General features: G+C 53.2%; 7 protein-coding genes across 12 annotated transcripts; 2 read left to right on the forward strand and 5 right to left on the reverse strand.

The window, feature by feature from the left end:
• The first annotated feature begins 21,497 nt into the window (after positions 1-21,497).
• On the forward strand, positions 21,498-46,321 carry spag17 (sperm associated antigen 17). 2 transcript variants are annotated; one of them, XM_029257853.1, is made up of 49 exons: positions 21,498-21,767; positions 22,519-22,659; positions 23,078-23,137; positions 24,380-24,514; positions 25,008-25,167; positions 25,731-25,898; positions 26,496-26,668; positions 26,794-26,919; positions 27,109-27,169; positions 27,256-27,347; positions 27,493-27,639; positions 28,500-28,613; positions 28,730-28,877; positions 29,564-29,770; positions 29,953-29,993; positions 30,111-30,209; positions 30,602-30,756; positions 30,840-31,003; positions 31,099-31,163; positions 32,046-32,249; positions 32,934-33,048; positions 33,769-33,873; positions 34,540-34,650; positions 34,751-34,992; positions 35,185-35,296; positions 35,407-35,528; positions 35,635-35,773; positions 37,878-38,101; positions 38,221-38,362; positions 39,058-39,257; positions 39,346-39,537; positions 39,652-39,869; positions 39,957-40,087; positions 40,754-40,887; positions 40,968-41,177; positions 41,292-41,405; positions 41,512-41,566; positions 41,914-41,998; positions 42,090-42,143; positions 43,363-43,468; positions 43,596-43,698; positions 43,922-44,002; positions 44,186-44,287; positions 44,438-44,559; positions 44,637-44,818; positions 45,374-45,434; positions 45,561-45,705; positions 45,889-46,035; positions 46,141-46,321. In XM_029257853.1, the coding sequence occupies exons 1-49, from the start codon at positions 21,675-21,677 to the stop codon at positions 46,149-46,151; spliced, it is 6,318 nt and encodes a 2,105-aa protein (XP_029113686.1). In that variant the 5' UTR covers positions 21,498-21,674; the 3' UTR covers positions 46,152-46,321. The 2 variants fall into 2 exon arrangements, with proteins under 2 accessions (XP_029113686.1, XP_029113687.1); XM_029257854.1 differs by having other exon boundaries at positions 39,103-39,257.
• Positions 46,322-47,707: 1,386 nt separating this feature from the next.
• Positions 47,708-56,421, reverse strand: wdr3 (WD repeat domain 3). 2 transcript variants are annotated; one of them, XM_018739925.2, is made up of 27 exons: positions 56,378-56,421; positions 55,341-55,522; positions 54,915-55,124; positions 54,711-54,829; positions 54,376-54,454; positions 53,706-53,801; positions 53,392-53,490; positions 53,203-53,304; positions 52,837-52,934; positions 52,650-52,751; positions 51,969-52,199; positions 51,788-51,881; positions 51,573-51,674; positions 51,359-51,444; positions 51,138-51,276; positions 50,739-50,795; positions 50,347-50,447; positions 50,139-50,250; positions 49,918-50,052; positions 49,658-49,708; positions 49,440-49,505; positions 49,239-49,331; positions 49,048-49,098; positions 48,905-48,948; positions 48,687-48,815; positions 48,465-48,558; positions 47,708-48,296 (listed from the first exon to the last, which is right to left on the reverse strand). In XM_018739925.2, exons 2-27 carry the CDS (start codon positions 55,512-55,514, stop codon positions 48,141-48,143), a joined length of 2,820 nt encoding a protein of 939 aa, XP_018595441.1. In that variant the 5' UTR covers positions 55,515-55,522; positions 56,378-56,421; the 3' UTR covers positions 47,708-48,140. The 2 variants fall into 2 exon arrangements, with proteins under 2 accessions (XP_018595441.1, XP_018595440.1); XM_018739924.2 differs by having other exon boundaries at positions 56,297-56,421.
• Positions 56,422-56,897: 476 nt separating this feature from the next.
• gdap2 (ganglioside induced differentiation associated protein 2) lies at positions 56,898-66,893 on the forward strand. Of its 2 annotated transcripts, none has more exons than XM_029257859.1 (14): positions 56,898-57,300; positions 58,888-59,185; positions 60,017-60,156; positions 60,414-60,567; positions 60,721-60,809; positions 60,891-60,967; positions 61,932-62,091; positions 62,574-62,724; positions 62,801-62,877; positions 63,550-63,626; positions 63,722-63,861; positions 64,083-64,137; positions 64,575-64,718; positions 66,381-66,893. In XM_029257859.1, the coding sequence occupies exons 2-14, from the start codon at positions 58,980-58,982 to the stop codon at positions 66,420-66,422; spliced, it is 1,512 nt and encodes a 503-aa protein (XP_029113692.1). In that variant the 5' UTR covers positions 56,898-57,300; positions 58,888-58,979; the 3' UTR covers positions 66,423-66,893. The 2 variants fall into 2 exon arrangements, with proteins under 2 accessions (XP_029113692.1, XP_018595338.2); XM_018739822.2 differs by having other exon boundaries at positions 58,891-59,185.
• A 7,095-nt stretch (positions 66,894-73,988) lies between these two features.
• Positions 73,989-76,415, reverse strand: tent5c (terminal nucleotidyltransferase 5C). Its single transcript, XM_029257861.1, has 2 exons — positions 76,281-76,415; positions 73,989-75,563 (listed from the first exon to the last, which is right to left on the reverse strand). The coding sequence occupies exon 2, from the start codon at positions 75,542-75,544 to the stop codon at positions 74,378-74,380; it is 1,167 nt and encodes a 388-aa protein (XP_029113694.1). The 5' UTR covers positions 75,545-75,563; positions 76,281-76,415; the 3' UTR covers positions 73,989-74,377.
• Positions 76,416-82,828: 6,413 nt separating this feature from the next.
• On the reverse strand, positions 82,829-97,740 carry man1a2 (mannosidase, alpha, class 1A, member 2). Of its 3 annotated transcripts, none has more exons than XM_029257856.1 (14): positions 97,038-97,740; positions 96,372-96,764; positions 92,887-93,148; positions 91,263-91,359; positions 90,911-91,029; positions 89,080-89,160; positions 88,102-88,196; positions 87,024-87,147; positions 86,748-86,841; positions 85,509-85,624; positions 85,198-85,417; positions 84,946-85,118; positions 83,735-83,850; positions 82,829-83,601 (listed from the first exon to the last, which is right to left on the reverse strand). In XM_029257856.1, the coding sequence occupies exons 2-14, from the start codon at positions 96,683-96,685 to the stop codon at positions 83,469-83,471; spliced, it is 1,944 nt and encodes a 647-aa protein (XP_029113689.1). In that variant the 5' UTR covers positions 96,686-96,764; positions 97,038-97,740; the 3' UTR covers positions 82,829-83,468. The 3 variants fall into 3 exon arrangements, with proteins under 3 accessions (XP_029113689.1, XP_029113688.1, XP_029113690.1); XM_029257855.1 differs by having other exon boundaries at positions 96,968-97,739; XM_029257857.1 differs by having other exon boundaries at positions 83,527-83,601; positions 83,708-83,850; positions 96,968-97,740.
• A 236-nt stretch (positions 97,741-97,976) lies between these two features.
• Positions 97,977-101,795, reverse strand: trim45 (tripartite motif containing 45). The gene is given in 7 exon segments (XM_029257858.1): positions 97,977-98,991; positions 99,084-99,210; positions 99,361-99,475; positions 99,588-99,717; positions 100,182-100,440; positions 100,442-100,928; positions 101,198-101,795. Coding segments are annotated over 7 exon segments (1,740 nt in total). The 5' UTR covers positions 101,677-101,795; the 3' UTR covers positions 97,977-98,848.
• A 366-nt stretch (positions 101,796-102,161) lies between these two features.
• vtcn1 (V-set domain containing T cell activation inhibitor 1) lies at positions 102,162-106,067 on the reverse strand. Its single transcript, XM_029257860.1, has 5 exons — positions 105,989-106,067; positions 105,700-105,764; positions 104,678-105,043; positions 103,286-103,540; positions 102,162-102,731 (listed from the first exon to the last, which is right to left on the reverse strand). Exons 1-5 carry the CDS (start codon positions 106,018-106,020, stop codon positions 102,619-102,621), a joined length of 831 nt encoding a protein of 276 aa, XP_029113693.1. The 5' UTR covers positions 106,021-106,067; the 3' UTR covers positions 102,162-102,618.
• Between the last annotated feature and the right edge of the window lie 23,119 nt (positions 106,068-129,186).

Genomic DNA, 129,186 nt, shown 5'->3' on the forward strand with positions numbered 1-129,186 from the left:
TTTTAAAGAAAATTAATTTATTCCTTATTTATTTTCATCAGCAGCTCTTTCGGGTCTCAGTGTCCCTCAGCAGCGGGGGGGGTGACACAGTGTAATTAATCATAAAAACATGTAAAGAAGAGAAAAAAATCACTCATGTTAACCAGTGTAAACCACGGTACTGTAGGTATTTTCATTAAGGGACTCGTAAGCTGACGGAAAGGGTGTGTGGGCACGTCACGTCGGGGGTATGTGGTGGTATCTGGGGTATCTGGGGGGTATCAGGGGGCATAATGAGCCCCCCACAGAAAACTGAAGTCTCCCACCAGCTCACAGTGTGTCCAGAAGATGTGTTCATGTGCAGTTTTTGTATATTTTGTATCCTTTTTTTTTCCCCAGTGGGGGTGGGTGTGGGGGGGGTCCCAGACGGCACTCTGATTGTTGCGAGGAAAACAGAGAAGAGGGTCCCTGAGCGGAGATGATGCCAGGCAGAGCGGATCGTGCCGGAGCGGACCGTACCGAATCAGTGAGGACCGCGAAAGCGTCCCGTTGAAAGTGGAGCCCGACTGGCAGCGTGTGGTTTAATGGGCTGAAAAGAAAACCCATGTCTAACAACCTCCATGTGCACTCTGACTGATTGTGTGTGTGTGCGTGCGTGCGTGCGAGCGTGTGCGCGCGCTGGGTTCCAACCCTAGATGAGTTGCGCAGGTGTGGTCACTCTGTGCCATGATGCTGCAAACTCGTGTTTCCATGGAAACGTGAGGAGCGCTACACACCGGTGGCATCCTGCCCCCCGCGGATGGGGGGTAAGTACCCGCAATGCTCTGACGGGGCCTCCCGCGGAGGGCGGGCGCGCTTTTACATGTCATCTGCCCTCGCTGTTGGCACGTGCCCCTTCCCATAAATCACTGCTCTGCGGGGGACTGCCGAGCGGGACCCAGGGCAGGCTGGGAAATTTATGGTGCCCCGCGTCCGAGACGACAGCTTCCTCTCTGCGCGTCACCGCCGGGCCCCTAGGGGGCAACAGCGAGCAGGAGGCCCTTGCCCCATTTCCAGCTGCGCTCGAGACCAAGGTGAGTCCCGTGCGGTCGAAACGACCGTGGCCTCGACCCGTGGGCCGAATCTTTCGCAATCCGACGCATGGCCCAGTTTTCACCGCGCATCCTCTGCACCGGGGGGTCCAGCTCGTGGCCCAAAAACGTGTTCCTACAGTTACCAGTAAACCTGCAGTGAATGCGGTAAATCCTACAGAATGACAGGATTTACACATTTTACACTCAGTACAGTACCATGCTTATACACGTGGCCCTCGGACCCGGTCACTGTCATGATTATGGCCCTCGGCCAAAAAAAGGTTGGAAACCCTGCTTTATACGGTGGACATTCTCCGCTCGCAGGTCCAACAGGTGCACCAGGCCTGGGATTCGACCCTGTGACCTGCTGTGAGCCACAGGTCCTGCAGCATTACAAAGCGTGAAACACACAGGGAATATGAATTATGATGTAGTGTGACCATTAATAATTATTAAGTACGAATGCAGATTATGGTGAAGTATCAATATGGATTAAGCGTGAATACGGATTATGATGAAGCGTGAACGTGAATTATTATTAAATCTGAATACGGGTGATGATTAAGTATAATTATAGATGATGATGTGCACCTCGCAAGCTAGCGAGGAACATGGATTCATGATCATGTTTGTGTCCTTACTGTCCGTTGTTTCCCCAGAAAGATGGGACTAGATCTCATGCTGTTCTACTGTGGTCTCGCACCCGCGCTCCTGGGCCTGGAGCCACAGAGCTGCCGTGTAAGAGGAGCTGTGTGAACGAGGGCCGGGGAGGGGTGGGCTGGGGGGGGGTCGCTAATCACCCGTCTCCTTCAATTATGTCGTCCGCCGGTGAGGAAGAGGACCCCCCCCCCCCACCCCCCGGGAGCACAGCGGCCCCCTGGACCAGTTTCCAAATTTCCAGCACCCCCTCCCCCGGGGCACCCCATTACTTGGGGGGGTTAAACGAACGGCGCTCCATCAATCAGAAGGCGGCCTGTCGGTGGGAGTGTGAGCGCCGCCTGCGGTGGGCGCTCTGCTCTTTCCATGAGGAGCAGGACAAGGCCAGACCCACGGCATCCGTCCAAAGAAAACAGGCTGGGACCCCACTCGCTCCCGGGCTCCCGGCACACACACACACACACACACACACACACACACACACACACACACACACACACACCCAGCCACCGGTGCTCAAACCAACGCGTCGCGCTCGGGGCCCCGGGCCGACTGGTTTCTGAATTATACCTTTAATTAAGTAACCATCTGTATTGTTGTGCCGGCCATCGCCGGGGAAACGCGCGGCGCTCGGGTTCGCACCTCGGCGCAGCGGCGCCCGTGTCGGGACCCCACTCCGGAAAGAGAGGCGTCCGGGCTTGTTGTGATTAGGAAATTAAATATCACACGTGAAATGTGCGAATCCATTCAGGCATAACGCGGCTTTCCGCGGAGCAGAAAAAAGGTGCGGCGAACGCTTCCCCTCGCCGTGTATCGCGTGTCGTACATCATACGTGAACGTCCCGTCACGGCCCCCAGGGCGCGGAACGGGTGCGAGCGGACGGGGGGACGTTTATGAGATGAATCAATCACCACTGAAAAGACAATGGATTTTTATTTTCATAAATCAGTAAATTGGTATAAATTTTTATGTAGCTCAAACTTAACAAAGTTTTCAAAACTCTTAAAGTGGTAAATTACTGTTCTGTTAGCTATAGGCATAGCTGATATTTCTTACAGAAACTGTACATGAATTGAGGGACGTCTGTATTACGAACCTTTTATTAACTGTCACTGGGTAGTGAAAGTGGCTTTGGAGTTACAAACACAACGAGTTACAAACACGACGAGTTACAAACGGACGTCCCGACGCAGGTGTGTGGGACATGTCCTCCTGCTGAAACACATCAGAAGGGTGGCCTTTTCCGCCACGGACGCCCTCTACGCACACAACTAAAATAGGCTCGTATGTGTGTGTGTGTGTGTGTGTGTGTGTGTGTGTGTGTGTGTGTGTGTGTGTGTGTCTGCCAGGAGGGGTAGCTAAAGGAAGAGCAGCACGTGGGTTTGGAACCCGACACCCTCCTCGTCCCCGTAATTGATTGTTCGCCTTATTGGACCTTTAAGAGGCTGAAAGGACATTATTCCGAGCGCGGTAATCCTATATGTGGCCCTCATCTGGTTTCCCATGCGCTGCACCGCGCCGAGCCCCCCGCGCCCCACTCCCCCCACACCCCCCCGGCCCGCGGCGCCCCGCTCGCCAACCCAAACACGCTCCGGCACAACTAATAATAAACGCTCTGTGTTATGAGGTATCCGGCGAGGGGCGCGGCGGCGGTACCGCGGCGCGCAAGGTCAGGGCGAGTCGCCCGCCGCACCTGAGTTCATCTTCCTCAGAGCTCTTAACCAGAGCTCTTACCGCGGTGTTTGTTTTCACTGCGCTCAGAATGGACGGAGATACGGATCTACATGGGGCCCAATTCATTTCGCACATTGACTGCATGAACAGACATTCCTTTGATTATAAAAGAAATAAAAATAAAAATATTAAATATTAAAATATGCCCCAGTTCAGCCCAACACCCCCCAGTTTCTGCCAGAAACTTAGCGTGAAAGTTGTGCAAATATACTTTTAATGTAGAAAATTGTTATTACTGTGTTACATTTGTACAACTGCGTGTTTTACTGTAGTAAAGCATAGTTAGGGAATTACAGCAGTACGTGGGGCTGGAGCTGGTCACCTTCAGGTGACAAGGCCCCCACACATCACCTGCTACCACTGCATGATAATTAGCATAAATTTCTGAGGGGGTGGCGTAGGTGTTAGAGCAGTCGCCTCATAGCTGATGGATGTGGGTTCAGATCCCCCCTCCTGCTGTAGTACTCCTGATGAGGCTACTTACCTAACTGGTACAGTAAAGTTTACCCTGCTGTATAAATGGGTAAATCGGTGTAGCTTAGTGTACAAACCTCACACTGTAAGACCCTTTGGGTAAAACACACACACACACACACATTGTCTGAAACCACTGTATGGGGACACAGGGAGGCGGAGCTGAACCCAGCAGCACAGGGCACAGGGCCGGAGGGGAGAGGACACACCCAGAGCGGGATGCCAGTCCGTCGCAAGGTACCTCAAGAAGGACTCGAACCCCAGACCCACAGGAGAGCAGGAGCCGGTCCGACCCACTGCGCCACCGTGACCCCCCCCCTTGGGTAAAAGTGTCAGAGAAATAATATGAATAATTATAATAATAATAGTGTTGATGCTCCAAGCGCAGTGTGAACATGTTGCCCACGTTGCAGACAGAGTGGAAACGCTGCGAATGTGGAGCTCAATGCTCTCCAGAAGGACACCGACCTCGGGTGGTTAGGGTTACGAGGAGGGATGTTGTGGGGGGTCGGGGGCCTCTCGGCATTTCCAGCCGTTGTTCAGGAGTGAATTAAGTTCCAGCGTCGGTGCTTCCTCAGGCCGCCAAGCCTGGCGCTCTCTCACCTGTCTGGGTCTGGGCCCCTTGACCCCCCCAGGCTGCTCTGGGGACTAATTGATTTTCGCCCCGACACAGAGTGTCGACTGTCTTTGAACACCTAAAGTACACACTTCCTCCACCGTGCTCCATCCTCCTCCTTGGTGTCCCACATCTTAGGTGTGTGTGTGTGTGTGCGCGCGCGGTGTCGAGCGTTTACCTTCGGGGTGTGTCGGCGGAGCAGCGTGTGACGGAGAGCGCTCTCCCGGGAGCCGTTACGGCCCTGATGGATTGGCTGTGTGTGTAAGGCCCCGTCATTTGTTACGCGAGGGGGGGCTGACAGCCAGACTGGGCCATACACCTGCTGTGAATGGTGGGGGGGGTCGGGGAGGGGGGGCAACAGAAACACTAGTCGGCGCCGTATCCTTCTCCGCTCCCTCACCTCCCCGCTACTGCAATGAGCCCAACAGGAGTGTGTTGCTCCACACGACGGAGCGAATAGAGAAATAGTTCGCGAATGAAAAAAGTGCTGAACTGGAAAAGGCGGCTAAGGGGACGGGGCGGGGGGGAGTGGGGGGGAGACGAGCGCGGGCAGCTGTGAGTGCTGATTTAGGGACTCGCTCGCCGTCTGTCACAGACATATCAAGCGGCAGCTAATAAAAAGGGTGGTTATGATTGACCCCCCACCCCACCCCACCCCGCGCCGCCGACCAGGTCATTTGTTTTCCTAGTGCTCTTACTGCTCCGAACGGAGGCCTCGTGTGGGACAAGCAGCTGTGGACACGGTGGCCCTGCGACCCGCCAGGACCTGGTTACTGCTCCTCTACTCCTAAACTACAACTAACTGACAACTAACTGCTACTACTACTAGTACTACTAGTACTGCTCTTACTTGGCTTTGCGGAACAGGCCTCCGGCCATCAGCTCTCGCCACATGGTCCCTATCCCTCACCGTTACTGTGTTTACCGTAGCGGAGAAGTAGTGTTCGGTAGCATCGCTGGGGGTTCGCTTTGCTGTTTCCATGGAAACCGGAGTCAGAGTTCTGTCCCGCTCCGGGGCGGCGTCACGTCCAGCCGGAAGATCAAGCCGTCCTCATTTGCATGTTCTCCCAAAACCCAGCTCAGGACTGTGGTTCGAACACTCCGATTGGTCCCCGTTGGACCGTTGTTGGACCTGGTGGTCCTTGGAGCCTGTTGGACACCAGCAGCACGATGTGACCCTTGTCTTCGAACAGAGGCCTAGCAGACTGCCCCCCGCTGGATAAGACAGCCTGTCAAACAGCCTGCGGGGACGGTCCGACCTGTCAACTCCGTTCGCCCCTTGGGGTCAAAGGTCAGCTAGGTCCGTCCGCGGACTCACTGCCGTGTGCTGTTCGCGCCCACCCCGCCCCACCCCCCGAAGCTGCCAGACAGAAAATGAGGGAGGAAAAAACTTTTCACCATGAAATACAGGCCCCCATTACCGGGGGCCCCGTGGTCCCTTTACGGTCGAATTCCCCGTCTCAAAATTAGCAGTCGTTAAATTCCGCTTTCGTCCAGGAGCCGGGCGCTCGCCCATGGACCGCGTTCCCTGCCGCTTGAGCGCCGCCCGCTCCGTCTGTGGCCCCCTGATTTACTGCGGCGTCCCCGGCGAGCTGGGGAATAGTTTGAGCCTTTGTGCGCGGTCCTCAATCACCGCATCCGGCCTGCGAGGGGCGCCATTCGTAATTCCCATTATCCTGCTTTACTGGTTCGACCTTCGCATGCCGACAAGCTGTAGCTATCGCCCCTGGGGGGGGTGTGAGAGCACCGTCCTTCATCACCTCGGTCACTCCAGTCGCTTTCGGTCCTTCGAGTGACGCTTCCCAGCCCTGGTCGGTTTACAGACTTGGCCACTGCTCGACCAGGGCCGCCCTGGTCACTCCCCCCGCATGCGGTCACCTTCCAGTTTCGGTCACTTGCTGATCTCGGTCACTGTCCCCAGCTGCCCGTCGCAGCACGTTCAGCAGAGCTGGGGGTCGACGCTCAACCCAGAGGGACCTGCTGTTGGACCCTTTTCAACTCGTGAGCGACTTTGTGGGATCGTGCTGGTCCGGCGACCGCAAGTAGAAACAAACAAACGCGTTCAGTGCTTTACCATCACATGTAAATCATGTCAAATGACCACTAATGTCTCCTATTTATATCCTGTACAGGAGAGACAACGTCTGATTGGCTGCTCGTCAGCGGTGTGATTGACAGCTGTGCGACTGCCACGCCCCCTCAATCTCGACCCCCTCGCCAACGTCCCCGTTGATTAACGTTATCCAGACGGCGGGGCGGGGGGGGTGCTGCAGGTACTTATCCGCTGTGATTTATCACTTTACTTATTTCCCTAAATCCACATTCCAGCCCTGGACGTTTGCCCTTCATTACGGTGCCACCATTAGGCAGGGGGTGTGGGGGTGGGGGTGCGGGGGGCGTTTCCGCTGCTGCCAATTTGTCCGGCGACGAGGACGCGGCGCCATATTTAATGTTTGCCACAAGAAGCTTATGAGTGTTTTTTTTGTCCTGCAGTTTCTTGCTGAGATTATTAGGTATTTTGGGTTGTTCCTTTTCACAATTACACCATTTACATGACATTTCCCATGTTCTTACACAAAGGGCAGCGGTCACACAAAGGAGGAGCTCCAGGCCTCGCTCCACTGGGGCATTATTATTATTATTATTATTATTATTGATCAAGGGTACTGCAGCAGGAGGTGGGATTCGAACCTGACTCTTTCAAGCATAAGGCAGCACAAACTCATCTGGTTGCTTATTGCTAATGAAGAGAGTGAAGGACAGAGAGAGGAGGGGCGTCACTGAGCCGACAGGGGCCTGGAGCCCGTGTGTGTGTGTGTGCGTGTGTACAGGGAGAGTGTGTGGAGGTGGGGAATGCAGGTTAAGAAACTTTCTCAGTGTGTTTCAGCAGGACTTGATCCAACAACCTACTGGTTTACACGCCTGAACCATTACATCACTTAGTTGTTGGATGTGTTGCACGCACTGAAGGCCCTTCCTCTGGCTTGGAAAGTGACAGTACACACTGCACGCACTGCACGCACTGCACACACTGCACACACTGCACATTCCAATGTGATCGATGCATCTTTCTACCCTTCAGGTGAGACAGACAGGTGCCCGGACTGGGGGTCTCAGCTCAGTGTCCTGCTGGTCAGCTGTCCTGAGGTCGGGTTCCAGCACCACATGAGGGTTCAGACCCCAGTCTGCGCTGAACACCTCTCTCAGTTCGAGGAGCACAAAGCAGAGGAACAGGTTGTGTGTGTGACATTTGAGTTCATCACATCGCAGCCCGAAGCGTCCAGTTCAGGACACGACCCTGAGTGACAACAGAGGGTGCGAACCCCCCCCATACCTTCTACCTTATTTGTTTTACTTGGTGAGCGCCGGAATGTTCCAGGTGTCCAGAAGGGGTGGAGCGCTGCCTGTCCGTGTGTCTGAGGCTCTGATGACCTGTGTGTGATGGGTGTGGGTGGGGGTGTGGGTGTGTGGGGGGGGGTCATCCCGGGGAGGCTTCGCTGAAATGTGGCGACACCCCCTTCCTGTGCCGCCCCCACCCGCCGTCCTCACCCTGCTGGTCCAGCTGACGGACAGGCTGTTTAATTACAGGAGACGGAGGTGGAGAGCGAGGCAAAACAGAGCTACCCTACAAGACTTTTAAATCGCGCACGCACACACGCACACACAGGAACCTCGTACAAATATGGACACTAGGCCCCCCAAGATGACTACCCCTCTGGTGACCGGTGCCTTAGCCATCCTTCAACAGCACATGTGGTGTCCAGCCGCTCCGTGACCCCTGACCTCCCACGGGGTCGTCTCAACTCGGAGGGAAAGGGGGAAACACACCTGAAACATCCCCGAGAACCTCTGTCTTCAGTGCTTCACCGCAGTATTTTGTGTTTTTACATCTGAACGCGATCATCTCTGCGTGCCCAGCGCCGGTGCGGAGACGCCGCACGGCCCGGGATCCCGGGCGCGAGAGCTCGGCGAGACGCCTTCGGGGAAACGCTCCGACGCGTCACGAAAGCGACCTCGGAATGAGAAAGGCGTCCGGGGTGCGGAAACGCCGAGGTTCCCACACTGCCGTGACGCAGGGAAACTGGGTCACTGGAAACTTCTCCCAGCTCTGTACCCATGTGCCCTGTGGGTATCTGAGCGCGGTACAGCACTTTACCACGTTATGACAAAACACAGGGAAGATGCTGCTGTTACAGATGAGCACCAGTGGTGATGGGACGTGACGCTGCAGAACCTGCTTCAAATTCACTGCCTCCACGCAACACACACACACACACACACACACACACACACACACACACCTGGGAGCAGAAGTCAGTTTGTAACTCAGTTTGTTTGTAACTCAAACCAAGTGTGAACTGATCAGTTACACACATTCACGTCGCTTTGCCTGTTGCCCGGGTTCTGCAAGTCTGGGTTCTGGGACCCGGGTTCATTCTTGTTACTGATCACTGTCACTGAGGAACACCAGAAATGGCCCGTAAACACTGCGGCAGTGAGCTCAATGGAGGTGGTGCTACGCTCCTGTTCCGTTCGGGCCCTTTTTACAGCCATCTATCGATTTGGAGGGTGTACGCAGGAAGACAAAAACGTGAGAAAATACATGTCACTGAAACTCAGGTAAAATCGTAACACGAGAGGTTTGCGTCGTTCAGGATTCACAACTCAGCTGTTCATAACCGGAGGAGCCAGTGGACACTGGAGACGAGCCTTCAGTTGATTGGAAGCGGAGGAGACGCCGGTCCCACCCCGTCTCAATGTAGGCCAGCTTGTCCCGTGGACGCAGCGCCACCGCCCCGTAGCCAGGGGCACATCATCGGACCCTGGCTCAGCCAACGGGGCGCCAGGGCACCATACAGGGCGCTGGGCGGAGCTGCAGGTGCCGGTGGGGGGCGGGTTGGGGGGGGATGCCCTGGGAGAACTCGCTGAGACAGCCTGGCCCCGAGCGCCGAGCCCGCGGGGAGCGGACCGTTCCGCTGCCGTCAGAGGTGGCAGGGTTGATAAAGTTACCCCCGCTAATCCCCCGTGGGGGCAGACTGGACTGCATGGGGTGGTGGTGGTGGTGGTGGTGGGGGGGGGGAGCTATAAATTGACTTGCTGTGCTGACAGTTGGTCTTGGGTTTCTACGGTTTATCAGCAAAGCGATGCCATCCCATCCCAAGCGCACCTGTAATCTCCCGTAATCTGGCAGCCCGGGGGGGGGCACAGTGGGCCAACGCCCCGTCCCTCGGCTCTGCTCCCGCCGCGTGGAGCAACGCCAGAATTACCGCTTCTCGCACCGTGGCCGATGGCACCCCGGCTCATCCGTCTTTGTCAGCGTTGATAATCCACCAGGTTGTCAGAGGCACCGCTGGGTGGGCAGGCGACCGTTCTGATAAGCTGCTAACAATGTTGTTATGGATTAATGACCCCCAGCGGCCTGTGGACAGGACCCTCACAGGGCAGAGAATGCTGGAGGAAGGCTGTCTATCTATCTATCTATCTATCTATCTATCTATCTATCTATCTATCTAAAATTACTCTGGCGTATTAATGGGTCAATTAGTGTCAGTACCACAATGTACAAATACAGCTATATCTATCTATATCTATATCTGAAGATGAATCGTACACTAATTTTTCTATCAGATTCCTCACATTTCTATCTATTCTGACAGTGAAGATGTGTATTGCGTGTGTTTCCTCAGCTCACGGCCCCCCATCACTCTGTTCACTCTGATATTCCAGACTGCGCGCCTTTCTGTGCCTCTATGTAATAAATAGGCCTGTATTTTACCAGCGTAACCGATATGTAACGGCACACGTGATTGGCTACAAATTGGAGTCGCCGGGCCGGGAAAACAGCAGAAACACGGCCCCGATGAGCCGGGTTCGATACGGCCGATGGGACCCCGCCTGCGAGCGGTGCGTTTCGACTGCGGTGTTTCGCCTGGTCGATAACGGCGTGTTGCTGGAGCTCCGCTATTACGACGATAATGATGATTATTGAGCGATATTAGTGTCGCTGCTGTGCTGCGGGACTGTTGGTGATCGTCTCGGGGGGGGGTGGGGGGGCACGAAGAAGTGAAAGATTAACTCCATCTGTCTGTTCCTGGGAGGAGGGGGTTAATTCCTCATCTGCTGGGGTTCTGTGGGGTGTGTGTTCCCAGCTGTTTGGGGGGAACCCGGGTCCAACCGGGTCCTGTTTCCACAGCTGCTGCCAGAACTGAACTCCCTAGGTAGCCCCCCCACAGCAAAACCCAAACCCCTAGGAGCCCCACATGACTCTACCCTCGTCCACAGAGACCCACTCGTCCACTGTGTCTCTCCAGTGGTCCGCAAATGCTCTACGGTGTCAGCTGTAATACACACACACACACAGTCTTTGAGTCTCCTTCACTGACTTTTGGACACTTAGGAGTCACAGGTCAGAGCCATCAGCTAAATAATGGACACTAATCAGGCAGCGTGAGGGCTCAGCAGGTAGCACTGGTGCCACCCTCTCACGGGCTGTGCATCTGGACATGGGTTCGAATCCAGCATAGTCTGCGGTTTCCTCCCAAAGGTATGTTTCAGGTGGACTGGTAATTCTAAGTGTGTGTGTGTGTGTGTGTGTGTGTGTGTGTGAGTGTGTTACACTCTGTTGCACAGACATGTGAATGACTGTAGTTAGTTTACTGATACAGGTATAAGATCAATTCTAGTTACAGTAATAATGACTGTAATTTGTTTTGGAAATAATAATAATAATAATGTCCACTGGAGAACACAGTACTCTCACTGCGCTCAGACATGCGTCCCAACAGGCTCTCAACCTGGGTTCGAGGGACTGGCTCAGAGTTGGACAGGCGGCAGACGCACACTCTCCTGCCCGAGGTGTGCTGACACAGGAAGGCCTGGCATACGCGGGCAGCGGGGGGTGGGGGTGGGGGGGTGCTGGTTCTCCCATCGCCTCACGACCCGGGTGCAGGGGTGGGGGTGAGAGGGACCTCTGTCCACAGCCTTCTGTCCCGCCTCGTCCCACCAGCCCGTGCCCTCTGTCCCACGACGTCTCCACCGTGTGGGGGCTTTAAGCCCAGCTCAGGTTCCGTGGGGGTCCCGCAGTCGCATATCCCTCAGCTGTTCCCCCCCAGCCCCGAGCCGGGCCCCTCCGCTATGCAGGGGTTACCGCCCCACCCGCGGTGTGACCCACGCCTGGACCAGCTGGTGGGCCGTGTCTGTCAGCACAGCTATTACAATCCTGTCTGACGAGGGGTGCGTGTGTGTGTGTCTGTGTGTGTGTGTGTGTGTGTGCGTGTGTGGGGGGGGGGCCTCAGGGGTGACCTTGCTGCTCTCTTACACTGTTACTCCTTCACACACTGCGACAGACACAAGCCTGTCTCACACTACCCACATAAAGCATCAAGAGTAAACGCACGTCGCTGGATGCAAAATAAAGTGCAACACGGTAAACTAAGATGAGCAAAGGTGTTACACTGAGAAAACCGCGGTACATTCCATTTTAATATTTTAACCTGTTCGCTGTTAAAGAGTTTTGCTTGTGGATTTACTCATTTATCTGACACTTTTTTCCAAAACACCTTAGAGTGTGAGAGAGCAGCTACTCACAGTGCTGTATATGTGTCCACGGCAGGGTAAATTACTCACATATTTAGATTCATCTCTGGTTCGTTTCACTAGGTCACGTTCGGAGCTTTCGGACGCACGGGGTGGTGGGAACTCAGCCGAACGGTGGAGGAGCACTAGGGAAGGGAACGGTAGCGTAGAGCCGTGCGGAGACCACATGGGACGGCGCACTCCCCGAGGACACGGGTTCCGCCGAAACACGCGTGTCGAGCGCACGCCTGCAGACGTGTTTCCCTCAACAGGGGCCGAGCGACGAAGGTTCTCCGCGATGGAGAGCTCCCATAATGCACCCTCTATTGGTCCCTCGAGCGATGAAGGAGACGTGTGCGCCCCCTCCATGGGCAGTCATGTTTCCATGGAGACGGGCTCACGGTGCGCGGATTTTGGTTCGACGGCAGGTGTGAGGTTGGACGCCCTCAGGACCCTGAAAAAGCAGGAAGTTATTGTTGTTATGAAGTCTTTGTTCGGATAAATGAGGCTCACGGGGTTCGTGCTGCCCCCCAGGGAGGGACTGTGGCCGGAGGGGGTCCGCAGTCGCTACCGCTTCCTGTTGCGGGACTGCGGTCGAGTCCAGTCGTCTACAAAGTGCTAGGACCCATGAGCCTCTGGTCCCAGCCGTGTGACCAGGTTCGGCTGAGCAGTCGTGTACAACATAAATACACACTGAGGCCTTCGCTTCCGCTTACTCATGTTTTTTAAATGACTTTTTGGGTTTTTTTTAATTGCAGCTTCTTCACTTGTCAATTTTCAAAGGAAAATTTGCTGCGGAGTGAACATCACCTGCTTTTTGCATCCAGCAAGATAGAGGGCAGTAAAGAGCAAACAGACCCAAAGAGAACAGGGGCGCAGAACCACCTTCATCCAACTCCCACCCACGGTGTTCGCAGCTCCGCTCTGGTTCCCCTCACTGCTGGTGATCAGTAACACGATGAGGAATATTGCACATGTTCATGGGATCAATCTGTAGTTTACACACACACACACATTTTCAGAATCGCTTGTCCCATACGGGGTCGCGGGGAACCAGAGCCTAACCCGGCAACTCAGGGCGTAAGGCCGGAGGGGGAGGGGACACACCCAGGACGGGACGCCAATCCATCGCAAGGCACCCCAAGTGGGACTCGAACCCCAGACCCACCGGAGAGCAGGACCTGGTCCAACCCACTGCGCCACCGCGCCACCACGCCCCCCCCTCTGTAGTTTACAACATTTTTATTTTCGGTCACTTTGCAACGGATTTAATTTCAATGCAACTCAAAGCTATAAGAAATTTTGACAAGTGGGTACTTTCTATTTGTTACTGCTACATCTGAGACTTTTAGAGAACCTGCCGCAGAGCTACGTTTCTGTTATTTGGATTCAATCAGTGGTATAAATAATAAAGCAAACTGAAAGTGGCCAGAAAGTAGAAGTGCGGCGACTGTCCGGTGTCCATCCGGTGTCCTGCACCTCCTGTCCCGTGTTCCTGGGAAAGGCTCTGGAACATACTGACCCTGCCCAGGACGCACAAGGTCTTCGGGATGTCAAAAGTCAGAGGACGCTAAGTTGAGGACCCTGTGTAATGAGATATTTATGTGTTATTATATATTTTGTGTTTATAACGTGTTCACAAAGGCCCTTCACAGCCGCTTCCCCCATGTGGGATTAGCGATTGGGCTCCAGCTGAGTTCTGCTGCAAATGGGTTCTTTGTATTTTCTGGAAAGGACTGAAACAAGGTGGCATTTTTGTGACCTGTGGCACAGCACTTGTAAAACATGGTATTTTAACCAAGTCTTTGATAGAGTGGTTAAGTGACCTGATCTCTGATCTGAGATAAACAGCAGCTGGGAGATTATATAAATAGTTCAGGACTGGCGAATTCTTTTCACAGTGTTGTTATTGCACTCATGTAAGATACTTTAAAATAATTAAACCACTAACTATCTGCTGTCCTGTTAAAATACTTTACCGCATTTTCTTTTTTACTTATTTGCGAGATACTTTTTTCCAAAGCAATTTACACCTCAAGAGTAAACAGAAGTGCATCAAGAACAAAGAAAGGGCTTTAAACACAGACACAGGATTATTGACACAGTTTGTGTGTCTGACGCCACCATGTGTTGCTGGTTCACATCCCTCCGGTAGCCCCTATAGAAGTGACATTCAAACAGCAAATACATACAGTAGATAATCATAGCAGATGGTGTTGGACTCATTTGTGGGGGTGTCAGGAGATCAAGAGAGAAGTGGCTCTCAAAAAGATGGGTTCGAGATCCTTCTTCAGTGTGGGAGGGATTCAGCAGTTCTGAGAGACACGGGAAGCTCAATGCACAATAGAGGCAAAACTGAGAACCAGCAAGCTTTCAGTTTGCAAGCCCTTGCGAGTGAGATAATTATTTAAAATACCAGTGAGGTATCAAAACGACTCGGCTGAGCGAGGGCCGAAAGTGAAACGTGCGTCAACGGCAGTAAGTGGCACAGCGGTCCGTCCAACAACTGCGTGTCCCTCCAGCTCGTAGGAAGAAGCCTGCAGTTGGGCCTCTGAGGCGACACTGAGCCTGAAGAGCTTCGGTAAACATCTGCGTGTGTTTCCAACGCGCAGACAGGTAGCGGATGTGGTGTCTGCAAAACAACCACGTTCCCGAGATGGTCCTGAGACCCCTGTGCGCTTCGGTCAAGCAGTCTTTACTTTCGGTCATCCTCATAAAGCACACGACTCACGTGAGAGGTGACGCCGTTTGAAGCTGTGTACATCAGTGCGCTCGTCACGTATGAGTGTGTTTTCCCTCTGGGACACCGGGGGGCACATTCACCCCCCCCCCCCGCACCAGGGTACTCCCTCCGGCGGCTCTCTGCTGGTAACCTGCCGGCTCCTGAGGGCTGGAATTCGGGAGCTGCGGTGTCACCCCCCCAGAGAGAGGGTCCCGTTGCTGCCCCCTGGGTGGAGGGTGGGGTTTCTGAGCTGTGTTTATTTGTTGGCGCCCTGTTGGGAAAACCTTCCCATCAACGGCATATTAATCTTGTCGGCAAATGTCCTTTTTTTTTTTTTATTACTCCCTTCAACACAGGCATAAACACCCCCCCGCCATACACACACAGACACACACACACACGTAAAGTCCAGGATGAATCTACAATGAATTTCAGTTTTCAAACACAGACAAACAAATGTGCTGTATGATGCGTGGAGAGCTTAAAGATGAGGACACCGTCCAGAAGGGAGGACATTCTCCAGGTAAACATCACCTTCAGGTAAAGGACAGAATACAGGTGAAGGTAGAAGACAGTCCACTGGCGAGGACACCTGGAGCCCAGGACAGCATTTAGGGGGTAAGCATGCACGGCATCAGCAATGAACCCTGGACAGGTGGACAGGTGGAGAGGTGGGAAGGTGGACAGGTGGACAGGTGGATGGGTACAAGGATGCTTCGGAGAAGGGAGTCTCACATGAGGTGGGAGACCCAGTCTGAGTGTAGGTGCTGGACTGGTGACCAGAAGGTTTTGCAGTCTTTATCTACAGGGTACTAAACTGCTTCAGTAAAACATGGTAAAAGAGTGGAACTGTGGGTAAAAGAATGTGCTGAGCAGGAGAACAATGCCCCAAACAGAGGTGCCCCTGTAGCAGCCACAGTGGCCCATCCAGTGGAACACAACTTCTCCTGGAGTTTCAGACTGCACTGCTCTGAGACCGTGAACACACCACGACCGTACCAACGCAGAGCAGCTGCAAGGGCACCAGGATGGAGAAGCACTGGCCTCACCATTGGTCCAGGTTCATATTTTGAGGGAATTGTGAAAGGTTGGATCTGCTCCTGGACTGCGGAACGGGTGATGGGATTGGAGTGAAAGAGCGAGGCATTGTGGGTATGTGTACATAACGACTGTGAGAGTGAAGGACCTCTGTAAGCACAGTGGAGATGTTCATAGCACCTGTCAGCCAAGGCTATTGCAAAGAACTGAAAGACCCAACAGCGGATCACAATGGGGTCAACCGGGCTTGGGCTTGGGCTTGGGCTTGGGCTTGGGCTTGGGGGGGGGGAGGGGGGCAAAAGGGCACCTCGACCTTAAATGTCAGCCAAGGATCTCAGACACTGAAGACCCACCCCTGGAACCCGGACCCTTAGATTTACTGAGCTGCTGAAATCCAGCGAAAGGGATCTGGGAATATTGAAGTGGGGGGGGTAATAACAGCCGCCATCGTGGCCGTAAATTAGAGCTGTCCTCACGCTCATTGCCACCACACGTAGCCATGCGACTCTCCGAGGGGGGGTTATCCCTCCCCTCCTCAATGCAACTCAGATACGGGCTCAGCTCCTCTGTGCCCCAGCCCAGGAGACTGGGCGGAGGGCAGAAGTCAGAGGGCAGAGCGAGGGGCCATCTGGGGAGGTGGACACAACGTGTTCCTGCAGCATGGCCATCATGTGACCACAACGTGGTTCTTCTATGTTCAGGCAACATGAGACCACCTGGAAACAAAGACGCCCTGATGGGCAGTGAGTGACAGCTGCTGGTGCCCCTCATCTTGCTGTCGAAATACCGGCTGTCATTTTACTGATTTATTGATGTGCCGGCTTTCCCAAAGAGATTCGACTCGCGAGTTCAGAGGAAGTACCTTGATCGAGGGTACAACAGCGAGAGGTGGGATTCGAACTTGGGCTCTTAAAGTCACATCAAGCCCCCCCGGAGCCCTGTGTACACATACGCTCACCCTCCACGTTCCACCTTTAAGAGTAAACATTCATTTAGCTTCATCTCACTGCAAGAGCATGTCGCCGCAGTGATCCCGTTGGGGGTCGAACCCGGGCCCGGGGATTGGCAGGTGCGAGTCACTCTGCGTTCACAGTCCGGACAGATTTATGGTCTTACAGCATGTGTGTCTAACGTTACCCAGCGGACTAAAATGGAGATGTCTGAAATAAGCACCCTGAGAGCGTGGAGCCAAATGTGTCAGGTGCTTTTCTGTGCGCCGCTGCGAAGACGACCAACTCCAGCGGTCGACCAAAATAGTGTTGTTTTCGCTCTTTTTTTACCCGCTTGATCTCAGGAGAGCGGCTCTGGTTCTGTTTAGCTGGCGCTAAAAAGATTATCTGCCCCGTGTGAAGGTGCTAAGCGGAGATCAGTCGGTGTGAGCATGCCTGGGGGAGGGCGCACGGGGCGGCCACATGGGGGACTGAAATTGCTTAATGATTTTATTGAATTAATCCCACAGCCAGAGGCAATTTTTGGCGCTGTCAGTCTGATGCGGTGATACCACCCCATCGGAATGCCACCTCAAAGCTGTGAAACAATATACGGGTTCAGCTGTGACCCCCCCCCCCCACCATCCCCCAGCTTTAACTCAATCAAACATTAATGCAAAGCAGCACTCGTACCTTGTTCTGGGAGCTGGAGGAGGGTTCGAGGGATCGGCTGAAACACAACCCCGTTTCCCCCTCTTCCTCGCCGGAGACCCCGCGACGGACCGGCCTCCTGAGCGTGACGGCGCGGTCTGGGGTGCAGCCCGGTGTGGGACACACTTCCGTCTTTGGTGGCAGTCATTTCTCTCTCGTTGGTGGTACTGCAATGGTGTGTTTCAAATTTGTCCCCAGATAATCGGTAGCAGGAGTTAAGGAGTTAAAGCCGGGCCTTCCATTCTTTCCATGTAGACTAATAATACATTAAGCCCTGTGGATGACACAGAATACTCGCACACATATAATTACACATTTCTGAGATTCTGCCCATCTGTGCGTGACCACAGCAGTACATTTACACTGACAATGACGCATTTATCGCACTTTTCTCTAGTGACACACAACTTGGAGTAAACAGACGTACGCAAACAGGCAGCGAGCTTCAGACACAGATACAGGAAAATCGAAGCACAGTTTGTCTGTCTAATACCACCATGTTGCTGGTTTACATCCCTCCAGTAGCTTCTGTAGAAGTGACATTCAAATAGCAAATACATAAGTAATCGTCGCAGATGGTGCTGGACTCATCGATGGAGCTGTCAGGAGATCGGGAGAGAAGTGGCTCTCAAAGGGATGGGTTCCAGACCCTTCTTCAATGTTTGGAGGGATTCAGCAGCTCTGAGGGACACAGGGACATCATGAACAAAACTGAAAACTTAGGGACATTCAGTACTGGAGCTCTCATGAGCAAAATAATCGTAACCAGGTGAGTTCCCCATCGTCTGGTCACTGACTGGTCATCGAATTATGAGGACCGACGTGAAATTTACCTTCTGAAACAAGGGCCACGTGATTAAAGAAACACTTTATAGCTTCTGGTCAGTACTGGTCAGTGGCGGTCTGTGAGAAGTAGGTAGTACAGTGAACTAACTCACCTCTCTGTCTTTGAGCTCATGAAATATTAAAGCACCGGCAGGGACCCCAATCTGAATTCCTCCAATAAAACATCCATCTTCATCACTGACCATAAAGTCCATTTGAAAATGTGGGAAACCGAAGGAAGTAAAAAAGTAAAATGGCTGTGAGTCAGCGTTACCCGGTTTGCAAAGGTACCGTCGTGCGCTGTCACGTGTGCAAATGCTTGCGAAATGTCTGGGGAAAAGAATCGCCGCTGACTGACAGCCAGGCCCACTGGCTGGGTGGTCTAGGGGTCAGAGGTCAGTGTCCCACACCAGTCGTTTTTTCTTTCCGAAAATATGACCCTGAGAGCCACATTCAGCCCCTTAAAAATGCTGCAAAAACGACATTTTTTCATCTGCATCCACTACAGAGTGTGTCGAACCATTGGCATAGAGGCCTTTACTCATTTCACCACAGACAAGAACTTTATCCTTTACACTGCTTGCATGTCAGTTCTTGCATCCAGTGAACGTGATGAATAAACAGCGTAAATGTTTGGATGGCATGTTTAGTTTATTCGGCTAGAAGAACACTTTCTAAACTATGCATCTGTGTAAGAAAAGCTGAAGTCCAATCAATCAATCAATCAATCAATCAATCAATCAATCTATCTATCTATCTATCTATGAGGATGAGTGAAAAAGTATCCACAATACTTTCCTTTTGACTGGACTTTTAACACTAAGGATACTTTTTGACTTACCCTCATACACCATACAAACATATATATTCGCACACACTGTATAAACACTGTTTTCTCTTTGTTCGGATGTGATGATGTGAAGATGAAAGCAGAAAAAGCCCAAACTATCTGAGAAGGTGACATGTGACACCAAGTAGCCCTCTGCTGCGTGCGACACGTCAGCCATTAAGGCGAAGCTCTGTGTTTATTGTGCCGCGGATGTTTTCATTGAGCGCGGCTGCTCCGGTTCCTCAGGCCCGAGGCGAAGTGAACGTGAGCAGCCGGAGCGACACCTGTGATTTCCCAAACAAAGAGCTCCTCGTGGAGGGATATCCCCTTACTCGCCGTGCCCAGACTAAATCAACAGATAACAATCTCAGCGCATTTAAGGGTCTCATTTAGGAAGCCGCCTTTCCACTAGAAGGTTGACCACACTCAGTCTTTGGTCATGTTGTTCAAACCAACAGGTTGATCCTTATGTTACTTTGTGGTTGCAGAGTGAAGGTTCTGCCTTTGGTTGAGAACGCGCATCCTACTGCGCCCATGTCATGAGTTGATGGTGACTTAAATCGAAAACGGGTGGCATGGTGGCACAGCGGGTTGTGCTGGTGCCTCAGCTCCTGGGCTGTGGGTTCGAACATGGTTTTGAATTTAGTTCAGTTTGTGTGGAGTTTACACGTTCCCCTCGCGTTTTCCTAGGCTTCCTCAAGGTGCTCTGGTTTCCTTCCACGGTCAACACATGCACTTCAGGTAGATCGGTGGCTGTAAATTTGGCCTTATTGTGCATGTGTGGAGTGACGTCCCACTCAGGGTGTACCCTGCATCACACTATTATTCCAGGATAGACCGCGGAGCACCTCGCCCCTGCCCCGGACAAGTGGTTATTAATAACGGGCGGATGTTAAATGGCACGCGGTGGCTTTCAAATAGTCCACAGGGAACTGGCTGCAGGTGAAGGACATGATGATCATGGCGACCACAAGCACCGTGGTGAATGCGCCCTTTTCCTTTCTTTCGTCATCGGGCAGCGCTCCCAGCCAAACGCCCTCTGTAAAGCAGCAAATTAAACAACAGGTCATTTTCAGCGCTGACACAACGGGATTAGGATGTAAGGCGAACTGCTGAAAGACGCACCGCGGGTGGTTCATAGACCCACGAGACCACACGGCCACCACACGCGCTCAGCTGCACGTTGGACGACCAAGCAGCGGTCCACGACAGCAACGCTCCAGCAGAACACGACGGCCTGATTGTGTCGCAGAGAGTAAACAAACCCGGAATGGATCGTGAACCCCCACAACAAACAGTGCCCTCAGCTGGTGGGACTGAGTGTCTGGAAAACATGGTAAAATGCAATGACTTGTCGCAAAAAAGTCACACGTGACAACGGCGAGTTGAGAATCCTGCACAGACGGCACTCTGTCCTGGTGTCGAATGGGAAAGCGGCACTTCTGAAATGCCGGAAACGCATCACCTCAGGGGCCGGCGTGCGAGGGGCCACAAGCTGCTCGGAGGTATCTGTCATTGGGTTTACCGCATTACTTGCCGAGCAGGCGTCGACGTTCAAACCGTTTTTAATGAGAGCCTTCAAGCCGACACACGCATCAGCAGTGCCCCCTTCTGGGACTGGAACCCAGGGCCTTCCGGTGACACGCGCGGATCCCCGAGCGCCACGTAGTGCCCGACAGCGCCCCCTGCAGCGAGAGCGCATCTCCGCGGATAAACGAGTCACCTGGTGGAGGAGACAAATGGGGGGGGACGAGGGACGGCTTGGTGAGGGACCAGCAGAGACACCTGGACGCAGTCCGGCGTGTTCCTGCAACTGCCTGGGTCTCCTTTACCATACCTTTTACTGCACCATACCTCTTTACTGTATTCTTACAGCACCTTTTTCACTGTTACACTGTACCTCTACTATACTCAAGCATTTCTATGTACAATGTCTCACCATTATGCCACGTCCAGTTGTTCACCTGGCTGGACGTTTCACAGCAAACAGCATATTTTTAATTATCACCAAATATCACAGAAAGTAAGTAAGAGTAACGACTCGTGTGCGAACGTGAAAGACATGATGATGTCGCCACACAGACTCGCTACGTACGTGACATTATTTATTATTAATGTAGTTAATGTGAAAGCGGTTCCTGTACAAGAGCAAAAAATAAATCGGTCGCAAGTTCCTGCACGCGGCTTTTCTACACATCATTTCGCTTTCGTTCACTTTCTCGTCACTTTTTTCGCATTTTCTGCATCGTTTCCCTTCGTTTCCCTTCGTCGCGCGCAGCAGGTGTTTTCCCGCCCTGCAGGTCGCGCGCGACTCGCGCCTCCCTCGCGCGTCTCGCGGCCCGTTGCCAGGGGCGACCGGTGAGCGTGCGACTCCGAGCTGAACGGCAACGGCAGCACGCGGATCTGCGCGGCTCGGGCTCGCGCTGAGACGGCCGGTCCGCGGCGGTTCGCTGTCTTGCGGCTGCGCCTGTCGCTGCCGCACGTGCGTCGCGCGAGCGCTCGGCGGCGGAGATGAAGGGGAAGAAGGCGAAGCCCGTGGAGGAGCCGAGCGCCGTGCCGGAGTCCAACTGGGAAGCGGGACTCGTGGCAGCGCCCCTAGTGGAGGTAGCGGGAAGCGCTCGGGAAGCGCACGGCAACGTAGCGGCCGAACGCGAAACGAATGAACGAGTCGCTTCTGTAACAGCAACAGCGCGACTTAGTTAGTAGCAGCAGAAGGAGAGAAACGTGAGAACGCGACTTCGTAACAGTGAACAGTAACGTTATGGCAGCGTTGCTTTGTAACAGAGAAACTGCATTCATTTATCCGGAGTCTTTCTGCGAAGAAACCTAGCAGTTATTTGCCTCTTTACGCAGATGGGTAATTTTACTCGAGCAATCAGGGTACACGTACTGTTACTGTGCATGTACTGTGCTCAGGGTACCGCAGCTGGGGGGGGGTTCAGTCCTGCAACACATGTAACGGCCCATCGACCCTCTGTCAGTAGGGTTAGTTAAGCCGGTCCTGCTGCCATCTGATGCCTTTCTGACCAACCTCATAGACAAGCTATTAATTAATAACCGAGACAGGAATCAGTAAAACCATTCCAGCCACACCTTCATCCACCCAAGTCACAGATTTACACCTCGTACAGCAGGTTAAATTCAGGGGATGAGCACCTGACAGTTTTCGGTTCAAATCCCAACCAAAGGATCAAACACACCTGATCAGAGTACTTTACTCCATTTAAAATACCCAGGTATGTGAATGAGTTTAAAGTGCACTATTGTGTACTTACCAATGGTCTGATTCGTTAACCGTTTCCTTGCTGCCCTCTGCCGTCCCTACGGTCGGTACCCCTCACCCTCGTGACGCCAGGAGGGCTGGCAGGCATGCGTGACCCTGGTGGTCGGCGAGCGCATCGCCGATGACGTCCACATCAAGGCGCTCCTGCAGGCCGTCCGGCAGCCCCAGCGCCGCCTCTTCTGCGCCATCACCTGGGAAAACATGATAGAAAAGGTGCGGCGACGAGCTGCGATCCCAAAGACTTCGCCCTGCACAGCACATGTCATGTTTGACTTGATTATTAATGCACCAGATTTTCACCTGAACATTTGACCCCCAAAGACAGTTACGGTCAAATAAATATTTAACAGTGGAAATCTTTACATTTTAACGTGACTTGGGTCACAGCAGGTAGCGTGGATTACATGGATTTCCTCCAGGTGCTCTGGTTTCCTCCCACAGTCCAAAAATGTGCTTCGGCTGCACTCTTCTCTCTGAATTGCCCCCATCGTGTGTGTGTGTCATTGCCCTGCTCTCCAGTGGCATCCCCTGCACCAGGGTGTACACTGCCTCACACCCCATGTTTCCGGGGTGGTGTGTGTCCTCGGTGTGAAAGAGGCGCTCTGAGATGACCCTATTGATGCCCCCGCAGATCAACGAGCTGGGGAACCCCCGGGGCAGGAAGCCCAAGGATGTCCCGCTGTTTTATGAGGTAATATTTCCATCCAGGTGAGCGAGCGTTTTCAGGTGTCGGGGGGACGCCTGATGACCAGACCGGAGCCCGGGGCACAGTGTGGCTGCCCCCCCCGGCTGATGTTACAGCATCGCAGTGGGGAATCGCAGTAAAAGGAGACGAGAGCGAGCTGTAAATAAGTCCTCTTTATTGACACAGTCTGCTGTCCCGCACTCTTTGTAGAGGACAGGACACATTGCGGGAGGATAAAGGAGGACAAGTTGGACACAAATGTCTGTTTTCCTTTAAAATTAATCCTCAGACTCCTTAACAAGACGGTTTAGCCTGGAAAACGACATAAACATCAGTTTGTTATCGTGTTTCACTGCAGTCTTGGCTCTGTGAGTGCGTGCGTGCGTGCGTGCGTGTGTGTGTCTGTCACCAGGGGGGTTAACTGCCAGGTGTCAGAATGTGGCTATAAAACACGCTGCCAACATGCTATAAAACTCTGGCCATTAAAACTAGCGACATACGCGCGCACATGCACACACACACACGGGTCGCCGACTTGCTCCATCTCCTTCTATTGTAAAAGCCACTGATGGGAGGAGTGTGCAACTGGGGGGTGGGGCCTTTATTTACCATAATTTTACCATCTGTTTATTTACCAAGCATGAAGAAAGAACCCTGAGTCCACATGTCATCAAACAGTGACCTTTGGTCAAACTGCAGTGTCCACAGGTGCAAACGGGGCCTCTTTGTCCCCCTGTTTTAATTTTCATCAGCAGAATGTGCAGTTTAGCCAGTCCGTTTATACCACCCTGTTGTTGGTTCACTGGGTTATGGACACAGCTTGTGTGTCTGACACCAACATGTTGCTGGTTCACATCCCTCTAGTAGCCCCTATAGAAGTGACATTCAAATACAAATATACGGATAATCGTAGCACATGGTGTGGGACTCATTGGTGGAGCTGTTAGGGCATCAGGAGAGAAGTGGCTCTCAAAGTCATCGGTTCGAGACCCTTCTTCAACGTGTGAGGGATTCAGCAGCTCTGAGGGACACAGGGATCTCATTCCACCACATTGGGACCACAACCGAGAACCTAAAAGCTTTGAGTGTTAGACCCCTGCTGACTGGGCCTACCAAGCAGCCAGAGTTTGTTACCCTGCTCAGAGGTTCAGCAACAGGAACCCAACCAACACATAATCTGGCGTCTTTGTGTTGAGACGTGAGTCACTGACTGACGGACGGGTTGCTAAGTGCCGCTCTTCTCCAAAGGTGACCGAGCCGGCGAAGGTGATTCTGGATGCGAAGGAGGAGCTTCCCTGTCAGCTCCTGGGCAAACTGCTCAAATTCCTTCTGCTGGTCGCCAAGGGCAACAGCATGCAGCACATGGGGGCCACCGAGCATAAGGTACGGCACTGTCTGTTTTCTGTGTGTGTGTGTGTGTGTGTGTGTTTTTTTTTCCACTTGGATCAGTAAAACGAGGTAACGGCGGGTTTCGCCAAGCAGTTTCACTGCGAGACGAGACAACAAGACTCCCAGAAAGCGGTGTGATTAACGTGGAGCCCAAAGCGGAGACTAATTTAAACCCTTGTAAGCGATGCTGAGTTACAGAGGGCCCTTAAAGGGGCAGCGCTCCACAAAATACACAGCTGAAACCAGACCCTGCGCCCACCTGGGCTTCCATCCTCTCCTCGCATGGCACACATGCCTGTGGCATGGATCCGCTGTACGCCCGGCCGTAAATTAGGTGGGAGCTATGGGACATTAAACTCCAGAGTGATTCTGGGGGTCTGAGCAGCAGGTCACAAACCAGTGAACAGATGGGTATTGGCTCTACTGTGTAACAGTGTACGCCTTCCTGCCTCCCTGCTCCCACGCTCACCAAGCTGCTTTCCTGCAGGCTGCAGACGACCAGGCCAGGGAGAAGGACAAAAGCGGGGCGTCGGTGAAGCCCCCCGCGAAGGTGGAGAAGGCAAAAAAGGCCCCCGAGCCCCACACTGCGATGAAGGAGACCAAGCTGAAGCGCAGAGGGGAGGAGGAGGAGGTGCGCAAGTTCATCGGTGAGCTGAACACGCGCAGCAGCATCGTCACTGCGCTCTCAGCCCAAGTACACCGGTCCCTTGAGTTACAAACAGCTGTGTGTTCGTAATTCGGTTTGTTTGTAACTCCAAAGTTGCTTTTCCCACCGAGACATCGTCAGTAGAAGGATAACAACACACACATTTCTTCATTCCTTCATCTTCCAAGTTTCTTAAAAAAGGTTATACGTATAATAAAGACATTAACGTGCTCAGGGACACCGGACAGCAGCTGTAAACACTGTGGAAGGGGGTTGAATTGAGACGGTCCCATAATTCCATAATAAGACAAGCAAAGATAATGCAGTTGGACATGAGCGGACTGGGACATACGGTGTTTATGACAGGACCATTCGTATAAGGAGCCAATGTAAAGAAACACTGTATCAATTTATACTGTCAATGTTTGTAGTGGAGCAGGACGGAAAAGTGGACAGTAGAGCAGGACCCCATTCTGTCCAGCGCCTTCCGTTACGCACCCCTCTGTCCCTACGCATGGCCCTGTGGACCGGGGCGGGTTTCAAACCCAACTCCTCCCGTTGCAGACGATGAGCCGGACGACGGACCCCAGCTCTACGTCCTGCTGGTGGGCTTCCATCAGCTGCAGCTCTTCCCCATCCTGGACTCGCTGGGCGTCCACGTCTCGGCCGTCCTGCGTCTCGGCTCCGAGGCGGTCGAGGTGCAAGAGGGGAGTGAGTCGCCTGAGAACGAAGGTCAGTCCCGCAGAGCCGCGCTCAAAGACCCCGGGTTCCAGTGAACACAGCGCGGTATTGGACAGGTACCGTTACCACACAGGGACGCGTTGCGAAGGAGACGGTAAAAGTAATAACAAACCGTCCAGTACAGGTACTGATGTGTGTGTGGGTGTGGGTGTGTGTGCGACTTTATCTAATTAATATGGAAATACTGTAGAAGCAAGGAGACACGCAGTTAGGCGTCGCTGGTGATACATTAATGACATTCATTTTTCTTTATAATACACACTGTTTTACAGTGTTTTACAAGTGCTGATATCAGTAGTATTAAACTAGCTGGATGCCAACAGTGGAATCTGTTTGTTCAGGTGTGGATATGAATTATTATTATGTGTGAATATGGATTATGATGAGCACTGAAGGCTTGAGGGAAAACACTCTTTTTGTGCCCAACTTACACAATTTAGCAATAACTACATGCTGATGGAGTGCGGCAAGAAATCTGCACAAACCTCACAGCGCAGTAATACCATACAGTGCAGTAAAAGCACACACACACACACACACACACACAGAGTGCGGTAACACCAGCAGAAACGCCGTTCTCCCGTGCAGCCCTTGAGGCCCAGAAGCGGAAGAGGCAGGAGGGGCTGGACACGTTCTGGAAGTTTCTGGAGCCGGTCCTGAACAGTGGTCCAGCTCGGTCCAAGCTGTTTGACGTGGCGCGGCTGCGGTACATCGTCAAGAAGGACCTGGTCCCCCTGGACATGGAGGACAGCAAGATCGTGGTGAACATCTCTGCCGATCTCTCACAGGTCGTTGACCTCAGCTGTGTGTGTTTCCCTGTGCTGACTCTGTGTGTGTGTGTGTGTGTGTGTGTGTGTGTGTGTGCGTGTGTGCGCGCGCACGCCAGCTGGCGTTCGGGTCGCGTATCTTTGAGGATGTCGCCTGCCTCATCTACAACTGCCTTGACTGGCGCAAGCAGCACCTGCACTACCTGGACAGCATGAGACTGGTGCCGGTTCCATCCGTTGCCAAGGTAACCCCTCAGCGCCCCACCCCGTCCCGCCCTGCCCCACCCTGCCCCACCCTGCCCCCTCCATTCACTTTGACCCCTCCAACCCCCCAGAATATATTAATGTGTTACTGTGGACCTTTAACATGGTATGCGTTTTGCCAAACTGTACCATTATTTAAGGTGAAGTCCTGAGCTTTTACTCTAACTCAGGTGACAGCGCCAACACCAAAGAAGAAGCCCATACCTGGGGAAGCGGCTCCTAGCGCACCTGGTACACACACCCGTTTACTCTGTTACACACCTGTTTAATCTACTGCACACCCAGAGCACACACTCATCGTGTGACCTTTCCTGTAGAGCCACTGGGGTCGACCTACCGCACCCTGTTGGACACCATCCCCCCCGAGGCCCTGTCCGTGTCTCTCATCCTGCACTGCGTGCTGGAGCAGGTACCCCAACCGTCGGGCTTCGACCCCCCCCCGCCCCATCCGCCCCCAGGCAGGGGTGCACTGCGGACAGTGTCACGCACTCGTTGCTCTGTGCTGCCCTGTGTCACAGCGAAGGGCCTGGAATTCACTGGTGTGTCGTGTCTAGGTGGTGGCGTCGCAGGAGGAGGTCCTCGCGTCCTGCATGGACAGGCAGGATCGGAGCCTAGAAAAACACCCCCCGCGGGACAGCGCACCTAGCGCTGCTCGGGGCACCACGCGACTCTCGGACCCCCAGGGCTTCCCCACCGCTGAGGTTGTACCTTCAAATCTGCAGATCTCTTGTAAATGAGGTAAAACGGGGGACAGCAGGCGGACTGGTGGTTAGAGCCGCTCTTCCGCATAGTCACTTTGGACTTCAGTGACTTGGGTTTGAATCCCACTCCATGTAGTAGTACCCATGATCGAGATACTTACCCGAATTGATACACTAAAAATTACCCAGTTGTATAAATGGGGTAAATCAGTGCAAGTTGTCTAGGAGAAAAGTGTCACATAAAGGAATAAATCAGCAAAACAAAGCTGACTTCTTACATCTGGCCTCAGGAAGCGTGTTGGTACAGATTGAGAGAATGGACTATAGTAAAACCTTAGTGACAGTGAAAACACAGTATAGTACAGTGTTCCTGGGTCACATGTCACTCACTACAACCCAGTAAGAGCACTGAGCTCCTCCACCTCATGATGGTCCAAAATCAAGTCTGCTGGTTGTCATTTTGGCCCCGATATGGTCGAATGAGCTCCCTGTGTCCCTCAGAGCTGCTGAATCCCTGAAACATTCAAAAAGAGTCTCAAACCCATTTCTTTGGGAGCCACTTCTCTTCTGATTTCCTGACAGCTCCATCAATGAGTCCAACACCATCTGCTATGATTATCTATGTTACCTGAATGTCACTTCTACAGGAGCTACTGGAGGGATGTGAACCAGCAACATGTTGGTGTCAGACACACAAGCTGTGTCCATAACCCAGTATTTCTGTCCGAAGCTCTTTGTCTGTTGTATAAAAGTCCCAGTGAAGTGTAGGTCCACCCAGGCTTGTGTGGTGTGATGAACCAGGATGCTGAACTTCTGCTCTAAACGTTGGACTCACATTTACCCTGTTCTGTCTTTACTAGAGGATGATGGGAGATTCCGGGGCGGTGAAACATCCCGAGGAGGAGAGCAAAGCGGTCGAACTGCTGCTCTTGGGCTACCATGATGAGAGATCCAGGAGACTGCACCACCTTTCCGTGCGTCGAACCCGTCTCCCTGCCCCCCTCTCGCAGTACCCATTCCATGATGAATTAGCACTGGACAACTGTGCCTCTCTTCTCTCCCCTCGTTGGTGCCCGACTGCTGTGTACAGGTGTGCCACGGGTTCGACCCAATGAAGGCGGAAGTGGATATGCAGAAGAACACGCGAGTGTTTGACCTCCTCCGATCGGTTCGACCCCCGACTGAGAACACGGCGCGGCTGGCGAGGGTCCAGGAGCTCTGCTACTTCTGCGCCGACGGTACAATGGGAGCTCTGTTACTCTCAAAGTTACACTTTTCTCCAAGGGGAGGTACAAATCAGGGTAAACAAAAGTGCATCCACACCAGTCGAAGAGCTTTAGACACAGACACATAATTATGGACACAGCCAGTGTGTCTCACTCCACCATGTTGCTGGTTTGCATCCCTCCAACAGAAGTGACATTCAGATAGCAAATACACAGATAATGATAGCAGATGGTGTTGGACTCATTTAGTCAGGAGATCAGGAGAGAAGTGGCTCTCAAAGAAATGGGTTCTAGACCCTTGCTGAGTGTGGGAGGGATTCAGCAGTTCTGAGGGACACAGGGCGCTCGTTCCACTACATCGGGGCCAAAAGTGAGAAGCAGCAGGCTTTCGATTTTGGACCCTTGTGAGTGGGAGCACCAAGCAGCTGGTAGCACACAATCCCTCCTGAGCCACGCAGATCTTCCTCCTCTTCCAACACGCGTTACGTTCGGAGCCAGAATGGATCCATTAAAAAAAGCAGCCAAATGTGTGCAAGCCTGGGTGTGTGTTGGTGTGGGTTGGAACGCTCCAGGATGGGAAAAGCACTTGACGCTGCCACGGGAGCAAAGGGAAGATGAGTTGAAGGCGAGGAGGACGTGTGTGTTTTGGGGTCGAGATCTTTATTGCGCAATGTCTCGGCGCCGGTACCGTTTCCCAGAATCCCTCTGCTGGGCCCTGGTGGAGAGGGCTTTCAGCCAGTTGGAGCTGGAGAGCATAGCGCTGACGGAGACGGACCAGAGCGGCCGCCTGGCTACCGCCGGACCCACGGACTCCGGCCCGAACCCGTGGGACGACCCTGTGTCTTTCGCCAAGCTCTTCCTCAGCCAGCAGCAGGAGCAGCAGGAGCCGCAGGAACAGGACCGAGGTGGGGAGCAGGGGGTGGCCCTCGTACCCGGGCTCTGATCTAGATCCCGTAGAAACGGGACGCCCATCGTCTCCGTTGCGCTTCGTTCCCGAGTCCGGTTCTCTGATTTGGGGTTGAAACGCGGTCGTCGGTCTGCGTGTGCGGTCAACTCTCACGGTCCTCTGTGCTCTTTCCTTTCCAAGGGCCACATGATGACAGCCCAGGCGCTTCGGAGGCAAACCAGGTGACCCGTGAGCCCTCGTAAACACCGGGACTGCGTGTTTGTGTGACGCGCACGTGGCCGCCCACTGCTGGCTTTGGCCCGCCGCACATTCATTATTTTTTATTGTTTGTCCGACAGCCGGTCCGCATGAGCGTCGAGGCGATCCAGAAGGCCCGGCGCCGTTCCCTGACGGCGTGGCACTTCGCTGAGCGCCACAGCGCCGCCGTGTTCCCTCAGGTACCGCCATCCGTGTGGCGCGGCACCCTACGCTCCGCAGCACTTCCGTTGGCCGGGCCGCGCCCCGTTTCACCGCCAGGGTGTTGGTTCTGGTTGCGAGTGGGGTTGTAATTGCTGGTCTTTATTAGCTCAGCGGGTTCATTTAACCAAAGTGATGATGTAGTGAAACAATTTTCTTTCCCACTTTCAGCCGTTTGCTGCAGATATTTGCCCTTCTCACCAATGACAACGCATGGTCATCACCTGCAGCCAATCACAATAGAGATTCTGCACTTTCAGCCAATCAGCGAGCAGCTCGTTTTCGGCGCCTTGTCTGGCCGGTCCAGCTGGTCCCACTTATGTTAGGCGGATATGGCTCCTGCTGGTATGATGTTGTTTTCGTGTGCTTTCAGGTTCTTGGGAACGCTTCTCAGGCTTTCCGCTGCATGGACACCTACAGACGTTGCTATGACAACTCGATGCTGGTGGTGTGTCACAACCCCATGGGCCCCCAGCGGCAGAGCACCGAGAGCTGGGACGTGGCCCTTCACACTGACGTCGGCTTCAGGTAGCGTGAGTAACATACGGCCCGGGTGCATTGTGGGAGCGCGTCGTTCGCGTGCGATCGCCCACACGTCTGCTCGTGTGCAGGAAGTACCTGGAGCACGTGGCCGATTCCATCTCCGACTGGGTGCAGCAGGAGGAGGCGAAGTGGAGGGCGCCTCGCGACAAGAGGGAGCCGTCGGAGCACTCGGACCGAGGCAGAGAGGAGGGCGCCGAGAAGAAGGGCAGCCCCTCCCCCAAAAGGATGACTGGTAAGAAGGGGGCGTGGCCACCGGCAGGTGCGCGGCGAGACCCCGCCTACACATGGATCCGTTGACTTTCTGTTCCTGTCTGCCTCTCTGCGAAGCTTCACCCGCCATGTCTGTGGATGAGTCGACGAAGGAGTCGTACATCCGGAAGGACTCTCTGAAGGTGAGCGCCTGGGCACTTGGGGCGTCTTCTCGCCCATCTCAAGAGAGGAGCAGGAGGGACGAACAGGAAGTGCCACAGAGGACAACGTCTGGGGTGTATCTGGTCATCCGCCATTATTCTGTCGCCTTTTCACACGCCCAGTCCGAGAGTAATAATACCGCAAGCGTTATATATTAATGAGTCCAAACTGTCATTTGTACCGTCGGCTGCAATGCATTGTGGGAGTCGTGTACCCACTCTCTCGGCCTTCATGTCAGACCGGTCGTCACACATGGAAAGTTACTCCTGGCATCATTGCTTTTTTGGCCTTTGATTTCTATCTTTGTAATGTAGAAGGAAAAAGAAGTGAAACATGAAATATGAGAAAATAAAAGGAGAATTAATTGTTCTTCTCTATTTCGTGTTAGCAAATGGTGGGGAAAGATCAAGGAAAAGGAAAACTACAATTTCAAAGTTTTTCCTCTCTTTTTCATATTTTGCTGTATTTAGGGTTGATTTAGAGTGAACTGCAAATGGGGTTGGAATGAACTGGAATGTTTTTCCCCATAAAATATATGGCAATAAGCAATTTCATTATCCAGCTGTATTCCCTCTCTCACTATTGTGAGCCACTTGTCCAAGTCAGGGTGGCGGTGGTCCGGAGCCTATCCTGGCAGCACAGGGCGCTGGGCTAGTGAGGGATGCACATCCTCATAATAAGTAGTCTCCTTTGAGCTGGTGGCCAGTGGGGGACAGGGATTGAGCCCACTTACTGCGTCACATCGTCACGGCTCCGTTTGCATTGTAAAAACTTCCAAGTTACTGTGGATGAAAATGACACTTAATATAAATGCGGAGTCATACCTGCCGTTATGGACTCTTTTATCCTCGTGTGTCACTAAGGCGTGGAAGATGGAGCAGGACAAGCTGAAGGAGGACGACTCAGCCAACAAGGCCAAGAAGGACAAGGCGGGCAAGGCTTCGGGAAAGGGGGAGCGCTCCGAGTCGTCCGAGGACAGGAAGAAGACGCCGTCCCCCACCAAACGGAGCCGGGAGGACCTGCTGCACACCCTCGAGGAGCCGCCCCCGGCCGAAGAAGCCTTCACGGTGCGTTCCGCTCGTTCCGCGTGTCCTTGGTGCGGCAGCGGCACCGTCGGAGCAGATGGGTCCGGTGCGCCGGCTCCATCGCGTACCAACTCAACCGGGACCGCAAGTCTGTTCATAACTCACTGCGGTTGCAACTCGGTCACTTTTACAGTAAGTGACAATCAGTAAAAGGTGTGAGATAGACGTCCTTGAAGCGATTCACACGTCCAGTGAAAATCCCTGATATAATCGGTACAAGTGCGTTGTAACCCTTCTCCGCAAACCCATGACTGACTCATCGCGTCAGCGTACACCGTTCCTCGCGCTGTTACCGGTCACCGACACAGGAAGAGCGAAGGAAGCTGTAAACACAGTGGAAGCCAGTTGAACGAAGGCGGTACTGTACCACACTGCCGTCCCATTACTCTTCTGCTCGAGCGTGTTTTACTTTGACATGAGAGTGTAAAACAGAGTAAGGCATCACTTGCACTCCAGCCTTCTACTGGCTCGGAGGCCGAACACGGGTCGCATTTGCTGCTCTGCCTACAGAAGGTTTCGAACGTAAGAAAATTGCAATAAATCGCCGTTTCCCGGCGTCCGGAGCGAACCCGACCGCCGACCCCCCGCTGAGTGTGAATCCTGCGTCCTGCTAGATGTTCTGCGGAGTCCCGTCGCTCATCTCGAACCCCGTCTGGCCCCTAACAGGGATTCACCGGCTATTGCATGGACGGCGCCCTCGTGCAGATACGCGGCGAGACGCACTATCTGTTCCCCTCGGACGGGGGGCTCGTCCGGGTGGAGAGGACGCACTTTGTGGAAGGTAAGCGATCGGTCATAAAACACCCCGACATTCCCGCCCCCACCCGGTAAAAACACCGCTTCCCTTGACCAATATTAATGATGCGCCGCACATGAAAGCGCCGGGGCGCCCGCGTCCGCGCCGCCGCCCGGGGTCGGCCGAGCCATCTGCTGCGGGGCCCCGCGAATCCCGGCGCGTAAATGTGGGATTTATTTCCAAATGTCATGTGGTTCCCATTGTAATCATTACAAATGTGTTCTGTGCCTCTCATGTGCGGCGCGGTGCGGCGCGGCCCCGACTCGTGGGGATCCTTCGCTCTCGGGCCCAACCGCTTCAGCGCACCCTTTCGTTTCGCCCTTTGTCGGCGCTCGTTTCCCACGAAGAAGAAGGGCGACTCCCCGCCGGGAGCGAGCGGGGAAATGACGCGCGGTGAGGTGTGGTGGCCGCGCGCCGTTTCGTTTACGGCACAAAATGCATCAGAAGTGAAGGCGCCTCCCAGGACCGGCCTGCTTCTCATTAGGACCCTGATTGGAATCAGAACCAGTCTGGCGGCTCATGAATATTTATGAGCGCCTGCAATCATTGGCGATCTCCGCGCTCGGCCATGCGGGAAGGGGGCGCCGTGTATCCGGTTACTGCCGGCCCCGCGGGACCGACGTCACCCTGTGCGCCGCGCGCCGCCCTGCTTGACCTGCCTGTCAGCTGTGTTCACCCTCCCCCCATCCTGCTCCCCGGTCCCAGGTTCGACGCTCGTCCGGGTGAGAGTGACGAAGGACAGGCATCAGTTCTTCACCCACATCAGCGACCCCGAGGAGGATGTGGGGCAGGACGGGAACCGCAGTGCAGGTGGATGCGTTGACGGCCCACGGCGCTCCGAACCCACAACCCTGCGGCACCGGCATGGGCATCCGATGGCTGACGGGGACGGAAATGCACCGATAAATGGCCAAAGGGAAAAACTAATATACTTACAGCTGTTCTTTTCTAGTTACACTTTATTTATTCCATTAACTACTTTCACATCTTTCTCTCACACTTTTCTCCGAAGTGACGTACCCTGGATTACATTTTTTCAGCAGGGTGATTTTTACTGTATCATTTCAGAGTAAGTACCTTGATCAAGGGTACTAGAGCACAAAGTGGGATTTGAACCTATGCCCTGCAGAGCCAGAGGTGGCGGCGCTCACTCCGACGCCCCCTGTACCGTTCACACTGAAATGCCCTATAGATATGACATGTACTGTCATTACTGTTCAGCTGTCCAAAGTTTCTTACACTGATTTACCCCTTTTATACAGCAGGGTTATTTTCACTGTATCAGTTTGGGTCAATACCTTGATCAAGGGTACCACAGTGGGAGAGGGGAATTGGACTTGAACCAGCAACCTTCTGATGAGGCGTTCGTATCCTCGACCCGTGATGTCACCTAGTGCCCGGTACATTGTTAGATTGCGTCCTGGTACCAGTAGGTAGGGAACACTCACCTGGGGTTGTTTTCTCTCTGCCCCTCAGGCGCCGGAGGGCAGAAGGGGGGCGTGAGCCGCGGGGGGTCCTTCTCCGCCCTGCTGCACGGTGGGATTCGCCTGGCCTACAGCCGCCACGGCCCCTCCGGGGAGAGTCGAGGTCAGCGCCCGCACCCCCACCCTCACCCCATCCCGCCGGAGAGCAAGCCCCCCCCCACGTGCGTATGTAACTAGGCGGCGCTCTGTGTGATGTGGCGCAGACGCACGAGACGGAGAGCTGACCGCCGAGATGGAGAAGCTCCTGGCGGCAGCTCCGGCGCACGAAGGTCCCGCCCCCCTGTCCCCATCCTCCACGGCCAAGCGAGGCAAGCCGTCCAACTCCCCGAAGAGCTCCCAGGGCAAGCTGTGTCCCACCGCGCCCGTGTCCCCAGCACCCCCCGTCCCCTCCGTGTCCCCCGCGCCCCCTGTGGAGGGAGACCCTGCGGCAGAGTCCACAGAGCAGGTTGTGTGTGTGTGTGTGTGTGTGTGTGTGTGTGTGTGTGTGTGTGTGTGTGTGTGTGTGTGTGTGCGCGCGCGCGCGTGGCCAGGAATAGGATGCTCTGTCTCTTCAACTGGGTGAGGATGAGCTGGAGTCGTCGGTGTTGTCTGTGCTTATTTTTTACCTGTGTGTGTTTGTACCTGTGTGTGTGAGCAGGCTGTACCACCAGAGGGCTCCTCCACAAAGCAGGAGAGACCCCCCTTTCAGACACTCGGTGTGTCGACCCCCAGCGGCCTGTTGCTGCAGTTCCTCCATGAGGAGTTGACAGGTGGGTGTTTGTTTGTGCGCTGTGTGAACGCTATCGAAACGTTTTGCGAACGTCGCTAAAACGTTGTATGAATGTTATCGAAGCGTTGTGTGACCGTCTCCGGTTGGCAGGAGTCACGGGACGCAGCGGGGGCCTCCTGGTGAGGCAGCGTTTCCCTCACTGCAGGGGCCGAGAGCGAACCGTCACCAGCCAGGGGACCGTGGTCAAGTGTCTGGGGGACGGGTGCACCGAGGTGAGGAACACGAACACACACACACACACACACACACACACACACACACACACACACACACACACACACACACACGTTTGTGACAGTGCTCTCTCCACCACCCCAGATCCTGTTTGCGGACGGGACGGTCAGTTGCAGCCCCTACTCCGGGCCCGTCAGTCAGCCTCCGACAACCCCGCCCACCAGGGAGGCGGAGCCAAAGAGGGAGAAGACTCAGGAGGTGATGGACTCCGTGGACAATAAGGGTGAGGAGCACACCGTTGCAGACTCTTCTCAAGAGGATTTACATCACGACCTCCTGACACCTCCAGACTGACCCCAGATGAACCCCCCCCGTGTCCTCGGCGACTCCTCATGTTACAAACGGTCACGTTCCAAATCTGCGATGGTACATGTTCCCCCTTTATTGGCACCAATTTGTTTATTTATTTATTCCGCTTTGTTTGTTTTTAAGGGGGATGCGGTGGCGCAGTGGGTTGGACCGCAGTCCTGCTCTTTGGTGGGTCTGGGGTTCGAGTCCCGCTTGGGGTGCCTTGCGACGGACTGGCGTCCCGTCCTGGGTGTGTCCCCTTCCCCCTCCGGCCTTACGCCCTGTGTTGCCGGGTAGGCTCCGGTTTCCCGTGACCCCGTGAGGGACAAGCGGTTCTGAAAGGGGGTGCGGTGGCGCAGTGGGTTGGACCGCAGTCCTGCTCTCCGGTGGGTCTGGGGTTCAAGTCCCGCTTGGGGTGCCTTGCGGCGGACTGGTGTCCTGTCCTGGGTGTGTCCCCTTCCCCCTCCGGCCTTACGCCCTGTGTTGCCGGGTAGGCTCCGGTTCCCCGTGACCCCGTAAGGGCCAAGCGGTTCTGAAAATGTGTGTGTGTGTGTGTGTGTGTGTGTGTGTGTGTGTGTGTGTGTGTGTGTGTGTGTGTGTGTGTGTGTGTGTGTTTGTTTTTAATGACACCGTTGTGTCGGTCATGATGACGGGATGAGAAACGTCGAACGTGTTTATGGGATAAACCAGCCATCCATGAGACTGAAGGGTATGGATGTGACTTGTTGGCCTTTTTATATTAGTTTCACTTTCAATATTATTTGAAGTTAATAAAATAATAAGTGTTATTAATAACACATTTTTTCTGGACTGCAGCTGTAATTATCTGAGGTTTTACCAGAACCTGACCAGCGAACACGTTCATTGAGACTTAGTGGTAAAAGTGAGTTCGGAGTTACGAACAAACTGAGTTATAAACACACCTGCGGTTCCGATTGCGTTCATACATGTTCACTGCTCAGCCGTGTTCGAACCGCCCTTCATTAATGAACACATTACTCCCGCGGCCCTTCGCTGACGACACAAAGGCTACAAACCGGCCTTGAAGCTCGAGACGCGACAGGATGTCCACGTGGTGCTGGGGAGCGACCTTGACGCCCCGTTCGGTCCGTCCTCACAAAGCAGGCAGTGTGAAAATTACACTGCTTTTTACCACGTGGAGTAGCCTGCAGCCCCATGGGACACATTTTCGTTACTGTGATCAGTTTGACATTTATGAGTTGGACGGGACGGTTCCTCAAACGCGTCGGCGCTGGACATATGGACCGCAGTCTGCTCTTTGATGCTCTTTGATGTCCAGGCCCGTGGGCGCCGAGCCCATCTCGGTCCAGCCCCGGTCCAGCCCATCACCGTGCCCATCCCGATGCCACCAGGAGGTGGGGGTCCGCCTGGAGGTGATTCCCGAGTCGTGGTGGACGGCAGAGCAGCGGAGCGTGGTATTGGGTCGCGTCTCCTCTGTGTGGTCGTGTCCTTGAGCGCGAAGGGTGAGCGGGAGGTGGAGAGAGAGGAGAAATGAGAACAGCATGAGGCTCTGCGTTCAGGCGGCTCGGGTTTCAAACCCAGGCGGCGCGAGAGGGATCAAACAGCACCCCGAGGAGAAGGGCTCAAAGCCCACAACTGCAGCCCTTTGTAGCACTTGCTCGCTCGCTCGCTCGCTCTCTCTCTCTCTCTCTCTCTCTCTCTCTCTCTCTCTCTCTCTCGCTCCCTTGCTCTGCATTTTATAGGGTGGGGGTTGGGTCGCTACCCCCAGGGCTCTGTGCACAGCCACAGAGAACCCCCCCCCGTCCTATGTTTCTACTGTTTTGTGGTGTGATGTTGGCTAGAAACACAACTGCTACAGCGCTGGAGCCTGTGAGTTCCAGATCAACGTTCAGTAACGAGTGTGTTTAAGTCTCGGATGAGGGTTCAGTATGGAGTGTGTCTGAATCCTGGATAACAGTACAACCTGTAGTGTACCTGAGTCCCAATCTGTCTCACCGTGTCCAATGTCCCCCTCTTTCCCAAGCACACATGTGACCTGTGAGTTGTCCTTTCCGCAGGAAAGACCGTTCCTAAGCAGAGTGCCGCAGTCGAACCGAAAACCAGGACGGGACCGCGGGCCCTGCAGGACCTCAAGGCGGGCGCTGAGCAGACACCACAGCCGCGCATGGACAACTGGGTGACCACAGCACCCTCCGGATTCCGCGTGGCCACAGTGGCAGAGCGGGTAGAAACCGTCCAGCCTGTGCAGGCGTCCAAAGCCACGGACCCAACTAGCGGGACGGTCAGTGCCTAAACCTTAATCGTGTCCACTGTGTCTTCAGCGTGGACACAGACGTGGGGAGGGAGTCCTGCAGCAGAGGACAGGGTCTACAGTTATCTCAGTGCATTTCCCCGGGACAGGTGGTGGTCACCAGAGAGGATGGGGTCTTCATCATGATCGAGAGCGATGGCACTGTTACCGCGGAGCACTCAGACGGCACACGGATCACGACCCGGTATGAGGACGCCGAGGAGCCCGCCATTCCAGAGTGCCTGGACACAGGTGAGAGCAGGAGACAGAGCTCTCCGAGCTTTTTAGCTAATGGCTAACGGCTAACCTGCGTGTCCCACAATGCACTGGTCCCAGAGATTCTGGATATCCTGATCTGCACTCGCATCCGTGGTTTTTGCATCTCGGTGGATCATTGCAGCTCAAGAACATTTGAGGGACACTAAAGACGAGGACCGTGGAATCCGGCTTTGCGGGACACGTTCGCTCTGCTATGAACAGATTCCACAAAACAGACAAGCAAAAAAACAAAACAACTAGAAATAAATAAAGTGGGAAAGTGTTTGTACCTCTGGAAGTTCATAAGTCGGATTGTTCGTAACTCAGTCATTCACAATTCAAGGAGCCCTTTGCTCTCATTTCCGGGTCCAGTCTGGTTCTCCTGACAGACCCAGTGTTGCCACGTGTACTTTACTACAATAATTACCTTGTTATGTGTGTTTCTGTGTGACACCAAACTATACAGTGACATATGAAATGATAACTGGATCCATGAAATCATGAGAATCCATGTTTGTTCTGTTAAACCTCCTCTGTAGTATGTTATTGGATGGATGGATGGATTGAATGATTGATTGACACTAAAAAATCAATCACATTTAGACAAGTGTTTAAGAATAAACACATTAAAAATCAATGACAGCTAATGAATAGCAAATACAAAAACGGAACCAATCTGACCGTTACAGACGCTGAGGTGACCACTGCTCACTGTGGCTCCCTCTGCGGTCCAGGAAAGGACCCCCTTGCCGGGACCAGGACAGTGAAGGAGGTGCTGGTGGAATGCGAAGACTTTGCCACCGTGGTCATGAGCTTCACGGAGGAAACGTGCACCGCTACGTTTGGAGACGGGACCGTGGTCAGCGCCACATCCAGGGGGTCTTACCAGGTGAGGTATTGAACCAGAGATGTTCACTGTGGTCACTGCAAAGCTGTGTGGTGACTGTGGAGTGACATGGTCCGTGTGGTCGCTGAAGGTGCTTCCTTCGAGTGGTGGACTCCTCCACATCGAAGAGGATGGCAGCGCTTCCTACACCTCGCGTCCTGACCGCAGCGCAATGCTGCCCCCCGGAGGCGAACAGCCAACAGCACCGCGGTCCAGCTACGTCATGAGGCACACGAGCAGCGTGGTGTGCGAGGTCACAGACTCCGAGGGAAACCTGTTCCAGGTGTGACACTCCATTAGCTGGGGGGGAGCTACTCCTGCCTCGCTTATAACGCTGCATCAGCTGGGGTCACCATTTTCAGAGTGACTCTAACGGTTTGACTGTATGTATCCCCAGGTGACGATGGATGGAAAAACCAACGTGGTTCTCGCAAACCCAGACGACGTGACCGCAGAGTCCAGCGAGGAGGAGGTGGAGGATGAGGAGTTGCAGGAAGAAGAAGATGAGGCAGTGGAGGAGGCTGGTGTAGGACATGTGGAAGAGGAAGAGGGACACATGGAGGACGGAGAGACGCCTGAACTCCCCCATGTGATCCAGAAAGACCAGCCCGCCAGGTGGGACTGAAGCTGTCTGTCTCAGCGTGGTACAAGAACCCATACCCCCTGCTGGTGCCCGTGGGCCTCAAACCTGCCTCCCCGCAGGTTCTTCATCGCCCACGCAGACGGCTCCGGCACTGAGCTGCTCAGGCTGCAGGACGTGGAGGGCTTTCTGAGTATGGCCGAGATCGAACCGTCCACCGCCGTGCTGAAGGAGTCCTTCCCAGACTTGCCTGGTGCGTTACAGCCTTCGCACAAACACACACGCACTCACACACATGCACACACATATGCACCGAACCCATCATAAGTTTGAGTACATGTGCTGGAAACCAGACTGTGTTTTTATGTTCAGGTTTGAATTGTCCGTCTTATCCGGATAGTTCTTACACAATTTTAAGGTGTGTTTTGGTTCGGTGTCTTGCTCAAGAACGGTGGATAGCTCCACTATCTGTAATGCCCATTCAGCAGTCTGGTCCTGAAGACGTTGTGGTAGCAATGCCAGTGGAGATGGACTTTGTTAAAAATCAGCTGAATGTCAGGAAGAGCTTCCCCACACCATGATGCTGTCACCACCATGCTGGACAGTGGGAGTCGCTCAGACGCAACTCACCCTCTCTGGGTGTCACAAATACTCACTGGTTGGACCGAAATATTTCACATAGTCATCAGTTCATAAGGCCGACTTCGACTGCAAACATCCACTTTCTGTGTTTTCTGATCCACAGGGGTCTGGTTTTCAAGCAGGTGTACTCAAACTTTTGACTGGTACTGGATACACACACAAAAACAAAAACACACACAGGGATTAAAACAAAAATACTAATGTAGTGGAACTGAGAGGAACCTGTAGCTCAAGGTCTAGACTTGGGGTTCTCTTACTTCCCCTTTTGTCCCTGAAGGGGTTTTGGGGATCACTGTCCTCAGACCGTGTCCCAAAGACATCGCGTCCTGCTGGATTGTCCCCAAGCAGAAGCCGGATGTCGTTCCCGCCGTTTTCAAGTCCAGGAAGTGGGAGAAGCTTCCGCCCAGCGAGGTAACAGGCTCAGGGTTCCCAGCTGGATTTCCCAGAATCCACTGACTGCTTATTATCATTGTCCGGCTCGCTGCGGTCAGGTTCCGGTCTCCCTCGCGGCTCAGAGCACGGTGACACCGTGCCCTCCGACCAACACCTCCCTGGGTAGGGGCCTGCGCTCCAGCGAAGGGCCACAACATCACACTCCACCCCCACTCCTTTGCTGCCCCGAGGCGCTGGAGGTGCGACTGCTTGTCCAGTACGAACCAATCAGCAGTGAACTGCGCAGGACCCTGGAGGACCGTTTGAAAGTATGTCTGTTGCTGGTACAAGTGTCCTTGACCGCAGTGTGTTATTCCCCAGTCGTCCATGACCGCAGTGTGTTATTCCACAATTGAGCATGACCGCAGTGCGTTATCCCACAGGAGTACATGGACCATGTGCTGAGGAGGGAGTTCTTATGGCAGGAGATGCAGTTGAAGGACCCGCGCAGTGAGGAAGAGAAGAGTCGTGCCGCCAAGCTGCTGCAGCGCTTCCGTGTGAGCACACTGGTGTTGTGTGTGAGTGTGTGTGAGTGGGTGTGAGTGTGAGTGTGAGAGCGAAAGAGGGAGACTCCACTCTGCCTGATCCTCTCTATTCTCCCAGTCCCAGCTGTGCCCCGATCATCCCAGTGACTCCTTGGAGAAGAGGATCAGTGGCGGTGAGCAGCTCATCTGACTGCTTCGTAACACACTGTACTGTAACACAGGAGTGTTTGTGCTGTAAAATATGTGACTGTAACACACCTTCCTCTCACTCCTGGCGCTGTGGCGAAACACAGTCATTAGCATGGTAAAACATTGTTGGAACATGGTATAGTTGGTGTGGCTGCGTGCTGCTGTGTGGTGTCTGAACATACACCTGCGAATGTGACTCTGATGTGCGCGTACAGCATATGTACCATGCATGTACTGTGATTGTACCGTGTACCAACCGTGTGAGTACTGTGCATGTTTAGTATATGTACTGCGATTTTACTGCGTGCGTACCGTGTGCGTACGGCGACAGGAGACGTCGGAGGGCTCTACACCCAGGTGTTGCAGCCCAGCAGTGACTCCCCAGACGAGAGTGTCCCGGACGAGAGCTTGGCCAGGTGGGTCTCGTGATGCTGCCCCTCCTGAACATCACCTGTGTTTGCCTGTGTTCACACCTGGAGACCAGCAGCTGTGTGTTTTCTCCCGAAGGTCCAGTGTTGAAGAGCGTGAGTCGCAGTGGCCAGCCGCACTGGAGCAGTACAGGTAACTATAGGTCACTACCGATCACCGCATGTTACTATAAATAGCTACAGGTCACTACAGGTCACTGAATGTTACTATAAATAGCTACAGGTCACTACAGGTCACTGAATGTTACTATAAATAGCTATAGGTCACTAAATAGCTACAGGTTACTAAAGGACACTGTGCGTTACTATAAATAGCTACAGGTCACTACAACTCACTGCATGTTACTATAAATAGCTACCAGTCACTAAAGGTAACTGTTACTATAAATAACTATAGGTTACTACAGGTCACTGCATGTTACTATTAAGAGCTACAGGTCACTACAAGCACCCTATTGTTAGTACTGGGGTATTTCGCTGGAGGGACAGCCAATAGGAGAGCCATTTACAGGTACCTAGGTAGGGGCCAACAGGTGGCGCAGTGGTTAGAGCTCTAGTACCCTTGAGCAAGGTACGTACCCAAACTGACACAGTAAAAATTACCCTGTTGGCTCTGGATGCAAACATGAAACTGTCTATTATTACACTGACCAAATTCACACACACTGTCTCCCAGCTCACTGGCTGCTCTGGGTGCGAATTTGTCAACACAGTTTTGCTTATTTTTCACTGTGTTTTGTTTACATGTCTGTTATATTTTACTGGGGGGGGGGCATGGGGGGGCATGGGGGTGCAGTGGCCCAATGGATTTCGCTTGTGCCTGCTCTGGTGAGCCTGGGGTTTGAGTCCTGCTTGGGGTGCCCTGGGATGGACTGGCCTCCCATCCTGGGTGTTTCCCCTCCCACTCCAGCCTTATGCCTTGTGTTGCTGGATTAGGCTCTGGCTCCCCGCGACCCCCCATGGGAAAAGTGGTTTCAGACTCTGTGTGTGTGTGTGTGTGTGTGTGTGTGTAATGTTTTATTAAAAGTGTTTTTATAATAGCTGTGGTTGAAATGATTATTAACCCAATTTTTGACTGTGACACAGCAGTAAATCATGACTTTGGAGTTACAGACAAAATGAGTTGAATTACAATGAACTACAAACAAAACAAGTTACAAACTAAATGATTTACAAACAAAACGAGTTACAAATAAAACAAACACACCTCCAGGCGCATGTTTGTGTGTCAAGGAGCCCCACGTTCTTCCATACAGTATAAATATGCAAATTTGCCCAGCTCTTCCAAGAGCTCCACTAGCCACGCCCACCACACCTCTGACCTTGTCCCCCCCCCCATGTCTCCGGTCCAGGGAGGAGCTCCGTGAGGGGTCTTGCTGCAGGGAGTCCCTGAGGAACAAGCTGATCCCACCCTACTTCCTGTCCGACTTCGCCAACGCTGTCCGGCACACACAGGAGGTATCTTTACCAGGAGGGGGTGCACTTCCTGCCCTCTCCCAGCCACCCCCCAGCCCCTCCACCGGTGCCCTTTGACCCCGGGTTCGGAGCCGACCGTGACGCATTCTGGTGTTTGTGTTCCCCTGAGGTCCCTGACATGCGGTCCCTGTCCCAAGCTCTCCCGCCGTTTCCCAGGACAGGACAGAACGCTGAGATCCAGCACTTCCTCAGAGACGCCACACCAAAGACCAGTAACCGTCGCCTCTGTTCATGTCCCACTTTACCACGGTACACGGTGCATTAGCCACTGCTTACCACACCCTGGGAGAGCTCCATCCCCACTAGCCTGGAAGGGCATTCCGCTGCTGTACACGTGTGATTTTGACCAGAAGGTGGCAGAGCGGTTAAGGAGCCCGTCAAGAAAGACGCTCACCTTCCATTTACCCACTAAACAGAACCACTGTCACACCACAGGAAGTGACCCGATAGCTGAGGGAAAGCCTACCAGCCCTGTCCCCCCGGTATCCACTCTGGCCCGTTCCTCCGTCCCATCCCGTGAGTCGCGTTTTTGTCTGTCCTGCTCTGAACATGGCTTGAATGGTCCCCCGCGGTTGTTTTGTGCGGCTCTGTGCTGGACTGCTCAGTGGACACCAGTGGACCTGGCTGGTCAGTGGACTGGCTGGGCAGCTGGCAAGTGTCTCTGCATCCCAGTTCCCTGAAGCTCCTCTCCCTTCTCAGGGAGGTGCGGCTCCCAGGACCGGCAGAAGCAGTGGGGTCCACCTCACTTAACCCCTGGACACAGGACGTCCACTCCAGGGGACAGAACTCAGGACCTTAAGGGTGAGCTTTGCTCAAGAAGCCTCTGAGAAAAGGGTCAAAGTCTTCAGAGAAACAGTCATGTCCACTCAGTATCTACTCCAGGTCTGTAGCCCGGTAATTCAGTGTCCCCCATACAAGAAAACGGTCCGGTAACGCAATGTGTCCCACTAGGAACGAGGAGAGTCGGTGCTCGGCCACACGGAGCGCCTTTGGATTCCGAGGAGGCGCTTCAGAAGGTCACATTTCCATCCTCTGTCCTGAGCTCCAAGCCCAGAAGCGTGCCCAACGAAAGGGTAGGGGTCGCGACCCTTTGCCTTCGTCCCGCTGTGGACATCGGCTATGCCCAAACATCCTGTCCCCCGACACACAGTTCCTGAGCGTGGAGGAGCCCGTGAGGAGGAAGGTGCGCACCGTGTCGGTGGCCGGGACCAGGATGGGCTCCCTGCGCGGGTTCGAGCTCCACCCCACGGAGGTCCGCTTCGGGGTGCTGAAGGAAGGGTGCACCTACTGCGTCCCCGTGGTGCTGAGGAACATCGGGATCGACTCGTGCAGGTGGGAGTGTGTTTGCGACTCACCGAAACAGAGTGCGGTGCTCCTCACACACCGTGCTGGTTACCAGTGCTTGACATCCTGGAGATGGATTTTTATCACAAAGGGGCGCTGTGGTCAATCGCCCCCAGTCCTCGTCAGGTACTGTGTGTGTGTGTGTGTGTGTGTGTGTGTGTGTGTGTGTGTGTGTGTGTGTGTGTGTGTGTGGACTGGCTTCAGTAAAGTGAAGGCTGTGAGAGAGGGTACACCTTTCCCACAGTGCACTGCGTCTCACAGCGGTCTCTCTCTCACGCACCACTTGCCACAGTTTTCAAACACGGTCTCAATTTGTCACACCGGACTGACCGACCGCCCGCATGACGGGCTCCTCGACCGGACGTGTCCGACCGTGACAGTAATATGTGGTATTAATAATACTGTGAAAACTGGATGTTGGGAGACCAGATGACCGGAGGTGAGTGTATTCTGGTCTTTTTTGAGGACAGTTGACGGCGTCCCCGACGCGGTGCTGCAGACACTCTGTGACCACTGTGTTCGGTCCCGCTGCTCTTCTGACAGGTTCCACGTGAAGCAGCCGCCACCGGCCACCGGACTGAGAGTGGTCTACAACCCCGGTCCTGTGAGTTGACCAGCTGAGTGCGGTGTCCTTGTTCGCCGGGCCGGAACACGATCACTGGGGGCTGCGGTTGGACCGCTGTCAGATGCTATACATCTAGGTCCTCTGCGTCCTCTGTCTCCCATCCAGGTGGCTGCAGGGATGCAGACGCATCTGCAGGTGGAGCTCTTCGCCATGGCCTCCGAGCTGCAGGACGGCACTGCGGAGGGACACCTGTCTCTGGACGTCCAAATCCTCACGGAGACGGAGATCATCTTCCTGCCCGTGTTTGCAAATATCCTCTGCAGGGGGCGCTGGGGAGCACTTTGGTCATAAGGGAGGGGCAGCGTGGGGGGGAGGGGGGGACAAAGAGGTCGCAGGCCAGCAGGTTGCTGGAGGGCTTCTTTAGACTTGGGTTCGAGGGTTTAACCGAACGTAACCACTGGACTGCTGGGAGCTCCTTAACGCGACGTCCCACCTGTGCTCCCGGAGGCGCTGTACGACAGCAGGGCGTTGGAGCGCAGCCCCCCGGACCGGGCAGGTGGAGCCAGGGTTCGGATCGTTTCCAGCACCCCGACTGTCGGACGAGGTGTTCTGCGGCCCACAAAACTGCCCACCGCCTCCGGTGAGTCCTTCAGTTGGACCTTATCTTACCGTGTTTTTACACCACATTCAAGTTCTGCTGTGTTCTGTAGAGAGAAGCTCAGATGTTTCCTTTCTTGACCTGCAGATGGACAGTAGAGATGATGCCTCCTGAAGAGCAGTGTGTCCCACCTAGAGGACAATGATGTAGAGGGTGGCAGCACAGCAGGGCTGAGGTTTGAATGAACCTGAATGAAGTTCTTACCCTGAATGGTACGGTAAAAATTATCCTGCTGTCGGCTGAATGAGAGTTCATAATAAAGAGCACCTTCTACTGCAATGTCAACGTTCTCTCACCACGATGTCGTCCTTGTTTTGCGTCTCATTGCTTCTCCGTCTCCCGTCACCCCTCCTTCACCCACACCGCTCAAAGTTTTACCTCGTTTGTTTTCGTCACCATCAGGTTCTCCACATCATCGTCGTCCTCTTTTCACACGAGAACCTCCAAGAGGTCAGATGTTTCTGTCAATGTGATCAGTCGTGGTCACTGATCTCCACATGAACATCTCTTCAGTGAAGGTTGCTGCATGTTACTATGGGATGGTAGTTGTGCCAAAGGCTTCCCCAGAATGGTTCAAGGGTCTAAGGTGCCAAACTCAATGTTCTACACCTTCCTGGAGTCTGGGTGTGCTGGCATCCTGATAGAGGTGGGATTAAATCCCCCTTCTAACACCAATACACTTCTGGAGAACTTGTTACGGGATTGATTTCTCACCACTGCACTTTAATAGTACTTCCTGTTTCATGTCATCTTCTCTGTGAAGATCACCTGACGTCTCTACGGCATGTAACCCCCCCTCCCCCCCAAGGCTTTTGTCAGAATGGCCAAGGGGTCTAAGGTGCCAGGCTCAAGATTCTCTCCTTTCCTGAATGATGGGTGTTCTGGTTTCCTCATGCAGGTGTGGGTTCAAATCCTACTTCTGACAGAACTCAGTTTTTGGAGAACTTATCAAGGGATTGATTTCTACCGGTGTACTGGAACCGTACAACCTGACTGTACTTCACAGTAACATCCCTGCAATGAAGGTCATCTTACCTCCCGGAGGGATGTTTTGTGTCATTTGTCAGCATTTTGCGTCTTTGTCAAAATGGCTGAAGGATCTAAGCTGCCAGACGCAAGGTTTTCTCCCTGATGGCACTGGGTTCAAGTCCCAATATTTGCATGTCTTGCAATGGGTTTGATTTCTAATCAGTGCGCCTTAGTACCACATCCTGTCCCCCACATTATTTACCCAGCGATGATTATCTTATGTCCCTAAACAATGTTTAACTCTTTACTGCCGTTGGGAGGATGGCTGAGTGGTCTAAGACAGCAGCCTCAAGGTTCTACGCCTTCCCTAAGGAGGGGTGCTCTGGGCTCTAGATGGAGGTGCGGGTTTGACTCCCACTTCTGACACTAATATGATTTTGGAGATGGAATGGGTTTCATCTTCATGTGAAGATCTCCTTAAGTCACTTCAAGATGTTACCAAAACAAAGAGCTTCCTTACAATGGCTAAGTGGTCTAAGGTGCTGGACACCAAGTTCCATCCCTTCACAAAGAGTAGGCGTTCTAGTCCCTGCATGAATGTGTGGGTTCAAATTTCACTGCTTACACCAACAGAGCCTCATACTTCATTAGGAGTATTTTTGTCACATAAAAATGACACTGAAGCATCTTGATGAAAAAGTTTACTTTACAAAACACACTTGACCATGTGTGAAAGTTCCATCACACTGTGTCACAGTCCCTTGAAGGAAATTACCAAGTTGTCAGCCCAGCGCACAGCTTGTCGGGTGTTCTGTGAGCGACACACCCACCCCAGCCTGACACCACTGCATTGTGGAAGGTTCTGGAAAGTTCGTCTAGGGTGAAAGTACAACTTTCCAGAGCCTTCCACAGCATTCAGGAAATACACGGGTTGTTCCACACAAAGTGGAGCTTCTGTATCTTGAGCCAGAAGCCCAACAGAATACCTCACAAGACCCACATCGTCACAGTCACCTGATTGACCCGATGCCTCTCGCACCCTCAGTATGGTGGACTAGATGTTCCAGCTTGGCCAGATATGGGGAAAGTCATGCAAGATCCAGATCCCTGGTGCATCTTCAGGCAATGGTGAGGATGGCTCGCTCCCTCTTCTTCCTCTTCCTCTTCTTCTCCTCGAAGCGACTTGTGGCGTCCGTGAAGAACATCACGTCCTCTTTGGCCTCGAGCTCTCGCTGCAAGTACTGCAGGCCTGCGCTGTTGAACCCTAGAATATCCTGAGCGACAAAAGAGGAGTCCAAATTAACATCAGGTTCCCAGGCTGGAACCCCTACCAACTGCACGCAGCCACATTCACATTCATCATTCGCCCCAATGTTTAGCCATAATGACGCGACTCCTGAGGAGGGTGGTCCTAAGGTCCGAACCTCCCTCTCTTCGCTCACCTTCATCTCCCGCACTTTAGAGATGGTGTTGCTCCTCAGGCTGTCGATCACTGTCAACAACATCTGATTGCTGGAGATCTGGCCGAAGTGGACCCTAGGAACACACACCGCAATACGAGTCTACACTTACATACCTCTAAGAGCAGAGCGGGGGGGTGGGTCAGCGTAGATAACAATGATACTAGTGTCCCCAATATCTCGACGTGTCCAAGCAACACACACCTGAGCAGGAAGAAGAGGCACCGGCACACCAGCTCCACCTCCAGGCCATCCTGAACGAAGGTGTTGAAGAGTGACAGCAGGTCTGGGACGTACGGGAAGGGCAGCACCAGCAGAGACAGCTCCAGCTCACTGAGGAGGACAGAGCGCAGTTGACAAGACGTTCTCAGAGACCAGCTCCGGCGCCCTCCCACGAAGGGAAGCTGTTGTGGCCGGCGTACCTGGATTTCACCTTTCTGATCACCTCCAGCACGTAGCGTGACGGCTATAAGAGCGCAAGAGAGAGACACGTTTAGTCCATCTGCGTGCGTTCAACTATTCACGTAGAAGGTAACGTGTGTAAAGCGCAGTGGATTTTACTTACCGAAATGTTCCCATAAGCCACCAGGATGGGGTTCATCTTGGGTGGCGGTAACTAACAACAGAGAGCAACGGGTTAATTCTGAACAAACAGGCACATAAGGAATGTCCTCTGTGCTCTGAGATCATCCTGGTCAAGGTGGAGAAACGCCAGCATCATCTGCCCAGGTGTGTCATCTCACCCAAGTGCCATACCTGTTTCCCTGCTGCCCTGCAGGCTTCCTCATGCTCCTGCATGTTCTTGCTCTCGTCCCTGTAGAGCTCCAGCGCCTCCATGATGCGCTCCGCCTGCAAACATGTGGCAGTTACACCAGGGGGCGCTGCAGCATCCTGCTCTGTGTGACACCACCACTGTGGTATTTGACACAGTTTTTACTCCACGCAGAAAACACTCACAGCTTTGATCGTCTCGATGCTCGTCTTCCCTGCAGGGGCCGCCTCTCCTTTGGTCTCTCCTGGCACCTGGAATTCAATGGTTGACAGGTGCAGGTCAAAGGTCAGAGGTCAAAGACCACGTCGGCTGTGATGTCACCCATGTTGGCCAACAGTTGCTTCTGCTGAGAACCAACAGACCGCCAGCGGAAAGAGTACTGGAACACGAAGACGTGACTCACCACCGGCTCCTCCCCTTTGGCCAAGTTTTCTTCAAACTCCGCCTCTCTCTCCTAGAGAGCAACAGTGAAGGGGGTGAGAAGGTGACGTTTATGTTAGCGCAGTGCAGGGGGGTGTTAGGGGTCTGGTTCTAAAGTGCACTTATTGTTACACCACAGTCACAACCGCACACGTTGACCACGCTGACCACAGTGGCTTGGTGAGTGCTTCTGCTTTCTCCCTATTGGCTGAGAGCACCGCACGGCCACGCCCTCACCCTCACCATCTCCTTCTCCTCCTCCAGGATGATGGGCTCTCTGGTCCTCTCCCACAGCCGCAGTGACTTGTCGTGTGACGAGGAGACCACGTGGTCCCCACTGGGGCTGATGGCCAAACACCATACCTCTCGGTGGTGACCCTGAGGACCAGGTGTCAGCGGTCAGTTTATGAAAATTACATGCTAATATATTGAAAATATTCCGAGATGTGAAGATCGGCTCTCACCTCAAGCGTCTGGATATGCTCAAACTTGTCCGCGTCCCACTGCTTGATCTTCCTGTCCTTCCCGGCCGTGAAGAACAAGTGGGTTTTGGGTACAAACTGCAGGAACATGACGCTGGAAAGCAGGAGGAAGATGAGGAGATGTGACCAGACACCCTCATCAACCATCAGGTCTGTGGTCCTGTGTCAGCGGGTGACACCTTGACCGCACCTGTCGTCGTGCGCAAACATCGAGCGGTGACAGTCGCCAAAGTCCAAACCCCAGATCTTGACGTTTCGGTCCGCAGAGCCAGTGGCGATGAGAGTGCTGTCCTGGAACATCATACAGACACACACACACACACACACACACACACACACACACACACACACACACACAGCTTTAACAAAGAATTTAACCTAGACAGCTTCAGTAAAAATTTAAATTTCTCACAAAATAAAAGACTTTAAACTGATTATTTAAAAATTACCTGAAATTATTTTAAACTTTTTTTCTATATAAAAGATGCTCTGGTAAAATCATTTCCAAAGTAAAACAGAGTCTCTGTTGTAAATGAATATGATTGGTGGGCTGGATGACTGACAGGTGCAGCGGCCACTCACATGCGAGATGTCCATGCAGAGGACAGGCAGCTTGTGTCCATACAGGGAGAGGAAGAACTGAGGAAGAACCAGAAACACGACCGTCATGTGAACGCAAGTGAATCACAGCCTTTCATTCATTCATTCGTTCATCGGACACTTTAAGCTGATTTTCCCGTTGATGCGGCACAATCTTTTTACTGGAGCAATTTGGGCCGAGCACCTTGCTCAAGGGTACTAGAGCAGGAGGTGGGATTCGAACCTGTGTCGAGTCCAAAGGCCGCGGCTCTAACCGCTGCACCATCTGCGGTCCAGAGAGAACATTGTTTAAAATGAAAAAAAAACCCGGAACCTGTTTGGGAACCGGACTGTTCGGAACGTGCGGGACTCCTGCGAGAAGAGCAGCTGGGGGGGACGCACCTTGAGCGTGTCAGTGTAGAACACCTTGACGGTGCAGTCCAGCAAGGAGACAGCAAGGAGCCTCTGATCAGGGGTGTAGCGCACACACAGAACGTCCTCGTCCAGCTGCAGCGTGCGTGTGTGCTTCACCGTCAGCCTCCTGTGCGAACACATGCGACACACATAAACACACTTTGCGCGGCGCATTCGTGTGTGTTCACTTTTGCTCGGGCTCCACCCACTTTTTGTCGCCCGACTCCTGGTCCTTAATGAGCTCGAACTCCCAGAACTTCACGGTCTTGTCGGCACTGCCGGTGATCACGCCCCTCTGGGGGGGACAGGCGGACGGTGAAAGCAGGCAACCCAGGGCCACACGCAGAGCGCACGCACACGCACGCACACACGCACACACACAGGCTGCATTCACAAATGCACAAATACATACACACGGCGTACCTGATCCGGACTGAGGGCGATGGACCACAGCGCTCCCTTGTGGGCAGGTGTTGTCTCCAGCAGACTCCCGGAGGCCAAGTCAAAAATCTGCATGTTCCCACTCTGAGGGGAAGCAGGAGATTGTGAGGGGTGCTGGTGTGTAACTGTTGACCGTACTGTGATTAACTGCGCTTCATTTATGCAAATTGCATGCGGGGGGGGGGGTCCAGAAGTACCTTGGTTCCTGTGATGATCTGTCGGTCTCCGGGAACGAAGAGGGAGCAGAGCGCGTACTCACACGCCATGGTGCGGATCACCTGCAGCGTGGACCTGGGGTTGGGGGGGTGGGGGGTACTTCCCGTGAGACACCTGAAAGCTCGGCCAATTACAAAGCCACCCGCAGGCAGGACCACTGACCTGTTCCACACCTTGACCGTGTCCGCGGAGGCGGAGAGCACGGCGATGTTGTCGGAGCTGAACGCTATGGTACGCACGACCGTTCGGTGACCGCTCAGCGTAAGGCGGCCCGTCTTGGTGGCCTCGGCATCCTTCTTGTCCGTCTTCAGCGAGTACGTCTCCAGCGTGTTGTTCTGGAGGAGCAGGACCGCCTTCATCTCCCCGCTGGGGGTCAGCACACAGTCCACCGACCTGCAAGGCCAGCAGGGTTCACGACCGCGAGAGACTCAATGTTCCACCGTGCGGCCGAGAAGAACACCGGAGCCCCCAGACGCGCAGCGGCGTCGACCGAACCGCGCCGGCTAATCGTGGCACCGACGCTACAGCTACAGGTATCTCAGATACACACTCTCCTCCTAAACGTCTTTTACTTCTACATTTTCTTCTCCTATCTGCCTTCTAAAATTTCCGTCTTTAACAGACTGACCGTGACCCGTGTTGCCACAGCAAGCCCATAGATGGCAGTAAAGAGCACCACCTCCATTCAACTCACTTCCACGGTGTTTAGAGGCCCCGTGTGCTGTCCCTCCGTGTCACTCTTCAGCAACCAGATGAAAGATGCCGCACACGACGAATCGGTCAACAACTGACCTTGTTTTTGTGCACGCACGCACGCACACACAGAGCTCTGCGGTCACTCACCGGATCTTGGCAGAAGCCCTGATGCTGACCAGCCTCACGATCTCATCGTCCAGCTTCCTCTCCACGACTGGCTCCGGGACCCCCTGCGCGCCGCCCTGGGACCTGCAACCGGGACCGCAAGAGGTTAGAGGTCGCACACAGTACAGCCCACATCAGAGTGCGTGACGCAGCATCGGTGTCCTCGTACTTGGCCTTCTTCTTGGCCCTTTTCAGCTTCTTCTCCATCCTCCTCTGCACCTCATCGGCGGGCAGCACGGCGAAAACCTCCAGCGTGGGGTCCGTGCCCTGGGGAGAGAGGGCAGTCCATCAGGAGGTCACGGAGCCTCTGTAGACCCACCACCCGGTGCAGGGGAGGCATCGTCATCATTTTTTTTTTTTTTTTTTTTTTTTTAATAGCACCAGCAGTGGGTCAGAGCCACAGGAACAAAAAGACTTACCATGAATACATCAGACGATACCTGATAGGGCAGTAGGGGGCGCAGCGGTTAAACACATGAGTTGCTCAGCTCCTGAGCGCGGCTGCCAGTAGGGGGCAGCAGAGGTCCGTACTCACATGGCACAGCAGCACTTTGGCTTTGGCGTCGGTCATCAGGGAAACCACCCTGTCCTTGGATTCCCTCAAGATGGACCCAGCTTTGTCGCACCGCAGGATCCTCTGGGGAGGAGGGGAGAAGGGCGGTAAATAAGACACACCATGATAAGCTGGACACAGCGGTTAAGGGACCTTAACGGCACGGGTTACCTCTTCGGGGCTCTCGTCCACTCCGTCTTCTCCATCCTCCATGTCCTCCTCCAGCAGGCCTTTCACCTTCTTCTTACTGGGCTCCCCGAGGTCCTTCCCCTGCATCACCGAGTGAACGAGATCAGTTTGAGTCCAGTGTGAGACTAGTATGAGACCTCAGTAAAAGATCTGCTTGAAACCATTAGTTATCAGTGTGAGACCAGTGCAAGAAATCAGCGTGTGACTCCAATACGAGATCAGTTTGAGACCTTAGCGTGACACCAGTGTGTCCTCTGTGTCCCCATGCCGGTGGAGACACTCAGTGTTACACTCACCTGCTCCAGGTAGCTGAGGTCCCAGGCGCGGAGCTCACTGTCAGCAGTACCCGTGAGCAGCCTGCCCTCCTCGTTCAGCAGGACCATCCCCCACACCTGTGACACACACAAACTGGTCATCCAATCAAGCTCCTGCTTGTAGGACCTCTCAAGGGGGACAGTGTCTAGTGGTCCAGTCCCTTCATGAGGTGTAAAGCCCTGGTTTCCCAGTTGCTGTGTTAACGCACAACCAGCAGGGGGCGCAGCAGTTAGAGCTGTCGACCGCAGGATCAAGACGACCGTCGCGTGCAGTACAGTCTGGAGCTATAAGCTGCCCAAGTCACTCTAGTGGCAAAGTGTGGCAACTTGTACAGCATCGCGTGACCATTTTTACCCCTTAAATCATTCATGCCGATTCTAAAGTGTGTGAAAACTGGTTAGAGTGTGAAGCCATCGCAGTGTCAACACTGGGGCAGCGGGAAAAGGACTCTGGTTTGAATCCCACCTCCTGCTGTAGTACCCTGAACTGATACAGTAACATTTACCACACTGTATAAAAGGGTAAATCAGTGTAAGTAAGTAAAACAGACCACAAACCAACACTGTGAGTCACCGTGGAGAAAGGGGTCAGATGAATAAACAAATAAAAAATAGAATGACGCTGACAGCCTGGGGGGGGGGGCGGCCTCACCTCGCTACGATGTCCCACCATGGTCTTGAAGCAATGCTGTGTGTCCAGGTCCCACCACTTGACAAATGAATCCTTTGAACTGCATGTTGAGAAATAAATCAAAATACACTTTTTAAGAAACACTGCTTCACTTCAGCCTCCACACCAGTTTACCATATTATACCACCTACACTGATTCAAAGCAGGGCCATTTTTACTGTGTCAGTGTGGAGCCGGTACCCTGATTAAGGACACTGCAGCACAGGAGTGGGACCCAAACCTGTGACCACCTGCTGCCCACACTAATACACTGACAGTGACAGTGACTGAGGATGATGATGCCTAAGATGCTCTACCTGGTCACCAGCAGGTTCTTGTCCTTCAGGAACAGCGCCTGTGTGACGGCGTCCTTGTGTCCCTTCAGACGGTACAGGCCGCACTCGTTGATCAAGTCCCACACGATCACGTCCGTGTCCTGCGGAGACAAGCGCGGTTGGGTAAGATCTCGGCCCGGGTGTGAGAGCAGGGGTCCGAACCCTCCCGCATCCGTCCTCTCTGACCCGCGAGCCGGTGACGAGTCGGGCGCCGAGCCCGTCGTAGCCGATGACCGTGACAGCGGACTTGTGTCCGCTGAAGGAGACGCTGCTCTCGCCGCTCAGCAGGCTGAAGATGCGCACGGCGCCGTCCTCGTAGCCCACGGCCAGGCGAGCGCCGTCGGGGGAGGGGCTCAGGTACGTCACTTCATGTTTGCTCCCCCGGAGGACGAGCACCTGGGGGCGGACGACAGCGGAGCGTGAGCACAGGCACGGGAAGTTGCAGGGTCGAGTCCCCCGAACACGTACCGACCGTTGAAAATAACCGTTATCGTGTCTTCGGTTGGTGAGAGTTCACCTTACCACGGTAAGGCAGGGGGCGACTACTCAAATTTCAGTTACTATAGTAAACCCCAAACTAAGAGCAGGTAAATGCAGCGGCACAGAGCTCACCTTCTCCGCTTTGCGGACGTCCCACACGAAGACGTGTTCGCAGGCGGCCACCGCCACGTGACGCCCCCTCTCGCCGCCGCGCAGGGTCACGTAGGCCACGTTGGCCTTGGGGCCGCCGATGACGCCGAATACGGCGCTGGGAACGTAGCGCAGGTACTGCTTGGTCACGCCCATCGTCGGCTCTGCGGAAAGGGGGGGGGCTCGTCACTCGCATGAAAGGTCCCGAACCCAAACCCAATTAGTCAAGAAATAAGCAAGCAAAATAATCATCTGAATGGGGGGTGCTGGGGAAGGGACACGGGTTCGAAGGTTGCGGGTTCAAGCAGTACAAGAAACACGCAGCTGTACAAAGGGTAAAAACAGTGCAAATCTTTACGGACAGAAGCATCAGCTGAGCTATTTGGTGGCACTCAAATAAGTACAGTATCACTTTTATTATTATTTACTTCTATCTCCAGTGGCTGATTTACCCATTTATACAACTGGGTCATTTTTACTGAATCATTTCAGTGTTGACCCACAGCATTAGCTTATAAAATTATCAATATCAACAAGGGTAATAACAGTGTAATAACAGTGTACAGTAAGTCACTCTAGACTAAGGCCCCCCTGAGTACCTGTTTGGATTTAAAGTGACAGTTTTTTTTAGATCCCTGTCACGTGCACCGTCCCGGGCACATTAATAACAGGAGAGAAACATTATTAACACTCTACACGGTCCATACCGACTACTTGACAGAAAGTTTCGTGTTACACCGACTGTTAACATGATTATTATTCTGTATAATTCGCGATAATATTAATTAAAACGGTCGCTAGTTTGTAAGAAGTTAAGCAGCAGGAGCAGCAGCGCCCACGTGCAGCAGCGCGAGCTCAGCCACCGCACCGCACCGCCCGGCCTCGGAAACCGTGTCAGAATGATGTACAGTGAAGTTCAATTATGACGGAGGACATACCCTCGTTTCTGCGGCCCCCTTCGCGCGGAATTTAACACTTTGAACGCGTCCGAAACGTATAAAAGTTTCCGCCAAACGTACCGGGCTCGCGCTTCCAGGCGACAGCGCGTGCAGGGCGGAAGGAAGAAAACAGACCGACAGTGTCGAAAGAAGAGCAATCGATTTCAGCAGAAAAGCTATGGAAACAACGTCACCGATGTTGTTTTCTTCAATTTCGTGTCTATCTTTCCTCATACATTATAATGTATATATAATATGTGTGTATAGCACAACAGCTCTGGCAGTCTGGGGTCTTAACTCTGTTGTGCATTGTTTTAAGCCATCTTCTTTTATCGACTATGCATGTCTGTTACGTCCTGTAACCCGGTGTGGTGTAAGAGCACAAAGCGTTACTTGAAATCGTCCTCCAAAAACGTCAAAAATATCCCTGGCAATAAATTAAAAAGTGTAATTGTACATTCTTTCTCGAAAAAAATAGATCGATTAGATCAGATTAAGGCTATGTCGACACTACATGTAATATTAGGCGAAAAGGGACGCGCACGCTTTCTCCTTCTCCTTCTCCTTCATTCGCACTTTCGCCTCGGTCCCTTAGCTGCGTCTCGCGGAAGTGATGACGCTCGGGAGAGTCAGCTGACTCGTAGCGTGACCCGCGCGCGCTGCTCCGCGCTTCTCCGCGCTTCTCCGCTCCGCGTTTGTGTTGCGTGCCACCGTGCAGGTGTGCGTCCACGGTGTTGTAACTTAATGTAGCGCGTACATGGAGAGCGACGTGCACGCCTGCTGCTGCTGCTGCTACCGGCCCGAGCTCCCTAGCGGTGTGTTACCATGACATGAGGAGGAGGAAGGACGAGTTTTCCCCGCCTGCTGCTGCTGTTCGCAGCTCCGCCTTATAATAAGTTATATAGAAGAAAGAAAGTTTGTCCCTTTGATTGATCCGTCATCGATTGATCGACCTTTTGATCTCCAGTCCGGGCTGTTTGGAGCAGCGTTGGTTGAGCCTTGAGGTGAGTGACGCCGGAGTGAGTCCAGTCGCGCTGATGTGGGAAAGAGACCAACTCAACTCAACTCAACTCAACTCAACTGCCGCCTCTTTCTTCCTGCTTTCTTCGTTCCGAGCAATCGCTAAAAAAAAAAAAAGACTCTCTTCACTGAGAATCGATCCGTCGATTCGGTTGATCATCAGTGTGACTTTTGTTTTTCTTTTTCTTCGTCTTTTTTTCTCTTGACCACACTGACTTTGTTTGTCGCCTGTTGTTGATGAGTCCCGTTTCCTCTGCTCAGTTTTAGAGGAAATACAGTTATCATCAGTGTAACAACAATAATCATCATCATCATCATCATTATCACTGTAACACCACCACCACCATCATCACTAACAGTATAATCAGTATCACTACTACTACTGTATAATAATAGTAATCATTATCACCATCAATGTAACATCATCACTGTAACAGTACAGTCAGCATCACCAGTGCAACATTGTCATCATCACCATAACTGTCATCATCGCCATAACTGTCATCATCGCCATAACTGTCATCATCGCCGGTGTAACGCTAATGTCGTTTACGCATTTCCGAGAGGCATCGCCGTAACGCTGTTTTCATTAGTGTAACGCTCATTGTCATCTTCGTGCTCATCACCATCATCGGATCGGCGTAACCCTAACGTCACTATGGCAACGGTAAGGTTGTCGGTGACAGTAATATTGTCATTGTAACTGAAACACGACACGGATGGCAACGTGATCGGGGTAACGATGTCAGTCTTGCAGTGAGACCGCGGTAACGTTGCGGTGCCGGTGTGGTGACACATCCTGCTCCCGCTGAGGTCTAACAGACAGCGATGACGGAGAGGAAACAAACTCGTGAGCGACACGAGAGACACGCTGGGGAGACGCGAGACGGGACGCCTGGACGCTGCCGTCGGTGTCGCCGGGCCTCGGAGGAGACCTGCGGCGCTCAACTGCTCCTTTTGTTCTGGAAGTTTCTTCCCCGTTACTGATGAGGAGCCGTGGCCCCTCCGCACACAAACTCTCGCTGGCGTCTCGCGTCCCCCCGGTGTACGATGACGCGCCGCGTCCTGCCGCGTTCCTCCGGCAGCGCGGCGGCGGGTCGCGTCCCGGGGCCGAGAGGCGCGATCTCGCCTCCTCCTGTACCCTGGGCCCAGAGGTTACATGTTCAACTGGCGGCGCCGCATCAACTTGGAAGGAACACGGAGCCACACGCGTGTTTTCAGCAGCAGTCACCGGGTGGCCTCTGCAACACACACCCCCCCGCAACACACACACACACCCGACACAGAATAACTGGCTAAGTAGTAATTAATTGGCACGAACCTCAATTCCACTTTACTGTATTTTATTACACTTGAACAAATGGTCACATTATGGGACCGTTGTCGTATCCTGGCTTTTTTTTTTTTTAAAACCCGTGTTCTTTATTATAGTGAGTATTAGCATAATTTGCATAACGATGTTAATTTATACTAATTAGCAGTGAACTCCAGGGGAGAGAAGCGCCGTTTGCCTTCCTTACGTCTGCGGTTCCTGGGACGTCTCGCACTGGTGATGTCCTGTTTGTCCGCAGCAGCTGACTGCCCTCGAAGAGAACGAGCGAGGGGCTCCCGGTCAGCGCACGGTCTTTGCGCGGTCAAGCGCCGGTTCGGCTGCCCGGGCACCATGGACCCCCTGGGCGCTCGCTCGCAGTTCGTGGACGTTCAGACGCTGCACAGCTGGGACGACGCGGAGGAGCAGGACAGGGACCGAGTGGACGCGCCCCTCGCCGGGGACTCGGACGCCCGCGACGACAGCCTGAGCGGTCAGCAGGGTGCGGTCCGGTCGCCTTTCCCCTTCCGAGACGACATCAACAGGAAGGTCGTCCTCTAGTGAGTGTCTCGCACTTCTCACGTGTGTGAAATGTTGCTTTCTGCTCTGCTGTGTACATCTCTTGCGCTCACACACACACACACACACACACACACACACACACACACTTTGGAATATAAATCCTCTTTGTTGTGCTGAGCAGCGCGTGACGGCCTGCTGGGCCCCGACGAGGTGTGAGGACGCAGCCCTGACATTCCTGCTGCATCAACACCATTTTACACCTCTTCACTGCAGTTTCTCAGCACTCCCTTTCATTTCAATCCTCATGCTCAGCGTCCTCTCTCTCTCACACACACACCACTTCCCAGTTGTCAGACAATGTTTTATTTTTAGAAATATCTTCTGTCTTGAATTTCAAACACGCTTTTGTTTGTTATTAATAATTACATAAGGTATTTGTGAAGCTGCAATCGGGGCAGCAGGTGACGTAGTGGGTTTGAGTCCTGCTGGGAGGACCTGGGTTCGAATCCCACCTCCGGCTGTTTGCTGTATCGAACAGCAGTTGGTTGTGAACGGTCTCCCCGTTGTGTGGAGCCACAGTCCGCGACTTGTTCACGCTTCTCTCCGACACGGGAGGATTACCGACCCCCACCCCCACGGTCATGTGAGCCCTGCAGTCGCCACTGTTTGTCAATCGGCTTTCGATGTGGTCTTGAGTTCTGATGTGACCGTGTGTGTGTGTGTGTGTGTGTGTGTGTGTGTGTGTGGAGCGCAGAAGCAGGATCGTTGTCCCACAGGGGGTGACGGGCTGAGAGTGACCGAATGCTGCTTCTGCAGCGCAGGAGTAACTGACTGTTCTTCCTCCCCGTCCCCCCACCCCGTGTCTCCAGCATCGGAAACGTGGCCCTGCTGAACTGCACAGCCATCGTGAACACGAGCAACGAGCTGCTCTCCGACAAGAACCCCGTGTCCGACAGCATCCACCAGCTGGCTGGTCCAGAGCTGCGCGAGGAGCTGCTCAAGATGAAAGGTCAGAGGTCAAGGGTCGGGGGGGGGGGGGGGGTCGCCACGCTGCTGCTGCTGCTGCTGCTGCTTCGGTTGTTGGGGTTTAGCGTGTTTATCTGTCGACTTGCTCAGGAGAACCCCAGTCTGGGTCTTGACCCAACGCAAAAAGCCCCGCATTCCCGCAGCGTCTCTCTGTACCTCCCATGTCCCCCTCCGCTCTGTGCGGGAGCGCGAACTCTGTGGGCCTCTAACGCTGTCCCCGCGTCAATGGACGCACCGCAGGCTGCAGGACCGGCGAAGCCAAGATGACCAAGGGCTTCAACCTGGCGGCGCGATTCATCATCCACACGGTGGGGCCCAAGTACAAGGCCAAGTACCGGACGGCGGCCGAGAGCTCGCTCTTCAGCTGCTACAGGAACGTGCTGCAGATCGCCCGGTGGGTGCCCTCGAACCCCTGCCGGGGGAGCGTCCTGGAGGACGGCGTCTCGCTGTCCCATCGTGGTGGAGCGGCTCTTCACCGCTTGTTGTAACACGCGGCACTCTGCGTGCGTGTGTGTGTGTATGTGTGTGTGTGTGTCCTCTTTCCCAGGGAGCAGGCCATGGCCTCGGTGGCTCTCTGTGTCATCAGCACGGCCAAGAGGGGCTACCCTCTGGAGGACGCGACGCACATCGCCCTGCGTGAGTGAAGTGCTGCCTCTCGTTGGCTCATGGAGGGAGGGAGATGGACTAAGAGGGTGTCTGATTCCGCTGCCCCTCCAGGGACGGTGCGCAGGTTTCTGGAGAAGCACGGCGAGAGTCTGGAGACGATCGTGTTTGCGGTCACTTTGGCCGAGGAGGTGAGTTCCTCAAATCGACTCTTCGACTTCCTGTTGCTCCATTTCGTAACCCTTTTGTGACATGTTCCTGCTGTCCGGGTGAGATCACCAGGGTAAAACGGAGTGAGCCGTTTCGTACAAGGTGGAGCAGGCAATAGAAGCGCAGATGGTTCTGCTCCGTGCCGTTTTCAAGCTCCATCCCTCGTTCCTGGTAGCCGTGTCTCGCTGCGAAACACTAAATGCACGTGGACATGTTGCGTCTTCAAGTGAAAAGTTCCAAAGAATCTTTCGCTTGTCTCGGTTATTGTCCTTCGCGATTATGAACAGCATTTTTGAAGAAGGTATCCTACCAATATATGCACTGGCAAACACTAGCCCCGCCCACTAAGTGGAAGTGCATGCCTCCCTTAAAGTGACAGTACAATTTTTTGTTGCCTCCTGATACTGGAGTGTTCAGTTCAATGCTGGAACAGCATCCTAAAGAACTTATTTTTAAATCAGTAAAATAGCTAAGAATAAAGATCGTCAAACACAGGAACGATTACATAAGAAATATGGATGGCTGGTAGCATAGTGGTTAGAGCTGCTCTCTTTGGACCCAAGGGTCGTAGGTTTGAGTCCCACCTCCATTTGTACTAGCCTTCAGCAAGATACTTACCCTTAAATTGCTCCAGTAAAATTAACCAGCTGTTTAAATTAAATAATTATAAGTAGCTTAACATTGTAAGCTCCTTTAGAGAAAAGAGTCAGAGAAATGAATAAATGTAAATATAAGAAGTGAAATTTTTCATATCTAATCACATATGGTCACGCTCTGGGGTATCAGTTCCTTCTTCGTCTACCAGTGAGGATTTATAGAGTAATGCTGTGTATATTTCCTCTCGTTTCATCACAAGTGCTTTTAAAAGTCCATTTACATTGTTTACACGGCAACCTTGTGACATGAACTCTGGGTGCTGAAGACCACCATGCATTTGTGTCCTAGCCGGTGTACAGGAAGCTGATGCCCCTCTACTTCCCCCGCTCGCTGGAGGAGGAGCGCTCCAGCCTGGCCCTCATTCCCCCGGACATCGGGAACTCCGAGGGCGAACCGGTGGTCCCCGAGAGGCAAATCCGCATCACCGAGAAACCAGGCAGCCTGGAGGGTGAGTCCAGTCGTACTGTGCTGCATCAGAACTACGTTTCCCAGAATGCACTTCACTGCATCGCTGCGGTGCTCCTCATACACCTTTTCTCCTCACAATTAGTTCAGTGAATGTTGTTAAGTTGTCTTAAGATGTTCTCCTTCAACGTGGGCGCTCGCATCTCCGAAGGGTTGTGGGTTCAGCAGGTGTTGGCGTACTCAGCAAACACACATGGTAAAATGCAAAAGTAAACAGCGTAAAGGGTCCCAACCCAGGCATATGTGCTCACCCACTTTTGTTTGTGTTCCACACCCTCCTTTGGGAAATATTTATCTGTCGCACCCATGCAAACAAAGGAAGCGATTAAATATTTCCTGGCAAAAACAAAGAGGAATAAAAGTAAACAGAGGAGCAAGGGGTCCGGCCGGTCCGGTTTGCTGCTCGACTTCTGGGTAGCGGGACGCCGGTATCGTCCGAGTTCACGTCAGTTGCTGTTCCCGCAGATGACTCGGAGGACGAGGCCTTCGACTCGGACCTGGGGCTGGTGGGGAGCCACGCCTTTGCGCGGATGGAGGGCGACGTGGACAAGCAGCGGCGCCTCGTCCTGCAGGGACAGATGTCGGAGGCGGCGATGCAAAAGCAGCATCAGAGGAAGTGAGGCCCCACCCCCCCGACCTTTAACCCCCAGGTCACGCGGGTCACGCTCACCACGCTCTCCGTGTTCGTGCAGCTACAGCCGCTGGTTGGGCCGAGCCCGAGCCGAGGACCTGTCGGACATCGCGGCTCTGAAAGCCCTCTACCAAACCGGTGGGTCACCTGCCTGCCCAGGTGTGTGTGTCTCTTCCTCTCTGTGCGTGCGTGCTTTGTCAGCCCACCCGCCCCACAGCTGCCGTTTGAAAAGCTCAGGGCTGCGCTGCACGCTGTGCTTTCGAGTCGCGGTTTCACATGTAAAAATAGGTGGATGAAGCCCTTTTGCTGTGCGGGAAGCCCCTCGTCCCACCCCTGGGGAAGGCAGCTGGGGGTGGGCGGGGTCTAGACCGGTCCACTCTTCCTCCCAAGGGGGGGGTCTGTGTTGACAGTGTGCAGCCCCACAGCATCCCTGAGTGCCCTGTAAACAGTAGCAACAATGTCAAGTGCAGCTGCCCTGTTGAGGCAGCAGAGGGCACCATTTTCTGTTTCCTGTCCAACACGCTAATGGGCACCAGCGGTCCGACGTGTGGCACCCGGTGGCGTTTCCCGGTGCCGTCATCCAACGGTAGGAAAAACCACAAACTGCTTGAAACACCACCCACCGATAACAGTTTTGCTGATGACGGAAAATCTGTCAAACAGAGTTTTTGATTTTCACCGTTCAATTTTAAAAGCCCCATCAACACATCTGCTACCCTGGTCTTCGAACACGGTACTCATTGTAAACCGGTGTAATGAAGCGTGTTTACCGTCGAGTGACCGACCGCTGCTGTCTGTGTGTGTCCGTAGGGGTGGATCTCTGTGGCCGGACGGTCATGGTGGTGGTGGGGAGGAATATCCCCGTGACACTAATCGACATGGAAAAGGTGAGGAAACGTATCACCGGCCCAGCTCCTCTGCTGTGGCGAGGCCACGCCCACAACGATGACACCCACCGTGTCCCTGACTCCGCCCCCACCAGGCGATGCTTTATTTCATTCATGTCATGGACCACATCGCTGCCAAGGACTACGTGATGGTGTACTTCCACACGCTGACCGCCGAGCACAACCACCTGGACACGGACTTCCTCAAGCGGCTCTACGACATCGTGGACGTCAAGTGAGGGGCCCGTGCAGTGGGTGTGGCTAGGTGGTGGATGGGTGCCGGTAGGTGTGGTTGAGTGGTGGGTGGGTGGGCTCAAGCAGTGGGCAGGTCTTGGGCGTGGCTGTGTGGTGAGTGGGTGTGGCTGGACATCAGGGGGGTGTGGTTAGTTGATGATGATGATGATGATGATGATGATGGTGGTGTTGGTGACAGGAAGTGGTTCATGTTCCCTGTAGGTATAAGAAGAATCTGAAGGCTTTTTACTTTGTTCATCCCACGTTCCGCTCCAAGGTAAGGATGAAACACTGCCGCCCTCCCATCCCACACACACGGTAACGCGCTCGTCGCTCGTACAGGACAGCACTCGGATCCACCCGCGCGACATGGTTCTCCGCGCATCGGGCAAGCGAAACTCCGACTGCCGTCCTGGGCGAGTTGGTGCAGCTCCCGGGTCTGGTCAAACCGCAAATCGTTCCTCTCTGTAAACGTGTGTGGTCTATAAAGAGGACGGAGCAGAGCGGTTGCTTCATCTTCATCCACTTTGGTAATTAAAGGGGAGCGGTCCACCGTTCACCCTCTAATTGAGCCGTTTGGAACCGGAGTGTCTGATCAGCACTGCTGAGGGCTTCAAAGTGACAAAGCGACACCATGCAATACACAGCAGTGTGTCCGTTTGCTCCGCCTCCTCCTTTAACACCCCCCCCCCCCCCCCCGCTCACCTGTTCCAGGTGTCCACGTGGTTCTTCAGCACCTTCAACGTATCGGGTCTCAAGGAGAAGGTTCACCACGTGGAGAGCCTGCAGCAGCTCTTCACCTGCATCCAGCCCGAGCAGATCGACATCCCGCCCTTCGTGCTCGAGTACGACTCGCAGGTGAGAGCGCCGCACCGCGCCCACGTCACCGGGGGTCCGCTTCCACTTCCTGCTTTGTGTCTGACCAGGAGGGGGCGCCGTGGTCAAGAACACGTTCAGACTGGAGGCATCACTTCGGGGGGAAAAAAATCTAAACGGACCATTTTTAGGCATTAAAATATTCACGAGTATTCAGATGTATGCGGATGAAATAAATAAGGACCAAATTTGACCATCCAGTGCAGGTTAGTGGAGTTTCCAAGGACACAGGAGTGTGAACCAGCATTATGTGGCTGGTGTGCTTTTGGGGGGGCGGGGGGGGGCTGCCCCTGGAACGCCTCGGGGGAAACCCCAAGACGCCGCAGGGTTTGGGTGTGAGAAATGGCCGCGTTCGCGCCTCCAACGTAACGTACGAGTTCTCAAGAAAGAAAGCCGACCGTCCACCAACTTCACTCTGAATACCCCATTTGTAAGGAAATACCATGTTAAATTACCTAGCGGAGGAGCTAAACATAGCACCGGGACCGTTTTCAAGAACATTCCAGCGAACGTGTAGAACCATAATTGTGCGGACCAAAAAAATCACTGTGGGCGTAATTTTCTGCAAATGGTTTAGCAAACAGGACTGCTGTGTGCAGTGTCACTGTGACGCCTGGTACCACGTTTTTTGCTAATCTGTCCGAGTCTAAGATTTTTCTGTTTTTTTTTTTTTTTTTTTTTACTTGGACGGGTTACTGGGGTTCAACCAGCCACTCGGACCCTCGGTTACGAACGCGGTCTCCTAAAGCGTCAAGGGCTGTGCTGGGCGGACAGCTGAAGCAGGGGGTGCCGTGTGGGAGGTTTGGAGGCTTCGATGAGCCCTCCTTAGTCGCGTTCCTGCTGGCGGAGCGTGAAGGGAGGTGACCGCAGGCGGTCGCTGGGGTTTACGGTACAGTGCGCGTCTCCACGTTGCCCCAAGTGGTCACTGGGTGTTCTGCAGCTGCAATTCGTACCCTGGCCTAGAGGCCTGCGGGCTCGCCTGTCTGAGGTTGCAGCTGGCAGGCACTTCGCCTACTCGGGGCTCTAAACCAGCGTTTTTTTTTTTTTTTTTTTGTCCTTTCCAACCACTTTCCCAGCATGCACTGGGCTTGCTGTGCTGAGCTTGACGTCTTGCATGAGAGTGCCCGTTTCGTCGGGTTCGAGTGTCTCCAGCGATGTGGGGAACGGGAGCTGCTGTTGGACAGACATGTGGTCACTTCCTTGAGGAGTCCAGTGTGAGGGGACTGACCACAGTGGGGTGTTTAAGTGTGTGTGTCGCACATCAGCTCGTGCTCTGGGCTTTCCTTCAGTTTTGTGTGACACCATTCGATTTCTTCATTTTTATTTTGGACCGACGCGGTAGGTGTGTGTGTGTGGGTGTCACTGTGTGTATAATTACATTGAACAAGTGTGTTCATATTAACTCCGCGTCTGCTGACCTGTATCCCGCAGCATTAAATCAACACCATTAAATGTAATTGTGCTCCATGTCATTATCCTTATCAAGACCTGGGGAAGCAGACCTTGAGCCCTGGAGTGGGGGGGAGGCAGAAGTGATGAAGTTCTGTGGCTCCACGGGTCTCGGGATCTTCGTGGTGACGGAAGCCCCCATGTGGACGCTTTGACTCCACCCCACCCTGTGACCCGGGTTCTGCTCTCTTCCAGGTGAACGGTCCCTACCGGCTTCCCTCCTCCTCCGGTCTGTGATCGTTGCCTCCGGGAGGGGACGCTGGGTCGAAACTTCAGACTTGGACCGAGTGCGGCAGCGTATGGCGTTGAGCTCAGCACTGTGGGAGTTAATTTCAGAGGTTGCTGTAATGCAGTGTGGGAGCACTGGACTCTCATGCTCTTGGACTCATCGGCTTCTTCATCATGTCTGCAAAACACACTTATTTGAGCCCATTTTTTTTTTGTTTTACTGGGGACTGTGGCCCCTCCTCCTACACAACCAGCCAATCACTGAAGGTCCTGGTGGTCAGATGGTCTTCACTTAGGGTGGTCAAGGGGTGCTCTTTTCTTTTTTGAGAGAAGTGCACATCTGCCAAAATATCATGCCTGTAATTGGTAGCTGTAGGGAGGGGCTCCTTCGCCCTGATTGATCCGTTGCACCTCAGTTTGTGCACCACGTGGTGTTGGTGGGCGGGGAGGGGGTTATGGGGACTAAACATATCAATAAAGTTATTTTTCAATGTCTGCATGGCCTCATGTTTGTCCCAGTCCTGCTGTTCGCTTGAGTCTGAAACCCACGAGGGGATCAAGGCGGAAGGTGATGAGTTCGCATAGAGCTCTTCAAGCCCCGTTGAGTCGTTGCCATGGAGACCGCTTGCACACGTACACTACATGTTTCAAGTTGAACTCTGCTTGGTTGGCAGTAAATCTCCAAAACGGAGAACTTGTAAAGGAGCAAAAAGACAATTTTTACACTTTATTATTCTTTAGGATTCAAATGTCTGCAAAGGGGAAGTGACACGTGCAGTGTTGTACGTGTGTCAGCCAGCAGGTGGCGTAGTGCCTAGAGCTCCTGCTGTAGCGGAAGGACGTGGGCTCCAATTCCACCTCCAGCTCTAGTGCTCCTGCTCAGGGCACTGAGCCTGAACTGACTAAAAATTACCGTGTTGTGGAACTGGGTAAATCAGTGAAACACTGTAAGAGGCTCAGAAGAAGAGAATGAATGAATCAATAACTGGTGTTAATAACATCAACAAAGTAATAAAGGTTCTGAAGCGGTGGGCGGTGGAGGGGGGCACCAGAAACGGCGGGGCGCTGTTGTAAGGAAACTTGGGGAGAAAATGATCCGTTGGAATAGCTTGCGGGTGCGTACGACACCCCCAGCAAGGACGTGTGCGAACCACGTGTCCTCATCAGCCCTTAGTGTCATTCCCTGTGTCTAACCATCACCCCACATCCTTAGTGCTGCCCTGCGTGAGGGACACCGTGTCACCCCTACACACACACACGAGATCACTTCCTGGGAAAAGCAGCGGCGGACACACACACACGACTCTCCCAGATCCCCCCCACTCTGCCCCTTCAGGCGCTGGACTCTCCCCCGGGGGCTGATGGGAAATACTGCAGCAGCTGGCGAGGAGGACGCTTCATAGGCACCCCAGAGAGCTGTATGCAAAACGGGTTTCGCGGGACATCCTGTCCTCTCCCACTCGTCGTAACTCTTATTTCACCGAGGGCCTCGAACCCTTTCGCTTCCCGAAACAGCCACCCCGGAGGACAAGAAGTGAAACAAGGTGGGCGAGAGTCCCGGGAAATGAGAGAGAGAGAGATTTAACCGATAAACAGGGTGAAACGGAATACCTGAGGGGGTGGGCATGGCTTCTGTATCAGTAAATGTTGGGGGGGAAATCAATCATACAAGGATGAGCTGTGGTACAGCGTGGTACAGTAGGGTACAGCACAGCGCAGATGGCCTGGAGGAACCGGACACCGTGGCATCGGGGGGCAGGAGGTTCGAATCCCGGGAGAGAAACTGCTGCTGTACCGCAGGGAGGAGGAAACGGAAAGTGGAGCGTTCAGCAAACCTCCCCCAGTGTAAACACGGTAAACTGCACCTGTGTGGTGAACGTGTGAAGAGCACAGGCATAAAGGAAACAGGTTCGACATGAAAACGGAGCTGGAGGAGAAAACCTGAGCGTTTCAGGGAAAAGGCTGGGGGGGGCAGAGGGAGGGGGGGTGCTTTCAAAATAAGGAAATAAAGGAAAAAAATGTAAACGTTACAAAATCATGATGACTTTATGAAATATGGATCCCATATTTATTCAATGAATAAATACTATTATACTATAATACTAATATAGAATGAATAGTTTATAATACTGTTCAATTAATAACTCCATTAAAATGCATGAACTGAAATATGTACAGAAAAATCTGTTTCATAAACCAACCGATACAAATGGTGCAGGAAAGAGAATTAAAAACGCAGTAAAAACACAGTACGGGGCTCCAGTAATTAAAAGCTTTTTGAAGGAAAGTCCACCTCTCACACCCCTGTCCTGCTGCCACACACTTTACCTTGTTTTACTGCTGCCTGTTTTGTGTCTGTGCCAGTAATGCATTTACATAAAGAGGAGACAGAGGGACAAAGACACCACACAAACACACCACAGGTTCATAAGACACTGGACTGAAAGTTAAATACAACAGCAATTAAACAGAACAAATATTTAAAACACCCCCCACAGACAGACACACACACACACACACACACACACACACACACACTCTCCAGAACAGTGCGTCATTCTCCCCAGGATGATGATGATGATGATGATGTCACAACCCTCAGGGGTTCCAGCCCAAAGAGGGGTCAGCTCTGGACCAGGACTTGAGCACACGACCCACCAGCAGGACCGACGAGCGACACGCAAACACGCACGATGGCCAGTCGAAGCTGTCGAACACTTTCGCGCCCGTGACCTCTGACCTTTGCCAGTGCCCGAGCTGAGCGCCGAGTGGCGCAGCGGTTAAGGAACCCGAGGAGCTGCGGTGCGATAAACACACATTGCGTCACAAACTCACCTCTCGCTTTGGACCGCATGAGCCTCATTCGCCAATATTTCTTTTACTTCATTTTACTGCGATTTCACTTTTCAAACTTCATTCGTTTCCTTACAGTCGTCTCCCTGAACTGAAGCTCATTGAACTACAGAGATGATTCTAGAACAGAGAACCCCCCCATTCACACACGCTGACCACAAATTATCCCAATTACACGCAGACAAAAGGAAGGATTGTACAGCAGAATCAACTGTGGTTTGGATACCAGTTACCCTGTTTACCCTGCGTTTACCGCACACGCTGAAGAAGCCGTGGTGCTTGATGGACGACCTTTGACGGACAGTTTCGTCTCCAGCGAAGATCTCCAAACGGCCGGACAGTTTCCCCGGAGAAGGTGGAGAGGCCTCGTCCAGCCGCACGCTCACCTCTGCCCTGCAGGGGGCACCAGGGGCAGTGAGCTTTGCCTTTGTGGGCGTGGCCAGGGACTCAGGGGGCGGAGCTACATCACCTCTACCTTTATCTTCCCAAGAGGCTCTACAAAAGGGGTAAATCCATGTACTAATGATGATGATAGTAATAATAAAGGAATTAGCTGCATTCCTGTGAACAAGCATTTATTTTTATTACTATAAAGACATTATTAAAAAAAAAAAAAAAAAAAGTCCACCTTTGCTGTCGCTTCCGCTGTTGGTCCCCTCATCCAACCTGACCAATGTGCCCTTCCTCCCCCCATCCTGTCACCACGGCCCCGCGTGGCGCTTGGGTTGGAGGAGGAGCTGCTCTCCGTCACGACCGGATGGCGCAGGGCTGGTTGTGGGAGGTGGGGGGGAGTTAATAAACCGGCATTTCTCAGAAATTGCCCCCCCCGGCAGCAGCAACTCTCTGTTTCAGCCACAGGAACATCTGCCACTCCGGCGTCCCCCCCGGCACCGCTCACCTGGTCCTCGGCCCACGGCTCAGCTAACAGCCCCCCCCACCTCCTGCCCCCGAGGTCACCGCTGTTTGTGCAGCTTCTTCGTTTCCCATCCCCTGAAGGACCGTTTGTTTCACCTGCTGCTCTTCTTGCATTAGCTCCACCCACCTACGGAAAGGGTGTGGCATACAGTAACTCCGCCCCCCCAAGCACAGGACAGAACAGCCGCTGGGGTGAGGTTACGCCAGGTCACACACGCCAAGTAAATGGCGGCGAACAGGGGGCAGGGCCTGGAAAGGTGGCAGCTGTCAATCACCTGAGACGAACAGGATCCAGAGCTGTTGTCCAGGGAATATTCCGGAAAGGCGGAGAGAATTCCTGGAAGCCCAAGAGCCGGGTGCTATGGTGACGGTCCATAGCCACGGCGCGGTCATCTGCGGCTGGGTCAATAAGGGACGGGAGGACGAGGTTCGGTCGAAGGTGAAACAGCTGCTCGTGCAACAGGGATGGAGAGCAAAGCTGTTTGAACGCAGGGTGACCCCAGCACCCCCAAGCGAGCAACCGCACGACCGCAGCGACGCTTCGGAAGAGAAGCAGAGCATTAAGGAAGGAAGAGGCAGCCGCAGCAGGGAGAGAGACGGAGGCGGGGGGACCTGGGCCTCCCATAAGTGGGCGGGCGAGCAACACAAACAGGAGCTGCCCGAAGCACCGTGACCACATAACACAGTAAATAAAACAGTGTAAATACCACAAGGGCACAAACACGACCTGCAGAAAAGACCATAAACCCTCGCTCTTATGCTACGGAAACTAGCGGGACCGGGTCACGGTCCCACTTCCAGAGGAGGAGGTACCAGTGGAAAAAGCCCATCAGTGCACCGTGACATCAGGGCCCCCCCCCCCCCCACAGGGCTTTCCTCTGCTGCCCTGGGAGAAAGCACCCCCCCCCCATGTGGGGCAGGAATAACCGAAGCTTATGGAGACTCCAAGGGGCCGAGGACAGAGTGACATCAGCGCCCGCAGGCGATGTCATCGAAGAGAGTGGGCCTTCCACTCGTGGTCGCACATCGCTGGAAATTGAACCGTCGGGGTTTCCCATGATCAGTTTCTGAACCGACTCAGGCTTCTGCCCCACCCCCACCCACTCTGGTCTTTGAGGGGGAGAATCAACCATTCGTGATATTCAAGACCCAAAGAATGACGACGAGGGTCCAGCAAAAAGTTTCTCTAGGGTTTTTCCCGTGGTTGTGATTCTTGACCATTTCCAGGCCCCTTCCAGAACGTGACAAGAGAATGACGACGTCTAAGGAAACTGTCCAGAAAAACACGGAAGCAAGATTGTCAGATTGTAGTTAAGTTCACGGAGAATCGTTATATTTGAGCGAGTTCCAAAGCAAGGTTGTGCTCCGCTGACACCTGTGCACCAGGCTCCCGCTTGACATTTCTACAGCGAGTGGAATTCGGACACTGGATCCGCACCATTCTGACCGCAGGCGGACAGGCAGGTCAAGAGCGGTTGGGGGCTGCGAGAGGACAGATGGCCCCTTCTCCACTGGGTCCCCTTTGTGATGCAAGCCTGGCCTACGAGTGTCCCGTGTGGAGCTCCACTGGCCCAAGGAGCACTACAACCGCAAACGTTTTTAGGGGAAAGACGGCCACTTTATCCGGTACACCTAGCTGTGTACAGAGACAGCTCTCTTCCCCACCCCACCGCATACAAACCACAGAAACAGGAGACAGATACTATTCGCAAGGGCATGATCAGTTTGCCCATAGAACAGTCAGAGTCCCAGAAACAAGCGCTTCTCACCCCCAGTGGCAAGGGCTCAAAGAATATCTTTAAGAAAAATAAATGGGGAGTAACAAGCTTGGGGGGGATACTGAAGAATGGAGAAAGTGTGCAAACACCACATGCACAAAAATAACTGTGTAGAACATCATCTCCCAGCACATGTGTCACACCATGAGAAGGATGGGTTAGAGCAGCAGGAGCCCACGCTGGGTTTGTCTCCTGGGAGCTCACAAGAAGATGAGGTGGAGCGAGACTGAAGCATGAACACGTCACCCACACCACAGACGGCGCGAGAAGGCCATGGACCGCATCCAGCCCCTTGCTGCTCAACTCCTGCTGCTCAGCAGGTAGAAGAGTGTCCCAGCAGGTACCTGCTGAAGTAGTCAGAGCTCCAAGTGAATGCTGGGAAAGAAAGTGCCTGTGAGACTCCACACCAAAGACCAGAGACGCTTAACTGGGGCTCAAGTCCTTTATTATTCATTGTTCCTTGGACATCCTCCTGCTGTGGACTCCTCCTCCAGGAGACCACACACACAGGCAAAAGTGCTTTAAAATAAAATTAAAAAAGAAAAACCCAAATAAAGGCACATAAGTCACAGAGTAACCAGAGGCTGCTTTGCAGAACCATGTCTGGGAATAAAGAACCTCAACCCTTAGACACTCCATCCACATACAACTTTAGAGCGCACACACACGCACACACACAGAATGGAAGGTGACCCCGCACGCACGCACGCACACACAGACCTACAGCCCCACCACCCCGAGTGTTGGACAGTGGCTGGACGAGGAAACCCGAGGTGAACCCAACCTGAACTGACAACGAGGACCTCAGCCGCGACCCACAAACCACTTTGGGCCGACAGCGAGGCCAGTGACCCGGAATCGCGCCGCAGCCTGAGGAAAAACCTGTCACGGTGTGTGTCTGGAGAACGCCTCCCTGAGGTGCGATCCATTTACGTTCATTTACACACAGGAGCCACCCCTCAAAGTGACTGGATCAAGCAGGAGCAAGGCAGGCCATGGTGCCCCAGGTCACGTACAGCCCTTTGTATGCAGGCCAACACTGCAGAGCGTTAACTAGCAGAGTGACCAGAGCACAGGGTGCCAAAGAAAGCCCTTCCCATAGATTGAGGAACCAGAGCACCACTGTAGTCCCTCAGAGAGCACTATATACTGCAAATGGAAGGGGGGGGGGGGTGTAAAATACTCCCCCATAGTAAGGCACTTCAGGAACCAGGTGCTGGTTCAAACTCCACCCCCCACCCCCCCTTTGTGGTGCTTTAGGGGTTATTTCAGAACAAATGTGACACTGAAAGGACCTGGCAGGGCAGGGGCTGTCACTCAGAAAGTGGCAAGAATGCCAAAGTCAAGCCCCCCCATCTATGCTAAAATAAGGGATGTGACCCCACCCACCAGAGGCCACACCTACCACCAGATCAGTCACATTGCTCCAGTGGGAACTAGCTGACGTTGCGCTGCTGGCTGCAGGGAGCCATGTGCAAGTGTGTGAGCGCATGGGGGGTGGTGGTGAGATAATTATAGCACGTACCAGCGTGTTACGGCACAGAGTCCCGTTACACTCACACACTCGTGTACCCAGACCCTTGTAAGGCAAGGATGGTGGCTCAGGGACTGCCTGCAACAGCCCACGTCCCGAAACGTCCCATATTCTCTCTCTCTCTCTCTCACACACACACACACACACACACACACACACACACACGACAGCATCCCACCTGTGTTTAAGAAAAAGGAAAAAAAACCCCTTACATGAAAAGTGCCACAGCACAAGGTTTCCTCACCACAGACCATAACTTCACATTATCTGTCTAGAGAAGCTGTTTTTTTTTTTCTTCCTTTTTTTCTTAATTATTCAACTTCCTCTTTGCGGTGGGGGGTGGGGGTGTGATCGAGTCAACTTTAACAAAAAAGTCAAAACACAGTAAACCCAACAGCCTCGGCGACAGACTCATTTGTCTCAAATCTCGACCCTCAGTGACATGTAAACAGCAGCTCGTACCTTCTGACCTTCTGACCCCTTGTTTTCAATCAGTTTTTTGGGCCCTTTTCTCCACACAGGAAAGACCTCAAACCCGTCCCCCCGTCTTAAGACGGATCAGAAACAAATCAATCGGAGGCGAACCCATAAATTACTCTTCAAACCAGGACGTCGCTCAGCTCAAGGAAAAAAAAAAAAAAAAAGAAAAGCATAATGTCTATAGAGCAGTGAATGAGGTGGGGGGGGGGAGGGAGAAAAAAAAAAATAACTGTCCAGAGACACTAAAAGGCACTATGGGTCCAGGGGGTCAAAGGTCACCTCTGCAGGCAAGGAAAGGCTCCTTAGAAAAAGGAGGGGAGAAGAGGGAAAAGAAAAAAAAAAAAAGAAAAATTGTCCCGTTCAAATACATCCTTCGAACCGGCAGAGGTGGAAACGCACCGGGGTCAGTTGCAGGGCAGCCACGTGGGGATGGACTGGCTGCACGACGCCACGTAGTAGTTGCTGAAGTTGAGGTCGCGCACGTACGGCGCCGGCTGGTAGTAGCAGGTGACGCTCGAGGCGTCGGGGATGGCGTTCTGCTCGGCGAGGACGCGCAGCGCCGTCAGCGAGATGAGGTTGAGCGTCTGGCGCCGCTCGTGTCCCATGAGGCACACGGTGCTCTCGTTGACGACGCGCCGCAGGATCACCAGGTACTCGTACTTGCTCTTCTCCTCGCCCACGAAGTGGCTCTGCAGGTACGCCTCCAGCTTGCGTTGCTGCTCGCCGATGTCGGGGAAGTCGATGAAGAAGCGCGAGCACATGTAGCGCTCGAGGGCGCGGAACTCCTCCTGGTCCGTGGGCCGGAAGCCGCGCGCCAGCAGGTGGCAGTACTTGAGCAGGCCGCCGCCGCGGATCTCCTCGGGCCGCTTGGTGGCGATGAGCTTGGCGCGCAGGTGGCCCAGAGCGGCGCCGAAGTCGCCGTAGAGGCTCTCGCCCAGCACGCTCGGGTGGAAGTGGCGCGACATGGGCGCCTCGGCCAGGCCGTAGTAGGACAGCACCGAGTCGAGCACGATCTGGAAGGAGTCGACGCTGAACTCGAACTGGCGCCGGATGGCGTCCACGAACTTGAGCTCCACGTTGCGGCCCTCCTTGTTGGACAGCGAGATGAGGCTCCAGCGGTCCGTCTCCGTGCACACCTTCACCAGCTTCTGCACGTAGGCCTCCTTGAGCGTCACCGCCGTGATCTTCTCCTTGTTGACGCCCTCGGGCAGGAAGTCGAGCAGCGAGCCCAGCACCACGTCGCGCACCACCTGGAAGTCGGCCTCGCGGGGCAGCGCCACGCGGAAGATCACGTCCAGGTCCTTGTAGCTCAGGCCGCCGGCGTCCCGCACGAGGACGTGGCTGGCGGCCGAGCCGTTGAGCCGCACGTCCTTCACGGCGATGCCCTTGCGCTCGAGGCGGCCGCGCACCATGCGCACGATGTCCCTCAGGCGCACCTCCAGCGTGGGGAAGTTTCCGCGCCCGTGGACGGGGACGGCCGTGCTCAGCACCTCGTCCAGGCGGCTCACCTGCTCCCAGGTGAGGACGCTGCAGGACTCGCGCTCCTCGGCGGCGGAGGCGGCGTCCGCCATCGTGGATCCCTCACACAAACTGGGGGGGTAAAGGACAAGCAGTCAGGAGAAAGTCCTCAAGTTCATTGTTGCAATAGTAAAAAACACATTAAAACTTCAGATTGGCGCATCACACCCCCCAGCGCCCCCCCACACACACTCCGCGATCCAATAAACACAAACGGTGATCAATAAACACGGGACAAGAGAAGGGAAGAGCGGAGCGCACGTGACACCTGCGTTGTAATCTGTGTATAACGATGCTTCGCTCACACACACACAGTATGACTTTCACACCGCGAGCAACAATATGAATGTCCAACTGCGCGCTTCGAGAAGGTCGCGTGGGGGAGCGGACCGCACTGAGAGCACGGGGGGGGGGGGGGGGGAGGTGAGGTGGGGGGAATTTGACACCGAACTTCTACCAATATTTTCAGAGGAAAAACGGACGGGCAGCTACTGGGGTAAACGGGGTAAAAAGGGAGTAAATGATGAGGAGTAAAGAGCGAGGGTCATCGCGACGACACGTCAACTTTTCTCTCACACACGACCAAACTAGTCCACCTGGTAGCTAGTGAAGCGGCGCAGTTCACGACACACACACACACACACACACACACACACAGCGCAGCCGCGACCGAACAGGAGACGAGACGACACATGACGGCGCGTTTCACACCGATTATTTCGGAGAAAACGCCAGAAAGTAAAACACCAGTAAAACACACAGAGTCGGTCGGTCGGTCGAACCCGGTACCTGCGCGCGACTCCTTCCTCACGCTCTCTCTCCCCCGCAGCCACTGACACGCTCGCGCTCCGTGTAAATCGCGGCTCCCGTCGCTCCGTCAGGAACGAGCGCGCGCAGCTCCCACTTCGTCTGTCTGCCGGGCACGAGCGCAGCCGTGCTGCATCCGCCCCCTGCGCAGCCGCTCTTATACTCCGGAGCTGCGCGGCCAACCAGAGCGCCGGACTACTTTCGGCAGGAGCCGTTCCGCGGTGCCCCCCCTCCCCCGATCGACGTTCCGCACGAGACCCACGCGCCGCACGCGCCGCAGAGACGCCTTTTCGCGGAGCCGCTCCGAGGAAACGGATAGCAGGAAAAAGACGAGTTTAGACACTCGAAACGAACTCTGTCTCTCGTTCGCCCGTATCAATCCGCCGAGCGGCGTCGCTGATTGGCCGGCGGAGGAGAGAGGGGGGGGGTTGCGGGGTTTTGGCGTCGCCTAGCAACCGGAAGAGTGTGTCCCGCGAAGGCCGCGCGCCTGCGTGATTTTCTATTTCTGGTGTTCGCTCGCAAACTGCGGCAGACGGAGGAGCCGCGCGGGCTTCCGGAAAACGTTTATTTTGTCCGCTTGTGTTTTTAAATAAACTCGGTACCTGTTTATGGGCCAGAGTGCGTCCCCCTGAGGAAAGTAAACAAGCCCAGCAGCGTTTTTCTAGAACCATCTATGGTTCCATCCTCACAGCCCAGGTTACGGGCAGGGAGGTGGTGTCCCCAGCAGGGGGCGTGGTGGTCAGCGCTGTGTGCTCATGACATGAAGGTCTCGGTTCCGACACCAGTCCGCTGCACCACCGACCCGTTTAGTCCGGAGAGATACAGTAAAAATTACCCTGCTACATAAATGGCACAATCGCTGTCCGGTGTCCAGGAGAACCTCAGTCGTGAACGCACTCCCGCGTCCGCATGCGTGTGTGTGTGTGTGTGTGTGTGTGTGTGTTCCCACAGCCAGAACGTGAACCGAGACCCAAACCGGGCCGCGCGCCGACTGCGGCCCCCATTTTTAACAGCGTGTCCCACGTTCAGACGGCCGGTGACTCAGTGAACTCTTCCCCACTCCTGGTTCCCATTTCCTGCGTCGCTCGCCGGGGAGCAAATTATTTACCTTTTACTTCCAAACAAGCAGCGATTATGGCTGAAAACACATGGCAGCTGTTTATTAGCAAACTTTCCCTTGATGTTTCCCACAGACAAAACTAACATGACAACTGGGCAAAAGCTCAACAACACACTTTAGGCTTTCAGACTTTATTTTCTCTCATTTACTTTGCACTTTTCTCCACGGGGTCCTCTAACGTTGGGGGGTGCGGCGGCACAGCAGGTTTGACCGGGTCCTGCAGGCCGGTAGGTCTGGGGTTCGAGTCCCGCTTGGGGTGATGGACTGGCATCCTGTCCTGGGTGCATCTCCTCCCCCTCCAGCCTTATGCCCTCTGTTGCTGGGCTAGTCTCCGGTTGCACGTGACCCCCCCCTTGGGACAAGCGGTTTCAGAGTGCGTGAGTTTCATACTTTGGGTGATTTACCCACTTATACAGCAGGGTCATTTCTACTGCATCAATCTGGGTGACTACTTGGACCACAGGTACTACAGCAGGAGGTGGGATTCAAACCCAGGACCCCCAGATGCAACTTAATGGCTTCTAACTGCTGCGCCACCTGCTGCCCAGATAAAAACTTGTTCACAATTAAAATGTCAGTTTATAGCTGTTATACATAAAATGACCGTTTTTCATTAAGATTCAGAATTTGAATTGGCTGGAGTTGCATCACTCATGTAAATTACTCAACAACATTTACCTTGACACTGATTTACCCTGGGTGATTTTACTGATCAATTCAGGGCTAATACGCTGGCCAAGGGTCCTACAGCAGGAGGCGGAATCGGAACCCGGGTCCTTTATATACAGTATGTATTCTAAAGGTTACAGCGGTGCTCTGTCCGCTGCGCCACCTGCTCTAGTTTCTACATCTGCAACTTGGGTGCGAGCGAGACGGTTAAAGGTACAATAGCAGGACTCCTCCTATTGCGTCACTTGCCGCTCATTTCTGCCTGGTAGGAAACTCGTTTTCTGTGGAAGCCCTCAGGATCTCGGCAGTGAAACGGCGCAGGGGGTTTCAGCGCCGAGCTCCAGGGCGATACACACACACACACACTCTTTCTGCTGAAGTGGCAGCTCCGTTTCCCACCTTCACACAACGCTGCGGTTTCCTTTCCATTCTTAGGAAGAGGAGGGCTGGCGCTCGGACCCAGACCCTGGAAAGTGTGTGTGTGTGTGTGTGTGTGTGTGTGTGTGTAAATGATGAGTCAGAAAACAAGCAGTGTGTGGTGTGGGGGAGGGACCTGCGCTGTTTAACCCTCCGCTGGCAGGAAGTCATGGATGAGCATCAGCATCTCGAGAAGCTGATGTGAATGAATGAGTAAACCGCTCATCGCTGACTGACACACAGGGAATCCCCGGTGTCCCCCTCCCCCGCTTTCTGCCCTCGAACCGTGGGCCTTTCCTCTAGTGTGATCTCACTCTGCAGAGCGAGCAGTTTCCAGTGGCCTCGCTACTGTGGTAACACCTTCCCATTTTACCCCATCTGTGCTTTTCCACTTTTGATGACTCGAACCCAAGGGTTTGACTCCCGGTGTCACTTACGGTAAAGGTACATTTTTAAAAGTGATTTCTTACATGAATCGGAGCTGCTGGCGACAGAGCTTCACGGAGACGTGGTGCACGGGGCCTCCGCTATGACACTCACTCCTGCCACCTGCAGGCCAGTGTTCACTTTTTTGATGGTTTCCATGGCGATGCGCTGCTCTTATGTCATATTTATATCTTTTTTCCACTATGAAGGTGTTACTTGCGTCATAAAACCAGAGGAACCATGTGTCATGTTCCTAAGTTTGTAGAAAACCACAGATTGTGAATATCGAATGTCTGAATCGAATAGTCCAACAGTGTGGTGGCACAGCAGGTAGCACTGGTGCCTCACGGCTACGGGCCTAGGGCTTCAAATCCTACTTAGTCTTCATGGAGTTCGGATGGGTTTCAGGTGAACTGGTGACTCTGAATCACCCTGTGCGTGTGTGTGCGTGTGCGTGCGTGTGCGTGTGCGTGTGTTTGCCCCATCCACTGAGTACCCTGCATCACACCCCATGCTTCTGGAATAGACTCCAGGAAATAGATTGATGGACAGTCAAACTGTAATAATTAGTGTAGAAATTAATCTTACCTTTTATGCTACTATAATGAAAAGGCAGATGGAGTTCAGGTGTGAACATCAAAGAACATGATGTGAACATCCAGACCACGAGGAGCACAGCAGCACAGTGATTATTACCGATCATTATATTATTAATAAATATCGGAGTAAAGTTCAGCTCGGAACCAGAGCTTCACAGGGTATCCAAACACACGAGCACGATGGACACGAGACCCAGTGGTGGCACCATCGGTAGGATTAAAAAAAAAAAAGAAAAAGAGGTGGCAGTTCAGGTCATGGAAATCCTTCTGGAGACGGGGCTTGTATTACCGCGGTATCGCTGCATGTCCACAGCCCTGACCCCCAGCAGTCGAACGTACGAGTCCAGGGCCATAGGCTGTGTGACTGTTGTGGACGTGAAGGAACATGTCCAGCTGCGGCTTTTCTCACAGTCACGTGTCACCTCTGTAAACGGAGCGGGCTCCTTCCTGGGGGGCCACAGGGCTCGGACCCCACCTGGACCCCACCTGGACCCCACCTGGACCCCACCTGGACCCCACACATCTCCATCCCCCATCCTTCACTGATATCCTCCTTCTGGACTTTGTCAGGAACATCTTGGAGCCCTCACTTGCTGGGCAGTCGAACCCGTGACCACTCGCCACAACTCTCGCTTCACACCATGCAAAGGCCGAAAAGCCCTTGAAAGGTCAGAGGTCATAGCTCCCCGAGGCCATTGAACACAGGGTCACACTGCTGCAGTGCAGAATGGGCTTCTGATGGAGGGAAAACACGGTAACGATGGTTCAGGGGAGACAGACATCCGACGAACATGGAACAAATGGATCGTAAGACACGCAGAGTGTATATATAGTAACTATAGTTACGGTGACACTGTATATAGATTCGATGGCACTTATTGCTTATGGTGATACTATGAATTCGAGGAAGGAGCCGCTCTTCTCGGCACTCATTTCTGAAATGTTTAGTCTGTTTACAAAGAAACAAAAACGAGTCCCTTCAGCAGTTGCTCCGCCAGGAGGTCCGTGTACAAACGTGACAGCGTGATGTAAACGTGACGCCGGTGGACGACCGCAGTCCGGCGCCGTGCCGCCGCCGCGCTCCTCGCGTTCCTGTCGACCGTGGCGGTGTGGACCCGGTGCAGAATAAATCAATAAGCTCATCCATAAACTGCGCGGCTTCCTCTTCCACCGCCAGCTGGAACGCGTTACCCACTCCGGCTGCGATGACATCACCCCCGCTTTATTGCATCATGGGAGGAGGCCGCGTTAATAATTCCACAGGAAGCGCTCCACGGCAACCGGACGGCCTTGTCCGACGGACCCCCTCGGGCTGCCAAAAACAAAGTGGACCGCGTGGGGAGCCCTGAGGAACCCCTCAGCTCACGCTCGGAGGGAACCTGCGCAAAGGCGGCTCTGCAAGTGAATTTGGTGGGAAAATAAATGGGAACAACGATGCGAACAACTGGAAAGTGCGTCGTCAAGGAGACGGTGACAACACAGCGCTGGACATGGAGGTTAAGGGGCCGCCGACCAACGTGCGCGTTCTTTCGGCTCCGCGGTGCGTCCTCGGCAGAGCTGAGTCAGCGCGTGCCGAGCGGAGGCGGTCGAGCCCACCCCCCCCCATTAACACATTAACCAGCCGAATACATCTGCGCAGGCCGACGTGAACGACCGCACGCCGTGACTCACCTAATGACCCTTTAATAGAGCCGCTGCTTCCTGGGCTCCGGCACAAGCGCCGTTATTGACTTAGAGCCGCCGGCCTTCCGCATCACGCCGGCGTTTGATTTTCCACACGGGAAACACGCGTGACGTGCGAGCGGTCCCACGCTTAGCCCTATGCTCGCGGTCACCCTGCGGTCAGGGGGGTTCGACATCCAGTCAGCAGAGCGGTCCCCGCTGCCGTCCCGGGGTCACGTCCAGGTAAACAAGCGATGGAGCAACGCAGTGAAGCGTGTCCAACATGAGAGGTTTCAGATGGAAGATAAAAACTGTTTGACCAGGACAGGCAGGAAGAAGACAAGTGGGACCGTTTTAGCACCGCGTCTGAGGGCCTGAAATGTGCTGCTTCTGCTTCCAGAAAAAAGCATCGATTTCTGCCAATAAAGTGAAGCTTTAACCTGGTGAGTTTTTCAGCAAAACGTTCCTGGGTGTGAGAAAGAGCAAAAGCTTCGGGTTCGAGCGTGTGGGAAAAACACACACGTGTGACACAGGACACACGCTGGACCCTCCCATTGGAGGGGTTTCCTGGGTGGAACCGGACCAAAACACCCACCGTATCCTTCTCCTTGATGCTGAGTGGGGGGGGGGGGTCAGGCTGACCGTAGCTACTGACTGGGTCGCGTCCCGTCGTCTCCATGGAGACCGAAGTGTCCTGCCAAAAGCACCCAGAATGATGACTAACAAGGCAAACAGAGCAGGGTTCGCGTCCGTCCCACTCAGAAATTCAGACCCTCGCCCCCCACCCGCCCACTCACTGTTCCCATCTACGTCAACATCTGGACGATAAGTAAAGGCACCTGGTGTACCGCGGTATGAGAGACTACCAGCAGAGGACGGCGGAAAAGGCTGCAGATCCAAAGTCAGAGGAGGAGCTGATTTACATGGAATTTCCGCCATTCAGATGGCGCCACTGCGTGTTGCGTCCTACCTGGGTCTGGAGTGTGTGTGTTGCATCCTGCCTGGGTCTGGAGTGTGTGTGTTGCGTCCTGCCTGGGTCTGGAGTGTGTGTGTTGTGTCCTACCTGGGTCTGGAGTGTGTGTGTTGTGTCCTGCCTGGGTCTGGAGTGTGTGTGTTGTGTCCTGCCTGGGTCTGGAGTGTGTGTGTTGTGTCCTGTCTTGGTCTGGAGTGTCCTGCCTGGGTCTGGAGTGTGTGTTTTGCGTCCTGTCTTGGTCTGGAGTGTCCTGCCTGGGTCTGGAGTGTGTGTGTTGCGTCCTGTCTTGGTCTGGAGTGTCCTGCCTGGGTCTGGAGTGTGTGTGTTGTGTCCTGCCTGGGTCTGGAGTGTGTGTGTTGTGTCCTGTCTTGGTCTGGAGTGTCCTGCCTGGGTCTGGAGTGTGTGTGTTGCGTCCTGTCTTGGTCTGGAGTGTGTGTGTTGTGTCCTATTCCATTTTTACAACCTCCTGATGATGATGTCAGAGTGATGTTGAGTAGGGAGGCCACACCCAGAAACAAACAAACAAAGATCACGGTTTAGGGTAGGTGAGGCTGCAGGTGTCGGAGCAGCAGGAACAGCAGGACATCACAGCGCGCGCCACACGCACACACACACACGCACACTGCACCTGGTCACCCAGAACACGGAGAAAACACGTCAACTGGCACACGTTTATTTTTTCTGTTAGTCAGCCTTGTACAGGTCTGGGGCGGATGGGAGGAGGTCATGTAAAGGTCAAAGGTCATGTAAAGGACACAGCAGTTGCATGTGGTCCAGCTCAGTGGGGGGGTGGGGTGGGAGGGGCGTGAGGAACACGCACCCAGTTCCCGTTCCCGCCGACGCCCCCCGTTGGCAGCTCTTACTGTCCCTATCCTGGCGGGACGCGGGGTGACTGCAGCTCATCCCCCAGCCCACGCTAGGGTTCCGGGTCAAAGGTCAACAGGACCGTGAACAGGTGGCGCTGTTGTCGAGTCTCACCTGCAGCGAGCAGCGAAGGGCCAAACAATGTGAAAGAACGGAACATCGACACAAAACGCCGGGTCGTGGCACCTCTCTGGGGTCACCGCGTCCCCCGAGGTCACGCGTCCATGCGGCTGGCGCGCGCACTCACACGCCGCACCCCCCGGGTCCGGGTCCCACCCCGGCGATGTTCCGTTTGTCCCACGTTCGCACAGCAGGTCGAACCCCGGCGGTCCTCACGGAACGAGCGGACGCCGGACCGTCGGGAAGGAGGGGGCCACCGAGTCCCGCCGCTCCGCTGACAAGGGGGATGGCAGGTGGCACCGCAGCACCCACGGGGGGGTCTAGCGCCGCGATTCGCTGCCCGGCAGGGTCGCGTTCCCCAGGTGCAGCACGGGGAGGGGGTGGGCCTCCGTGTTGAACACCCAGCTGTCGAGGGGCAGCAGGTCGTCGCTGGAGAACAGCAGGTACAGGTACCTGGGGGGGCAGCGAGAGGTATTCGCTGGACTCCAGCAGATCGACCGGTCCAACACACGGGGGCAGTAGAGAGCTGAGGCTGGACAGGGGACACACCTGTACACACCTGGCTGGGTCAAAGACAAACACTCACTTGAGCGTCTCTGCCAGGAAGAAGCTCTGCTGGACATCGTCGTAGGTGGGGTTGGACGAATAGACGTCCTTGACGCCCGAGAATCCCCCGCTGACCCGGCAGTACCTATCGATGGCCTGGAATAGAGCGAGAGAGGTAGATGGCGCCACCTAGTGACTCGGAAGAGCAGAGCATCCTCCTGAGAGCATTGCGGGAGGAGGGGACTACGGTTATGACTAAATTGCAGACTTGTCCAGTCCACCTACGAAGTCCCGAGTAGCAGGCGGCTGCAGACACACACGTGTTCCACGGTTGCCATGGGCAACGTCTGGAGGCACCTCGGTTCCCAGCTAGAGCCGTCACCACGGAAACAGAGCTACTTCAGGGAAGTCAGTGAAGCCCCCCCCCCCCCCCGTCTGTGGAACCTGACTCCTCCATTCATTTTACTCTGAACTGAAGACATTGTCAGGAATAACTGAGAACTTCTGGAATAAAAAAATCACAAACTGCTTATTTCTCAAAAAAACTAGAACCAGTGGCAGAGGCAGCAGCATGCATGTGGATTCCCTCATCATTACAAGGGGGTGTCCTCATCATACAGAGTTTTACAGGGCTGCTGGGGCCTTTCATACATGTAAAAGCTGCTTGTGTTTTAATACATGAGTGGGTGGGGCTAATTAAGCAATGGGCGGGGTTATGACACTCATGGGCGGGGTTACATCACCAATGGAATGCGGCTCCGTTCCTGGATGCGCAGCTTCATTTTGCAGCTGAGCTCTTAATTTTACTTCATTTTACTGCCTTGGAATTTTAAAAACATATTAAGCTAACAGGATTTGTGATGTAGAATACTGGAGGGTTTTAACTTTTATTCTTATGGGATGAAATAAAGTACAGAAAAAAACTAACAGGAGCCATTATTTTTACTTGTGTGACACCAACTACATCCTAAGAACCTCAGTGACTTTAAAGTATTTTCCAGCCTAACAATAATAATTAACTGTTACTACAGTAATAACTGCCAAGATCTATATGTATAAATATAGAACTGTTTCACAGTTCACAAAGAGCCCGCAGTGTGGCGGCGCCTGGACCGTCACGATCAGCTCCCGGACCGTCACGACCAGCTCCCACCGACCGAGACTCACGGCATCATTAGGGGAGTGAAAATATGGCTGTATGGCGCAACGCCCCCGCCGTCCCCTAGGGGGCGCCGCTCCAATCTCGCTCACCTGCGTCGCCTCCCAGCCCCACTGCCGGTACTTGGGGTCGTGGGTGAACCTCCACATGTACCAGTAGGTCTCGATCACCTCGGGCCGCAGGATGTAGTACTTCTCGTTCTGGCGCACGGCCACCGCCTCCAGGCCGCTGTCGAACTTGAAGGCCTCGGGTCCGAGCTTCAGCACTGCGGGGGGGGCGGTGCGGTTAAGGCTCCGCTAGAAATGGAGGAACGACGGGAATGTTCTCGTGCGGCCGGCGCTCACCTGTGCGGTCGTACGACTCGTGGCAGGTGTGGGCGATCTCGGCGCCCAGCTGCAGGTAGTGGCCGGCCTTGTCCCCGGGGGAGCCGTCGGCGCCGAGCGCAAACATCCCCCCCGCGAAGCACGTCAGGTGACCCATCTTCCGCTCCAGGTGGCCGTTCTTCCACTCGCCGATGAAGGTGAGCCCGCTGTTGGACTTGCGGATCAGGTGGCGTTCGATGGCCTGCGGAGACACGACCGTCCCGCGCTCGCTCATTAGCATAAGGCCTCCCTCTCCTCTGGGGGGCGGGGCTCGAACCGTGTGGACGCCTCACCTCGACGGCGTCGTCGTACGTCTTCCTGGCCTCCGTGTCGGTTTTGTCAGACATGAGCCAGGCTTTCAGGAGGTATTCGTAGAAGCTGTCGCCCAGGCCCCCCACAGAGGTATGATCTGGAGGGGCGGTCGGGCGAGAGAGAGAGAGAGAGAGAGAGAGTGTTCATGGTGCATCAGTTAGGGGACAGGACCCCAACCACGCAGACCGGCTGTCCAGTCAGATGCTCCATCAGTCAAATCTGGTGCTTTTCCACTGACCCGTCCAAACAGCAGGGCGTCTATGGGACTTGTCCTACACTCGAGCAGGAGCGTTGAGCTCATCCATCTCTCACCACTTGGTGGCTCCACTCACAAGGGTCCAAATTCAGAAGTCAGCACGTTCTCAGTTTCGGGCCTCAATGTGATGGAATGAGCTCCCTGTGTCCCTCAGAACTGCTGGATCCCTCCCACACTGAAGAAGGGTCTCGAACTGATCCCTTTGAGAGCCACTTCTCTCCTGATATCCTGACAGCTCCATCAACGAGTCCTGAGCCTCTTCAGTCCTTCCCTCCGTCTCGTAAGCCCTGCACTCAGTTAGCAGGTACAATGGATGCTGATTACTGCTAAGTGACCGGCTGCGGCCAGAGCCGCTGGGCTGACTGCGACCGCAAGGCACAATTAGCGGCAGCTTGTCATGCGGGTGGTCCCTCTGGGATGCACTCTGAGCTTGAACCTCAAACCCGCAGCGCTTTCGCAGGGTGTTGTCGTCCGACTAGCATCAGACCGTGGACACGAGCCAAAGAAACACTGACTGTGCAAACGGAGAGGCTCCCGATTTACCATTTACACAGCTGGGTAACTTTTACTCTATCAAATCTGGGCAAGTACCTAGATCAAGGGTACTACAGCAGGAGGTGGGATTCGAACATGCGACCTTCGAGTGCAAAGAGGTAAATGTAGCCACTACGCCACCTGCTGCGCCCAAATAAAGTTCATCCAGCTGTATAGTTTCAGTGTTGTTATACGTCATAAATACTTTTCCCAACTGGACGCTCTGCCAGGACCCGAACCCGCAACCCTCAGATGTGAGGGGCTGCCCCAGCCGTCCCGTTGTCTTCCAAACCTGCACGCGTGAGCAGCCCCAGTCTAGAATTAAAGTGCCGTCCTTACAGTGCAGAAGAGATGTCCTCTTGAGGGGACATGGGGAAGGAAGTGTTGCATCATGGGAAGGTGATGTCACAGAGGGCCCTGCCGTACTCACGCTGTCCCCAGCGCCCCGTCCGCGGGTTCAGGTAGTTGGGGTACAGTCCGTTGGGCCGCTCCATTTTGGCCAGCAGCTTACGGATGTGCATCACCTGCGGGGAGCCGGGAAGAGGGGCCGAGTGACGCGCACACACACACACGCAGAGGCACGCACCCAGCCCAGTGAGACCAGCATGTCAAACACCTTTCCCACTTGATTCACGAAGCGGGTGAGGGAGCAGGGCTCCTGGGAGGTGGGGGCGTGGCTAAAGAGTGGGCGTGGCCTCAAGCGCACCTTCTGGTAGTAGGCGGGGTTTCCGGTCAGGTAGGTCAGGTGGACGAACTCCATGTGGAGGGTGCCGAACTCAGCCAGGATGCTGCTGCCTGCAGACGCCCAGCCCCAGTTGCGACCCACGCCACTGCTCACGGGCGAGCGAGAGAGAGAGACAGATGGGACGAAATAAAATAAATAACAACAACAGTAACAACAACAACAATAATAATAATAATAATAGTCTAACAATGAAATTTCCCCACGAGTAACATTAACACACGTGTGCTTTCTGTTCTCTCATGATGGGCGTATAAACACTGTATAACGTAGTACATCGCATCACGTCACGTTGTCTGAACCGCTTGTCCCATACGGGGTCAAGGGGAGCCGGAGCCAAACCCGGCAACGCAGGGGGTAAGGCCGGAGGGGGACGGAACACACCCAGGACGGGATGCCAGTCCATCGCAAAGAACCTCCGGCGAGCAGCACCCGGCCCAACCCACTGCGCCACCGCGCCTCCTAACGTAGTACAGTAAAGCAGTAAACACAGTATGATGTATCTATTAAAAACAAAATTATTTCCAAACACCTGCAACACGTGTTAAAACATTTCAGTTTTCTACCACAAGATCAGTGAAAAATGATACGTTGGAATGAGCCGTAAATGGAATGACCGGATGGGGGCGCGGCGGCGCAGTGGGTTGGACCGGGTCCTGCTCTCCGGTGGGTCTGGGGTTCGAGTGCCGCTTGGGGTGCCTTGCGACGGACTGGCGTCCTCTCCTGGGTGGCGTCCCGTCCTGGGTGTGTCCCCTTACGCCCCGAGTTGCCGGGTTAGGCTCCGGTTCCCCGCGACCCCGTATGGGACAAGCGGTTCAGAAAATGTGTGTGTGTGGAATGACTGGACCCCCACTCCACCCCACCATCCTAGCATGATCTGTATCAGTACGTAAGTCTGTCCTTACACACACACACAGAATGCTGGTGTATTTTACAACAGTGACACATACTGTCTTTCTTGGCTACACTGTGTTTTTACTGCGGTTAAGACCTTGAACTAACACGAACACACTCTAACGCCCCCCCCCAATGCCCTCCTCACCTCTTCAGGTTGACCATGGCCCAGGGAATCCCAGTGGGCGTGTTGAACGCGGGCAGCAGCTTCTCGGCCAGCTGAACCGCCTTCGCCTTGAACACCTGGGGCAGGAGCGGGGGGCACAGGGGCAGGGGTTTAGAACCCACAACCCATCCAAGTGAAGCACAAATCCCACCCCACGACCCAGTCACAGCAGCACGGGTCAAAACCCAATCAGTGCAGCATGGGTTCAGAACCAAGAGAGACATGGAGCAGCAGGCAGATGGACCAGACACCCAGGCCAGACCCTGGACAGCCACTCTGACAGGTCAGGTTATGAACGGGTTTCAGTCCCACACTGTGCTGAGAAGCAGGTCTAAAGGGGTCAGACCTACTGACAATTTAACGTCCACTGGAACTCAGTCTAGCTCCCTCTTTCGAACCCCTGCAGCGCTCGGCCATGACACCCTGTCTGCACCTTAGAGGGAGGATTCACTCTCTCTGGGGAAGGTAGTGTTCGCAAACAGGTGAGCAGCAGCCAACAGAGGGTGTGAGGTTCGAATCCACAAATGCACAGGAGTGTGACACGGGGTACGGTGAGAAGAGGCCATACAGAGTGAACATCCTCTTATGAAACACACCCTCAGTCACTGAGCATGCTGGGAATGAACTGCTGCATAACACTGAGCTGTGGAAGGAGTATCCTGGAGCGTGTGTGTGTGTGTGTGTGTGTGTGTGTGTGTGTGTGTGCGCGCGTGTGTGTGCGCGCGTGTGGGGTCCACTCTACCATCCCCATCACGCTCCTGTCAATCACTCTTTTCTTCCGTCCATACTGTGTGTACAGTTGGTTGCCATGGCAACCAGGCTGCTACCCATTCAGAGGGAATTAGGTAAAGAGGATTTGAGTAAATAGAGTAATGGTACATTCACTGCAGTAAACACCTTCCATCACTGATGCCACCCCCCCCCCGCTCCCCCGGATGCACCGTGGTTTAGGGGCCTCACCTCCTGGCCGGACAGGTAGTACGCCGCCAGCAGGCCGCCGATGAAGCGGATATTGACCTCGAAGACGGACACCTCGGCGTTCTGCGGGGCGACGAAACACCGGAACGTAAAGTGAAGCAAAGGGCAATCAACGGTCGAGGCGGCTGCGCAGCGGTCCAACCGCAGGACACCCGACACGTCTCAACGTGATGCGACAGAGAGTTCGGCAGGGGGCCCACGGCCAGCAGGTGGCGCAGTGGCTGGAGCTGTTGCCTGGCAGTCCGTAGGTCCTGGGTTCAAATCCCTCGAGCTGCGATACTCTCAATCGAGGTACTTGCCTTATGTTGATAAAGTACATATGACCCTGCTGGATAACAGGTAAACACGGTAAGTAACACCGTAAGCTGCTTTGGAGAAAAGTATCAGATAATAATAATAATAATAATAATAATAATAATAATAATTGTTGCACACCATATTGCACCGCATTTTATGCTGCAAAAATTTTTAGAATTCCTTGCACATCTGTTTATAGATATTTATATATTTTGCTTTTTCATATGCATATATGGATTTTATATACATTTTTACATTTTACTACTTCTTTGTTTTTTTAAAACTTATGTCGGACAGTTGTATAAACCATTTCACCGCACGTCGTGCTGCGTATGGTTGCGTATGTGACAAATAAAATTTGAATTTGATTTGATTTGTTTTGAGGGACCCCGAGGGACAATGTGGGGCTCATATCGCAATTTTTCTACTGACGACATAAGCGTACAATGTAACATGGTAAACTGGGACACAGGTCTGGGGGGAGGGGCAAATCCACTGGTGGGGTCCAACTATAGTGACAGCGGAATATTAAGAATAACAACAACGAGGTGCCAGACAGCAGTGGGACAGTGTCCACACACACACACACACACACACACACACACACACACACACACACACACACACACACACACGGAGAGAGAGGAAGAGACGAGGCTGATGGAGCTGCGGGGCGACTGACACTGAGACAGAGTTGCAGTTTCGCTCCAGAGGACTGATACCCCACTGTAAAACATCACCGTCTTCGCGTCTCTGACTGTATGGCATCTGCCGTTGGCATGGCAACCAGGGGGTAGGAACCGGGGAAGGTGTTCCGGCACAGCCTCAAGCAGGGTGACACGCACACATTAACACACACGGGGAGGCTCCCACTTGTCGGCTCCCGATGGACGCGGCGCACGTTGAGCGGCGGCTCGTACCCGACCCCCTGCCAGTCTCCCTGGGGGGTCCTTCAGCAGACAGTCCTCCTCGCTGACTCCCACCAGTCAACAGCCCAATTCCTGTTCTCCTTGCTTCTCACACTGTTTCCCATTCCAGAGTCGCAGTGTGTTCCTGTGACTCCGGGAACCATCGTCTCCTCCCTCACCCCCCCCATCCGCCCACCCACGGGTGTCAAACCCATCTCTACGCGGTACAACGTCCTCAGGGTTCCGTCCAGACAATTAGAGCTGCTGCCATCGTAACTCACACACCACGTAGGGAGCCCTGTGAGCAGCAGGGCGTTAGTCATCCCACCCACGTGAACGAGAGTGTGTGTGTGTGTGTGTGTGTATGTGTGTGTGGGTGTGCAAAAGAGAGACAGTTACACACAGTCTAATGGGGACTTACTGTGCTGGGTGAAGGAACACGCCGGCAGTTCAATGACGCCCACTGTGGGAAACTCCTGACTGCACAACCCACATCACTAGAATGTTCTAGAACCTGCTCCTCCCTGAGGGCACCCAACAGCCAGGCGTATGTGTGTGTGTGTGTGTGTGTGTGTGTGTGTGTGGAGGAAACAGCGGGCTGCACTCACCACGCTGAAGTCGAGGTTCTGCTCGATCCAGGCCTGTCCGTCACGGAACTCGTCGTGCAGCCCCATCATGAAGAGTGTGTCCAGGGCGTCCACGATGGTGGCCCCCATCTGGGAGTTCCCTGCAGGGGTCCCACAGACCACTCCCTCTGAGTGCATCCCACTAAGGCCCCGCCCTCATCTAGATAGGCCCCACCCCTTATGGTTAGCCCCACCCACCACCTGGTTTCTCTTGGTCAATCTCAACCATCATTTTTTCAGCCCCGCCCCCTCTTTTCAAACCCTGTAGCCATCTTTACCATGTTCCTGTAATTGTGTTACTGCAGTCTTCTGGTCACGGTGACCTTGCACTCACCAAAGATGTTGGTGGAATGTCCCTTCCTGGCCAGGGGTTTGAGCTCGTTGTGTCCCCAGCCATACTGGCGGTAGCTGTCCCATGCATGTTTCATCATCTGCAGAGAGGGGCACTGAGTGTGGAATCACACACACACACACACACACACACACACACGCACACAGAGTCCAACAGAGACACTCCCACTGATCACACAAGACCACGCCCACTACAGGGGACACAAAGTGTTGAACTGAGTGTGTGTGGGGGGAGGGGGGTCAGCATTAAACATGCGTGTTGGACACACACACACACACACAAACACACAGGTACGAGTGTGCGCTCAGAGGAGTACGGACCCCAAAAGCCTCGTTCTCCTCCAGTGACAACGCAGCAAAAGCCCCGCCCACTGGTGCCAGACACCGCCGGCACTGTAACGAACACAGGACTCCATACCCCCGTCGCCACCTGACCAACAGGGCACCGAAAGCACACCCTTCCCTCGCTCCACAGGCTGCAGGAGCCATTGTGGGGGCTGAGGAACCAGAGAGTCACGGGTTCGAATCCCAGCACGGGGCAAGCGAGCGAAGAGTGATGAGAACGAGGCTCTGAGGAAAGAGAGCAGTCGCTGCGGGAGCTCGATGTGTTCACAGCGCGACTGGGGTCACGACCCCATCCGGCGGTCCAGCAGTGAAGGCAGCGACCACAAACCCTACTGCTGCTGCACAGCATGATGGTGTGTTACAGTGATCAAGTGTGGAGGAGCTTCTCGATATTCATTCTGCTCTGAGGGGGAACTGAACTTCACAGCACACACAAACACACACACACACACAAATATAACTGCGAAAGAAGCTCCAGAGCTGATACAAAAAACACAGAGAACAAAATATTTCCTGAACCCACACACCTCAGTGACACATCAAACACCGCAGAGGTGTGTTATTATCGCAACAGAATATAGAGGAAATGCTGGTGATGTCAGCAGCGTATTATTATTATTATTATTACTATTATTATTGCAGTCATTACATTATTACTATTATTATTGTTACTGTTAGAGGATCACATGCTTCTGTTATGGAGACGAGTGGCGCCATTCCACCGCCTGACCTACATTCGGTCTGTGTGTGTGTGTGTGTGTGTGTGTGTGTGTGTGTGTGTGTGTGTGCGCGCGCACAGGTGAAGTGCCAGTAGTGGAAGTCAAATCGCTCCCAGAGACAGGAGGAAAAGAAAAACAAGGGTGAAAGAGAAGCTGCTGTTAACTGGATGAAGACACACACACACACACACACACACACACACACACACACACCAGGGTCCATGGAGACTGAAGAAGAGAGGCAGCAACGGGTAGCAGCTCAAACTGTCGGTTCCATCTTCCAAAACCGTGCCTGACCACACACGACCCAAGCAGCAGACCCTTAACCGCACTCGACCGCGGACCCTTAACCGCACTCGATGCCAACGCCACATCCGCACCCAAACCCAAACCCAACCCATTACCCCAACCCTCAACCTCAAGCCACACCCCTAACTACGCCTACGCACACATACAGTGTCACCCGTACGCACAATGGCGCTTACACACACACACACACACACGCCAGCTACACGTTCCACGCCGCTCCTGCCGGACGCTCACTTCTCGGATCTTGTCGCGCTTCTCCCTGACCCGAGGGTCTCCGGGGTCGCCGTCGTCGACGCCCCCCGGCCTGGGTACGGGGACGGGGGGGAGGGGCGGGGCGGCCGCCTCCCTCCCGCGGAGCCGCTGGGCCACGCGGTTCTTCTCCGTCTGGATCTCGGCGCGCAGCTCCTCGCGGGACTTGCGCAGCTTCTCCCTGGCCTCCTGCAGGGCGCGCTCGTGGTCCGCCCGGATCCGGCTCCTCAGGCTCTCCTCCTCCTGCCTGACGGGGGGGGGAGGGGGAGGAGCACGCGGGGTGAGGCGGGGCAGGGGAGGGGGAGGTACTCCCCAGGACACCACAATACGCTGCGTCGCTGCACATTTTCTACCGAGAAACAAATGGGACCCGTATTTACCCTGCGAACCCATAGGGGGCGGTAAAGAGCACCCAACAGTGGAGCAGTGTGGTACGATACAGTACAGTACCACCGCAGTTCAACTCACCGCCACAGTGTTTACTGCTCCTGAGCATCACTGATCAACAACAACATGAAGAACTCATTTTAAATTTGTCCTAATTTTACTTACCTCAAAATTAATTAAAAATATTACAGCATCCTGCCATACAACATATTTTGTATTTGTACAGCTACATCCAGCAGGTGGCGTCGCGGTTCAAGTTGCAGCCTTGCACTCCTGGGACACAGGGTTGAATCCCACGTCCTGCTGGAGTACCCCTGATGAAGGTACTTACCCCGAACTGCCCCAGTAAAATTGAGCCAGGTGTAAAATCGGGTAAATCACTGTAATCGGCACCCGCTGAATGATTAAATCAGGAAAAGCAATAAAAAATCGGACACGTTTACAGAACCCGACCGGCAAATGAACGGACGTTTTACACTGGACACTTTTCTCCATGGTAAAGCGTAGTGTTTGTGTGCTGAGCTACTTTCACTGATTTACCCATTTATTCACCACAGTAATTTTACTGTATCAGCTCAGGGACAGTACCTTGACCAGGGGTATTACAGCAAAGTGGGATTCGAACCCGGGACCACAGAGATGTGCCGATTTCTCCTCCTGCTTCGGGGTCGTGTTTGATGATGGGCCATGGAAAAGGACGTCTCCCTGACAAAAGGGTTCGAGGAGCAGCGCCCGGTCCTCTCGCGCTCGTGCCACACTGCCGGGGGTCTCTGTCCCCCCCAAAGAGCCTTGGGGGGTGAAGCTCACAGCGAGCTGCTCCTGCTTGACCACCAGTGTCCAGAGTAGAGGGAGAAACCGGAGCCCGTGGAGCCGCAACGGTGGGCGCTGCGGTTCGGGATGTTGCCGACGGCTTCTGGTGCTCCAGGCCCGTGCCGCAGGTTCGAGCAGGACCCCTGGAAACGGCCGCGCCGGGGAAATCCAAGCCTCCGGCCGCGGCAGAGCTCGGCGGGGAGCAAGGCAAATGCGGTAAAGCCGAGCGGTGCGGGACCCACCGACACACAAGTCCAGCACAGCACCGCTGACACTCCCAGTGCCGCCATCACAGAGGCGCCAGGCACTTTAGGGACCATAATCCATATTTAAATGTATTCACTTCTCTGACACCTTTCTGCAAAGAGACCCATTTGCTCACTTAATCAGCAGGGTAATTTTTACTATATTAGTTCGGTGAAAACCGTGATCAGGGGTACTACAGCGGGAGGTGGGATTTGAACCTAAGTGACCACCAGGCAGTTTGTGTTTAAAGGCGAGAGATAAGGGGCAGTGGGACACGTGGCCGAATCGGTCATCTCCGACCGCGAGGTGCTCAGCGTTCATCGGCACGAAACACGGTCACAACGCCGCTGTCCAGCGGTCCTGTACCACCGAGCTCACCTGTCTCCAGGACACAGGAAATTGGCAACGTGGTCGGGCAACACGCACACCCGCGGTTCGGCTGGGGGCTGGGGAGCACGAAGCCTGACTGACCGCTCCGGTGACCGCGGAAGGAAGGGTCACCACCGCTTCCTGACATTCACTTCCGAAGCGCGTAGTCACTGGTCGACCATGTACAGCAAGTGGCGGGAGCACGGGTACCTACACACACACACACAGTATATGCAAAGTGGGTGAACTGCACAGGATCCCTTCCACAGCCGAGGCGTCCTGGGGGTCACCGATCAGTCAGAGGACTGAGGAACGTTGAACGTGTTTATGGGTCAATCAGCACTGAACAGAGGTTGTGGGGATTTTCATTCACTGTAAAAGAGCTCATTTCACTGTAGCTCAGAGTTAATAATCAGAAATATTAACTTTAAAATAGTAAATAAATGTACTTGTTTTGTGGGGGGCGCGGTGGCGCAATGGGTTGGACCGGGTCCTGCTCTCCGGTGGGTCTGGGGTTCGAGTCCCGCTTGGGGTGCCTTGCGACGGACTGGCGTCCCGTCCTGGGTGTGTCCCCTTCGGCCTTACGCCCTGTGTTACCGGGTTGGCTCCGGTTCCCCGCGACCCCGGATGGAACGAGCGGTTCCGAAAACGCGTGTGTGAACTTGTTTTGTTTATTCACAGCTGCATCCACACTTTTACAGAACGTAACCCACAATGGAGTGTGGTCTGGACCATGACCGTTGACCTGATTCAGAATCAGTGGTAAAAGTGACTTCGGAGTTACGAACAAACGCAGTTATGAACACACTTATAGTGTTTGCGCACAGCGACGACACGCCGATGGGAGAGGGGGCACCGTGGCGGTGCGAGTCGGGCGCTACGGCTCCACCCTCTCCCTGGCACCATGGTCGCGTCCAGCTGGGGGGGGATTAGCGGGTGACAGCATGGAGGGGGGAGATGCTGCTGGAAGCCGCAGGGAAACAGATGGTAGGAAAATGACAAAAAATTATTTTTTTTAAACAAAACAGGCCCGAGAGCAGCAGTGTCACACCGGTTTAGCTCTGGTCCTAAGAGCAGCGGCAGTGCGACACTATTTACCAACAAACATGCCGCTAATCTGCTTATGGGCTATAAGGCACAATCTAATCTCCCTCTCTCTCTCTCTCTCTCTCTCTCTCTCTCACACACACACACACACTCAACTCACACAGACCGCACTGACCAGCCACACTGCTGAAGCAACAGCAGCACATCCCCCCCACATTCGCACCACTGTCCCCCGCAACCTGCATTGACTCCACCCACTGGAATTAGCCACACCCCCAGGTTACAGGAACTTCCTGTGGAAACTGTGCTCCTTCCCTCAGGACCAGGGGTTCGGTGGGCGGGGCCAGTTCCCCACTCAGAGGCGGACAAGGTGGGATGACTTTAATCCTCCAGAGGCACCGGGGGTATCCACGACAGGGGCAGGGGGGAGGGGGTTCCCCGGGAGGCGGAGCCTGTTCGACAAGGCCTGGCTCCTCTGGATGACGTGACGGAAACGTGTCGAACATCTTTACCCTAAAAGGCACCTTCGGTCGCCCTGAACCGGGACCGAGACTAGAGTCGTGCCAAAGCGGCGCCATGCAGGGGAGACCAGGAGGGGGCGCTCCGCTCACCTGTGCCGGTGCTCGTGGGGACCGCCCTCGCCGTGGATGACGTGGGCGCCGGACTGGCGGCCCGCTCGGCCCATGCCGTCCACGTGCGGTATGAGAACGTCCTCCAGGCCCAGGTCGAAGCGCTTGTGCTTGGATCCGTCGGGCAGGAAGAAGAAGGCACCGAAGCACAGGGTGATGAAGGCACCGAGGATGAGCAGCAGGATGAACTTCTCGGAGAGCCGCAGCGTGGCCCGGTGGTGCGGGAAGGAGGCGGCGCCAGGTGCCGGAGCCGGGATCCTCCGACCCGACGGCGGCAGCAGGGCCGGCGCGGTCATGGCGTGCGGTCGACTCGCGGCACCGCGGGGGGGATCACATCATCGTGGTGCGGTCGTCCCGTCTCCCTCATCGCGCCTCCTGGAGAGAGAGGAACGCGGACCGCTCGGTTTCCACGGCGACGTACGCACCCTTCCCCGCCTCGTTCACCGCAGACCGGAGCTGGACCGACGAGCACACGGGGCACCGTAGTATTACCTCGATTCCGGACGTGTATTAATCAATTAATATTAAGAATAGCATTAATAACCAGCACCACCAGGAAAACAGTTAGTTCCACGTACAGCGAATGAGAAGCTCTCGATTTCGCTTCGCTCCCCGATGCTCCGACACCAGGTCAGTCAGCGGAGTTACCGCGGTACGAGGGTCATCGGGTCAAGGGAGCGCCCCGCCAGGAGGAGAACGGGTCCCCCAGGAAGTCATCTCCGGGGAGGAGGAGGGAGCTTCTCGGACCACGAGCAACCGTCTGCCGGACACGACGATGAGGACGGTCCTCCGTCGGGTTCTGCTGCCTACATGGATGCTGACGGCGAAGATGGAGACACAGAGCGTCCGGTTCCGCTGAGGAGGATGAAGATACTTTGTATCCGTCTCCCTGAGGACAGACAGAGACAGTGTGTCCAGTTCCACTGACTGAGGAGGTGAGGAGGATACGTGGGATCCGTGACGCTGCTGATGCCGATGATGAGGATGCTCGAGTCATCCACTCTCTCTTCGATCACGGGGTTGCAGCCCGACCGACGATGCCCGCGCAGAGCAGGGAGGCGCCCACGGCCACGGGGACACGCTACGCCGCCCCCGGTCCCACAGACAGAGCAAAAAGGAGACCGGCGAGACCGGCGAGACCGTCCCCCCCCCCACGATGAGGGGCGGCAATTCCTCCGGATCGCGTGCGGAGACACGCGGACACAGCGAGGGCTGCGGCCACGTGCAGCGCGGCGCGTCGCGTCGCTACCCGGGCAGGGACAGCCACCGCTCTCCCCGGGAAGAGGCGCTCGGAACGCAGCTGCGGCGCCCCCTCCCAGTCCTCCAGCTTCCCGTCAGGCACCGCGCGCGCCTTCCTCTGAGGGAGCGTCGCGAGACCGTGAGCGGCTCTGTGCGTGTGCGCGCGCGCGCTGTTCCGTTTACTCGGATCGATTGGCGTTAGTAATTAAGTTTATTGCAATAGGCCGCAGTGCCCGGTTCGAGTGCCGCTCCGGTCGCTGTGTGCCTTTACAGCCATTTCTGTTCTTTCTTATTTTTCTGTCCATAATGATTAAATACAGTAAAAAAAAAAAAAAAAAAACACGGGGAAGTGAACACACAGGACTGACAGCAGGAGGAAAATTATTTTTGAACTAAATCCGAGTTACAGTTAATCCAACATGTTACTGGAACCCGTTTTCTCAACATTTTTCACTTGTCAGTTACTCAGTAACAGAGTTAATTACCGCAATTAATCACTCCTTCCTTTAGTCCTTTGAAGGGCAGTGAAAATCAAAGACCGATTAATGTTCGTCACACTTCAAAGTACAAATGTATCCTTTTGTATTTGATCTTGCATCAGTCATGTGACATGATAAGTGTTTTACTGGAGCGCAGGGCAGTGCAGTACAGTACTGGGGTACAGTGGGTTCATCACTCGGGAGCATCTAGAACAAACATCCTGCTGTGAACACAGAGGCTCTAGTCTCTCTTCAAGGGAAGATAGAAACAGTTTCAGTCAAACAAAATATGTTGTCCCACGTGGAAATTACTCTTATTGGGTGTTTTAATTGCTTTTATCGGAGACTGTAGTCCATTTTTACCCTTACCCATCATGGTAATTGGCCCAACGGGACCGTGGTACAGCGTCACTGCGCTGCAGCACATGCTTTGTACAAAAACCCTATTATTTACCCATCTATGTGTGTATATAAATGATGAGTTTGTTTCCAGAAGGTTCCCCTGAAAAATAGTGTAAAATATTAAGGCACCACAGTGAGGAACACAGCGACAGGGAGGTGGGAGGAGCCACCGTGTCTGGTCCGAATCGGAAGTGGTCCTGTCCTCAGCCTCCAGGGGTCCGACACGCTGCAGGGACCGTCTTAGACGGGGCGGAGTCTCTGCAGCAATGACACCTGCTGGGGGTGGAGTTTTAGTGGTGATGTCACTCCATGTGGGTGGGGTCTTGGTGGCGATGACTCTCAAAGGGCCACGGTCCTGATGATGCCACATGCGGACCCCACCCCACTCACGCACTCGGAGATCTCTACTGTGCTGCCGCAGCACGACCAATGGGCCCTTCCTGGGTGCCCTGGGTGACTGTGACCACACCCCTGGTACCCACCTGGGGACAAACACACACACAGAGGCTGAACAGAAACTTCTCCGTGTCGCCCAGAAGTTCCACTGACAGTAAGCCCCTCCCCCAGGACCTACCTGGCATCGACCCCCCGCAGGCACAGCGGGCCTCCTTGGCACCCCCGCTGGAGCAGAAGGAGCAGCAGTGGAACACACCATGGTGCTTCTGGAACTTCCTATTGACCGCGAGGACGAAGGGTGAGCCCTGACACACACACACACACACACACACACACACACACACACACACACAGAGCATCAGGACAAGAAGCACATTAAAGTGTGCCCAGTGCAGTAAAACACACTGCACTGGGCACACTTTATTTTACAATGACCTTTGACCTTTCATCATTACCTTGATGTGCTGGGCCCTCACACACACCCACACTGAATACAATCCAGGCTCCGAGGGTGTGTAGGACACCCTGTAGGAGCCGTCGCCGTTATCCACCACCGTGGCCTCCGCTGTGCTGGGGGCGGAAGTGGGAGGAGCTTAGGGATGAGTCTTCACACACTGTTTGCACAACACACTGACTGACATCGTGTGTATGTCCCATCACCCCACCCCCAACCCGGACCCACCAGTCCCTGCGGTCCCTGTGGACGATGCTGACGAGTACGGCGTCCCCCCCCCTGCCCATGGGCTCCCCAGTCGTGTCCCTGCAGAGCAGCGTGAAATGTCCCTGCTGCCCCTCCCGGCCCCGCTGCGCACCTGGTGGGGGGAACAGGAAGGTCACGGAGGTCAGGGCTCCACAAAACCACACTGCCCCACCTTCCTCAACTCGGTCTTAACAGTAAAGTCTCTCTCACACACACACCCCATTCTGTAGGGCAGCCATCTGAATTGCCCTGCTCACTTTCAAGATGTCCACTGGGGGTGTGTCAGAGGTCAGCTCTTCATTCTCAGTGTCCCAGTGTGTAGAGATCAATGGTGACACTGAATACCGCCGATCCCCCCCCCAACCCTGTGGACTCGGGCCCGAGATGTTTAAACGGCAAGGGATAACTAATCAGTTTCCGCTGACAAAACCTCTACCTGCTGTCACATGAATGTTCATATGAACAATCAGCAACCACATCATGCAGTGTGAACCCACGATGCATTGCAGCTTGAATCCCGAGCTCGGTGGATGGGACGAGCTGCACTGCAGCTGGTGGACAGCAGGTGGCGCTCACCTTCTCCTTGAAGGACGCACTTGCTGGGATCCACAACCTTGGCCTGGATGACCCCCACCATGGGGAAGCCCCCCACCTGTCCTGCACTTTCCTGGGGGAGGAAGTAGATGGTGCTGCTGTCCGCCGCCACAGGCGGGGGGTCGAACCTGGGGCTGCCGTCCACCAACCCCTCCAGCCGCCGTACCGCGACCGCCTTGGCGCTGAGCACGGCCACCTCGGACCCAGCGGTCAGCAGGCGCTCGGCAAAGTCCGCGCCCCCCCCGCACGTCGGCCAGCGTCTGCCTCAGCTGCGCCCTCTGCAGGTGGAGCAGGTTGCGGCGGTGCAGACACACGTCTTCTAGGCGCTGCAGGAGGGCGCCGCAGTGCTGCTCCACGGCGACGGCGTAGTCCCGCGCAAACGCCCGCACCTCCTGCGCCACCTCGTCGGCCCGTGCCCGCAGCGCATTCTGGGAGCTCTCCACCAGCCGCAGCGCCCCCTCCAGGTGGGCCAGGCGGGGCCGTATGTCCTCGAGCAGCCGGCGGATGTGCTGGGCGTGGCGGTCAGCAGCATCGTGGGCGGGGATGCACCGGTGCCCCCTGTGGGCGGTCGAGGAGCACTCACCGCACATGGCCGCGTCGCACGGCTCGCAGTAGAGCTGCAGGCGCAGCCCGGGGTGCAGGGGGCAGAGAGTCGGGCGCGAGAGCCGCCCTTGGGCCCTCAGGTCCAGCAGCAGCTCCACGCTGTGAGCCGACGTCCGCTTCTGCCTCCTGGGGGGGCAGCAAGGGGTGTCAGCAAGAGGCGGTCTGTTCGAACCCTGGAGAGGCGCGTGCTCTCGAACCCGGAGCAGCACTTAACCAGTTTCTTTTCAGTCAGTGTCTTACTTTTGGTGCTGACCGCTGCTGAAAGCTTATTATTTTTCCACTGACAAAAAAGTGAAAAACACTGACTTCAATTTAAATGGTAAAGTAAAACTATTTAAACGTGAAGAAACGCAACTCCTCAGCCACACATCATGTCCTGTAGGGGGCGCCCTCACCTGTGCGCCTGGCTGCAGAAGGTGCACAGGTTCGTGCTGCACACCTGGCAGCGGTACTGCGCGCCGCCCTCCCCGCACAGGTCGCAGGCCAGGCGCAGCCCCGCCCCCGGCTCGGACCCTGGACCGTCCTCCCACCCCAGGCTGAGGCTCTCCAGGAAGACGCGGTCGAGCGCCAGGTGGTCGGGCGGCAGCTCCTCGACCCCCCCGGGGGGCAGCTCCACCTGGGCATCGCACTGCGGACACAGGACGGAGACGGAGCCCGCGTTCGGACCCGGAGCCGGAGCGGGGTCGCGGAAAGGCTCGAGACGCCGCGCGCAGTCCGCGCACACGCTGTGCAGACAGGGTAAGATGCGGGGGTCGCGGAAGCGCTGCGCGCACACTGGACAGAGCGCGCAGGGCTCGGCTCCGCTGGGCTCGCACCCGGGATCGGAGGTGGCGTCGGGCTCCGAGGACGGGGAGCGCGCGCGGCTCTGCGACATTGCAATTACCCTCAATTTAATTCAAATCACTGCGCGTGCGAACGACCGAAACCCAGATCAAAGCCGCCGCTCCGAAAGGAATTCCGAACGGATCTCGAGTAACTTTCCTTGTCGGAAACTCCAAGCGTCCAATCAGCGAGCGGGAATGCAGTAAGGGGCGTAACCTAATTCTTTGGCTCCAATCGATGAACGGGAACATGATGAAGGATTGCATTTACTCCCCGCGTCCAATCAGGGAACAGGAATACTTAAATGGGCGAGGCCTATTCCTTCGACCAATCAGAGAGTTCGTATACAGCAGTAGGCGGAGCTTTTCAAGCGCGGCGCTCTTGGTGAAGTACTGGAACTTTCCACAGTGATTGGAGCGCATCTGACAGTGGGACTTTATTCAATTGTTTTTCTTATTTTTTACTAGTCACACAACCGTAACAGAAATATCATAAAAGATTGGAAACAAATTAAATTAGTTTTCATTATTTTTCCGGTTGATTTGAAAAGATAATACATATTAAAATGACCCCAAATTCTCTCATATATGAAGAATCCATAGAAAGCCATATAAAAATTGTACCACTGTATAGACATTACTGCTTTAACAGTTTCCAGAGTTATGTAAAATATATCTGTATATTGCACAGCACTCTTCAAGAGTTCACTGAGCTACCAGGCATCCTTAACCACATCATTACCCATAATCCTCAGTGGACAGGATGGCAGAGCGCCTGACAGATCTGGACACGTTGAATGCTGTCATTTCGGAAAGCACAAGGTTGACTCTTCATCACTGACACACTCCGATGGAGGACTGTCATGCCATGCAGAACACACACACAGTGGCAGAATACATCCTCTAGAGAAGAAGTTTGTTACAGCTCTGGACGTGGTGTGTGTTAGTGTGTCCAGCTCTGGTTGGAGTGTGTGTTACTGTGTGTGTCACTGTGTTCAGCAGAGCAGCCAGCCCAGCAGCAGTGGGACGAGAACGAGCGCTTGCCCAGGAATCATCGCAGACGAGGCGCTGCTGAAGCTGAACAAAGTATTTGTAAAAATGTCTGTGCCTGCAGACAAAAGGAAGGAAAATGTTTCAGGTGTTTTTTCCTTCATCTTATATAAAATATACAATCGATCACCTATAAAGTAATTTCCAGACCTCTTGAAGAGGAACAGTTATGGGTTACCTCATGAACAGCTAAATCCCCCCTAGAGAGTAAACCAGTGCAATACACAACGTTATTTATATTTATAACTATTTATCACATCATATCTCTTACTCACACTCCCTTGCATTTGTATAGAACATACCTGTACATACATACAATGTCTAGTGACTGTTTTTGTATATTGGGTACTTTATATATTTTTTATCCTTCATTCACATATTCTATCTTCTCATCTGTCTTGTCACTGTCATTCTGTCTGTGCTGTGGAAGTTTCTGTCACCAAGACAAATTCCTTGTATGTGTAAACATACTTGGCAATAAAACTCGTTCTGATTCTGATTATTTTGTTCAGTGTTACTTTGTTCAATTAACTCCTCTGTCAGTATTTGAGCATCAGCGTTGTTGCCATGGCAACGGGCTCATCTGCCTGGGACGGACCCCGGCTTGTTTACCTTCGACAGTTGCCTGGGTCACAGAGCGCACCAGGCTGTTCTGGATGGTACAGATGTAGATACTGTCCAGCTGCAGCGGGTCGCTCAAGGTCGTCACCACGCGGAATATCCCCATCGAATTGTTGGAGAGGCTCGTGGTCGCGTTCAGGGTGCTGCCATTACGGTTTGACCAGGTCACGTTGGGCTCGGGGAACCACTTTTGCGCCACCGCGGTCAGGGTGCCGTTCGTCTCGGAGAAACTCGGGGCAGAAAACGCTGGAATAAAATGAGGCTTCCTGTGTGATGTCAGGTTGGCCACCAGCTTTGCAGTCATTAATATGCAATATTCATACCACTACTCATTAATAAATTGTCTAAATAAAAAATGACCTCCATTGTCAGAATGGACAAAATATTGGAAACGGAGAATGAAAAGGCAAAACGGCTGAAGACCAGTTACAGAGGAAAGCGACACTCAGCTCTGCAATAAGAACATGTCCAAACCATTAGGAGACATATTTATCACATTTCCAGAGAACACTAACAGGCCTCAGTGGGGTGGAATGAGCTCCCCGTGTCCCTCAGAGCTGCTGAATCCCTTCTAGAGTGAAGAAGGGTCTCAAACCCATCTCTCCAAGAGGCACTTCTCTCCTGATCTCCTGGCGGCTCCATCAATGAGTCCAACACCATCTGCTATGATTATCTATGTATTTGCTATTTACTGGAGGGATGTGAACCAGCAACATGATGGTGTCAGACACACAAGCTGTGTGCATAATCTGGTGTCTGTGTCTAAAGCTCTTTGTCTGTTGTTGATGTACTTTTGTTCACTTTCAGATGTTACTCTGGAGAAAAGAGTCCAATGAATTAATTTCAGTGTTGCTCTGTAGCACTTGAGTAGCTGCAGTGTAAATACTAACAGACACAAATCAACGTGTAGCACAAGTTGTAGGAAAAGTCTGGCAGCTTCTAGTAGAAACAAAACGAAAACGCACCTCAGGACAACAAACTAAAAACCATCTCAATAACGTAAAAAATATCTCCTCCAGAAATATCCATCGGCTCCAATGGCCGCACCTGGCGCTCGTGCCCCGGGGGCCTGTCACTCCGGAAGGTGGGGGTGTGGGCTCAGCAGTGACAAACTCACTAGGTGTGTTTATGGTAAACACGAGCCGTACTGCGGTATTCAGGACACCTGGGAGCGTTGGAGGAGTAACATTCTCTTTTGGTATCGATCTGCTGATTTATGAGGCACAGAAGCTCCGGGTCCCAGCGGTGGACGCTTTCATGGTCGTTAGATTGACAGCGATCAAACAGCCTTATTTGTCTAGTCGAAACGGTTTAACTTCTCCAGTGTACCGGTCTGGGCAGAGAACACGCACGCACGCACGCACGCACGCACAAGGCTCTTACCAGCAACTCGGAGGTTAACGGTCACGGTGCCCTGGCTGCTGGGGGCGACCACGCTACAGCGGTATGTGCCGGCATCCTCCGTTATGACGCTTCGCAGCAGCAGGGAGGCGTTGCCGTTGGCGACGGCATCCGGGAACACCTGGGCCATGTCTTTGAACAGCGGATTCTGGTCCTGCAGCTGGGGGGCGCGGTTCTCGTAGAGGTACACGACCCCGGGGAGGCCGTCCTTCGTCCAGGTCACGGAGGCGTCGGCTGCCTTCTTCCCGTTGGCGGGAGACGGGTCGAATTCGCAGTCGAGCAGCACGTCGTTGCCGAGGTTCCCCACAGGGAACGGCTCTCCGGTCTGCACAGTGGAGGCCTGCCTGGCTGAAGAACACACACTCTTGGGGGGGAGGGTCTTTCAGAGGGGGTCCAACACACACCTGCACGGTGAACTGTGTGAGTAGCTGGAAATCAGGTTCAACCAGAAGGGGTCTGTTGCTCCTCATAGTTTACACCGTTGTACACTGGTGCAGACTCAGAGTGTTACTGCGATACTGTGATACCTTGATGAGTCAAGTGAATAAATAACTCTTCATTCATTCATTCATTCATTCATTCATTCTCAATAACTGCCTGACCAGCACAGGGTCAGGGTGGTCAGGAACCTATACAGGAGACACAGGTGTGAGACAAGGTTCACCTTGGACCCAACAACAATCCATCACAGGCTGTAAATTACACACCTAAGCGTAAGAGGGGCACAGGGGGTGACGGGGTTGCACTCAGAAAGTCGAGGTTCAAATCCCACCCCCTGCCGTAATGCCCTTGATCAGGAGACTGACACTGAACCGATACAGTAAAAATTACCCAGCTCTATAAATGCATAAATCAGTGTGTTACATGGGGCGTAACACGAATTACACTTAATGTTCCTTTAACGCGATGCCATCCTCGCAGACAAAATCGAATAATTGGATGATGTCATCAGTCTGATCGTCTCCCAAGTCCACGAGTCTCGGTGCTCCGAACGAGCTCCTTACGCGCAAATGCGACGCACAGGAGGATGATGATCAGCGCTGCCACGATGAAAATGAGGATGATGATGCTGCAAAATAAGAGCATGTACTTAACAAAAAACGCAAACAAACTAACGCTGATAAATAAATATGTCCGAATGTGACCTTTAACCTCTAAACCGCACTAACGCGCCAAGGAGCTGGACACGAGTGAATGTGCGTACAGTACAGGGACATGGGGACAGAAGGACAAGTTGTCTGAAATGATCATTGCTGTGAAAGTACGGTAAAAGTAGGAGAAGTTGTACGGCACCTCCAGAAGATCACCTGCCCAACGGAAGCCATGGCTCTGCGTCGCTGTCCCCTGTCCTTCGGCTCTGTGCGCGTCCCACGCTGTGTGATGCTCGCCTTGCTGACTGCCTACCATATGTCTTTAGTGCGTGTCCCCTGTCCTCTGATTCTGAGCCGTGTGTGTGTCCGGCGTCCACCGGCTCTCAGCCTGCTTGCTTTGTATCCCGTGGCGTTTCCTGGCTCCTGCTGATCTCCCCAGCCGTCTCTCCTTTGGCCGTGGACGCTCCTCCTGTGTCAATATTGTCTCTCCTTAGGGCGCGGTCCCACACCGCACTTAGAGCGCTGCGGGATCCGCTGAGCACGGGTGCGAATGTTCTTCTGGGTTTTGTGTCTTGGAGGTCAACGCTGTGCTTTCAGGAGACTAAACATCACTTTCACGTGTGAGCTGTATGTTACCGAGCTCACTGCTGTGTCATATTGTGGTACAAAACACGAATTGTCACTGCTGTAGGACATGCTGTATGTACACGTAAACTATATATTCGTAACTGTATATCTCAGGATGAAGAACAGGCCTTGACAAATTTTTACACGTACACCTTTAGGTTAACGTTTGGACAACTCGGAACGGAACTCTGTATGCAACTCAAATAGTTTGTAAGTCCAACTGCAATGTCACAATCAATGACTCAATGAATAACGCAGCTTAATTCCAGATTTATCCATAGTTTAGGAAGAAACTCCCGATAAAGTTATAATGAATTAAACATTTTCTGTAGGACTTATTTATGCAAGTTGTCTTCATCATCAGCTCATGAAACGCATTGTCTTAGCGTTCCTCTATACTAGAAAGGCTCAAAATGAAACAGGGAACACCGTAGATGAAACATCCGCACGTCACATTGCTTTAAATTTCTCACTTTTTTTCCAAATTGAAACCGTATTAAAAAAGGTCTATTTTAAAATGACAAAAAATGTAAAAAGTGGCATAGGAAAGTGGTGCAGGATTGAGTGGGGAGAACACATTGAAAGGTGTTTCACCTTAAATACGGACCGCGTGTCTCATTTGCAGATCGGAGAACAGAACAGAAACGCCTACACGTGCGAGACCGATTCAGCACACAAATATGTGCAACATTTGTCAGCATCTGATCACTTGCAGTGTGAAACAAAAAAGGCTTAATAATCGTCACGCCCCCGGGAACGAGCAGAGCGGCAACACCTGCGGTAAATTAATGAAACCCGGGATGAAAGGAGCTCCGTGACCAAGTCGCAACGCGGATTCTTGCAATTGCCCTTTTGGCCTTGCAGTACCGGCGGCTTTGTTGCGTTCATCGCGTCCTGCCTGATTCTCGTGGTCCTGGTTACTGACCCTCGCCCGTTTTCTCCGACTACCGAGTTTTGCCTTGCCCTTGTTGAAACGTCTACGCCTGAAAGACCTTCGCCTGTCCCTGAGCCTGATCGTGTCCTGCCCTATGAACCTGGAGAAAAGAATAAAACCAACCCTCAATTGAGTCCACTACTTACCTCTCTGTCTCCAGTCTGTCTGTTGTCATGACAATAATATTTATCTGCCTCGATTTATTTGATTGGTAGTTTCTGTAAAAGTCTTGGATGCAGCTTTAACAAATAAGCTAATAATAAATAATGTCTGAGTGCATTTTGCTGCCAACTAATGGTGGAAAAGAGAAATGCAGGCTACTTTCGCACCGCAACAGAGAAGATAATCCCGTTCATCTCTGCGAAGCTGCCCCCACAAACAGCACAAATAATAAAAAATAAAAAATTATTAGTTCTACTGTTTTGTGTAGTGAAAATTGTAGTTTGTGAGGGGGGGGTGCAGTGGGTTGGACCAGGTCCCGCTCTCCGGTGGGTCTGGGGTTCGAGTCCCGCTTGGGGTGCCCTGCGACAGACCGGCGTCCCGTCCCGGGTGTGCCCCCCTCCCCCTCCGGCCTTACGCCCTGTGTTACCGGGTAGGCTCCGGTTCCCCGCGACCCCATATAGGACGAGCGGTTCTGAAAATGTGTGTGTGTGTGTGTGAAATTGTAGTTTGTGCCAATGTTGTTTTTGAGACATAACCCATTAATTTTTCTAGGCTGTGATGTCACCGCGCAGTAGACACCTGAGTGAATTTGGGCTCATTCTTTACTGCGATGTTTGTGCATTCAATTATCTCAAATATGTCAAAAAGCAAGAGGCAGAACCACAATTTAAACTGCGCAAAGTGGCACAAACAGAGCCGTAAAGAATGATGGGGTTGTTTTCATTCGAGCTGTTTGCACAGTGCTCAGCGTGCTGAATATTTCTGAAAGGTGCCGTACTTGAGAAGTGCTACGAGCGTCGACCGTTTTTCAGGGGAGGAATTTAAATTGGACACCTGCACAACGAAACACAGCGATGAGGTTCTCACGCTGGGCGGTTGCGGTTTAGCTGCTGCCTGCAGTCGAATCGGTGTGTGGAGACGTGGTTCAAAGCCTTCATTTACCACACAGAACCAGGTCAGAATGAGTGAGATGTTCCTACCAGGCATGTACTGTAAATGTGACGTGAAGCACTGGTCACAGTGAACTCACCAGTGTACAATCTGTAAGATAACCACAAAACAGTTATTTCTTCCCCCGTATTATAAACGATATTTTCACAAGCATCAGATTGTCAGCGTCGAGTCGGGTGAAAATCATCTGAAACTGCGTTGGCTGGAATATAATTTTTACATGTATAAGATTGTACATTTAAAGAATATAAAGGCAAAAGTAATCTGGCCCTTTTACATAGTTTTTGGAAGGTGCTTAAATGCATTATTATGTACAGATGAAGATTAATGTGCCTCTGAGGTGTTTTTGTTTCACTTTTTAGCTGTAAGAATTAAGGAACCAATCTATTGACTGCTTATTTTAAAATCCGTTACTCATTTTACTGATATAAAAAAAGTCAGATATTTTGAAATGAACACAAACTTTTGAACAATGCTTATTGAATGCATTTACAGTATTTGAAAAATGCAACTGAGCATGTATAAGTATAAACTTCTGCTGATAAATGTCAAAGCCTCATTTCAAATCAAATCAAACAGGCAAATCACCTTTGTTCTCTCATCTTACACTCAATTCTTGACTAAACATTAATAATAAAAGCAAACTAGCAGATCCAAATGCTGTAATTGCTTTATAGACTATTTGTACCACAGAAACAATCAATCAAACATCAAATGTTCCATCAATCAAATAATATTAAGCAAAAGAGCTGTTTTCTTTCTATGTGTCATTACACTCCAAAGCGACTTACAATGTTAAGGTTACAATTATTTACCCGGCTGGGTAATTTTACTGGAACAATTCAGGGTAGGGGGTGTGGTGGCGCAGTGGGTTGGCCTGGGTCCTGCTCTCTGGTGGGTCGGGGGTTCGAGTCCCGCTGGGGGTGCCTTGCGACGGACTGGCATCCCGTCCTGGGTGTGTCCCATCCTCGATGTGTCCCTTCCCCCTCCGGCCTTGTGTCCTGTGTTGTCGGGTAGGCTCCGGTTCCCCGCGACCCCGTATGGGACAAGCGGTTCAATTCAGGGTAAGTACTTTGCTCAAGGACACTACAGCCAGAGGTGGGGATTGACCTTGCAACCTTCGGATCTGAAGGCAGTAGTTCCAATCGCTACTCTACCAGCTGTCCCTGTACCCTGGTGAAGAGAGGACACAGAGGAGCCTGGACCCGAGTGCAGGATTTTTGATTCGGTATTAAGGGATCGGACTTGTTCTCGTGGTTGAGGACGGGCGAATGGTCGGTCGATCGGTGAACTGAACAGAAGGGAGGAGCTGAAGTCGTGGTCGGGGGACGAGACGAGCGGTCAGAACCAGGGAGCCGTGGAGCAGGACTAGGGGATGTTGAGGGGATGATGAGCGATAAGCGGAGCAAGGTAAGTCTGAGAGCACAGAGGGAAGTGTTCCAGTTGAAATCAGGTGCTTAACTGGAGCCAGTTGCTGCTGGTTCACGTGGTCGGGACTGTCACGGTTGCGCTTAGCAAGGACGGACTCAAGCGCGGGGTTGTCGTAAACAGACGGTTAACAAAGCCAAATCGGAATCCAAAAGCAAAGTCGAGGGGCAGGCGCGGGTCAGGCGATCAGCAAACGTAGTAGAGAGGGCCAGACAAAGAACGAGGTCAGGAATGTACAGGCAAAGGTCGATATCGGAAGGGTTTCACTGTGGCGCGGTTCGCTAGGAAACAAAGTTCTACATCTGGGCTTCCTCGGCTTCCCTCTTTATTGCCGTTCCCATAGGAAACGGCAGGTGTCGCCGATGTGCCGGCTGCGGGGGACGTGACGGGGACACTGTGGAACATACTGTCAAAAAAGTCTGTGGAGAGAAAGACAGCGACATGTCAGTGCGAAACAAGTGCTGCGACACCCTCTCCATGTACAACTTGGCTGGTCATTTAAGAAATATCAATAATGAAAACAGGAATGTCGTAATAAAGAGAAAAATCCCTCGTACGTATGAAGGTGGCTCTGAACAGCATCCTGTCTACGCATGAAGAGCGAAAGTTCATAACATGTAACTATGGTCACTTAAGCGGGCAAAAGGTCTGGATTCCCACGAGCGATTTGTGACGTGCGGAAAGTAGCGAAGCGCTTGTATGGGGATCCAAACACGTCCCACACAAGTGCTTTGGTTCACGATCTCCACGGCCCGAAACGGCGACTCGGCGGCTCCCGTTGTTCTCTCGGAGCTACAGGGACACCGAAAGGAAATTCATCCTGACATTCAGGCTGGATCGTTCTCACCTGCGGAACCAGCGTCTCACTGTTATTGGGATGGATCCACGGGTGGTACTCGAATTCTCTGCTCTTGCTTCCTGGAGTCCATACAGATAAAAGTCTGACATTGAGATAGCACCATAAAGTTGGCTCATTTCTTCCTGTATCTCCTCAATCTTCTCCGCTTTGGTCATTAGCCGCTCTCTTGACGTTGAAGATGACGCCGCCGCAGTAACTTGTTCCGAAGCCGAAGATGTTGACTGGCTGTCAGCTGAGGTTCTAGGTTGTTCACTACTGATGTCTTCTATCGAAGGCATTGTCAGATTGCACATTGTCTCAGCTTCTATCATTGCTAGTCTTTCCAAGTAGTTTTTTAGGGCTTTTTTAGTTTCCTTTTCCTTATATTTATTGTATTTTTGTTCATATGAGTCAGTGAAACACTTATAGCAACAGGTACTGAGAGTCCAGACAAAAACACAGCAGAACATGACACCAAAGCTCCAGGTCTGGAAAGAGAGAGAGAGAGAGAGAGAAAGAGCTCATGTTAGTGCTGCTGCTTCTCCTCATGTCAGACACAAGAGTAAATTCGATGTTCTGATCATGCTGCTCTTGGGGACGTGCAGTTATTCAAACGACAAATTGTCTTTACGAGTTGGAGGAGATGCGAACTAAAGCAACCGTACCGTCGCTACCGGTGTTACTCCAGCGGACATAGAGGTGCTACATGGTAGAGTAAGGCAGAGTAAAGTACCCTGGGACAGGGAAAGTAAAACATTTCCCACCCAAAACGGACCCCTCCTGTCGGCGAAAGTTGGACGAACTCAGTGCCTTTCCCACAGCGCAGGTAAGAGCACAGTCAGCGCTCTGGGTTGCGGTTAACGCGCGACGTAAGTGACAGCGGTGCGCGCCCGCACACACACACACACACACACACACACACACACACACACACACACACACACACACAGAGTGCATGGTGACATAAAGCACTGACCACAACATCAGACAACGGATAGCAGGTCTCACAAGTCACTAGTCTTCCTTCCGCTACCCAACCATGAGTAGTTGCACTAAAGAAGGAGGTTATTTACAGTATTTATTCACAGTATTTCACTTGCGTCAAACACACACTGTGCACAAGGAGAGGAGACAGATTCTCGTTGGACGTTTATAAGCGTTGCAGGTAAATGTATTTAATATAATTATTTTTGCTTTTTCATGAATGACCACATCGAACCCACAAGCTGGTCCTGCAGATACATTCTGTATAACATCTACAGGATCCGACCCTATCTAACAACAGGCTCTACACGACTGCTGGTCCAGGCCATTAACCTCTACAGTTAATACAGAATACCGCGGTACGAGCCGCGTTTGACCTACCGAAGTGTTCCCACGTATCTCCCTTCCTCGTCTCTCTGCATTGACTTCCAGAAGCTGCTCGGATCAAATTCAACACTCTGGTTACGACCTACAAAACCGTCAAGAGATCTGCTCTCCAGTATCTACAAGACCTGATGATCTGCTGCACCTCAGCCAGACTGCTACACTCCTTCACCTGCGGAGTCGACGTTGCCTCGACAACGTGGAACAACAACAGACTGTCAGCAATGGGAACTGACATTCATCTCCAGACACCCACCAAAACGAAGTAAATGCTGCAGTGATAAAAATGTTTCAATCATCATTTACTGAGTTTGCCTTGCCCTCTTTCTGCACTCTGCCGAACCACCTCCGGCAGCGAGAGCATCACGTGTTGTGGATAACTGGAGGTGGAACGTCGGCCCCGTCCACTGGCGTCGGTCTTGCTGGGTCAGGAGAGCGAGTCCGGGGTCTCGCCGCACTCTTCAGGACTGGGCTCTTCCAGGACGCCGGCGATTGAGGGACTCCAGTGCAGCTCTTACAACGTCCTCTGAAAGACATTGTGTCACCTGGCTGTTTTTGGCTGCGTCTCCAGCTTCATATCTACTGCTTTAAGTTTGTCTGACCCACGGACATGACTTCCGATCCGACCGCGGTACCGGCAGTGACCACGGCTCCTCACGAGGGGTGACTGAGGATGAGTGGTAGTATAGTGGTGAGAGCTGCTGCTTTGAACCTGAATGTTGTGGGTTTGAATCCGACATGGATACGAATGGCCTCATTAGTGGTCTGTAGCTGAGCTCTCAGGGTGTCCAGTGGTTTAATGCTTTTAATAAAATAAAATAGGAGCTCAGCACAGAGAACCAGTTGACATCGTTAAGCTATTATATTCTGGTAATTTTTTAGTTTTAAATGTTCTGCTGTTAATCGATGTTCTATCGATGTGAAGCTGACTCATCGCAACCACATGCGTGATTTTCTAGGCGGAAAAAGGAACTGAAGTGGTTTCCCAGGTTCTTCTTCCATGTCTGTCTGTGGGCTACAGACCGAAGAAGAAACGTGCTGACTCCACACATCCATACCCACTCAGAAACGAGGATCTGTGGAGCACTGGTACTACCCACTGGACCGCCACGTCCGTTCTAACCCCCATGAAGGGCCAAATAAGTCAAAGTCCTTCAAACAGTCCTTAAAATTTCTTAATATGTTTTGGCCAGAAGCCTCCATCAGTGGATCCATGTGGTGTGAAAACCCTACCATGTTCAGTTCCGCCATGACATGTGACATTTATCCCTGGTCATACTGATTGGTACCAGGTGTCTGAGGTTCATCGATGGGCGTGAAATTGGCATCATGACACATTAACAGGCTGCCAGCCCAAAGACATGCTGTTCAGGTTCCCTCATAGTCTGTGAGTGACAGAGAGAGAGCGTGTTCCTTTAATGTATGGATGAGCGACCCAGTGTAAGTATTATATGATGAATAATTAATAATAATAAATAAATTATATGAATAAGCTGCATGCGCTGATAACGCTACATAATATCCATTGTAAGTTGCTTTGGAGAAAAGCATCTGCTAAGTGAATAAATGTAACAGAAGAGATGAAAGTGTCTTTGTAAAACATTATTTGACTCAATGACAGGGTCACAAAGAACAGTGTGGGGACACCGTGTCCTCCATGAAATCATTTGTGTGCAGTGAATTTAAGGAGTAAAAGTACCGCAGTTCTCTCCCCAACATACGAGTGTCCCTGTCCCCAGCCCCTGTCCAATACTTTCACTGACTCGGTAGTGTCGTGTTTCTGCCCGGGACGTAAGTCGTCAGACCAGAGTGCAGAGCTGAGGCGTCCTTGATAGGGGGTAATCCAAAACTTGTTGTCAGGAATACAGGCGTGGGTCGCAGAGGAGCGATCGTCGTTATCAGGAGAATCCAAAAACCGTATGTCAAAACACGAGCCAAAAGGTCGGCGATATGAAGAGGGAACGAGGTTTCAGGAGAAAGGGTGAGGAGTGGGAACAAGGCCGGGAAGGTCAGGAGAAGCCCTCCAGCCGAAGCGATCGCTGCGAGCTGTGGTTCCGCGTCTGACTTCCCTCTGCGAGTTCCTTTTATGCGCCGGTCCCCTGATCTGCGGCAGGTGTTCCTCGCTGCGCGGAGATGGAGGGCACGGCAGGTAGCCCTGAAAAGATGGGCTTCCAGCCCATGTATTTCTGAAACAAAATTGATTTGATTTTCTCACTTTTCAAAAATGTAAAACCTCACAAATTTTTAGAATGGAAAGAAGATTTTTAATCAGTTGCAGGGGTTCATTTTTTTTTTCCTGTAAATCTCCTTTGCCATCAAATACCACAGTGACTGAGGAATGAATTGAATTTTTTCTTTGACATGATGAGACTCATCTGAAGATGACTGCATGCTTACAGATGGTGAAAATCAGCACTGAAAGAAGGACGGTAGAAACCCCTCAGACGGCTCTACTTGTGGCAACAATTGTCTTCACACCACAGTGACCATTTTCCCAAGTTTTCTGGAAATAAATTAATAGGCAAAACAATCCTGATGCAGCAACGTTAAAAGGAGCACACAGAAACTGTGAACTTTTGGTTTCAGTCAGGCACGTGAACACACACACCTTTGGTTTCAATTCAGAAGCTCCGCCCACAATACATATTGTGCAAACACCTGCAAGGTTTTGTTCATTTGGTCGAACAGCAGGAGATCAAAAGGTCCGAGGAGCAGTTTACATGTTTTTTCAACATAATTTCTTAATGACTGGCAATTAAGATTTTTTTTTTCCAAGGCAAGAACAAAGAGCAATCTGACCGATTTAAACTGCATTAACGCCTCTGTTGTGAGACATGCCGCTAAAGCAGATTGAGAGTACACTGCCCGGTTTCTTAAACAAAGCAAAGTCACTTCTGCTTTTTTCAAAACTTGCTGCCGCTTTTGCGTTGCTCCATTTCATAGTCAGTGCGGACTACAAATGCGTGTGTTCAGATGCCTCAGATTCTGAACATGCAACATTTTTTGCTGTTTATATTTTATTTCCAGCAATAACTTTGTTTTGCATTGTCATTTTGATAGACAAGAAATTTATCAGACTTTGCCAGAGCTTTCAGTGCAAAAAGTGCTGGCATGACTGGGTATGCTTTAAATTAGGGTGGCAGCCTATTTTGAGAGGCATCTTTGCAATGTGTGTGTGGGTAGCATCTGTACTGTTTGATGGAGACTGGTACGTGTGTCTCAGAGCATCTCTTAACAAAGAACGAGAACTGATTCCCTGCAAGAAGGAAGAGAACCGCACGGTCGAAGAAAACTATTTAATATCCAGATACTTTAATGAATCACGTGTGAGTACCTGTAATCTGTTTATACCACTGTTTTTTTTATGTTTTATTAACCCTTATTGCATTCACACAAATGCCAGTGGTGTCAAATATATGTCATAACTGTTAACTTGTTCATTTTTTTCTATGGTTTTCAGATGATTAGTCTGGTCCTGATTTTGTTCATGCCACTTGCATGGGTTATCATTGCATGTGCCTGTGAGTGCAGTGAACCACGTTACCGGAGGAAGTACAAGAAATACCTCGAAAAAGCAACTGAAAAGGCTCTGAAAGAAGGTTTGAGAAAACTTGCAGATGAGAAAACTGCTCAGCTCTGCACACCTATGCTGAAATCTATTAGAAAAACAGAGGAAAAACCTTCTGAGCAGGGTCACAATGAACCAAGCTCTAGCCTGGAAATACAGGGCGCAGGGCTGGAGGGGGAGGGGACACACCCAGGACAGGATGCCGGTCCATCACAGGGCACCTCAAGCGGCTCCCAAACCGGATACCCACTAGACAGGGGGAACCAGCAGGAAAGTCCAAAGGAACAAAACAATTCTAACATCTGGAAGGACATTTCACTGCCAACTTTTTATTTGCATGCATCTGTAGATGAAGAAGAAAACAAGGAAACCCCACCACCGAATAACACAAACACTTCTTCGGCTGGAACGCAGTAATACGGTGCTGGAACATCAGCATTAGGGCAACAGGATCCAGTGGACAAACAAAGACAAAAAGAGTCTGAAACAGACCAGTCATCTTCAGCAAAGAAATTTTTAAAAAAGCAGCAGCAAAGTGTTGAGATGACCAGTTTACCTGGAGAAGATACAAGTTTGCTGGGATCTTCTGAACATACTCAAAACAATTGACTCTACCAAAGTACTGAATTGTATGAGTGAGTAAAATATAATAGTCAAAAACTGCATTTGAGTTTCACCAGTCAGTAAAGGTTCATTTTCACCTCTAAAGTACAGATCAGTTTTAGTCACAGATCCATTATACTGTATAAGGAATATGTTTAATTTGATGTTTGATATATTGTGTAAAAATGTTTACTCTGAAATTTCTTAGATGTATAAAATGTACTATTAAAATTTTTTATTTGCTCCAACATCCAATTGTCTGTTTTCCTGGGTGTCTGTAGTATCCAAACTTTTCTGGCAACTGTAATGATGACGTATTATGGTGGAGACTAAGGGGTTGCCCCCCCTCGGTCCTCTCTCTCCAGCGCGCGTGCGCGCAGGCTGATATACTTGGCCATGTACACATTTTGTGCCTTGCGCGTTTTGGAGTTTACTTTAAGGTTGTTTATTTTATTGGTGGGGGGGCGCGGTGGCGCAGTGGGTTGGGCCGGGTCCTGCTCTCCAGTGGGTCTGGGGTTCAAGTCCCGCTTGGGGTGCCTTGCGACGGACTGGCGTCCCGTCCTGGGTGTGTCCCCTCCCCCTCTAGCCTTACGCCCTGTGTTGCCGGGTTGGCTCCGGTTCCCCGTGACCCCGTATGGGACAAGCGGTTCAGAAGGTGTGTGTGTGTGTGTGTGTTTTATTGTGAAGACAGCTGTGTGAAATATGTCATCCATAGTTGCCTACAAGATATTAAAAGAAGAGCTTCCTTTTTCCGTGTCCATCTGGGTTTATATAATTATACGCCTTAGTTTCTGGAATCCACGTGAGGATCTGGGCTAACTCATTAGCCAGATCATTACACAATTTTGAGCAACTGAGAAGGGTTATAAGAAATACAAGGATTGGAAACAGCTGAGTTCCTTTGTTTATTATGCTTTTTGTTTATTTGCATTTTTAACAGAACCCCGTTTTTCTTTATTACTTTCATGAACAGCAAAGGGCCACAGCAGCATGCAGGCAGACAGTAAACGGAGAAACTGCAAACACACCCACATATGTAGAACAGAGGCTCAAGGTCACAAGTAATACGGTAGAGCTGTATAATACATCACAGGTTTGATCATGTACAAGTGTTTAATAAATTTCATAAAGGTGTCCAAATGCGGTGGGTTTATGCAGTGGAACCGCTCCTTCTTCGGGGTCCTTCTTCTTAGTAACCGTCCTCTACACCCTCCTCATCCCCCTTACCACGCTCTTCTGTGTTACACTGGGGGGGAGTCCTGCATATTATTTATTATAACAAACAAATAATTTATGTTATTTATTTAGCAGACTGTGGTTTTCCTAGGGGGGCGGGGTTGCGGCAGGTTTGGCCAGGTCCTGCTTTCTGGTGGGACTGAGGTTCGAGTCCTGCTTGGGGTGCCTTGTGACGAACTGGCATCCCATCCTGGGTGTGTCCCCTCTCTCCTCCAGCCTTGAGCTCTGTGTTGCTGGGTTAGGCTCCAGCTCGCCGTGACCCCGCTTGGGACGAGCGGTTTCAGACTGTGTGTGTGTGTGCGTGTGTGCGTATATATAGTACTGTGCAAAAGTCTTAGGCACTTAGATATTTCACAGAATTATTTGTTTTAGATCATTATTTAACGTCTAGTGCATTTAGTGTCAATGGGAAACAACATATTTTAGATTTCCAAGCATTGCTTTGGCAACAAGTTACAGTATTACAGTAAGGGTTTTGTATGTCGTTAAAGAAACAAAGTACACACACACATACACACACCGTCGGAAACTGCTTTATCCCAAGCAGGGACGCAGCGAACCAGAGCCTAACCCAGAAGCACAAGGTGCAAGGCTGGAGGGGGAGGGGAAACACCCAGGATGGGACGCCAGTCCATCACAAGGCACCCCAAACAGGACTCGAACCCCAGACCTACCAGACAGCAGGACCCGACCAAACCCGGCACGACCCCACTCAGGACAAGCAGTTGTTGATGATGGATGGATACTAGGCTTTGTGGGAAGTTGATCAATTAAGAGCATTATTTTTGGAAGCTGTAGCGTCCGGACGGGAGTCCGACACGGACGCGCGTTGCTATTACGTCCAAACACAGACGAAATATATAATGACTTCACGTGCAGTGTGAGGTTAGACGTGTACGGTGAGTATTGTAAGACACTCGGTGGAAGTGAAACAAGAAACACGAGACCAGGAAACACACACGGTGTTGGAACTACGGTGAACAGTGAAACGCTAATCTGTGAGTCTGACCGCAACCCTGAGACGTGACGAAATACCGGACAGGAACGATGGACCAGGACTGAAGAACAAGAGGCAGGAACTGACGGGACGGGCACTCGGGACTGGAACATGCACACCTAGGAAACAAACTGAGGGAACAAGAGACTACCAATCGCCAACGAAGCACAAGAGAACTGCTGATTAAGAATCCGCGACTAGTTCTGCTCCGCTGGCTCCTTTTATACCTCCATGTCCTACGAGACTGTGAGGTGATAGGTAAGCGTTAGCTAGCGGCACTGAGTGGCGCCGCCTCTGACCAGGAGGGGCAGTGACCCCGTGGGATGTGACAGTACCCCCCCCTCCAGGGGCGGCTCCAGCCGCAGAACGCCGGCGGGTAGGCGGTCGCCCCCGCCGTCGCGGAGCAGGCCGATCTGGATGACACTCATGGAAGTCCTCAATAAGAGCTGGGTCCAAGATGTCCCGTGCTGGTACCCAAGACTGCTCCTCCGGCCCATAGCCCTCCCAGTCGACCAGATAGTACAGCGTACCCCGTCTCCGTTTGGAGTCCAGGAGGGCCCTGACGGAGTAGGCAGGAGAACCATCCACATCCAACGGTGGAGGTGGAGAGACTGCTGGGCTCTGCAGGGCGGAAACACAATGGGGCTTGAGGCGCGAAACATGAAACGTGGGACAGATACGATAATGCGAGGGCAACTGAAGACGGTAAGAAACCGGGTTGATCCTCTTCAGGATCTTGAAGGGGCCGATGAAACGGGGGGCAAGCTTCCTCGAGGGCAAATGCAGTTTGAGATCCTGGGTGGACAACCATACTCTCTGCCCTGGCTGGTACAATACAGTCCTACGCCTTTTGTCGGCCTTCTCCTTTTGGTTGGATACCACCTCCTGGAGACGGACATGTGCGGATTCCCACACCGACTCACTCCTCTTGTACCAGTCGTCCACAGCTGGCAACCCACTGGTCTCCATCGTCCACGGGGAACAGCGGAGGCTGGTAACCGAGCACACACTGGAAAGGAGTTAAGTTTGTGGACGAATGGACCAGGGAGTTCTGGGCATACTCTGCCCAGGGGAGGTATCTGCTCCAATCCGCTTGATTCTGAGCACAGTAACTCCGCAGGTAACGTCCAACCTCCTGGTTGAGGCGTTCCACTTGCCCATTAGACTGTGGATGATAACCAGAGGAGAGGCTGACTGAGACTCCTAAGCGGGCAAAGAAGGCCTTCCAGACCCTTGAGGTGAACTGGGGTCCCCTGTCCGAGACGACATCCTCTGGCAGGCCATACAGCCGGAAGACATGTTGGAACAGCAGTTCCGCGGTCTCCAGGGCTGTAGGTAGACCTTTCAGAGGAATCAGTCGACAGGCCTTGGAAAAGCGATCTATGACGACCAATATGGTGGTGTTTCCATCAGAACACGGAAGATCAGTAAGGAAGTCCACCGCTATATGGGACCATGGACGGTTGGGAATCGGGAGTGGCTCTAAAAGCCCTGCTGGCAGCTGCCGTGGGACCTTGGCCTGGGCACATGTGGTGCAGGCAAGGACGAAGTCTCGTACGTCCTGTCTCATGGATGGCCACCAGAAGCGTTCAGCGAGAAGCTTCAAGGTTCGGTTGACCCCTGGGTGTCCTGTACTTGGACCATCATGGGCCCAGTGTAGGAGCTCGGACCGAACAGTGGACGGGACGTATCTTGTCTTGGGGCTGCTCGTTGGGACCGGGTTCTTGACGTTGGGCTGCTTGGATATCGTCCAATAAAGCCCAACGGATAGGAGCCACAAACTGCGTCGGGGACAAGATGGTGTCTGGTGGGGAGAGCTGAGGCGATACCTCGAACAAAACGGGGACAGGTCATCGGCCTTGCCGTTCTTGGCGCAGGGCGATAGGTCCCGTGAAACGGAACCTGGTGAAGAACATGGCCCACCGCGCCTGTCTGGAATTGAGCCTCTTTGCCTTCTGCAGGTAACTCCAGGTTCCGGTGATCGTTAACACTAAGAATGGGTGCGTAGCCCACTCTAACCAATGTCTCCACTCTTCTAAGGCCATCTTTATGGCTAAGAGCTCCCTGTTTCCTACATCATAATTCTGTTCAGTAGGCGACATCTTGTGTGAGAAATACGCACATGGATAGAGCTTCAGGGGACTTCCCTGGCGCTGTGAGAGCACTGCCCCTACCCCGCCTCAGAAGCATCAACTTCCACAATAAAGGGCAGTTTGGGATCAGGGTGCTTCAGGATTGGGGCAGAAGTAAAACGCTTCTTAGGTCTTCAAAGGCCTGACTCGCCTCAGGAGTCCAGGTCAGGCGCCTAGGGGCTCCTTTTAACAGAGCAGTCAACGGGGCTGCAACGGAACTGAAGTTCCTTATGAAGCGCCTATAGAAATTCGCAAAACCTAGGAACCGTTTGCAGGTCCTTTACTGTCTTTGGCTGGGGCCATGACAGAACTGCCGAGACCTTCTGTGGATCCATCGTGGACCCCGTTGGGTGTTAGGATGTACCCCAGGAAATCCACAGAGTGCACATGGAACTGGCACTTTCTCCCCTTTCACGTACAGCTTATGTGCTGCCCGCTTTTGCAACACCTCCCTGACATGTCCAATATGCTCCTCACGGGACCGAGGAAAAGATCAGGATATCATCCAGATACACTAATACTGAGCGATTAATTAGCTCTCTGAGTACTTCATTAACAAAAGCTGGAATACGGAAGGTGCATTCGCCAGGCCAAAAGGCTATGACCCAGGTACTCATAATGGGCCGAGGGCGGTGCTAAAAGCGGTCTTCCACTATCCCCTTCCCTAACGCGAATCAGGTTATATGCGCTCCTAAGGTCCAGTTTCGTAAAGATGGTAGCACCGGAAACCTGTTCGAGGGCCGACGTGATAAGAGCAAGGGGTGCGGGTACTTCACAGTAATGGCATTTAGCCCCGATAATCAATACAGGGGCGCAAACCCCCGTCCTTTTTCTCAACAAAGAAAAAGCCAGCGGAAGCTGGAGAGGTAGACGGCCGGATGAATCCGGCTTCTAGTGCCTCCGTTACATAAGCCTCCATTGCCTGATGTTCAGGTTGAGAAAGAGGGTATACCCGCCCCCTAGGGGGTGTAGTGCCCGAAAAAAGATCTATAGCACAATCCCAAGGTCTATGAGGAGGCAGTTCTGCAGCCTTGTGTTTGCTAAACACCGCCACTAGATCTGCATACTCCCTTGGAAGCTGCAGGGGCAGATCTGCATTAGGGCTCTCTATGGATGTGGAGTTACAAGACGTCTCCAGGTGTTTGGGACACTGCTGTCCCCAAGACAGCAGTTTCCCCTCACTCCAAGAGATAATAGGGTCATGGGTGCATAACCATGGGTATCCCAAAATAATGGGGTTATCAGGGGACTTAATCAGATAGAACCATATCTGTTCCTTATGGAGTGGCCCTACCTGCATAGTAACGGGCTCTGTGCGCTGCTCTACACGCCCCGACCCGATTGGAGCGCCATCAATAGCTTTAACAGCCAGGGGTTTTGGGCATCGGGCACAGGGCAAGCCCAGGACGCGGCCATATCATGATCCATGAAATTCCCTGCAGCGCCACTGTCTACCATAGCTTTCGTCTGCTGCTGCTGGAAACCCCAGGATACTGTAACTGGTAATGTCAACAGGGAGGTATGGAGAGATACATCACTCACCAGTAAGTCGGTCCGTTGGGATCCACGGGGTGGCCGCACTGGCAGGAAACCTGAACGTGATCCGCAGCTCCACAGTAAAAGCACAAGCGTTGCAGAAAACGGCGCCTCCTTTCCTCCTCTGTCAAACGCCCGTTACTGAGTCGTATTATTCCCTGTCTGACGCACTGTTCTTCGAGCCCTGCACAGCTGACAAGGTTGCGTGCTTGAGCCGGCTCACTGTCCACAGGGCTGTAGGGCACCTGCTGCCTGGCGGCGTCGGGGTCCGGCTGGAACCGGAGTTGCTCCGGTAATCCGGCGAGAACTCCTGAGAGAGTGGTCTTGACAATCGGGGCTGGATGTCTTCTCCACTGGAGACCAGGAACGCACCTGAAAACTCTTGGTGCTGGGGAAGAACTGTCTCTCTGTCTTTCTGTCTGGGCTAGGGGGTGACTCAGGAGAGTAGGGCCCTGGGAACAGAGAGGCTGGACTGGAGATTGAGTATTCTGTGTAATTCTGGTTCTCACCTCTGCTACCTTGCAAAGCCTCCTGGAAGGGAACGGACAGCTGCTCAGTAGCGCTGATCCCATTGGTCTGCACAGGGCTCGTGGGCTCCGCGCGAGGACCCGAGGAAGCATAAAGACGATCAAAAAGACATGTCCGCCAATCATCATGCGTTTGCGAACTGGTCGGATCGGCGCCCGCCCACCGTGCCTGAGGAGTCGTGTCAACCGCTCCAACTGATCTGTGAGGCGGCTAGCGGCGTTTGTGCAAACCAGGAGTCGTTCTTGGTTCGCCTCTGTCAGCTCCGCCAGCTCACGCCATTCCGCTGAAGTCATATTAGCAGGCGGATTCTTCTGTAGCGTCCGGACGGGAGTCCGACACGGACGCGCGTTGCTATTACGTCCAAACACAGACGAAATATATAATGACTTCACGTGCAGTGTGAGGTTAGACGTGTACGGTGAGTATTGTAAGACACTCGGTGGAAGTGAAACAAGAAACACGAGACCAGGAAACACACACGGTGTTGGAACTACGGTGAACAGTGAAACGCTAATCTGTGAGTCTGACCGCAACCCTGAGACGTGACGAAATACCGGACAGGAACGATGGACCAGGACTGAAGAACAAGAGGCAGGAACTGACGGGACGGGCACTCGGGACTGGAACATGCACACCTAGGAAACAAACTGAGGGAACAAGAGACTACCAATCGCCAACGAAGCACAAGAGAACTGCTGATTAAGAATCCGCGACTAGTTCTGCTCCGCTGGCTCCTTTTATACCTCCATGTCCTACGAGACTGTGAGGTGATAGGTAAGCGTTAGCTAGCGGCACTGAGTGGCGCCGCCTCTGACCAGGAGGGGCAGTGACCCCGTGGGATGTGACAGAAGCATTCTCGCTTTACAGCTTTTTCCCCAAGTGCCTAAAACTTTTGCATAGTACTGCATATAACTATTTTAAAACTAAGAAGGTATTTTGTTTCGGTCTGTTACAGTACAGTTGTCATAATATCAAGTTCAAACTTAGTTCAGAGTCAGAGCCAAACTGAGCCATAGCTTTCAGTTTCTCTAAACAACAGAGAGATGCAAATAAGCTCCTCCCACTGCCACAGTTTTCATTTTGCATCAATATCCTCTGATGTATTAATATTGGGCGTAATCACTAAAAACATAGCTGCATGCAGCGTAATATTCTAAAAAAAAATCTTTTGCTCCCCATTGTCACACCTCCGAGATCAAGCCAAGCGACCGAACCTGCAGCTTGTTAACCCGGCCCGGTGTAAAGGGAGCTCCATGACCGCATAAGGCTGCGGATTCTTGCAATGCCTTCTGTGTGGATTGTGCAGAATCAGAGTTACGCCTTGTCTTGTGCATGCTTCGTGTTCTGATCCTTGCTTCTGACCCTTGCGTGTTCACTTCACTACTGAGTCTTGCTTCACCTGTGTAATGACATCTGAGCTTTGAACGACTCTCGCCTGTCCCTGACCACTTTTTTCATCTGTCCTAGAGAAACCCATCCTGAAACAAAACCGACCTGCACTTGGGTCCAATACCTTACCTCCAGTCTCCAGCTCTTCTGTATGACAGAAGAATCCACCTTACCCATGGACCCAGCAGAGTTGGATCGCCTGCAAGATGCGGTGCGCTCCAAAATCTGGTGCATAAGCCATTGGTCTCCAGACCCGCCACAACGCTCGAACCGGCCACCGTGAGAGTGCCAGTGGCTGCTTCTGCTGCACCCTCTGCACCATCAGAAACTGCCCCATGTCTGCCAGCGATGGGCCCCTGGCTGGCCACGCCTGAAAGGTATGACGGCTTGCCTGAGAAATGCTAGGGTTTTATCTTGCAGTGCAAACTGGTGTTCGTGTGCCAGCCCCACATTTATAGTTCTGATGCTAGCAAAATAACGTATTTAATGCTCTCCTAACCGGACCACGCCGGACTGGGCTACGGCAGTCTGGCACAAGCGGAGCCCACCACCTATGAGTGCTTTCTTAAGCAGTTTCAGGCTGTGTTTGACCACCCACTGTCGGCGTGCTCGGCCAGCGACCGTCTGATGATGATCCAGCAGGGGGAGCAGACCGTGGCAGCCTACTCCCTAGAATTCCAGACCCTGGCAGAGAAGAGCAGCTGGAACCAGGGTGCCCTCTTGGCCTCCCTCCACCGCAGGCTGCACCCTCAGATCCAAGCTGAATTGGCGTACCGAGAGGACTGGACCCTGGATTGTTTTATAGAAACTGCAATCATGGTGGATGCTCCACAGGGCATCATCTGCCTCGTCCTGGGCTACCCCCACGGGAGACGCCAACGCTGCCTGAGGCCCCGGAACCGATGCAGCTGGGACAGGGGCGTCTCTCTTAATGAAGTGAGACTGCGGCGGCTCCAGGGCCAACTGTGTCTGTATTGTGGACGGTCAGGGCACTTCCAAGTAGACTGCCCCATGAAACAGAGGAGCAGGGTGAGTGCTGCCCTCCGCACCAAAACACAGCTCACGGTGCCCCTAGAGGCATCCTGGGGGGCCTCTCAGGTACAGACTCATGCATGGTTGATTCAGGAGCCAGCAGCTGTTTTATAGACGCGACCTTCACCGAGCACACAGCACCCCAGTGTGCAAATGTGAAAAAAACGCTGGATCAGTGCCCTGGACAGGCAGACGCTGGGTACGGGGGTGGTGGAGAAAAAACAGTGCCGATGTAAGTCTCGGTCGGGGCATGTCACACAAAGGACCTCACATTTATCTTATCCATTCCCTGGAGACACCTGTGATATTGGGGTTCACGTGGTTAGTGAAGCATGACCCGGTCTTCTCCTGGAGCAAGGGGGAGTTAGTGGCATGGGGACCACAGTGTGCCACCACTTGTCTGACCCTACCTTGTCAGGCCACCTCCGTGGAGAGCCTGGAAACATCTGAGGCTTCTGTCGTGCCCGTAGAGTACCAGGGCCTCGCTGAGGTTTTCAGTAAGAGCAAGGCAGCTACGTTACCCCCGTACAGGCCATGGGATTGTGCAATTGATCTGCTGCCAGGCCCGTCTCCCCCTAGGAGTAGGATCTACCCCTTGTCGTTACCCGAGCAACAGGCCTAACAGGAGTACATGAAAGAGGCCTTGGCCTCCAGGATCATTAGGCCGTCCACCCCCCCAGCAGCTGCCGGCTGTGGCCCTGTATTGACAATCGAGGGCCGAACGCAGTCACAGTAAAATACCCACACCCCTTGCCACTCATCACCACTGCTCTGGAACAGGTCCACGGGGCTTGAGTGTTCACCAAGCTGGACTTGCACAGCACTTACAAACCTCATTCGGATTTGGTAAGGTGATGAGTAGAAGACCACGTTTAGCACCTCCTTGGGCCATTATGAGTACCTAGTCATGCTGTTCGGCCTAGCCAATGCGCCATCTGTGTTCCAGGCTTTTGTTAATCATGTTTTGGGGAACCTGGAAAACAAGAGAGTGCTCGTGTACCTTGACAACATCCTCATATACTCCCAGACGATAGACTAACGTCTGCATGTGAGGCAGGTTCTACGGAGGTTGTTGGAAAATCATCTGTACGTCAAGGGAGAGAAGTGCGTGTTCCATCAGAAACAGGTCTCTATACTTGGGTTTGTGCTGAAGGCTGACGGCGTAACCATGGACCCAAACAAGGTCCAGGGAGACTGGCCCCGGCCTACGACTGTCAGGGCCCTGCAGTGCTTTTTGGGCTTCACTAACTTTTATTGTAGGTTCATTAGGGGCTTTAGCTCGGTGGCAGCCCCAAGAAACGAAAGGAACGAAGCTGGCGGGGACCGAGGAGGCTCAGACGGAATTCCAGAGCCTCAAGGACAGGTCCACTATGGCACCGATCCTGCGACACTCGGATCCTTCGCTCCCGTTCGGGTGGAAGTGGATGCCTTGGAGTTAGAGGTCGGTGCTATCCTCTTGTAGAGACAGGGTAATTCCCCAAAACTCCATCCTTGTGCATGTCAGTGCGAAACAAGTGCTGCAACACCCTCTCCATGTACAACTTGGCTGGTCATTTAAGAAATATCAATAATGAAAACAGGAATGTCGTAATAAAGAGAAAAATCCCTCGTACGTATGAAGGTGGCTCTGAACAGCATCCTGTCTACGCATGAAGAGCGAAAGTTCATAACATGTAACTATGGTCACTTAAGCGGGCAAAAGGTCTGGATTCCCACGAGCGATTTGTGACGTGCGGAAAGTAGCGAAGCGCTTGTATGGGGATCCAAACACGTCCCACACAAGTGCTTTGGTTCACGATCTCCACGGCCCGAAACGGCGACTCGGCGGCTCCCGTTGTTCTCTCGGAGCTACAGGGGCACCGAAAGGAAATTCATCCTGACATTCAGGCTGGATCGTTCTCACCTGCGGAACCAGCGTCTCACTGTTATTGGGATGGATCCACGGGTGGTACTCGAATTCCTGCTCTTGCTTCCTGGAGTCCATACAGATAAAAGTCTGACATTGAGATAGCACATAAAGTTGGCTCATTTCTTCCTGTATCTCCTCAATCTTCTCCGCTTTGGTCATTAGCCGCTCTCTTGACGTTGAAGATGACGCCGCCGCAGTAACTTGTTCCGAAGCCGAAGATGTTGACTGGCTGTCAGCTGAGGTTCTAGGTTGTTCACTACTGATGTCTTCTATCGAAGGCATTGTCAGATTGCACATTGTCTCAGCTTCTATCATTGCTAGTCTTTCCAAGTAGTTTTTTAGGGCTTTTTTAGTTTCCTTTCCTTATATTTATTGTATTTTTGTTCATATGAGTCAGTGAAACACTTATAGCAACAGGTACTGAGAGTCCAGACAAAAACACAGCAGAACATGACACCAAAGCTCCAGGTCTGGAAAGAGAGAGAGAGAGAGAGAGAAAGAGCTCATGTTAGTGCTGCTGCTTCTCCTCATGTCAGACACAAGAGTAAATTCGATGTTCTGATCATGCTGCTCTTGGGGACGTGCAGTTATTCAAACGACAAATTGTCTTTACGAGTTGGAGGAGATGCGAACTAAAGCAACCGTACCGTCGCTACCGGTGTTACTCCAGCGGACATAGAGGTGCTACATGGTAGAGTAAGGCAGAGTAAAGTACCCTGGGACAGGGAAAGTAAAACATTTCCCACCCAAAACGGACCCCTCCTGTCGGCGAAAGTTGGACGAACTCAGTGCCTTTCCCACAGCGCAGGTAAGAGCACAGTCAGCGCTCTGGGTTGCGGTTAACGCGCGACGTAAGTGACAGCGGTGCGCGCCCGCACACACACACACACACACACACACACACACACACCCACACACACACACAGAGTGCATGGTGACATAAAGCACTGACCACAACATCAGACAACGGATAGCAGGTCTCACAAGTCACTAGTCTTCCTTCCGCTACCCAACCATGAGTAGTTGCACTAAAGAAGGAGGTTATTTACAGTATTTATTCACAGTATTTCACTTGCGTCAAAACACACTGTGCACAAGGAGAGGAGACAGATTCTCGTTGGACGTTTATAAGCGTTGCAGGTAAATGTATTTAATATAATTATTTTTGCTTTTTCATGAATGACCACATCGAACCCACAAGCTGGTCCTGCAGATACATTCTGTATAACATCTACAGGATCCGACCCTATCTAACAACAGGCTCTACACGACTGCTGGTCCAGGCCATTAACCTCTACAGTTAATACAGAATACCGCGGTACGAGCCGCGTTTGACCTACCGAAGTGTTCCCACGTATCTCCCTTCCTCGTCTCTCTGCATTGACTTCCAGAAGCTGCTCGGATCAAATTCAACACTCTGGTTACGACCTACAAAACCGTCAAGAGATCTGCTCTCCAGTATCTACAAGACCTGATGATCTGCTGCACCTCAGCCAGACTGCTACACTCCTTCACCTGCGGAGTCGACGTTGCCTCGACAACGTGGAACAACAACAGACTGTCAGCAATGGGAACTGACATTCATCTCCAGACACCCACCAAAACGAAGTAAATGCTGCAGTGATAAAAATGTTTCAATCATCATTTACTGAGTTTGCCTTGCCCTCTTTCTGCACTCTGCCGAACCACCTCCGGCAGCGAGAGCATCACGTGTTGTGGATAACTGGAGGTGGAACGTCGGCCCCGTCCACTGGCGTCGGTCTTGCTGGGTCAGGAGAGCGAGTCCGGGGTCTCGCCGCACTCTTCAGGACTGGGCTCTTCCAGGACGCCGGCGATTGAGGGACTCCAGTGCAGCTCTTACAACGTCCTCTGAAAGACATTGTGTCACCTGGCTGTTTTTGGCTGCGTCTCCAGCTTCATATCTACTGCTTTAAGTTTGTCTGACCCACGGACATGACTTCCGATCCGACCGCGGTACCGGCAGTGACCACGGCTCCTCACGAGGGGTGACCGAGGATGACTGGTAGTATAGTGGTTAGAGTCGCTGCTTTTGGACCCGAATGTGTAGGTTTGAATCCAACATGAATGAACTGAATGGATGCGAATGGCCTCATCAGTGGTCTGCAGGTGCTTTTTCCAGGGTTGCGAACCCTTCATCTCTC

Source organism: Scleropages formosus, chromosome 14 (genome assembly GCF_900964775.1).
Source record: "Scleropages formosus chromosome 14, fSclFor1.1, whole genome shotgun sequence".
Classification (NCBI taxonomy): domain Eukaryota; kingdom Metazoa; phylum Chordata; class Actinopteri; order Osteoglossiformes; family Osteoglossidae; genus Scleropages; species Scleropages formosus.

Excerpts from the sequence above, each read along its gene's own strand:
- spag17 (XM_029257853.1), top strand. The coding sequence starts at position 21,675 with ATGAAGGGGAAGAAGGCGAAGCCCGTGGAGGAGCCGAGCGCCGTGCCG. Across the intron at positions 44,288-44,437 it reads CAGAACTCAGGACCTTAAGG|GAACGAGGAGAGTCGGTGCT; the intron begins GTGAGCTTTGCT and ends GTGTCCCACTAG. Across the intron at positions 44,819-45,373 it reads ATCGGGATCGACTCGTGCAG|GTTCCACGTGAAGCAGCCGC; the intron begins GTGGGAGTGTGT and ends CTCTTCTGACAG.
- wdr3 (XM_018739925.2), bottom strand. The coding sequence starts at position 55,514 with ATGGGCGTGACCAAGCAGTACCTGCGCTACGTTCCCAGCGCCGTATTC. Across the intron at positions 48,816-48,904 it reads ATCAGAAAGGTGAAATCCAG|TGAGCTGGAGCTGTCTCTGC; the intron begins GTACGCCGGCCA and ends TGTCCTCCTCAG. Across the intron at positions 48,559-48,686 it reads TGCCTCTTCTTCCTGCTCAG|GGTCCACTTCGGCCAGATCT; the intron begins GTGTGTGTTGCT and ends GTGTGTTCCTAG.
- gdap2 (XM_029257859.1), top strand. The coding sequence starts at position 58,980 with ATGGACCCCCTGGGCGCTCGCTCGCAGTTCGTGGACGTTCAGACGCTG. Across the intron at positions 62,725-62,800 it reads CAAAAGCAGCATCAGAGGAA|CTACAGCCGCTGGTTGGGCC; the intron begins GTGAGGCCCCAC and ends GTGTTCGTGCAG. Across the intron at positions 62,878-63,549 it reads GAAAGCCCTCTACCAAACCG|GGGTGGATCTCTGTGGCCGG; the intron begins GTGGGTCACCTG and ends GTGTGTCCGTAG.
- tent5c (XM_029257861.1), bottom strand. The coding sequence starts at position 75,544 with ATGGCGGACGCCGCCTCCGCCGCCGAGGAGCGCGAGTCCTGCAGCGTC.
- man1a2 (XM_029257856.1), bottom strand. The coding sequence starts at position 96,685 with ATGACCGCGCCGGCCCTGCTGCCGCCGTCGGGTCGGAGGATCCCGGCT. Across the intron at positions 83,851-84,945 it reads GGGGCTGGGAGGCGACGCAG|GCCATCGATAGGTACTGCCG; the intron begins GTGAGCGAGATT and ends GCTCTATTCCAG. Across the intron at positions 83,602-83,734 it reads TTCCTGGCAGAGACGCTCAA|GTACCTGTACCTGCTGTTCT; the intron begins GTGAGTGTTTGT and ends CTGCCCCCCCAG.
- vtcn1 (XM_029257860.1), bottom strand. The coding sequence starts at position 106,020 with ATGGCTTCCGTTGGGCAGGTGATCTTCTGGAG. Across the intron at positions 105,765-105,988 it reads GGGCAGGTGATCTTCTGGAG|CATCATCATCCTCATTTTCA; the intron begins GTGCCGTACAAC and ends CTTATTTTGCAG. Across the intron at positions 102,732-103,285 it reads GACCCAGGCAACTGTCGAAG|GCACAGACATTTTTACAAAT; the intron begins GTAAACAAGCCG and ends TTTTGTCTGCAG.